This window comes from Phaethon aethereus, assembly GCF_964289735.1.
Source record: "Phaethon aethereus genome assembly, chromosome: 14".
Lineage (NCBI taxonomy): Eukaryota > Metazoa > Chordata > Aves > Phaethontiformes > Phaethontidae > Phaethon > Phaethon aethereus.
In genome coordinates this window covers 21,535,822-21,680,000 of record NC_138590.1, presented here as the reverse complement: position 1 = coordinate 21,680,000, position 144,179 = coordinate 21,535,822, and the positions used below count along the sequence as shown (strand labels likewise).

At 41.0% G+C, this 144,179-nt stretch overlaps 3 protein-coding genes across 3 annotated transcripts; all 3 read right to left on the bottom strand.

Annotated features, from left to right (window-relative positions):
- Positions 1–33,110: 33,110 nt before the first annotated feature.
- On the bottom strand, positions 33,111–43,941 carry REEP2 (receptor accessory protein 2; the record flags this gene model as incomplete). Its single annotated transcript, XM_082006448.1, has 9 exons — positions 33,111–33,185; positions 35,112–35,269; positions 35,577–35,724; positions 36,096–36,209; positions 36,761–36,881; positions 37,086–37,154; positions 38,189–38,265; positions 43,506–43,578; positions 43,910–43,941. 9 exons carry the CDS (start codon positions 43,939–43,941, stop codon positions 33,111–33,113), a joined length of 867 nt encoding a protein of 288 aa, XP_081862574.1.
- A 7,473-nt stretch (positions 43,942–51,414) lies between these two features.
- On the bottom strand, positions 51,415–121,205 carry KDM3B (lysine demethylase 3B). Its single transcript, XM_082006231.1, has 24 exons — positions 120,848–121,205; positions 99,238–99,405; positions 96,626–96,739; positions 96,046–96,151; positions 94,383–94,507; positions 92,907–92,975; positions 91,405–91,983; positions 87,580–88,825; positions 87,018–87,219; positions 85,438–85,652; positions 84,219–84,371; positions 81,576–81,683; positions 77,034–77,161; positions 75,383–75,662; positions 74,128–74,384; positions 70,333–70,599; positions 62,275–62,446; positions 59,085–59,175; positions 58,867–58,997; positions 56,407–56,526; positions 55,773–55,912; positions 55,263–55,439; positions 54,572–54,706; positions 51,415–51,808 (listed from the first exon to the last, which is right to left on the bottom strand). Exons 1-24 carry the CDS (start codon positions 121,202–121,204, stop codon positions 51,728–51,730), a joined length of 5,421 nt encoding a protein of 1,806 aa, XP_081862357.1. The 5' UTR covers position 121,205; the 3' UTR covers positions 51,415–51,727.
- Positions 121,206–126,823: 5,618 nt separating this feature from the next.
- Positions 126,824–135,055, bottom strand: LOC309409960 (C-terminal-binding protein 2; the record flags this gene model as incomplete). The annotated part of the gene is made up of 9 exons (XM_082006248.1): positions 126,824–126,995; positions 128,512–128,632; positions 129,216–129,343; positions 129,509–129,639; positions 130,419–130,633; positions 131,247–131,453; positions 133,884–134,028; positions 134,121–134,275; positions 135,007–135,055. The coding sequence occupies 9 exons, from the start codon at positions 135,053–135,055 to the stop codon at positions 126,824–126,826; spliced, it is 1,323 nt and encodes a 440-aa protein (XP_081862374.1).
- Positions 135,056–144,179: the final 9,124 nt, after the last annotated feature.

Genomic DNA, 144,179 nt, shown 5'->3' with positions numbered 1-144,179 from the left:
AATGCATTTTCAAACACATGAAGGACCAGAAGGTGATTTGGAGTAGTCTGTGTGGACTTATGAAGGGGAAATCATGCTTAATCAACCTGGTAGTCTTTTATAATAAGGCAACTAGCTTGATGGATGAGGGGAGAGCCGTTGTTGGTGTTTACCTTGACTTCAGTAAGATAACCTCTTCATTAATAACCTAGACTGAACCCTCAGCAAGTTTACAGATGATACAAAGCTGGGAGGAATGGCTGATGCACCAGATGGTTGTGCTGCTATTCAGAAGGACCAGGACAGGCTGGAGAGTTGGACCAAGAGGCATCTCATGATGTTCAGCAAGGGAAAAATGTAAAGTCCAGCACCTCAGGAGGAATAACACCCCGCAGCAGTACATGCTGGGGAGCGGCTGGCTGGAAAGTAACTTTGCCTGGAAGGACCTTGGGGTCCCAATGGACAAGGAGTTGAACGTGAGCCAAGAATGCATCCTCACAACAAAGGGCAGCGGTATCCAGGGATGCAGTAGGAAGAGCGTTGTTAGCAGGTCAAGGGAAGTGATCCTTCCCCTCCATTCAGCACTGGTAGAGGCCTCACCTGGAGCACTGTGTCCAATTCTGGGCTCCCCAGTACAAGACAGACGTGGGCTTACTGGAGCAAGTCCAGTGAAGGGCCACAAAGATGATTAAGGGACTGGAGAATCTTTTATGTGAAGACAGGCTGAGAGAGCTGGGACTGTTCAGCCTAGAGAAGAGAAGGCTCGGGGAAGTGCAGGGAGGAAATCTTATCAATGAGGAAGAGGGAGCCAGAGTCTTCTCAGCAGAGCCTGCTGACAGGACAAGAGGCAATGGGCACAAATTAAAAACCAGGAAGTTCAACCTGAACACAAGAAAACACTTTTTTTTTTTAAGTGTGAGTTTGGTCTCACAAAGCCCAGCTGGATGTGGTCCTGGGCAACCTGCTGTGGCTGACCCTGCTTGAACAGGACTAGATGATCTCAAGAACTGCCTTCCAACCTAAGCGAGGTAGGATTCTGTAAATATTGACTATTATTACAATGAAACTTGCCACACAAGCAGTAGGTATGATGCTTGTATGATTAAAACAGAAAGCGATGTCAGATATGCCTGTGCTCCTACTTGTCCACAGACTCAACAAGTGTATATGACAGTGCTTCTCTGCCTCCCTACAGGCTCAGAATAAGTACATAAATCTCCCTAACATTACTTCTGAACTACAACTCCTAAACATCTGCTTCTGCTTGCTACACACACAACACTAGTGCTGACTTTATAGGCTAAGAAAGCAAGGCATCTGTATGTACAAAAGAAAACCTGTTCAGCTATATGTGTAAATGCATGAGATTATTGCAAATTTTTTCTTACAGAATTTGTTCTTTGCAACAATTTTTTTTCTATTTTGTCATGTCACTACCAAAAATAAGTGTTGTTGTTTCCTCTTGTATCTATCTCAGCCAGTATGGCACAGGAAATATTTCTGTCACATTTTCTGTAAGCTAGAAGGACATAAAGGTTCAGTATGCTCAGCCCAACAGACAGAACATAAGATGAAAAGCATCACAATAGGTCACTGTAGAAACAAGGCTTTTGTTAGCCATTTTTCTTATTTGTCATCTTGTTTGGTCCTCTTACCAGTAATTTCTAGCCTTGTTTCCAACAGGAATCTAATCGTTCTTTCCTTCTCAGGCTGCTGTATATGAAGTCAGGTACAGATGCACTGGGAACAGAAGGGCTGCAAGCACTTTCTTGGATAGCTGCGACCCTGGAGTTCCCAAACATGATACTCCCAACAACTTTGTGGTAGCGTCCAAGCCCCAAATGCTGCTTGGAAATAAACAGTTATTGAAGTGTAGAAACACCTTCTGGGGAGCTGGCAAGAGATGAAGTGAAGAACTCTTAGCTGAAAGAAAAGCTTTGTGTAGGGATGAGGGGATGTATGTGTCACCAAAATGAGTGGAGGAGATGCCTGTTGGAACATCCAATCACAGCTGACCAGAACACCAGGAGGACATCAAAGGAAAAGTGCTTTTCAAAGTATGCAAGAGTGAGGAGTTAGTGGTGGCATCTCAGCCTTCAGCAGCACTAAACCACGCATCACCACACACACTGGTATGTACAGGAGATTAGCTGGAAACTCTGACAGCCTATTTTGCTACACCACTAAACTATACTGTGGCATCACAATGACAGTACTGAAAGTCCGTTTCCCTTTTTCACTCACTAATCAATGGGGTTGTGCTCACTGATGCACAGAGCAGTCATTGAGGCTCGGTTTATGGCCCAGAGTAGAAGTCAGAGTGGTTTTCCAGATTAGAGGAGGGACAAAAAAAAATTTAAACTCCTGATATTCATAGTTGCTTTAAAAGTATTTAGAAAAGAGTAGGAAGCCCCAGAGAAAACATTAGTTCCATCTCTCTTCTTATCTGGCTGAATCAGAGCATCTCAAATGACAAAGTAGTAAGGTCAGTCATGTAAAGTTAAATTCTAGGCCATGCCACAGAGCTAAAGGTCAGAAGGATCACTCTATGGTCATCTTTTCTGACACTACTCACCCCTCCCCCTTCTGCTCATAATAACTAAAGGCAGAGAATACCACTGAGCAAGGTCAGCCGTGAAGCCCACAAAAGCCATTAAAACAACCGTATACATTTCAGAAGAATAGCAATTCCAAATCCAAGCCTCCAGCTAATGCTGGAGAATACATCTCTTCTCTAAACAAAGAGTCTCAATATTTAAAAACTTTCAGTGCTTCAGTAGTCTAGATTGTTCTAGAGTCAGCTTTCAGGTAATCAGTATCATTACACCTTTTGCTGGAGTAATAAACCAAGAGGACCAAACTCCTCTTTCCTTTAGAAGTGCCTTGGAGATGGCCTTCAAACCATCCCTTATCTATAACTACATAAGCCTCTTACAATGTAGGAGGTTATCTTGTCTTTGTATCAATCTCGCAGCTTTTCTCCATATTCTTTCCAATTTTTCAGCAACCATTTTCAAGTTTGGAGCCTAAAATTCAACACACAATCCCACAGCAAGCTCATTAATTCTACATACAGAATTAATTCCACCTCATTTTTCTTTTCCTAGTTCCCTACTTAAAGAACTATGAAATACATTTGTTTCCATAATGAGGGCATTGGTTAGTCAACTGATGTCTATTTTAAACATGCCCTTCCCCAGTAGTGCAGCTGCCACTAGTCCCAAACAGGGTAAAGTTTAGACAAATTTTCCTTAGGAAGTTATTAAAAAAATGCCATGAGGCATTTTGTTCAGTTGGGTGATTTATTCAGCATCACAATTTGCTGCTTTGACAGGTCAACACTGTGTTATTAAGTTAAATAGCACTTTTTATTTGTAAACTGAAATATTTTTAAACTTTGGAAACTCACTCTTTAGTTAAAGTTGATTTACTTAAATCATACTAAGTTCCAAATCCATAAAATATTAGAAGTTTATGAAAAATCTTATTTTTCAGTGGTCATGGTGGAGGAGCTTAAAGATTTTACAGTTAAACAAGAAGAACGTGTATTATTATTTGGATAAATGAAACAAAACTACATGAGCTTTTATGAAACTTCAGGCACAAAGAACTTATTTTCTCTCAAGATGGTTTAAATTACTGAAAATAAAAGTCTAGGATATTTTCTCTACAGTAGTATCTCTTAGTAGTATCATTAATACAATGCCACAACGGTCACTAGATACGGCCGGTAAGTTTTCAGTTGTATGTTTCTCAGAGCAGAAACCATTTTTCAGACACTGAAAACCACCTCACGGTTACATAGTTGCTGTTAGTGTTGTACTGATGAAGAACAATAAAATAAAGAGTTGAGCAGTAACAGTTTGTGACAAACATGCAGGGTAGGAATCTGATCATCCTAAGAATCACCTTTATCATTTCCCTCTCAGCCCACTTCCTTCACATTAATAGTTCCATTCAATAGCTGAATATCTCATTTTAAGATAGGCAGAAAGTCTTTTGTATTCAATAGCTTCTAGATACTAGGCTAGTACAAATAAATGAAATAACAAGGATGATTTTTGCAATTCCTTTTGAATAGTCAGCTTTTGGAGCAAGTGCAGTAGACCACAGCAGAATGTTTGAAGTGAATAATAAATATTTTTACATTTACAACTTTGCCTTACAATGATTGTATTTCTCCCCTCCAAGATACCTCGCCAATGCAACTTAAAGGTCCTTTCCAGGAGTTATTTATAAAAGACATTGCTTTCATCTGACTTAACAAGAAACTAACAAGTTTAATAAGGACCTGAAATGACTAAAAGAAAGCAGTAAGCTAAAGCCACCCTCCAAAAAGAGCCACAGTCAAACAGCTTTACTGATCTCTTTACTACGTAGGTGGGAAAAACGGTGGCCCTTCATATTAACACAGTAATCAAAACATAATGGTCTAACCACCTATTAAAAATGGGTTGGTGTGAAAATAATAGACATGAATATTTCACAAAATGATTAAACAAACAAGAAAACATGGCCTTACTTATTCATAAATTCAGCTGTTAACAGCAAAGGTGAAGATGTAATTATTTTGCCAGCTGGTTATGATTGAACTTTTAGCAATTTTACGAATAGCTGAATAAGAAATAGCTTGATGTGCTGCTAGGTGTGGGCACTCCGTATTGCCAGTGGGCTGAATTGCCCCCAGTGACACCTATTTGTCAACGTGAGCAAGGCCCTGATGAACAGTTCAGATTATACGCCTAGATTGCATCTGTCCAAAGTTAGATCAGCTTAATCCTATCCTATCTACATTGTTATGTAGCCAAGCACTGTTCTAAGCCTACTTCATTAAATGTTCTTTCCAAAAATCCTGCCTTGTGTTGCCACATTTGGAAAGTGGTATCCCAAAACAGAAGAATCCTTGGATGTGTATGATTTTAGGTATTAGTCATACTGGGTCTTTTGCATTCTGACGTCTTCAGGGCATGGGCAAACAATATATCAATTCACATGCTCCAACTAAAGTATGTACTTGAGTGCTTTTCCAAATTATGTCTGTATGAGGCAAGCTTGCAGCTTTTGTATTTAAATAACATAAGAGGAAAGGCAAAGAAGAGTTGCATGAGGCCAATTACTGTCTGTCATGCAAATATTGAACTACTGTGATTCAGCCAAGACACAAAGCTCTAAGACAGAAGACCTCACTACTTATATTGCTTCAGAAGGACTTCATTAACATAAGACCCTACTTTACTTGGTGGCTTTAACAAAGTGCTATCTGTGGACTGTTTCTCTTTTGCACTAAGGCAAGTGTCTCTGGGAAGTGGCAGCACATGGGCAATAAGAATTTGTAGCCTGAAATGAAAGGCACGACAAAAGAAGAGCATGCCTAATCTTATTCTTCCATTGGCTTCAGTAGTCCCGTCAGCAAATTTAGTGATTTGACAATACATTTTTAAATGACATTTCCTATCTTCTGTAGCACAAACAGTGCTACAAGTTGTGTTTATTTAGAAGATATCACAAGAGCACAGAGGCAAACCAGCCTGACAGCAAAAGGTTTGGGAGTTAGACAGCAAAACAGTAGGAATTCATCATGGAAATACATATGAGCTCTTAAGTATAATACTTTTCTTAACCTGGAACATCTATGCAGAATACTTTCCTTCTTGCTATGGTGGTTCACTAACAGAAAAAAACAATCCGCTGCTGCCTTCTGAGGATGTTATAGCAAGGATGGCGGCTTATTGTTTTGATGATTTATCTTACAATTCTCATACCCGTGAGAATATGAGAAAAAAATACCGTGTTTTTTTTTCTTTTACTCTCACTGCCATGTATGACAGGCAGTAGCTTGAAAAAATGATTGTGTTCTTACAGCAATCTATTTCATACTCTCTCCAGCCTGTAACAAGAATTCAGGAGGTGGGAGTTTCTTCTGGAGTGACATTGGCTGATAACCAAATCATAGTACTGAAGGGAGATTGTACCTCCTTCTGCAGAGGCAATTCATTGGCTTACACTTCACAGCAGCAACCCCCAGCCCAGCCACAGCCACAGCCCCCTCCCACATGCACTTGTGTTTGAAAACGGTCTCTCGTTTGTACTTGTGCACAGGTGTCTTTTCCATTAGTCAGCTTCCTATCTCATGCTAGCACATGCTCAAGTGTTGTAGGCGCAATCATGCACACACACATACACCACAGCATATCGCTAGGGTTTTTTTAATTGACTAAACATAGCCAAAGCACATGAACAATTCAAAGTCAGATCTCTAACCTACTCAGTCTGTGGTTGCAAAGGGCAGCAGAAAACTACAGGACACTATGCAGTGACTGCAATAGCCATAGTCACTCTGGCAAGTAAAGTAGGCCAAGGCCCCTCTTCTCTCTGGAGAGTGAATGGCATGGCACTTGGTATGCATACATGCTTCTTCCACCTCCACCTCTGTTCTCCCTCTAAAAGAAAGCAAGATTGATTTGTCCAGACTGTTACAGAGACCAGAGTCCCTGGGCTGCTTGACTTACCTGAACTGTGCCGGGGCCACAGGAACACTGAGGGGCAAGATAACAACTCTGAAGTGTGGACAGCCACGGAGCTGTGCCAAGTGCATGACCCAGCTAATACTTGCCTTAACCATACTGGAGTACTATGTCTTTTTTGCAAGATCTAAAAAGTGAAGAAAAGGAATAATATTTTAATCCATTTAAAGTTCCTGGATGCATTTCCTAAAAGACTTATCACTTAGAGCATAGTTGCTTTCAATTCCTAAAAATACGGCTCTTCCCAAAACAAATATGATTTTCATTTTGCTGCATTTGCCTAGAGATAGAGCTGTCCAGGATATATATATAACATTTCACATAAGTCAGTATGAGAGGTTAATGGAGTTTAAATTAAGATCGATAAGAACACACATTTTATGGATTTCTTGAGTAGGAGCAATAGGTCACAGGTCAAGTATTGAAGACTATATTGTTCAGAAACATTCCCAGTTATACTGCCTTTCTTCATGAATGTTATCAGTGTTCATCCTGTATTTGATGGACTGTTACATGGAGTAAATAAGGTGGTGAGTTTTCCCAAATTTCTGTTCTACAGCAATTAAAAATACAGTGCTAGATACTACTTTGGGTCAAAAGTGATTTTAAAAATGCACATCACCAAACATCTTTCATCCTCTCATTTATCTTACATGTTTTTAAATGAGACTTCACTACCTATCACTATGTCTGGCAGTTAACTTCTGAGTAACAACTATAATTTGGCTTTTCTGTACTACATTTTTAACTGGCAGATATAACACTTTCTTTTTTCCAGTTTGCTTTCATGGATGCTAATACAGACGTTGGTGCAATCATCTGGGTGAACAACAGCTATGTTGAAACCACCTACAGCCCTGCTCTAGAATAGGTACTCTGCTCTTACTATGTCCTTGGTTATAAAACTGTCCTTCCAGAGGCCTTGCTGTCAATCTCAGTGATTGTCAGAAGCTCAATAGGCTACAGCTTTTTTCCTCCCCTAGTTTTAATATACTTTGGTTTATTCCTAATTGTAGCTTAAAACCGTACAAATCCCTTGCATTTCTGGTACACAGTTTTCTATGTACAGGGATAGTTTTTTGTTTTCTTCACCCATCCTCAAATGTCCATTTGCCTCTTTTCCTTTAAAAATACAGAATAGAGAGCACGGGGCACGCGGGGAGAACCCTCCTTAGGAAGCAAGCTGTAGGGAAACCAAGCTTGCATTTCCTGTGAGTGTCACTGCTGCTTCTGGCTCAGTATCCATGGAAACCTGATTTCCCATCCTGCTGCAGGAATTAATTGAATATCCCAACCCACTTGCTGAGGGAATCACTATGATATTAATTCACACCAGGCTATCAGGCTCACTTTATCTCAGATACTCTTTTCATTACTTTTTATTAGAACAAAAAGGTTGAACTAGCTTTCACCAACTTAACAAAAAAAGGCCATCTAAAACTTTACCTCCTCAAAACTAGGGCACAACACATAGAGGCCACATCATGGAAATCAGTGATTTCATATGGAGCTTGGCCAAATGTCAACAACAGGAGATGGCACACAGTTGGGAGTGCTCTATGCAAGTCTCCTTTCCTGTGTTATATACTCATCTCTATTTTTCACCTATGCCAGTAGCTGGATTATCATGGGGGAAAAACTCTCTGTCTACCCTTCAGTACCAGAACGTACATTCCTCTTTCACAGTTCATTCTGTCCTAGGATATAACGTGCAAAGCTTCAAAGAGAATAAGCTAAACGGAACTTTTGCTAGGGAATATTGTTTCCAGACTTCTCTTTGAAGACTTCTCATTAATTACAAACATAAGCATGTCCACTTCCCACAGGGTCTGCTCCTGGATCATCTCTGGATATCTACCTTTCAACTTTCTTTCCTCTTGCTTTTATTTCCTGCTTAATTCCCTAGTTGCTGTCCCCATTCCCTTTATTTCTCCCTGACCGCCAAATCGTCTTATCTACTCTGTGTCTTTTCTGCTTGGACATTGATTGTCCCTGTTTTCGTCTTTCTGATACTTTGTATTTAGCAGCTGGTCCTTTTGTAACCATGACAACTATAGCATGATGTCAGCAAAGGATCTCGCTGCTATCTGAGGAACTGGATCTCATTAAATGCCAGGGATACTGCTTGAGCTGATGTTTAGTGTCCTGTACCCAGGCGAGGAGTTTTGTTTGGAGCCTTTCCTGTGAGCCAGGAAAGGCCAGTTTCTTAGTCTAGCCAGTATCCTTCAGACAATTGCCCTTCTCCATCTCTAGTTTCCACTATTGATATATAGTCCCTCCCATAGATGTGAGCTGTTCAAGGAGCAGTATTGTGGGAAAGATAGCAGGGATGTTGTCACAGACCGATCATACAGTCCTTGGGTTAGATCCAAGAAGGTACGCTGTGTTGCTCTGTTGCATTTCAAACACTGACAGTTTATGAGAAGAAACTGATTGGTCTGAACCCGTAATCCTGGGTGGTGCAAAAGCTGCATATATTCGCTGCGGAATAGTTTTGGATTCATGGACAAAGCTAAGCAGCACTGGTTTCTCTGACTGGTAAATGCAGGCAGAGGAAAAGTGAAAGTAACACTTTGAACTGACTTAGTGACAATGTAAGACAGGTTAGACAAATACTAAGGAGAATGAAGAAATACCATATACCAGTGAAAGAATTTACTGGAGTACAACACCACCAGTATTCTTAAGGGAAATAATTTTCCTTTCTAGCTGGATTTACAAATTACATGTTGCGTTATATTGTTACTCACCACCAAGCCCGAGAACCCCATCTGTGATTAACCACTCCTCAGTCTCAGGCTGTAATTTCCCAGCATCAGACTCTTTAGGCATCTAGGGATTCAAATGCTGTCAGAGCCGAAAGTTAGCCAAATGCAAACTTCCAGGGAGAAGAGAAATTAGTAGGCAAGCACCTACTTCCCACCCATAGCAAAACTAAACCTTCTCTGTGTTCCTCTTCTCCTACTGTAAAAACACCAACTCATTTGTACTTCCTTCCTCTTTCTTCTCACATCAATAAAGACCATCAGGTGCTGTGAATCTAAAGTCCTGGCATAAAGTAACACCTCAGTGAGAACACCTGCTTTTTGTTCAGCTGCAGTAAGAATACCAGTTATTTTACTCTAAGAAAGTGCTGACAGAAACCGTAACAAAAATAATTATACAACCTCTTCTGTATTTCTTCACTCAGTTCAGGCTACTTAGACTTCAGAAAGAACCTTAAAAAAAAGGTGAAGCTAGCAAATACGATTTGATGTGAGCTTAGAATGAAAGGGTGACCACAATGAAGCAATGAGGCAGCAAGTCTAGAACAAATAAGCAAAAGTACTTTTCTGTAGTAATACACAATGGAACTCAATGCTGGATGGTGCTGTACAAGCCATAAGTATGAACAATTACAAAATGGACTACATAAACTAATGAAGGATAGATCTATTGGTGATTATTAAACATAATGTCAAGAAGCAGCCTCTGGCTGAGGAATCACTTAACGGTATGTTAGACAGTGGGGGCAGGAGAAAGAAAAATCACTCCATGCTTGCTTTGTTTGTTACACGTTATCAGCACCAACTATTGGAAACTCACAGCCCAGAATTAGACGGGTTAAGAAGACCTCATCTGTCAGTTTTTCTGAAGGCAAAGCTCAATAAAGTACAGAAAAATTCTCAAAAAGTTCAAAAGTCCTAGAAGCTACGCTAAGGTACATGGAGGACAGGGAGGTGATTCAAGACAGCCAGCATGGCTTCACCAAGGGCAAGTCTTGCCTGATAAACATAGTGGCCTTCTATAATGAAGTGACCACATCAGTGGACAAGGGAAGAGCTACAGATGTCATCTGTCTGGACTTCTGTAAGGCCTTTGACATGGTCCCCACAACATCCTTCTCTCTAAATTGGCAAGAAATTGATTTGATGGGGGGACTGTTTGGTGGATGAGGAATTGGTTGAATGGTTGTATCCAGAGGGTAGTGGTCAATGGCTCAATGTCCAGATGGAGATTGGTGATGAGCAGTGTCCCTCAGGGGTCCATACTGGGACCACTACTCTTTAATATCTTCATCAATGACATAGACAGTTAGGATCTAGGGCACCCTCAGCAAATTTGCAGACAACACACCTGAGGGATAGGATGCCATCCAGAGGGACCTGGACAAGCTTGAGGAGTGGGCCTGTGTGAACTTCATGAGGTTTAACAAGGCCAAGTGCAGGGTCCTTCACCTGGGTCGGGGCAACCCCTGGTATCAATACAGGCTGGAGGATGAAGGGATGGAGAGCAGCCCTGCCAAGAAGGACTTGGGGGTACTGGTGGATGAAAAGCTGGACATAAGCTGGCAATGTGCGCCCAGAAGGCCAACCGTATCCTGGGCTGCACCCAAAGCAGCGTTGCCAGCAGGTCAGGAGAGGTGATTCTCCCCCTCTACTCTACTCTCTACTCTACCCTACCTGGAGTCCTGCATCCAGCCCTGGGGTGCCCAGTACAAGACAGTTGTGGACCTGTTAGAATGGGTCCAGAGGAGGAACACAAAAATGATGAGCGGGATGGAGCACCTCTCCTATGAGGACAGGCTGAGAGACTTGGGGCTGTTCAGCCTGGAGAAGAGAAGGCTCCAGGGTGACTTTACTGCAGCCTGCCAGGGCTTAAAGGGGGCCTATAAGAAAGATGGGGACAGACCTTTTAGCAGGGCCTGTAGTGACAGGACAAGGGGTAATGGTTTTAAACTAAAAGGGGGCAGATTTAGACTAGACAGAAGGAAGAAATTTTTCACAATGAGGGTGGGGAAACCCTGGCACAGGTTTCCCAGAGAGGTGGTAGATGCCCCATCCCTGGAAACATTCCAGGTCAGGTTGGACGGGGCTCTGAGCAACCTGATCTAGTTGAAGATGCCCCTGCTCATTGCAGGGGGGTTGGACTAGATGACCTTTAAAGGTCCCTTCCAACCCAAACTATTCTATGTATTATTCTATGGAAAGTCTTTCTTTTAGAAAAGGAACAATTAAGAATCAACACAACTATAAAAAAAAAGGGGTGGGGGGTGTAAATATATAATGTCTCGGAATATAAGAGTAGGAACACCACAAAACAAAAAGGAAATACATTTTTGCACAATACCTAACCCATGGAACTGTCATGAAATACCACACAGACACACATTCAGCTGATGCAGAAAACATTGAGCGCTACAGCTGGTTAACAACATGTTTCAACCTGGATTTATTTTAAAGAGAGACTCTTCCCTCTCCCACCATCACTGCTCCTTCATATCATAATACAAATTAAGTCTTAGTAACTAGTAAACAGAAGCACCATTAACGAGGTCAAGATGGTTAACATTCCTCGGAATCATCTACCTCTGAATCACTCGGTACCATCAGAGATATGAACCTGGGTTGACTAGACCAGATATATGAGGGAATTCAGCAGTTTTTGTGTCCTGAGGTTTTTTGGAAAGGGTTTAAAGTTTGCCACAGGAACAACAGGAAATGGAAATCCTATGTATTTCAGCTCAAAGGGTAATTTAATCAGTCATTTTTATATGAGGGCCTTAAGAAGAAGCAAAAAAGACAATCCTGTTCCATTGTGACAGAAATTTCAAACCAATATCTTCAAATCTGAAATGCTAATGAGAAACTCTTATTGCCACTACATACTACACATAGCATTCTGTTTGGCTTGTTTCCCACAAGCAGTTACCGTTCTTGTATATGAATTAGGCATTGCCAAACCCCCTCATTTCTACATTCATTTGCCTTTGCTGTCTTTAAGAAAACAAAATTTGATGTTGCTCAAAAAGGTATGCACTAGTTCAAATTCAGGTGCCATTCAGGTTCTTTATTTACCTGTATTTATCTAGTAGGTCAGATAATGTTATCGGTGAAGTTCTTTCTGGCCTTCAGATCTTTTATAAACAATCTTCATGTTTCAACCTGCCATCTCCTGTTTTGCCTCTTTAGGCTTTCATTTTTTGCTTCTTTACAAACTTCTAGCAGCTTCCACTGCTAGGCCAGACGCACTGGTCAATCATTTGCTTTTGCTTGGTGTAGCAAGGTGTAATGGAGCAGTTCTACCAAAACTATTTAAGATTTTGTCTGTATCACTGCAGACAGCTTCCTGCCTGCCCAGCCCCCCAAGCTTGTTTCTCTCTCTATTTGCGATGTTGTAAGTGAAAATGGCATTTGCCACACCAAAGGGAGAAACATCTGAAAAGGGACAGGAGAACAAATCCTTCCTCAGCCAATAACCTAGCAGCTAAAACCTAAATCTCAATGTTACTAATTCTGGGGTTTTCTTTTCCTCAGTTTAGCAAATGAAATATTATTTTGGCAGACATTTCTTCATTTCATATTCATCTTCCTTTTCTGAAGAATCAAACATCTACTCTTTTCAGTATTTTGCATGATTTTCAAAAAGAATCGTTGGGACCTACAGTGGAGAAAGGACCCGAGATGACTCAGAATCTTCCAAAAGCAGCAAGAGTGCTACCAATTTTCTTCTGCTTGCAAATACGTTTTCTCCACTATGTAGCTCTGCAAAAGTCACTGAATTGAGAAAAATCACATTTTTCCAGTCTATGAAGCACAGCATCTCTGTTCCTGCTTTTGTGGCTTTCCTGAAGGGCAACTTAATCAGAGTTTAATGCACTGGGGAAAGAGGGGAGCACTTTTGCATGGGGAATTATTTTTTGGGAATAGAAGTTTCTGCTAATGCAGGGAATGGTACAGCCCTTTAGAGAAGGAAATCCAGAATAGGTCAGCTCTGGTTTCTTATAATAGTTTTGTTAGGGATAATACAAGTAATCCAATTAAGTTCATCAAGTTTCGAGTAGGTCCTCAGTTTTCCTTTATAAGTAAGGCTAGGATAGGATGTTTCAGAATGTATGTACTAGTGTTTTCCTTCTTTTATTAGACTGAAAAGTTTACTCCAATCTATCCTTTCACAGAATGAACTGTGATCATAAAAAATCAGCTGAAAAATCATCAGCTTCTATTTCAGCTTTCTTGTTGAGAAAAATATTTAAACTACGGGGTTCAGAGGATACAGAAATGCATCGATACTCAGCAACTAAAACTGTGGAAACGCAGCACATTTCTCCTCTGCTACTACAGGGAAGCAGTCAGGCCCCTGCTTTTCCCTTTCAGTTCTTTCTATCCTGCTGTTATTTTTAGTTTTGTAAAGTTTTGCCTAGTGAAGGTTCAGCTGATCTATATAAAAGAGAATAATGGAGTACAAGAATACAATTAACAAAAACAATGTCAAAAATTCATAGGCAACAGAAATGTTTTCCTGTCTTTCAGGAAGATTTAAAAATACCTTTAGCAGTGGTTTAATGTATTTCATTATATGCTATCATAAATTTAATTATATGTGACATTTAACTGGCGTTTATTTTCCAGTTTTTCTTGCACATCTTTAAAATATACCTGTCTTTCCATATTTGCACTTGGCAATGTAAACACTTGGTCAGTTAGCTCGAGCTCACTTCTCATATCCAAAAACCAGGTAACTACTTTCAAGCACAGCTACTTTGAATTAGACTTGGACCTAAATGTTATTGCCAGTTTCCAGAGGCAATCAGTACTTTCTGATTCTAGCATATTTTAAATTCCCCAGATATTTTACTTTATAAAAAATTAATTTGTTAAATATCCCCAAAAGCTGTTTCTTGCTAATCAGATATGCTTCACTTTACATTCGGTATGGTTGAATGAAATTAATTCTACGGGACTGACATACAAGCTTTCATATAAGCTTTCTTGTCTCTTCAGATAGCAACATATTACTCTTGCATAGCACATGACTTTTAAATTCATCTGTTAACTGCTTTGGTTAACCTTCAGAGAAGAACAGATACAACATCTGTCTCCAATATATAATGATGTGGCTCTTGTTGCCTACAGCTAAGTTTTTAAGATGTACAGAAAAAGTCCACATCTATACTTCTCAGTAATATAGAGGATTTATTATATTACCCAGTGCTTTGTTAGATTAATATGAACTTGCAGTTAAAAAAATGACATATTCTCTGTTTCATATTATATACACAAATCACAGTATGGACAAATGGATTGATTATATTTGCCCTGAGAATTCCAAATTAATTTTGTTGTTGAGACACACTCAAAACGCCAAATAAACAGACTTATTTTCTTAGTAGAAAGAGATTATTGTATTTATTTATTTATGTTCAAAGAGCTAGAGCCTACAGTTAGTGTCACTGTAAAAGGGAAATTAGATTTGAACACTTTCATGCTGTAAGAAAAATAAAATAAATTAGAAGACCTAATTACTAACAAAAAAGGGCCATTTTCTCAGTATGCAGGAAAGAGATGGGGAAAAAGAAATTCTTCTTTCTCTTACCTTTGGGTCTTGTTCAAGCTTACATTTGACATCAGAGTTTGTCTTACAGTAAGCCATACATAAATAAAAACAGAGCAGCTTTGCACTTTTTTCAAGTCCTACATGGCAAGTTACCTGGGGAAAAAAGGTAACTAGAAGGTCTATTCTATTAACGTACGTTCTTCCTTTGACTCAGCTTCAGTTTCTTCCACAATTAAAAGACCAAGCCAAAACCAGACAATCCAGAGATCCAGACATCAAAGCAACAATGAAATTGTAGCTATGCACCTTGGAAAGCAAGCAATAAGTATAGAGTTTAATTTTTGTCTGAAGTTAGATGTGGGCTTTTTTTTCTTTGTAAATAAGGCCAAGGTAATCCAGTCCTTGTCCACAGCAATTGCAAAGCTGGTGAAAGGAAGATTCAAGGCACTTTGCCATTATGGAATAACCTGCTACAGCAGAGGTCTTTCTCATGCTTTTGATTACCAAGTTGGTGTCAACTGAGGCAAGAATGGTTCATAGCATATTACGCTGTAGCTGTATCTACACTGTGTCAAAATCATCTTGAATATTTGCCCTGAGATTTCCTGCTCACCTCAGTTAACACTGTGCTATTTTTGGTTCCTGTGTGGCCGTGGGATAGAAAACATTACTCTGCTCTCTGCAAGTCTTCTGGAAACAGTCATTCTGCTCTTACTGGTGGCGACCTCACAATTTTACTGCATTTGCTCTTGCTTGATACCTTTGACATGGTCCCACACAACATCCTTGTCTCTAAATTGAAGAGAAAATGGGTTTGATGGATGGACTACTGTCGTGGTTGAACCGCAACTAAGCACCACGCAGCCGCTTGCTTGCTCCCCCATGATGGGACGGGGGAGAGAATCAGAAGAGTAAAAGTGAGAAGACGCATGATTTGAGATAAAGACAGTTTAATAGGTAAAGAAAAAGTCACACACACAAGCAGAGCAAAACAAGGAATTCATTCACTACTCCCCACGGGCAGGCAGGCGTTCAGCAATCTCCAGGGAAGCAGGGCTGCATCATGTATAAATGGTTTCTTGGGAAGACAGATGCCATAACTCCAAACGCCCCTCTCCCCCTGCTTCTTCTTGGTCCCCAACTTTATATACTGAGCATGATGTCATATGGAATATCCCTCTGGCCAGCCTGGGTCAGCTGTCCTGGCTGTGCCCCCTCCCAGCTTCCCGTGCACCCCCAGCCTTCTCGCTGGCAGGCCAGCATGAAAAGCCAGACAGTCCTTGACTGCTCAGCAACAACCAAAAACATCAGTATGTTATCAACATTTTCTCATCCCAAATCCAAAGCATAGCCTCATGCTACCTTCTGTGATGAAAATTAACTCTGTCCCAGCTGAAACCAGGATAAGGAACTGGCTGGATGGCCACGTCCAAAGAGTTACACTCAACGGCTCTATGATCAAGTGGAAATCAGTAACAGTGGTAAACCTCAGGGGTCCTTACTGGGACCAAAACTATTTAATATCTTCATCAACAACATTGACAGTGGGATTGAGTGCACCCTCAGCAAGTTTGCAGATGATACCAAGCTGAGTTGTGTCTAACAGTTGATATGCTAGAGGAAAGGAATGCCATCTAGTGGGACCTTGAGAGGCCTAAGAAGTGCACCTACAAGAACCTCATGAAGTTCAACAGGGCCAAGTGCAAGGTCCCACACCTGGGTTGGCACAATCCCTAGTATCAATACAGGCTGGGGGATGAATGGATTAAAAGCAGCTCTCTGCAGTAAAGGACTTGGGGATACCAGTAGATGGAAAATCAGGTATGAGCCAGCAACGTGCACCTGCAGCCCAGAAAGCCGTCTCCTATCCTGGGCTGCATCAAAAGAAGCGTGGCCAGCAGGTCAAGAGAGGTGATTCTCCCCCTCTACTCTACTCTCTACTCTACCCCACCTGGAGTCCTGCATCCAGCCCTGAGGTGCCCAGTACAAGACAGCTGTGGACCTGTTAGAATGGGTCCAGAGGAGGAACACAAAAAATTATGAGAGGGCTGGAACACCTCTCCTATGAAGAAAGGCTGAGAGAGTTGGGGTTGTTCAGCCTGGAGAAGAGAAGGCTCTGTGGAGACCTTACTGGGCCTTTCAACATATAAAGGGGGATCATAAGAAAGACAGAGAGAGACTTTTTACCAGGGCCTGTAGTGACAGGACAAGGGGCAATGGTTTTAAACTGAAAGAGGGTAGGTTTAGATTGGGCATAAAGAAGAAATTTTTTACAATGGGGGTGGTAAGACACTGGAACAGGTTGCCCAGAGAAGTTCTGGATGCCTGAACCCTGGAAGTGTTCAAGGTCAGGTGGGATGGAGCTTTGAGTAGCCTGATCTAGTGGAAGATGTCCCCGCCCATGGCAGTGAGGTTGGACTAGGTGATCTTTAAGGTCCCTTCCAACCTAAATCCTTCTACGGTAAGTGCTTTGGGGCAAATGCTGGGTTACACAGTTATGCATCTGTACAGTACTAAATGCACATTAGGCCTGGTCTATGGCCTAGTCTGGGTAATATTACTTCTAGAATTCTTGCAATTTGCAGGTGGGTGGGGAACGGAAGGAAGAGTTGTAGCTGTTTCCTGGGATTTTTGTTGCTTCATCATTTACCATATATTTTAACTTTGAATTATCATGTATGCTATAAAACAAATATTTTAATTGAAATCTGGTAAACCTCTTAATTTTAGATGTGTTGCAGCAATGAATTCCACAAGTTAGTAATTATAATGTTAAAAACTCCTCTATGTATTAGACACAAACCTTAGGTTATTGCAACAAAAGGAGATAAATTCACTTTTTCTTATTCCCAGAGTAAGCCCAAGGAAATAATTTTCATGTTATAAGAGTTCAACAATACCTCTTAATTTTTCAAGTAGTAGAATATGAGGAAATACAATGTGGCTGTATTGCACTCACTCTGTTAGCCTTCCTATTTGCATTTCCTGACTTTTAAATATTAAACTTAGTAGGACGTGAACAAGAGGTTTTTTTGCATTGTATTCAGTAACATTTTATGTACTTTGAAAAATAAGTTACAGACGTTTTAGCTAGCTAATCTCCTGCCCTACCTCTCAGCAGATTATTGTTCCTGCATGTGTACCTTTTGTTTATTTCTCAAGGTTGCTCTGTGCCAAAAAATCCAAAATAAAGCACAAATATTGCTTCAAAGAAAATTTGAAGGCAAAAATTACTTTAGAATATTAAAAGGTAAACCAACGCTTAAGTATACAGTAAGTTAAAAATCACCATCTCCTGATAGGAAGTGTTTTACAGGAGTTAGAATAGTGGTAGACTTACAGATTTTACTAAGTCCAGCTTGTAAAAGCTGAGGAAAGAAGTGTGATTGTAAAAAAAATTAAAACACAATACAAGCATGTCACTAGAGGGGTAAGGCTGCCCTCCACCTCATGACTGAAATAGCCTGCCAGAACTGTACCCTTATCTTGATCTTAGGTTTGCTTAAACTGTTCTATTACTGAATGCTAAGAGTTTTAATCCCAAACTGAGCAGGAACTCTAAAATCAACCTGACTGAAAGCTCATTGCTGCTTCCTGATTAATATGCCAGAAGGTCTCTGTGACATTTCTATGGAATGTCTTTGTGCTCTTGGGACTGATGATTCAGTGCAGAGCTGCTTGGAATTTCTACAAAACTTCAGCCCTCCTCACTTCTCAAATGGCTTCCTTTAACCAGCCTGTCAAGCTAAACTAAAAATAATTGCTTTGTGTGCAATAACAAGGGGAAGGATGGAAATTTCACAACATGTATTAGGCAGCTCACTAGAAAGAGGAAGCTGCATTTTCAAGACCAGCGTGAAATATATCTCCCATGATTAATTCCTCCTTTTTTCTGCAGTTAGGAAAAAAACATGCCAAATTTTAAGGTGCATAGTGAGTAACATTCAAGCTAAAGGACAATGCAGTTAAGATTTCTGTAAGGTCAATTTGATGAAATTTGTTCCTTGCTTGTCATAGTTTCATGAAAGAGATCAAGGAAAAAAGCTGTGTTTAGAACAGGGCTAGTAACTGGCAAAATAGACATATGAAAGAACTGGAAGTCATAAAACAAGTATAAAACCACAGACTAATTCTGGTTTTCACAACACTGCAGAGTTTAGAGGCTAGTCTTACCACAAATCAAATGGTATTCAACGGAGAAGACCCATATCAAGAAAATGAATGCCTCATCATACCTCTCAAAATCCAGCAACTATCCCCATGGGCCTACAGACAGGAAAGGTACCAATCTCTGTTTGGTGTGTAAGTGATTCTGCTACAAGTCATCCTTCAATTCACAGTAAAATAGAAGAGAGACAAAGACAAAAGAAATCATGGGATCCACTGAGAAGTTGCAGTCGAGGACCTTACAAATATTCTTCCTATATGAGCTATTTCTTTGTAAACATATTTTAAACATATAAACATATTTATGAAAGTAACTAGAGTGGGGAAGTCAAAGCCCTCTGCATTCAGTACAGGCAAATAAGAACAAATTGACAGAATTTACTGCATGAGAGAGGCCAGTAGTATACTCACAGACACTGAGGAAGACATGGTATTGACTTTTAAGTTTAGTCACATAAGCAGCACCCACTACATGAGAGAAAATGATTTATGGGAATGCTGGGATAAATGCACTGTATGCATATTATATGACATGAAATTATATACTTTAAGTTCCCTCACAGGCAATTTCAGAGGGAAAGGAACAGAGCGATTTTATTAAGAAGACTTATCACATTTAATTATATATCCAGATTTTTAATTTTCTGAGCTAACAGTTATGTTGAAGACAACCTACAAAGATAACAGAAGTGTTGCTGAAAAGGAACTGAGTAGAATACTTTAAAACCTGATACACTTCAGAGTCATTAATCAATCATCTAGATCATGATTAATGAGTAATAATAAAAAATAATTAATTAATTAATATCATAGATATCATCTATATCCCCCCTTGGGGAGGAACGAGGAGGAAAGAAGCAACTTGAAAGGACTATCTTCCACGAATAGATAATGTCTTTTATCACCTGGAAAGAACTCTAGAAAACAAGATGTACTCAGCAGTAAGAATTTGTTGGATCAATATTTGATATATATTATGGCAGCAAGAAAAGATCACTGTATGCGATTTTCATTTGCATAACCTCACATGCGGGGAGAAGGTCATTCTACTTTTAAGGAGTCCATGTTCATTACTGAACACTTCTGCACAAAAAATGATTCAGGCAAAGTGCACAAAATTTAAATCAGAGTGTATTTTATAAGACGACATTTAAAGGTTTAGGTATGTAAAGCTTAGTAAAATACCATCTTCAATTTCCACAAATCCATCTGAGCTGCATGGTTGAGATGCATGCACTACAGGAATGACAGTGTCAAATTAAGATTAAATTAATAACTTAAAGTAAACAATATATTCAATTACTTCTTTCTTCTTCTAGTTTGAGTATTTCTAAACAGGCCAGGATTTTCCAGACTTTATAATTCTAATTGTTTAATATCTTCCTTTGAGTTGGTTCTTCAGGGTGGGTGTTTTCTTCCACCACATATGTGTGCATCTGTGCACAGTGACTTCATTCAACCGATGTACGTTTCTCTTGGTCACTGGCTTTGTTGTACATACATGCTGATTGTTCTGGCTTTTGCTTTCTTGTTGCATGGAAATTTACCATAAATCCTGGCACATGAGTTAGATCACTTTTCTGAAAAGAATCTGAATTACTTCGGGTGGGACTGTTTCTCCTATTTCACTGCTAGAACATGTAAGTAATGAATCCTGTAAAAATCAATTAAGGTTATGATTGCTTTTTCTGCAAGCTGAGTATGGCAGCATTTGCAGTGTCTTTTACTATGATGATGGCAGAAGCTCCATAGCAACAGCCTGTTTGCATTCCTACCAGAACCACATTGCTCCTGTACTGTCTATCAGGAAAACTGTTTTGATATTTATAAACATAGTTATTTAGCTTGTGTGCTAAAGAATTTATTCTTATTAAGAGAATGAATTTTTAACTACAAAGCTGTGTTTATTTGTCCATAGTTAGCACAGGTTTCACTGTTGCAGCTTTCCTGGAGTTTAAAGTGACAATATTTCTTTGGTGATAAGGATTTGGAAGTTTTGGCTTCTTTCACCTGTAATTTACTAATATATAAACATGTGCAAAAGCTGTTTGGAGGGTTTAAACAGACATTCCCTGAAATAATTCTTCATTTTTCTCATAAAATCTCTGATCCTTTTCTTTACACGTACCCATTTCAACAGGGTCTTCGCCCACTTAACACCTCCAAGAAAAGCTTTTCATAAGCGCACACAAGCATACCAACTCAGATTAAATAAAAAGCAGGCAAATGGCTGGCACAATTACATGAAATATAACAATACACATTTTTAAGCCTAAAAACAGAACACCAGGGATATAACATTGTACCCCTGATACTACCACTTATAGCCAGTAGTCTAAGAGGCTCTAAAATGAAACTTAGTGTTTCACTGATCATCACCTGTAGCATGGTCCATTAGAAAGAACATGAGGCCTGGTTTCACATGCCAAATCAAAAGCAGAAGCACAAATACATTATACTCAAGACACTTCATTGCTTTGTATCCTTGTTTTCAGTTTGATCCCTGCCTTATGTAGCCAAATGACATTTATGACTTAGAAATAATTCTAACGTTTTCTATAAGCTATGAAGAACACAAATCATTCCCCCTCCAACTGGTAGGAAAAAAAGCACACCAGCTCAGGACAGGTAATTGTACTCTCATTCCACGGGAAGTCAGGCTGATGAGAATTGCACAGCTCTCCTACTGCATGCGCAGAATGGTTCCATAGCCTCATGGTTATCCACGTTATTAAATAATGACAGCTCTAGTAAGTCAACACCATAAACCAGGACGAATGCTCCTGACCAGATAATAACCTCTGGGATCCAAAAGGATTATCTCCATCGCTGTGCTAGCAGACTAAGCTGCTTGCCAATCAGCTCTAACCTATTACCTGCAACTCACAAATTCAGTGGTACTTTACACTTGAGCCTGCTAGCCCAGGAGGAGGAGAGGTTGAAATTGAAGATTTGCCAGTGTTCTAACAAACAGGCAAACTCAAAAGTCCAAACCTGTGCAACTCATTAACTGCTCCTGTAAATCATTCTGCGCGAGTCAAGTGCTGTTGTACCATATTTGAGTGTATGACGAATACATGAATATACGCTTGTCCTCTAGGAAAAGTGAGGATATGAAATGTCACTGACAGAGAGCAAAATAACCACGCAATATTTTTTGCATATGCCCAGAAATACAGCCAAACACCTTTTATTTACTACATAAACATTTCAGCTTCTGACTGCTGAGGTTGGGAATGTCAACTCTGAGCTGGCTGAAACAGAAGTAGCAGCAAATCTGCCTCCTTTATGAGGACATCCATGGAGGCAGAATGCTGGCGGGTTTGACATTCATAGCATTGGCAGGAAAAACTGATAGCAAAAGGGGAAAAGAGAAAGGCTCCACCTACACGAGAGTCCCAAAGGAAAACTACACTTGGGGGGGGGGGGGGGGGGAAGAAAAAAAAAAGCTAGGCTGAATTTTTTAAATAAAAAAGGATTTCAACTCAAAAAGAGACTCAGTCCATTACTGCTGTTATTAAGTTCCAGCTGGAGACCACAGTCCATTAGCTTGAGACCTCAGTACTTAGGTAGAAAGTATGCCAGCAGAACCTTGCTATCCAGATTCCTCTCTTATCCCAGTCATTACAACTGCTAGCCCTGACTACCCACTTTACTCACTAGCAGGGCCTGTGGACGACCAACTGTTGATAGCCACAGAAAATTCGTCTCACAGGCCATTTTTTCTTCTAATTTCACACACTCTCTGTATCTGGTGTTTGCACCACAAGCTTTTCCGTAAGCAAGCCGAGTTCTGCAATTTCCTCACCAATCTAGTATTTCATGCCTAGGTATAGTAGCTAGTGAACTAGCTACTATAGTAGCTAGTACTACAATAGCTATAGTAGCACTGAGTGAACATACATGCTTCTGCACATGCACACAGAAACAGATATTCACCATTCTCTAATTTTGCACATATAAATACTTTCCACCCTCTGCCCTCCCCACAAGCTATTTGCAGTTACAATTTAGATGTGTAACAGTAATAGTATTTGATTCCGTATCAGCAACAGTGTGGCCAGCAGGAGTAGGGAAGTGATCGTGCCCCTCTACTCGGCACTGGTGAGGCTGCACCTCGAATCCTGCATTCAGTGTTGGGCCCCTCACTACAAGAAGGACGTGGAGGTGCTGGAGAGTGTCCAGAGAAGGGCAACGAAGCTGGTGAGGGGTCTGGAGAACAAGTCTTATGAGGAGCGGCTGAGGGAACTGGGTTTGTTTAGTTTGGAGAAGAGGAGGCTGAAGGGAGACCTCATCGCTCTTTACAACTACCTGAAAAGAGGTTGTGGTGAGCTGGGTGTTGGTCTCTTCTCCCAACTAACTAGTGACAGAAGGAGATGAAATGGCCTCAAGTTGTGCCAGGGGAGGTTTAGATGGGATATTAGGAAGAATTTCTTTACTGAGAGAGTGGACAAACATTGGAACAGGCTGTCCAGGGAGGTGGTGGAGTCACCATCACTGGAAGTGTTCAAAAAACGTGTGGATGTGGCACTTCAGGACATGGTTTAGTGGGCATGGTGGTGTTGGGTTGATGGTTGGACTTGATGATCTTAAAGGTCTTTTCCAACCTTAATGATTTTGTGATTCTACAGTGATCTGTACTTGCAGGACTGAAAAGGCCACTTAACAAACACACTTGTGATATGAATCCAAGTCCTTGTTTAACATCTGGGAAGTGGATACAACATAAGTGAAAGGCAACATCTAAATGAGGAAACACAGCCAGGATTCTCAAAACATGCCTTGACTTTTACATGGCAGAAATAGCAGGACTCTGTATTAATTTTCGTATCTTTATTCAACAGTGAAGAGGGAGAAAGGTAGAAGACTAGACACATAAGACAGACATGGAGATAAATTAAAACCACTTAGGAGCACAGTTTGAGAAGATAACAAAACAGCCACCTTTTAAAGAAAAATAGTCACAGGCATCAATAATAAGAAACAGGGGCAGGGGGTGAGAGGAAATTATGTAAACTCAATAGCGAAGAATAAAAAGCCATACCTGCAACTTATAAACCTATAAACCTATTCTAATGACACATGGAGATTTCAATTCAAATTATCTGAAACATTTATCTGTATAAATAAACTGGACATAAAACATGAATAAATAACTTCCAGAACCTCTCCACCCGCCCCCATAACTAAGCCTCTATCAAAGCAACTTTTGCCTAGAGGTACCACCATATACTTGTGTTCAGTTATGCTTGGAGCACCACTTACAAGTGAGACCCACATAAAACAGTAGCAATATGTAATATTCAAAATTTAGTCCTTGGATGATGCTTTTTTGTCTTGTCAGCTACTACAATCTTCAGCAAGTTCATACAGCCTGAACAGACACAATATAATAAGCTTTTCCAAATACACTTTAACTCCCACAGGAGGGCTGTTATTTACAGGTTTATGACCCTTATGCCTCAGGGGGGAACTTGGCCAGGAAAGCTACTTCTAGCAGAAATGTCAAAATAACCGGGAAAGGAAATAAGGATTAGCTGCCACCCTGTGGAATGAAAGCACACCTGCATCGATAAAACCTTTTGTATCACACTCTGGTGGAGAAATGGAAGAAAAACAACGGGTTCTTTGAAATAGAAGAAAATAAACGAGAGAAACAGAACAAGATATTGAAGAGATAATACATGATTTTCTTTAATGGTCTTCGCAAAAGAGAATGCAAAAAGATACCTAGAAAGAGTCTGGGTAACAAAGCAAGCACAACAGAGGATTAGGATGCCTTAGTATTTCTACATTGAAGTTAATTATACTGCACAAGTGACCAAACTTCTAATGACTCCACACACACAAAAAAAAAAAGAATTCAAAACGCCCTCTCCCAAAAAACCACCCAATAACCTAGTCATTTAACATCACCAGTCTTCAGAACATGGGTAAAAAGGTGACAGTGTCAGGAAGAGGCTTTTCCAATGTGTATTAATTCCACTGGTCATCATACAGACTGAGCAGTATAAGAGACAGGAGACTGGACTAGCCGAACCAATTCAGGTTGGGATGGACTTTTCTGTCTTCCTATTTCTGAGGTAGTAGCCTTTGAGCACCAGAGTGGCTCCACTCCTACCTCCATTCCTACCTCCCTCAATAATATATGAATCTCTTATAAATAGAACTCTTTAAATCATTACTAAGTGTTTCCTATAATGCAATACATGCTCTTGGGGTCTCAACTATGTCAGGGCAATCCACAACTTGTAGCTGAAATTTAGCACCTGCCTGAAATCACTGTTTTCTTTACTTAACTCTGATCATATGATGGAAAAATAGAACATACAGTTTTCCACACCCCCCATCCCCAAAGTCTGACAATAAGGAATCCCCAGCCCTTTTCTAAATTCTATTTCTTTCCTACAGTAACCTCCTAGTATGTCCTAGACCCTTCTTCAGTCTGTAAGTCTCCATCTATGATGTTGCAGATAAAAGAACTCCTCTTTCTCAACATCAGAAAGAATCTCAGACTGTCTCATTATGTTCCTATTAGGATTTCCATATATTTTGAGATGCAAGGTCAGATACTCTATATACCTCTTGCTGCTTCCTGCACAACCTTCTGGCATATCAGCCACCCCTCCCAGTTTGTGTTATCAGCAAACTTGCTGAGGGTATACTCTGCCCCATCATCCAGATGATTAATGAAGATGTTAAACAGGACTAGACCCAGTACTAAGCCCTGGGATATGGTGCTAGCTGCTGCCCTCTAATTAGACTTACTAGGACTGATCACCACCCTCTGGGACTGGCTGTTCAGCCAATTTTTTATCCACCTCACTGCCTGCTCATCCAACTCGTACTTTATCAGCTTTTCTATAAAAGTCTTATGTGAGACAATGTCAAAGGCCCTTGTACCCATGAGATCTTGTATGATTAAGAAATAAAAAAGTCACTGTTTTTTTCATGAAATGCTTGCACCGTTAATTAGGTTGTTGGCTAAAAAAAAAAAAAAAAGAGAACCTGTCTGTTCTTCAGAATGCTAACTCTCTGTTGCCATGGTCACAAATTACCATAGTAACCATTAGATACATCTGTATTTTTAGATTAAAATTGCTTCTATTTTCACAGAATATAGACCAAATTGAAAGAAACTACTCATTCTTACCAGGAAATACCACAAAATTCAGAGTATAAATTAGGGCAACACTACTGAAGTACACAAACACAAACAAATTGGTTAATTGCAGAGGTAGGAGTGGGGAATAAATCACAAACATTGCCATTTACAGAGCTGCTTCCTGCAACTAGAAAATTATTTGAATGGACAACAAAAAAATTTGAGGACAGTTGTTCTCTACCACTATTTTCTCAACAAGCCTCACTGGAGAGTGTCTCAATTAGAAACCCCAGCAAGCTTAAATAGCCTTTTTAGTCAGGGGTTAACTGCAATATTACTCGATATTTCTCCATTAGAGCCCCAGTTTGTTCCCTCCTCCCACCCCGCCTTCTACGAAGGACCTTCACTCTAATACACAGGAAATACTGATGTTCAACCTGTCATAATTCAACTGTTACCAGACAAGCCTCTACTGTCTCATTTTCAGTGATGGTATGTTATGCTTATACCCTCTGGTGGACAAAAAGCAATTCACAGCCCTCCCTGTGCCTTACTGCCTTTAGATCAGCACTGTGCTAACAGGAACTTTGTCATGAAAATGTTGACTCAGAAGCGAGCATCGCTACGTAGTCTCTAATTTCTGCACTTCAAGGAAGGTCCTTCAGTCATCTTTACCTGGCTAGATCTGTCTCAACTTCTCCATTTTCTAACTGGGCTTTCATTCAACCAACACTGTCTCATACATAGCTCAGCATGCCTGAATTTAGACATTAATTCAGAGTCACACGTCAAAATAAAAATTTCACTTATCTCTATGGGACATTCACAACATTTGAGAAATAATCTAACATTGGAGTCAAAGGTGAAGAGTCCATCAACTCAGGACTTCCCCAAAAAGGCAGCAGCATGAATACAAAAGGTCTGTATTCAATACTAGGTTTGACAATCAGGATAATTTACCCCCTGATTTTATAAAGTCACCAAAAACTTTCAACTTGCTTTCTTTTTGGTAAGTTACTAAGCATTACTTATGATAAAAACTTAGTTCCCTTGTATGTAAAAAAATTTATATGCTTGCCATCCAGCCTGACTCTCCTCCCTGACCTGCTGAAAAGAACATGGTTTAATTCCCCATCTTTGATAAGTCAGTATAGCAATGCATTTCTACTGCTGCTACAAATCTTTTAGATAGTCTCAGACAGTTACAGAAGACTTGAACTCTTGCTACCTTAAAGTTCACTCACTTTTGCAGCCTTCCCACAAACGTTACTTCTAATATTAATTTGGCTAAATGCAGACAGAATGCTCTTGTCAAAAGGGTCTGCAGTAAGCATATTTCAGCCGGAACCCACTGCAAGAAAAGGAAAATACATCAAACTATGCTATTGGCAATAGATGCTCAGATTCCACCTGGGGATCCAGCCTTGGGCCTTGTTGTACAAGTGACTGATTAGACTGATCCTAGGTTATAGGATTAAACAATAGAAAAAGGTTAAATTTCAGCTCTAAATGACAGTATTTTTCATGTCTCCACAGCCAGCAAAATGGAAATAGTCCCTTGCTTAATAAGAGAAACCATATAAAACATAACTGGGTCATGCAAGGATAGGAGCTGAGAAACAGAGCAAGTAAGTAATGGTGTGTAAAGGGTTTACAGAAAGGTTTTAGGCAAAGAAGCAGCAAAGACCCAAATTTACCTGCAGAATTGCAGAAAAAACCCACCAATTTGCCACTGTTTCTTTCCACTTCGTGTTATTTTGATACCAGTTCTCATCAGAAACAGAGCACTGGCAATTCTGACATGGAATTTCAGGATTCCACAAATAGCTGTGCATGAGCATAGCAAAGTCATAGAATCATGGAATCTTTGGTTTGGAAGGGACTTTTAAAGGTCAAAAGTCCAGCATTTAGTTCATCTAAAAACGTAGGCTTTGGGTGGGGGGATTAATTTCTCAGAAGAATGTATCCTCTGGAGCCCCCTGATGGTGCTTCCCCAGCAAAACACCTTTACTACCATAAAGTGATGCGAGATATTTGATATTCATCTGGTTCTCCCTGCAGATCAGCTGCCTGCTGAGGTAAAATCCAAACTTTATTGTTCTGAAGTGATGAAAAGTTCAACAATCTGAATGCATGCAAGCCCAGCTTAGAAAGGTAAGACAGAGAAAGAGGTGCTATAAGAGAGAAGTCAGGCTCTAATACATAAAGCACAAAGTTTAAGTATTGCTCGAGGATCAGAAAATCAGCAGTTATTTCCTGGACAACTCTGTACTGTACACAGCCCATTTTCTACTCTAATTCTATCTCACAAGACAGGTTGTTCACTGCTATGCAGGTTTATTGTCTTCCTTTACTGTTCAAACCAATTGTTCTCACAAGTTACTCTGCACACGTCTTCAGATCTCTTCTGAAGCCTCTAGGCTGCTTAACAATACCTATAAATAGCATAAGACTGGGTTATGTTTATAGCATCTTGTAATAGTGCCAAATTCTAGATCAAAGGTGACCAGGAATACTTTCTCCTCAGTAACTCTAAAGCACATCCCCATGCGGCATATGCATTTCTGCACAAACCAGCTTTTAAATTCAGTAGGCTCCAGACCACAAGTAGCACACAGGAACTCCTGGGCAACTGGCTCTACATGGCTCTGCTTGAGCAGGGAGGTTTAACCAGATGTCCTCCAGAGGTCCTGTCCAACTCCAGTGACTCTATGATTCTATGAGCTCATGTAGCTTCAGAATACTTTGCTGGTTTTCCACCTACCTGACTTTACAGGGCAACTCAGAAAGCAGCACCACAAGATGCTTCAGCCAGGTGACACATTACAAATTCTTAGTGGGTAAAGCAAGAGAAGCTATAGTACTTACTGACCACTTACATAGAGAGACGTGATTCAGCATCTCCCCAGCAAGTAGCAGAGTAATGCAACAATACAGTGTCCCCATCAGAAGGAAGGATAAGAATTCCCCCCCCCTCCCCTGCCCGATTTCTCTCTTTGGCAATAAGCCATACTTCCCAGCATTATATGCAAGTTTGGAAGACAGACAGGAAAACTCAGCTCAATTCAACAGCTGCTCTCAAGCATACAATGACACTTCACAGTTAACATGTTAGCCTCCTTGAAACAATGCTATGTGCAGATCAAGGAACCAGCATAGTTATCCCACTTTCCTCCTAAGGCACTATATTTCCTGCTGATTAAGATGACAAAGAATAAGAAAAAATTTCTTGAAAGTTAGGGTTCTCTAGAAATCTTGCTTTTCAGGGTGGAAATTATTTGGCTGTATATTGTGACGGAGTCATACTTCCAAGAGGGATGTATAAAAAAGAAAGCCCAGCACTGCAAAAAGACAATGAATGGAACTCAATTCAATAAAACAGGGGAAGGTGTAGCTTCCCCAGAACAAGCTTTGCAATTTTAGGAAAACCAGCATCCCTCTCTCTAATATACCCTCTACCTACCAAGGAAGTTAATCTAGTCTAAAAGATATCAGAAACGTAAGGCTGGAGAATGATAAACTCAATAAAGAACAGCAAGAAATTAAGATGTTTAGTTGAAGTGTAGGGTGTAAAACCTGACAGTAGTCTCCCCTATATTTTCCTATTTCCTACCCACCATGGAGGATGCTGTCAAGCAGGAAAACATTTTTCCCTGTTATGCAGCAAATCATTAAGTTTCTCAGAAGGGAAACCACATTTCACCATTTTCCCTTCTAACAGCAGAACACTGACTCATAACTCAAAGTGTAAACACAAAGCGTGGATGTACAACATTTCTTTCCAAAAGGCAGTCATGGCTTCACTTTGTCTCATGATACATTTTAGGTAATTTTAGGAAAATTTTTAGGCACACGAAGTTTGACACACACGTTCCACACCCCCAACTTCAGGTATCACTTTCTCACACTGCATTTCTCTCTGTGCCCAGGCATATTAGGAAAGGGGTGTAAACACTTACCGAGCACAAAGGGTTCTACTGCTAAGTGAAGATTTAACCATTTGCTTAATTGTACAATGAAGCCCACAGATGATACTGCAGAGAAACTACATTCCAGCATTTCCTGCTGAAAACACTGAATAACAGCTGATAAAAGCATTTCATCAAAACAGCACATTCAGCGTTCTCATTAACAAGAGAATTTCTATGCAAGACCATGCCATCCAATGCAGAACTATATCTAGAAACTTACTAAGAGGTCACATGGGTGGTGGCAGATCTGCAGAGGCTTTGATCAAGCAGAGCAAAATCTAGCAGTCACATTTGCACTGGAAGAAGAAATAGTGTCCATGCTATTGTTCTTGCTCTGGGTAAGTTCTGCTGCTTGACATCATCAGCTTTGTATCACACACTATGATTATAGTCCCTGACTCTACTCCAGACTCTCTCTTACAACCAGAAGTCATTTAATTCCCTGTACGAGTAAGACTGACCTGTACTTACCCACAGGCTAATGACATCAAGCATCAATGCTAAGTAAAAGATACTTCACACAAGACCTAGCTCAGGAAGACAAAGGTAAATCCAAATGCCAAAACTGAATCTTCAGAAATTCTTCCTGTGCTTCAAAGCAGAAAGAGTTACTACAAATTAATTGATTCTAGAAAACATTCTGGAAAGTCACTGTATGAAAGCCGAGTAATCCGAGACTATCACAACGCAGGCACAAGGAAAGGGCATGAAGATCAGCATAAGGGGAGACTAACCAATCCTTGGCTTCCAAATCAGGTCCCTCACAGTGATTTACATAAATAATTTGCTATGGAAAATTTTAGTTAAAAAAATTTCAGGAAATGTAGTCATAGAGATGCTTGGTATATAGAGAATAATGGTTCTATCTTGCTCAGTACAGTAAAATCTAGGACAATTATTCCTCAGGAATCCTCCACATAATCAGTAGATTTTTATCCCTCGTATGTAAAGAAGAATTTCCTTTGGAAACAGAAATAATTCCTGCTTCAGGACATGCCTTTGCATGTAGTAGTGAGACACATATACAATGTTTGCTGACAAACCAAGAACAACAGAATACTTGTGGGTTTTTTTGTTAAACTCAAAGCCAGATCAAGGATTGTCTGCTGGCTTCTGGATAAGATCTTGTGGGTAACTTAGGACAAGTATTTCTGACAAGATGTAAGTTTCTGGCATGGTCTATCTAGACTTCAATTTTTAAAAGCTACAAATAAAAAGTAAAAGCAACTTAATTGGTTTTCTAAAATAACTAGTTAATTCATAACAATTTGCCACCAAGACAATGGAAAACGAGAAAAAAATCAGTCTTAATCTTCAACTTCACAAACTTTTGAAGGGCTATTCTTTAGGACAGAAATACTTGTGGAACATTATGTGCAGAAGTGCTTCTACACATTGTCAACAGCAAAATATGGGGCTCTGTGAAGAATCCACCATAATTTCAGAAATGTGACAGCAAAAGATGCAGGCAAACACAAACGCCTGCACCTAGAGCCAAGAATGGTCTTCAGCAGGGAAGGAGGATCCAGGTTCCTTTGATAACTTATTTCAGTAAAGATTAAGACCACCAAGTATTCATTCAGACAACCATGTCTATAATGGTGCTCCCTCATTAATAGATCCCAACAGCAGGACCCCCACTCATCTCAAATTCCCATTGACTCTGTTGGCATGTTTACGGGGGATCTCCCCTTAACAATGTTCAACAGATTAGAATACAGTATGGCTTGACACGATGCAAATTTTCTCTGCAGCACTGCCATTTCACTCCCACGACACATGTTCTACATTCAATGTAGTTCTGTCCCAAGTGTTACATATTGCTCAAGTCTCAGGACATCAATAAACATGGCACATGGTCAGACAGAAAATTTGTGCAAGGGCTGCAGCAGGATAAAACAAGAGGACTGATTAATCACAGTATTGTGCCCTACTCCCTGCTTTTTATCACAGCTAAATAGAATCCTGGAATTAGCGAAATTCATACATCAGCTATTTAGCCTTTCTCATGCCTTGAGGACTGGCTCTCCTAAAGCTAAGAGATAAGGGCTTATGAAATTCTCAAGTAGGTCCGCAGAGTATATTGAGCCAGATCTTCCCCAGTTATCTGCTAGAAAGAAAGAGTTTGACCATAGTAACGAGCATCAGGATAACATGTTCAACCACTAAATGGCAAAGGAACAGTCTGCCTGCCAATTTTTCATGGGACTTCCCTCACTCTGATGCTCTCACAGGAATCAAAGTGAACAACAGAACCTGAAACAAAATTCAAGCAGCTTCAAAAAGAGCCAAAATCTTACAGATGCCCAACTTTTGTTCTCAATAGTTAACTCTTGCAGATACCTGTATCTACTCCATCACATGTGCCTATAACAGCATCTTTTCTTCATTACTCAGTTTTTCAGTTATCTCCCTTCACCTTCCAGAAAAAATAAAATATAAAACAATCTCTTCATCTTCCAGTACCAGTAATGGGAATCTAGCATACTGCTCCCATGAGCTAGTCCTTTATGTTCAAAAGCACCCAGCATACATCATTTCAGTCACCTTCTCAAAGGGGATGGACGTGACAGGTATGGTTCATTCTTAAGAAGGATGAATCATGGTGGGCACTTCTTAACAACACACAGCTGCAGAAGAATACCCAGAGCAAGATAAGACATTTTAGGGAGCCACCCACCCCTGTGGAACTCCAGTGTCTAATATTTTTCCAGCTTCTGTGCAATGGATGTCTCTAACCCTAGTCAGTTCTTCCCGCAAAGATTCTCCCCAACTAGGGTTATACAGTGGGAATTCCAAAGCAACAGGCTATATACAGACATACCAGCATTCCCTCCAACACAGAGATGAAAAGGAGAACATTCCTGAGGATGTGTATCCTCTACTCCATTTTCTGAATCCCAGCCTCTCCCTTGCCTTGGAATGAGCTCTACAAAGCAGTATCTGTTATGTACATGAATCTCAGCTCCCTTCCTTTGGGGAGTTTCCCCTCAAAAGTGACAGGCAAATCCTGGGACAGATACAGGTGCTGGGGAGGGGGAGGTCTTCTTACGAGGACTCGCCAGAAGCAAAAGAGCCTGCAGCTTTCTTCTTAGGGCGGGCTTTCACACTTCTCACTGGAAGCTGAGAAGAAAGAAAAAGAAGCATCTTAGGCTAGTTTATCTTTCTGTTAGACATTTCGGTGATAAAGTACAAGCATGCAGAGTGAAAACAGGACAAAACAACTACAATATGATGACCCTATTCATGTCACCCAGTTTGTTTTGGTTAGTAAAAAACCACTTTGAGCATATCTATCAAAGAGCAACCAGGAGAAGAAGACATTCTAAAACAGGACAAGTGTGATAATAAAAATCAAAGTCAACTGTCTCAACAAAAGATTAGATATAGCGATATTTCTAACTGCTAACATTCACATAACACTTCACTGCTATAGCTTCTCTGCTTCTTGACTGCCATCCCAAATACTGTTCTCTGAAAGATGTAGAAACATCTTGAACTAGTTTGCACACTTTACGCTAGTGTCTTTCATTCTAGATACTGGCACAACGATTGAATTTATGATCTATGATGCATTCAGCCCTTCTGGGCAATCTCAGAGATTTCAGTCAAAGACATCCTACAATTCCTACACCTCAACCAAGGATCCAAACAGACCGAGCATAAAAACCAAAATGCCTGCAAAGGGCTTTATTGGAATTTCTGTATTCACAATAAACAGCATAGAAGAGTTGTTACTGTCTTTTCAGGATTTCACTTTAAAAATTCTTCACTAGGAAGCTTGGAATCGAATTTTGTTCCTCTTGCTTCCCTGCTCCTGTCTAATATGCTAGAGAAGAAAGCAGAGCGGTCAACTCAGAAGTAAGCCTTGGGAATTTAAAAAAGATCCTGGCTGATTTTAAATGCATTTTTAGACATACAGCCATCTGGACATGGTCCTGGAAAAATGGCTCTAGATGGCATTGCTTGAGCAGTGGGGTTGGACCAGGTGATCTCCAGTGGTCCCCTCCAACCTCAACTACTCCGTGATTCTGTTACAAAGAGTACTTAATCACATGCAAAGGTGTCCTCTCCGTTGTAAAATCAGATTAATAGTATGACTTAAAATGATGCTGTAAGCAATTACTTTCCTCCAAATTATTTCATGTTTAGCCTGAAAAGCTCAACAATGTGAGCCAGTCATATAGCACTCTATCTTAAATAAAATTAGGACGACAACTTGAATCAAGCAAATAGGACTCCTACTTCACAAAAAGGGAGAAGCATTTTATCACGTATAAATCAAACCACAAGAAACGTTCAAGCAAGAGTCAACACCTGGAAAGCAGCACCTCAGAAAGCATATTGTACAAAACAAATCAATAGCTGGAAAAAAAAAAAAGATAGTTAAGCTAAAATGGCTCTTGGACACCACTGGACTTATGTTTGTGTATGGTTTGTTTAAATAGTAAGAACACAGGTGACTCACATCCCACATGAATGGCTGTAAATATCTTGGATCACATGGTCATTATGGAAGAGACAGCTCAACAATGACTAGTTACCCAAACTTCAAGACAAAACCCCAGGGTGGAGGGGAGTGGTGTGGAGGGAGATACTACATTTTCCCCATATCTAATATGCAGAAGAGTCCAGGAAGGCCTAAGAGGGTACAGAACCATTGCATTTTAGATGAGGAGAATGTGGCTGTCCCATGGATAAAGGTCACAGTAGTATTATATATTCAGACTGTAACAGACGAGAGAGGATACAGTCAACAAAACATGTTAAAAATATCTAATACCCCACCCATCAACACCAAACCTGAATGAAAGCACAGCTGGCTTCTGGCTTATGAGAGGCTTACAGGCACAACAAAAATGCAAAAGATAGAGACTAGTATGGCAAGTAGATGGCAAGGCCTCTGATGTAGGATTCAACTAGCAAAGACTTGGTCCGACAAAGCTTATAAAAACAGCTTTTAAATGCACCAAGAATATGAAGCCAGAGCCTTCCAACAAAGCTCACAAATCAATGTCTGTGCTGGAAATAATTTACACATCAGCTCACCTCAGCTTTCATCATCTTCTTAGGAGTTTTGAGACTCTGGGTGCGTTTAGGAAGTTTGTCTCCTGCATCTTCATCTGATGGGTCTGTTCTAGTCTCCATTGGGGTTCCATTAGATCTCTGTGCCACACTGCTCTCCTCTCCTGAGGAGTAACAGGAAGCTAAGGAAAAAGAGAGAAAGTTTTAGCAAATACTTTTGAAAAAATCACATGAAGTCTAAAATGGCCCATCCTAAAGGACCCCATGAAAGGGAGATGTCCACAATCCTTAAGAAGGATAATCCAAAAAGTACAGAGGTGTGTTAGTAGATGGGAATGGACTAGGGAAGACAACACAACTTCTCCCAGATAATTTGGAATCTTGTAGTCCTTCTGAGACCCAATGCATGAAAAGTCCAGGGAACCCCTCCTCCCCTCGTGGCCTAACACGTGAGGCCTCACAAAACGGCCCAGCAGGGGTGTTTCGTACCTGAATCCTCAATGGTTTCAAGAAGACTCCCACCAGAGGGGTGCAGCTGTGGCTCATGGCTTCGCATATGCACAGTATCTTCATCTCGGATCAGAGTGAGATCCTGCATGCTGAAACTTCGCAGCTTCTCAGACAAAACTCCCTGGCCCTAAGAGGACATAAAAATTAGGGTCAAGGGCACTTTGCCTTCACCAAGATAATCTCACATGGGATCATTCAGAAGAGGAGGAAAGGTGCCCTATTCCCCACTAGGGTACTCTGAAAAAAAACAAAGGACAGAAAAAACAAAGTATGCTCCCAAGACCAACAGGGAAGAGGTTAAAGCAAAATCCATTCCACTCTCCCTCCACTTTTTGTAAGTCAAAGGATGGGATTAACTGCAAGGCAAACTGGAGGAAAGGAAAAGTAGATTGGTGCCAACAAGTACCAGCTTCCCTAACAGACCCATAGCACTAATTGCTGACATGAAAAACTTAACTGCCGGGGAATTCCTGAATATTACAGAAGGTGTTGCATTACCTTTGCAGCTGCAGTAACTGCTGCATTGGCAGCAAGGTTTAACCCTCTCTTGCCAACTCGCATCATGGTTTCATAGCTCTTGTCACGAGCCTGAGTAATGTATTCATCAATTTCCTAGGAAGGCAATGTGGAACATGGCATTTAGGTCCTCATTACAAACATGATCAAAGTCTTCCCACCATCACCCTTAAAAACCCAAAGCTCATCTGGATGTTTTTTGCCAGGCTACCAGCATCAGCTGTCATTGATCATGTAACTGCAGTTTCCCTGCTACTTACAGAAAGCTTGCAAATGCAACTTTTACTTAAAGCATGCTATCTTCAAATTGTAACAACTGAAACAAAGCAGGTGCTTATACTGACAATGCGAAAAAAAACAGCATGGCTACAGAACATGCTGCTCCTATCGTGATTCAAAAAGCTTAACTACTGACAGTGACTATAAGGGCTCATGACACTGGGTTAGCCAAACATGCGTTCTAAGCAATTAGGCAAACTACTGGCTACATTACAATCTTCAGTAAGCTGCAGTATGACATCGTTGTCAGAGACAGAATCATTCTACATCCACTAATGTCAGCACAAGCATGATTCACGCATTTCAGTTTTTATTGCAGCATAACGGAATCAGAAGTCAGTCAGCATCTTCTAACAACAAGCAAGTACCTTCTCCTTATTGGAGAGCGTTGGGTGCACAAACTTCCTGTAGAGGACACTGGAGCCCTTGGTGTAAGGGGAAAGCAGCCAAATCACAAATGCAATTTTCAGCTCGAAATAAAAGGGAAACCTGAGAGAAAGAGGGAAGAAAAAAAAAAAAGAGAGAGAGAGAAAGATGGAGAATGGGAATCAAGATCAGCACAGAGACAGCTGGAGATAACTGGCAGAGAGCAGCATAGGCAGGAAGAGCAAAGGCAAGATAAAGGCTCAGAAACAAAAGAACTGATATATCAGGTCAGAATAGCAGAACCCTCTTTGGAATCCTAGGACATACCTTCTTCGAGTCTCATTTAGTCTTTCATCCATAGCCATGAAAACTCCATAAACAGGGCATCTCTCAGCCCTGCAAACACACCAAATTACAATCTCATAGCTACCCTCACCATTCTGAAGTTTGTTCAGAGAGTATCCATTGGATGTTGATATTACATTAGTTTCCCTCTCATCTTCCAAAGTTTTTAACTACGCATCTCAATAAATCTCAAGTTCCTGCTAAGGCTGATGGCTCAGTTTCTGAAACTTCCAGTAGCTACTCCTCAAATAAGACACAAAAGGAGTATCAGTGTAAATGAAAAAGAGCAAGCAGCATGCAAGTCTTTCACCTCTAACCCCTACCCAATAACGTCTCTGGGAAGACACAGATGCAGAGACTGAAACAAGCAAATGCAAACTTTCTACTGTCTCTATTAGTAGTAAGAGACTTCTGTTTTCAGTAGTCCGTCTTAAGTATGTGAGCAAGTCAAAGCTCTTTTTAGATCTTTGCTTTTCAAAGTTTATGCAGAAAGAGGCAAAAATGCTGAGCACTTTCGCAAGGCACGTGTAGCCATTTCATGTTTCTTTGAAAGATGCAACTTTTGACTAGTATTCTTTCAGGGATGTATGCAAAGTTCGAACACTAAAGATATTCTGTTCCAAAGGTTACATTGGAAGACATGTAACAATGACTTGTCATTTTTGGAGGCCTCCATATTGCCAAGCATGACACACAGCACTGAAAGGATTAAGAGACTGCTTCCCCTGACTGCACTCCACCAACCCCCACCAGTGGAAAAGAATTTCATGATGCAAACCACCACTCAGAGCACAGACATGCATCTGATCTGCTCTTCCACACAACAGGCTCACAAAGCAAAGCAGGTACCTTCATTCTACCATCTTTTGGTTTTCAAGTGTCTTTTAGACCACCATTTCTCAAACTTTACCGGTTCACATTAACAGCTTCTCAAAAGTATTTTATGTTATGAATGGATGAAGATCCTCCTACAGATACTGTGTGTCTATCCTAACTATTTGCAAGTACAGGAGATGAAACAGCTAACATTACCCTCCTTCTTTAAAAAAAAAAACAAAAACAAAACATGCCACCAAGGAACTCACCAAGAAAGAACAATGTCTGTGAGTGTTTCTGCAGTGGTGAAGAAGGCAAACACAATCCAGTACATCATCCACTTCACCTGCAAAAGAGCAGTGACTCAATAGACATCCACAGAATCCAGAAAAAACCAACATGTCTTCTCAGTAAAAATGACCCCTCATCTCCACACATTAAGATGAACTCAAGAAGAACGCATATATAATCAGTAATGGAAAGGGTCACATACCAAATGGTACATTATAGTTTGGGAAAACATGTAGGATTAATGTGCTCTAAATAGATAAATGCATACAGATACACTGATGAATGTGTGCCCTGTAGCAATATCATGAAGCAACAGTGTTAAAGTCCCAAATAAGTTATCTAAAAGGAGTAAGCAGTTCACTTTAAACTTTTGCAGATGTGTGTGTATATATGTATCTATTACAATAACAATGATACATGAAAGACTATAACTTCTTAGTTTCAACTGTAGCCCTGTATTTTCTTGATTTAAAGTTTTTTTTTTTTTTTCCTTGGGAAGAAAAAAACCCACCAAACCAACAGATACAGTATTTTGCTAGAACTCATCAATAAGCATTCTTTGCCTTAATCATTAGTCCCAGAAATTAAATGAGCATGTCTCCATTTTAAATAAAAGCTCAGCAAGAGAGGTAGGAAAGTGAAGAACATGCTGCATCAACCTTATCTTCTTTTCCAAGGTCTTGAGTATAGTTTACGAAGTATTCTTTGTGCTATTATGGCACATCTGCATGGCTATTTTCTATCTCCCTACTTCCTCACACCTTTCTCTGGACCAGTAGGTATTTCTTCCAAAGCAAACATAAAATAATTCTCCCCTAACACACACTCTGCTGTTTTAGTAACAAGTCTCTCAGTTGCAGGCCAACTACTCCTAAAGAGGAATCAGCTGGATTATAAAAAAAAAAAACAAAACCTGCTATCCAAAAATTTTCAATAGCAGAACAGTCAATATCTTACAAGGGAAATTGCCAGTTTTCCATGCTGTTAAGAAGTAAAAATAAATGTAAGTAGCAGGTAAATGGAAAGAAGAGGTCACCTTGGTTACAAGCAATTTAACACTCTTAGTGTCATCAAGAATTGAAAAGGAGAACTAAACTGATTCAAGAAAATTCCATATATTAAATCCACACATTAATCCATATAGTAAAATTACATGAACAGTTTAGTGGCAGTCTTTGTTACAGCAACTAAAGTTACAAAAGCAGGTATTTCCACAAACTTGCACGTGTTGGAAAAATTGGTGATCTGCTCTTGAAAGATCCTCCAAGACTTTCTAAAAAAACCCAGTAAAATTATACTGCCTCCAACCCCTCTAACACAGTGGTTGGTTTCAAAGATAGTGGTTTGTAGCCCAAATTATTTCCACTTTACTGTGCAATTTTTTCACAACAGAAAGTAGCAAAACTTGTATTTATCGCTCTCTCTAGCTTGTGTTTTTTTTTTTTTTCCCTTATCATCAGTTTGGACAGGACCAGGAGTCATTCACTTGACTTCTAAAGCAAGTCTATGAAACACATGGTTAACTCTTCAATGCAACAACAAAAATAATCTCTTGTATGAAAAAGTGTCTAAATAATGACAAATCAAAGATGGTAAACAGGGATGACAATGGGCAAGAGATTTCTTACTTCAGTAAAGGCAAATCTTACTTCAGTATTAGGCAAAATTAAAGCAATAATAATTAAAGCAATTAGCAGATACATAGAGAGATATATATAAAAAACATAATGAGGAATATGTTTTTTGTCAAAAAAAAAAAAATGAGCATCACAAATGTAGCAGAATTGCATGTACAATGTAGTAGAAGGTTGCATAAGTTCTTGCTATAGTGCTTCCCTTACAGGCAGGGTGTATGGACTTTCTACAGTAAGGTTTCCAACAGGCCAAAAAACACTCAAAGAAACTAAATTGTCAAGGATTAAAAGGAAGGGACTCTTGAGAATTAACAATTGGCTAAAAGAGAGGAAACAAAGGATAAAAATAAATGGCCATTTTTCATAAAGAGGAAAGTTACCAGTGGAATTCCACAGGAATCGGTGTTGAGATCTGCGCTGCTCATGCTCATGAAAGGTCTTGAAAAGGCTGCGAATAACATGATAACAAAATGTGCAGAAGATACTTTTCTATCCAGGGGATTAGCTATGAGCTGATTAAAGAATTCAGAAAAGGGACCTATACCGATTGATCTCCAGTTGACATTCTGTCCCTAAATGTCGTTAAACACCAAGTAATGAACTTACAGTATCTGCTTTTTCTTAAGGAAAACTATTGTGTTTACATAAAGTAGCTCAACCCACTCAGGAGTGGTCACTGTAGCCAGTTTGATGAAACCATAAGTTCAGTGCTCATTAGACTTTTTCATTCTGCTAACAGAATGCTCAGGAGTATTAGAAGAACAGAACACATTGCTTTGTTACTGTTTAAATAAACTGTGTATTCACATCTTTGATACTGGTCACAGGTCTCTTGCCCTGTCTCCTCCTGCCACACTACACACTACAGCCAAAGACAAAAAGAAATATAACTCTTAAATAAACTAGAAAGTTCCAACTTCTAGCTCTAGAAGTCCCTGAAGTGCAGATGACCAGAAACTAGAAGAGCAGAAAGCAAAGGAGAAAAATCACTGGTTTTTTTTTTCCTTATGACATTTGTAACCCACAAAAAAACCCTGAGGGTCAAACCAGGCTATTTTTTTTTTTTCAGTCTATTAAAAAGGAGTCAGGTCTTTGCTGCTCAAGTTGATGACCACCATCTTCAGCTAACACATATGTAGTCTCCGCAACTTGCGCCAAGAACCTAAATAAATTCAGTAAATGCAAAAGCATAATTGGAATGTAGATTTGACCAAGCTGAAGACAACATGCAAAAAGAAGGAGATTACTTTTAAAACAGTCTGAGCTACTAGAAGCAGTTTGCCACAGCTGCTCAAGGACTTATCCTAAATTTATATCATGGTGGGGGAGAAGAGTAAGTTTGCACTGTACTCTGATGCCATTGATGGACTGCTTGTGGTAGCTTGGCCTGTGTCAACCCAGCCTTCAATACACCACACTCTCTAGCACAGAGAAACCTGTAAGATCTTTCTCCCCACCAATGCTGGTTCTTAAGCACTGTGAGGAAGTAGCAGTACATAGACATAGCTGGCTTTGAAAATGTGCAGCACAGCACTCAAGTTTTCCATTGGCTTTTCACATGAAGAACAGTTTGAACAGATATTGGGCCCCTTTCCTGTGTTATAACAAAATCACGTTTTCCCCATCTTTCCACTTCTACTGACAAGGAAGAAGCCCTGCAAAGTGAATTAGGCAGACGGCAGTCCAACATTTAAATGCTTATTTCTGATGTGGTCCTTTTAAGGAGAAATAATTTATATTTAAGTTCAGTTTCAGCACTCCAAATACCTTTTCTCAAATCAACTCCAGTATTTTCACTGAAAATAAAAACAAGAGAAAACTTTCTGCTCCAGCAATCCAGAACTAACTACTTCAACAAAACTATCAATGAAGCATTAAACAAAATCCCAAAATTAATGCCATACTTTTCCACATCAGCCCTCGTGGGGCTTACAACTAGCTGATTAGTTGATACTATTGTTGAGACAACTTTATGATACTCAAGTACTGCATCTCATTTCTTTTTCATCATCAGATTAGGGAAGCCTTACAGCAATTCAGGTAACATCTACCAAAAGAAAATTAGATCAATAGGATGTTTACATTCCGCAATGAAACACAGCACCTATATACCTCAACAGCTAAGCTACCCACAGAAAATAAGCAAGTTTTTACTGTAAGGAATGCCTACAAATTCAAAGTCTCCATATTTACCAGGTTCTTTGAGCTCCAGAACAAGCATGCTATAGGCTGTTTCAAAAAAATGAGGATTTGTTGGGTTTTTTTCCCCTCTCAAGTTCTCAACAAAACAATTCAAAATCTGAGTCTGTCTTGAAGTTAACACAGATGCTGTAACTGGAACACAATCATTCTGTGACAGACACTCATGAGCCAGAATAGAATTCCAGGTAAAAAAAAAAATATGCATTTCATGCAACAAATGAAGGTCATAGGCAACTTGAAGGGAAGAGGAGAGGACGGCCAGAGAATACAACAGTAATACAATGCTACTTCAAAGATAACTATGAAGTCACAGGATCGTGCAATTATTCAGATAGTTTCTTTCATGCTTTCTTTCCAGTTTCTAATGCTGTTCCTAATAAACTTCAAAGTTTAGTAAGGCTCATCATATTTCTGACTGTATCTCTAATACTCAGTCAAAACACTGTATCAGTTATCAATGCCTCCTGAACATGCCCATTTCCACTTCTCCACTGTGATCAGTATTGAAAAAAACCCCAAAAACACCTCAGACACATGTTGTGGTTTGTCAAGCTGTCCACTATGAGTGAGACACTCACCTCAGCTAGCATATCCTTCAAAAACCAGTGGGTTGAATTTTAAACCAACACATAGGAAAGGTGTAGGCAATTCTAGAGGACTAGAAGCAGCACAAGACAAAAAAGGACTATGTCCTGCAACATTGCTGACATGTCATTTTGTAAGGAGCAGAGGCAGTTGGATGAAGATTCTCAGCCTGCACCACAAAACAATATTGACAAATTGTATCCTATTCACCCATGTCACATCTCTTCTCCATCAGGTTATTCCTCAATCTAGATAAACAGAAACTTATCCCAACCGTAAGTCAAATAGCTCTTGTCTCCACTGATCAACTTAGGACACCTGCTCTGTAAGAAGACAACACATCACATCACATCACTAAAAAGCATCTCTTGTTTTACATATGGGAATTGTAACAATGGTGTAGACGGAGAAAGCGGAACGATTCCAGAAAGGACGGAGGATGAAGTCTTGACCAACAAAAAACACTGATGACAAGCAAGGCTGATAGGAAGCCACAAACCAAGCAAAACTACTCAGCCTTTTGGAAGAAAACAAGAGTAGTACTGAAAAAGCAGTAGAAGTACACAGAGTAAAATAGAGGAAAGAACTTGTCCTGGAATTTCAGATGCTTCCAGGCCGCAGCGTTTCCCCCCTCTTCCCTTCCTCATTCAACATGTCCTGAGAAAAAACAGCGCACGTTTACGGTTTGAAACCTCTCGTTTTAGTAAGTGCCCTTCCTTGGCAACTTCTCCAGGGGCTCTCGGGGCTGCTTCTCAGGCGGCCTGGCAGTCCCTGCGGAGCCGGAGCGCCGCCGCCTGGGGCCAGGCCGGGGGCTTGCGGGGCGGCCGCGAGGGACAGGGCGGGCGCTGCGCCAGCACGGAGAACCCGTACTCACATATTCCTTCACGTTTTTCGTCTTCACGGCCTTGTAGGAGGAGTACGCGGGGTAGAGGGTGCCGAAGATCAGCCTGCGAGAAGAACAGACCCCTCAGCCCTTCGCGGCGTCCCGCACTGCCAGCTGCCTCTGCCCGCCGGTCCCCCGCGACCGCCCCAGGCGGGGCTCGGCCGCCCCCACCGCGGCACCGCCCTTGAGCCGCCGGGCCGCGGCAGCCTGCGCGGAGCCGCCGGTACGCGGCCGCCTGCGAGACAGCACCCGCCCCACAGCCGCCCTCCCCCCCCCAGGCGCGGGGCGCCGCGGGGCTGAACCGGCGGCACCGCTGCAGCTCTGCTTCGGGCGGCGGCCGCGATCCCCTGGGCGCCCCTGCCGGGGAAGGGCTCTGCGCGGCCGCCCGCACTCACACGACGAGGCGGGAGATGATCCAGGAGACCATGGCGGCGTCGGGCGGGCTCGGGCGGCGGCTCGGGGCTCGGCGGCGGGGGGCGGCTCTTAAAGGGCAGGTTCCTGCAGCAAGCGCAGCCCCGCCCCGGGTACTTGAAGGGGAGGAGCCGACGCGTCGGAGGGAAAGGGCCGCAGCGCGTCCCGAGCATCCAGCCCTGCGCCGCTGCGGAACCCCGGACGGCTCGGGCCGCCCGCCCCCCACACGGGAAGCGCCCCGGGGCGGCTCCCGCCCTCGGCCGCACTGAGGCGGGGCTCCCGTCAGAGCCCGGGCTGGCGGTACGCCCCACCGCCGCCGCCCCCCGGGGAGAGGAGGTGGAGAGCAGTGCAGGAGGAAAGAGGCCCTATGGAAAGATGGCAGGAGAGTAATATGCGCCATGTAAGAAAACTACAGAAGAGAAAGTGCTGAATGACGATCACGGATACTTCGGGAGACAGAGTACTAGAGACCAGAGAAGAAGCCATCTTCTGTAAAGTTGCCGCCTCTGAGGAGCTCAAGACAACAGCGATAAAGTGCTGCAAACAAACAGGTTAAGTGTAAAAGCGTTTCAAAGTCCCACAAGCTCCCAGTTTCACCCAAAACTGGATGTAAACCAAAACTAACTCGCCAATACAGAAGTCGGGGTTATCAAACCAAAGGGAGGAAGGCTGTTAGTTGTAGTTTCCAGGATAATTCAGTGTTGCCGTGTCATCTTATTCTTAGAAACTTAAGCTGAGGCCAAGGATTGCTGAACTACACAGACAAGGCTGAACGGGCCGAGGTGGGGGAAATATGCTTGTTGTAGGGTGGGAATGTGTACGCTTAAGCATACCAGAGTACCAGAAATTGTTAAAATATTTTAACAACTCAGCAAGGAGTATTGTTAAGAATAATCCTCTTCCTCAGACAATGCCAGAGTTAATTAGTGGGCCTACTTTGACACACACACACCCCACCCCCCCAGCAGCCTGTATGTACATATCACAGTCAAGGACTGATCAAGCCCAGTACACAAATCTTTGAATCATGCGAAGATAACCATTACATAAGCTGTTTTTTAATTAAGAAAACAAACAAACAAACAAAAAACCCCCAACTGATTTGCTAGAAACCTATTGTAGTTCTTCAGCTAACCAAAAAAAGCCCTGAAGGAAGGCACTATGGCAAAGTCTCATTACTTGCCAAATAGTCTTTATGAAAAGGAAAGAGACTAAAGAAAGAGCAGAGCAAAAACAAAGAGCTGCTAGGGAAGAATTTTCTCATTAATGCATGAGTCTTAGTATAATGAGCAATGATGAAAAATACAAAATACTAGCAACTTTCCGTTGCATATAAGAGCTGAAAACACAAATGTCTCTACAGACAGTGACAAAGAACATTTTGTCATAGTCTGCTTTTGGATATGAATGGCCACAGAATGACTGCATAAGGGACTGCACAATTTACACCACTGATGGCATAACTGTCCTACAAATAGGATAAAAGCAATCTGCTCTCAAACATGCACAAGCTTCACCAAAGTAATTCTAATCACAGTTTCGTATCAGGGACCAGAATGGCAACAGCTCTGGTACTTGAATAACGTGTTCATACCCAGATGAGTGGAAAATGCAAATAGAAGAGAGAAAATTCAGAGACCTGGCAAGTACAACATATGAAGAACATGGGAGTGCTAAATAACTGCAGGATGGGTAAGTGGCACCTACATAAGATGTGCCTTAGTGTTTTAAACTGTTTAATGTGCCAAGGAGCAGTATGAAGATTTACAGTGTGTTAGAAATAAGTGGTGGTAAGAACAACAGAATATGAACATCAACATTAGTAGAGCAGGCAGTCTTGTGAATGTCTTAAGGGGCAGCTCATCGTTAAACAGCACACTGAGCTTTAAAGCAACTTCAGGAAAGGTACTTTAAGCTAGGAATTTACAGATAGCAATAAGTAGCTCCAATTTCTTTCCCTATCATAAAGAAGAATGAGAAATTAATTCATTAACGTACCTTCCCACAAGGAGAAACTACTGGTACTGAAGGGCTATTTTTGGAACAAAAGCCATCTGCAGGTCAAATTAAAATAGAATTATTTATTAGTAGTATTTTTATTAAGTTATTAGTAATACTGTATAGTGCTGTATAATTAAGATCTTAAGACCTACCCAGGAAAGCAATTTGTTGATTGTTTTCAAATTAAGGCTTTATATTTTCTAGTAGATATGCTACTGCCGAAGCAACTCATGACAAATTTGTGTCCTACAAATGGTTAAAATAGGTGACCAAATACCTATCAATCTATTATGGCCTAAATAATAAGGCATGGGAATCAAACTAACTGCACCTTGAGTACACCAGCTTAAGCAAAGATACATTTAGAACAATGCCAGGTCAGATCCAGAGATCTTGCTGAAGCTGAGGTTCAGGCAGAAGCCGCTGTAATGAAGAGGAACTGCAATTAGCCAGAGCTCAGGAACACAAGAGTGCCTCTGGAAACAGTTTAGCAGAATAAATAAGGGTCTTAGGAAGAAAGGTGAAGTGGAAGAACACAATGGGAACCCACTTTCTAAAGCTTAAAGGTGCACATTGTAATGGAAGAGCATCAAACACTGAAAAGGATAAGGAAAACAGAAAAACTGTGAGCCGACGGTATAAACTGACGTTGTGGAAGGTAAGGCCCTAGAATTGGGAAATTATTCTGAGAACATTTCCCTTCTTTACCTGTTTTGCTCTGTGATTGAAAGCTGTTTAGTTTTAAGAGACCTTCCTAGGGGAAGCAGATGTATTTTATTATATCTCCCTCTTGAAACTCACTTTACCATTTTCATATTAGCTTATATAAAGGCAGAGAGAGAAAAAAAAAAAGCTGTTGTAAGGCAGGGGGATGAAGGAGATGAGAGAAAAGAAAGATGAGTTCTGCCTAGTTATTTTTCAAATGTCTGGTGGGACTGTGCAGCTCTTTTTCAAAGGTTGAGAATAGGGATCTTAAAAACACTGTCAGTTAAGAAGGAGGCTGTGATTTCAGATTCTGAGATGCATTGGGAGAGAGTGACCACAAGCAGGTCACTGGATGGTCATTATGCATCCTGGATAGACAGGAGATAGGTTTGTGAAAACACTGAAGTTGACAATTGGAGGATAAGATCAGTGACCAGACCCTGTACGATGCATTGTCCACAAGTGCTTCCATGCTATGCTTCACTCACATGCTGTGTAGTTTCACACTCCTTTCACACACCAAAGCAGTAGCTTCATGCATAAGTCACTAGCATGTACATGTCACACACTGCAACTAATACCTCTTAACTGTTGAAGCTCAGAAGCTATCAAAGGGCCATCAGAAGTGAGGAAGGGGAGGGAAGTCACATGTACACAGAAGCAATAATTTAAAAGAATATCTGTGCCTGTAACTTCTTTCATTTTACTTGTATTGCACCTAAATTCAAGTTACTGCTTGACATCTAACGCCTCTGCTCCAATTCTCATTCCACATCCTCAGGTTCTACAAGAAGCAGTCTCAGAATCTTTCAGAGGAACAATGAATGGATCACAACCTTTGATGTATTAAGTACTTAATTTTTCCCATATTTATGTTGCTTGGTTCAGTTGCCTCAATGTGCATATAAACAGAGAAAAAAGATTAAGCGTTGTAAAATTAACCCTTGCAGACTGCTACATTTTTAACTAATATCAAGAAAAGGAAGGAGTTCTTGGGTTGAAAAGAAGTGAAATCTTCAGACCAGGGACATTACTTATTCCTCTTCACCTGAGAGAAAAAGATGAATGTGTCCTGCATAACATTTTGAAGGCTCTGTGAAACTGCTGAATGACAATGCCAAGTACGCCCTTGTGTGGTTAAGCACACACCAATCTTCAGTATTGTGAATGCAATCCAAATTCACTTGGGCAGGCCAACAGCCATATAATCCTGAATTCCTGCTTCCACTTGTCCGTCGTTCCACAGGACATTGGCTAAAAGACAGCCAGAGCTTAAAGCCAATACTCAAAAATGGTGCCTGCCCACGATCTTGTGCAGCTCCATTTAGGAATGCCAAGACAGTAGAACAAATGTCATAACTGCAGTGAACTGAATTTTAAGACACGCAACTGAAATTTTAATTTCCCCTCTGCTCAAAAATTTCTGATTTATAACGTCTCCTTTAATCTGCTTACATTGCAGGTAACATATCAGCTGCCCATTAAAATTCGTAACCAAAAAATACGGTGATAAAAACTACTGATTGTACATCCTAAACAATTTTACAATCACTTCGGCTGGCTACTTTTGCTATAAGCTCTATATGAAGTATGACAGAACTAGTGGTGGGTACTGGAGGGTGAGTGCTTATATTGACCCTTCAGACAAACCCTGTTAAGAGAGAATGCCAACACATTGCCCTTGAAAGCACCCTAACCATACAAGTATAAATGCTTATGTGACAGGCCCCAGCTGTCGCTACTCAGGAAAGATAGTACAGTCATCACTACTGGAAATCTCAGTTCTTAGTTTTAGTAAGAAATGCAGCAACAGGAATGTTTTAGAAAGGAGTAATGAACACCATTATCTCACCACAGAAATGCATGGTGAATAAACTTTAAAACTGTGCAGGCAGCTTGAATCATCTTCCCTCAAAAGTGGGGTAGCTGAACAAAAAGGAGGCACCAGTCAACAAGAACAGTCAGAGTCACAGAGCTGGTTCTATGCAAAGCTTCTACATTCCAGAACTGTTCACCTTGGAAGACAGATGCATCGGCTGAGTGAAATGGCACAGAAAAGGACTATGAAGCTATGAAAAAAGGGTAAACAGAGGACAAACTTGGGGAAAAAAGGCTCTGGAGCTCAGTTAAATTACTAAGCTAACAAAAGTAGATACTTTCAAACAAAGCATAATTAAATCTTGCAACTCTGTCAAAGGATGTAGTAGAAGCTCTAAACACAATTACTTCCAGCATCAACATGATAGCAGTGAGCTTCACAGTCTAATTACAAGTACCATAATATAACCCTCACCATGTAAGGCTACAGCAAAGAGAAGCAGCTAAGCATGTTTGAAAGAAAAAAAACCCCAGAGCAAACACCTGCAGTTGTCTGAGTTTTATATATACACATACCTAAAATGTAATATATGTAATGGATAATAGATACATCCATAAATATATGTATGTCATATTATCTATGTACATTATATATCTGATTAATATAGACTAAAACTAATATTAGTATTAATAAAAACCTACATGTTTGCAGATAGACAATACATGAGTATTCTATTTTAGAAATTCTGAAATTGCTATACAGTAACAGCTAAATTTGATTAGTTGAACAGAATTCTAACAGCTCACAATTATGGCTTTTAATCAACTGAACACCTTCTCTTGATGGAAAACAAGCAAGAATTGATAAGTGATTTCTGAATCTATATAAATGCAAATTTGTGCCCCATATAAAAAAATTACCTACCTGGAAAAATTTGCCAAAAGACGCGATAGTCTCCATCTCCTGATGCATACAATCCAGATAAAGGATAAACATTTCCAAATTAAGTTACTGGAACTGATTTGCCAGATCAGTTTACAAATTCTTCCCATCCTCATCTGGGCTAAAATCTGGATTGCTACGTATTTCTTAATTTTAATCTGTAATTTTTGTGCAAATCATTCCTCTGATTGTGGCTAAATATTGCTTTAGGTTGACTGTAGTCTGTGATTAATAAAAGAGGAAATTCAAGAGACAGAAACAATGTTTGATAGACTCAAACCAAATAAAGGTTCAGCATGAGAAGAAGAACTTTTAGTGTAGATCACTGCATTGACAATGACCGAAGCCATCGCATTACACATAGCCAAGTCTTTTGTCTTTTTATTCTTTTTCTAATTCTAGTACACACACACACACAAATGAGGGAAACATCTCAGCTGTAATTAATCATTCAGAATTGGTTGTATGCACAGAGTACAACAGAAGTGCACAGAAAATTCTGCACAATAGGAATATGGTGAAGTTGAATGGTTCATGGGTCTGGGATAATCCTTTTCATGTGTAGTGGACTAAATTAGCCCATATTCACAGGATAGCTGCAAGGGTATGAAGGCAGCGAACGCCCAGGAGTGAACTGCTTGCACCCTGTAACCACCATGAGAAGCTGCCAGCATGCCACATGCCAGTGAACTGAACTGCTGCTGCCATCACAACTTTCAAGGTCAGAAACCAGGGAACCTTTACCACCCCATCCGTATCTTCAGTAGAGAGGACAGCTCTGAACCCCAACCTGTTAGGAAGATAGTGAGAGGTGGGAAGCACAGCACAAGAGATGCTGTTTATGCCAAGATAGATCCTCTACCCAAACTCTGAGAATCAATAATCTGCAGGTAGCTTGACATGTTCCCAGCATGTACTTGGGATGCCAGGCATAAAATACCCAAGCCTTCTAGTCAGACACAGAGCAAGAATTTAACAGGTAGCCTACAGTACCAGAGGCAAAAGCTGAGACAAAATCAAAGCAGGAAGATCGGTGTATAAGTCTGACAAAACTGCCCAGGCAGTTACAGTAAATGACTTTTATTTTTTAAAAAATGAAATAACCGTGAACATATTAACAGGCCTGCAGGTGGCACTACAGTACAGCTGGATATAAGGTAGATACATTTCCCCATGTACCCGGACAATGAAATCCATTGCATCAATGCTGACATTAGTAAATTCTGAATACAGTTCTATCAAGCAGGAACATTTTACTGAAAATAGTTCTGGACAAAGTTGACACTGAAAGTTAACTTTTCCTTCACTTTGGAAAGGACAGATGTTTTCAGCTAGCACTGGTATCGGGTGAACTATTGCCTGCAGTCACCAGTGCAGGGAGAGATGTACAACATCTCCACATGAGAACAGAGTTTATACTCCTTTTTACTTTTCATTCTGAGGAAGCAGGGTGGTGTAGGGAGAGGGGGGGAAGATGGGGGAGGAAAATGGGGAAGGGAGGTGGGGTGTCAATTTCTATTCACTTTCCTTTGGCTGTTTTTGTGCTATTTTGGACTGCTTTCTAAAAATCACTTCTTGATTTTATTGAAAGGAAGACTAAATGTAATGCGCCTTTCCTTGAAAATCCAGGAACAGTTGTGGTACTTCAAAAATACTAAAAATATCTACTTTCATGAAATATTAACTGTTTCACTACAAACCTAGTTTTTCACTAAATACACAATTCTCCTATTTCTGGAGTCTCCTGGGGAAAAAAAAGTGGGTTCTCCCTTTATTTCTGCAACTCTACAGTGTATAGAGAAACGGCTACAAGAAGGGGAGTGCGGAGAATAGCTTTATTCTTTTCCTTGGCCTGTATCTCACATGGGAAGTTTGCTTAAATTTCTGCAGTTGGGCTACCGTTGGTCACACTCCTTCAGCAGCTATCAACTAAGTCTGCAGTAGGACAACCCACCTCCAGCACATTCCTTCTAACTTTGTGGAGACTAACTAGGCATGAGGAAAAAAAAAACCCATCCACACTCTTTATACCATTTCTAATCATAATATGCAGGAACACCAAGTGGTTTCCATGTTCTTCCAATTGCAAAAGGCCACAGGAAAGGGACATGGCACCTCTTGTTAGAATCTGGAATTCTGCATGTAACAGTGCGACCTTCCATTAGACCTTCAGTGTTGAGGCAGAGCAGAAAACAGTGGCTGAAGAGTGTGTGTAATACTGACCACACCAGCTCTTAGTGAGAAGCCTCTGCTCCTGCAGAGGCAGTCATGTGCAGTCCCTGTATATACTGTGAGCAAAAGTCTTACTTCACAGGGCATTTGGAATTAGCAATTCCTACGATCTAGCTAGTTTGGATTCATGAGCTTTCAGTGTGCCAACAGCATCTTTCACTGCATGGTAGATAATGTTCTTCACCTGTAAAAGAAAAAAAAAAAATTAACTTCCACAGACTAACAAGGAGACTTACATACCTATGCAATCAACTTTGACCTCTGAATTCGCAATAGTTGGCATGTATACACGAAGTATATACTGTCACTGCTTCAGAATGTCAACAGCACCAACTTTAAACTGTCATGGTTAGACAACAAGTATTTTAGACACTCGCACTGAATTATTCACTCATTTTCTGGTCACCAAGCAACATATATTTACTTATGTTATTTTAAGGTAAGTATCTCTCTCATGAGAGCTAGGAGGAAGTACACTATGAAGTCACACATATGAGTTTATTTGGAAAAAGTCCTTGTCCTAAGAGTCACTTAGAGATTCACATGAGTCAAACCCAAAAGGAGCAAGAAAATCATATGGTTTAACCCTATGCAAATTAAGACAATGCAACAAATCATCCTGTTGTCTTTGTATGGAGGCTAGAAATTCTAATTTGTGCATCTTCCAGAAAGGCAAGCAAGATCAGAGGTGAAAAATCCACTCATACTCGCAGCAATCTGTTCCATGCTTGGCTATTTAACAATCAAAACTCTATCTTGTTTCCGATTTTTCTGATCGAACTTTATTTGAATTCAGTTTCTAGGTACTGAATGGAACAATTTCACCTCTAAGTTGAGCAAGTGTAATTAAAATACTAACTGCCAGGCACCATAATCTCTTCCTGATGTCACAGAATCACAGAATCATTAAGGTCAGAAAAGACCTTTAAGATCATGAAGTCCAACCATCAACCCAACACCACCATGCCCACTAAACCATACCCTGAAGTGCCATGTCTACACGATTTTTGAACACTTCCAGTGATGGTGACTCCACCACCTTTCTGGGCAGCCTATTCCAATGCTTGACCACTCTCTCCGTAAAGAAATTTTTCCGAATATCCAGTCTAAACCTCCCCTGGCGCAACTTATGCATCATATGTCCGTATGATCTCAGTCTTTTGTACCATTTATGTGACAGCTATTGTCTCTGTGTATTTTTTAAATATATATAAAAAACAGGAACAGATGTTTATATAAAAATATGCATGAAAAATTACAAAGAGAAAAAGTAAAGTTTGGCTGTGAGGCACCAATACAACCAGTATTACTTTCCACAAGAGTACTGAGTTCCACTTTGCCAGCAGTTACCTTTTTTTTTTTAAATAATAAGCATTATTCATTTGCAACCTATTTATTTACAGAAACACTTTCACATCTGCATCACTGCATCTGAGGAGGTACAGTGTTTGAACCTGGATCTCCACAATGAGAGTTGATCCTACTTCTGCTTTCCTTTAAAATCCTGTGCAAATCCATATAGAAATTTATAGCCATTTTTCACTGAATTGTTTGGAGACTTAACTTGGTAATTTCTGACATTCTTGGGTGACATACTGGAGAAAAGCTATATATTGAGTACTCACTTTTGCAAGAACAGCCATTCTTCAGATCTCTACCCTCCTTCATTTTACATGCATGAGATTACTAATACACAAAAAATGCTGACAACAAAATTTGCAAACTAAACAGATACTAACTGTTCAGAAGCGTACATTAAGTGAAATCAAAAAAGGTCACCTACAGTCTTAGAATCATAGAATCATTAAGGTTGGAAAAGACCTTTAAGATCATCAAGTCCAACTATCAACCCAACACCATCATGCCCACTAAACTATGTCCTGAAGTGCCACGTCTACACTATTTTTGAACACTTCCAGTGATGGTGACTCCACCACCTCCCTGGGCAGCCTGTGCCAATGCTTGACCGCTCTCTCAGTAAAGAAATTTTTCCTAATATCTAGTCTAAACCTCCCCTGGCACAACTTGAGGCCATTTCATCTCCTGTTGCTAGTTACTTGGGAGAAGAGACCAACACCCTCCTCACTACAACCTCCTTTCAGCTAATTGTAGAGAGCGAGAAGGTCTCCCCTCAGCCTCCTCTTCTCCAGGCTAAACAACCCCAGTTCCCTCAGCCGCTCCTCATTAGACTTGTTTTCCAGACCCCTCACCAGCTTCATTGCCCTTGTCTGGGCACGCTGCAGCAACTCAATATCCTTCTTGTAGTGAGGGGCTCAAAACTTAGCAGTTTTCTAGGAGCAGCCTTCTCTCTGTAGAGCTTACTGTCTCGTACACAATGTACTACTTCAGTGCATAAGACGTTCTGTGCACAATTACTAGTTTAAGCAGTCACATTTCTTCAAAGCAAAACACATTTAATTTTCCTGTTTGGGACTAATTTAGAATCATAGAATCACTGAGGTTGCTAAAGACTTTTAAGACCATTGAATCCAATCACTATCACTGCCAAGTTCACCACTAAACTATATCCCTGACTTAAATAAGCAAAGCCTTCAGTTTCAGAGCAATTTTCCTTTAGGCAATAAAGAAATAAATACAAGTGTTCTTGGTCAAATAAACATCTCTCTTCAAAACACAGCACTGCTTTTTCCATTTTAATAGGGTTTTTTTTCTGCTACACTCCACTGTCATTCAGGATTCAGCCATTTAAAAACTTACTAATACCGACACACGCCCTAGTCCAAGAGTGTGAAAGTTCTCTGGAAATCCAAAAGTTTATTACTAATTTTTGTTTACCTAATACTGTAGACATAGGTGCATTAATTATTTTTTTAACACTTATCAAATGAGAGCCTCCAAAGCTGTGGAAGGTTGTTTCAGTTGTAGTACTGAACAAAGCTGGCAAAACACAGGATATATTTAGTGACTACTGTCATAAAATGGTTACCTGCAGTTTATCCTCATGGTTTGTGTGAGTATTAGACAGGTGCCTGAACTCCTGGGTCAGACGGAAGCAGTGCTTCACATGTTCTGGAGATACAAAATCTTCTGCCACTTTAATGCAGCTGTACAAATTATGGACCTAAAAAAAACCCCATATCAAGTGACAGATACAGCAAGATTAAGTGACCCATACAAAACCCCCAAAAACACCACCATCATGTATGTTAGGTTCTTCCACATTCACTTATCAGAAACAGGAACTGAAGCCTATTTGATCTCACACAGAATTGTGTCTGATGGTAAAACCGGAACAAAATACGTGACATCTCACTTGTTCCCTATTCTCCCACATACACTAGTGTTCTCTAAAGCAAGTTCTCTACTGTTCTCCACACTATTTTGGAATTCTGTTCCCTTGGCTGAAGTTTCACTACACAGAAATGTTTTCGCACCAGCCCCCCCAAATTTTTTTTTCTTAATTCCATCACAGTACTGTACACATCATTCAGGTATTTATATAATTTTTACTAATATAATGACTAAGATGCAATTCAAATAGTTCCTCTAAGAACTGCGTATGTTTAAAAAGGAACCTAAGTCGGAAATATTAACTAACAGTTATTTTGAAGTCATAGTTCTGTTGTGTCTCAAATTCGATTCTATTTGTCTATAAGGCCTGGAGTTGGCATACTTACCTGATGGGGAGCACCTGCGGGAATGAACACAGCATCTCCAAGGAACTGCACTATTGCCCAGCCTTGTACACCATACTCATCATAGAGTCGCTTACGTAAAGTCTGGTCCAAGTACCAACTTTGGTCATGAATGGGGTCATGATCTGGGGGATTTTCTTGGCCTTGTTCTTCTCCAACCTAGGGTGAAGATATGGGGTGGAGGGGAAACCATGACACAGCACCTTGATATTGCTGGCTCACAAAAAGCTCTGTACCAGAAACCATAACAAACTATTTCAAGGTAGGACATTACTTTCATTAAGCTCATTTACGTCTTAACTGGTGACATGCATTAGTATGAAAATTCTAGACCAGGCTGAAAACCTGGGAACATAGTAACTATTAATGTCCCCAAAGACAGCATTAGAATACCTATGCACTTGATTTGATAGCAATTGGTATCATTCAGCTGCTGTAAGCAAGCTAGACAAGGAATCCTGTAGGTTCAAGCCTCCTTTGTAACCAACATACCTTCCGGAGAAGTTCCCGTATCTTTTCAGCATCCTTGGCAGCATAGATGTGCCACAATGCTCCAGGTTTCTCTCTTCCTTCATGGATTCGTTGCTTTGTTACATCATCAGCATCTCCCTCATCAATTGTTTTCAGAACCTCTGAAAGTGATATGATTACAAAGCTTCCGACTTTTTACATACAGAAGAGGAAGGAGCATTCTGAGCCACTAAATCCAGTCCCACTGCTACTGCAACTGCTGCATCATACAGTGCACTTTCTAAGCACAACAAGCTTCATCTTAGCAAAATTCAGGAAATGTGTCAATTGACAGCTAATCACAAAGCTCATGAATTCAACCTGAACTAAACACAATTATTTAAATACAAGGAGAAGAAAGAGTAACTTATCACCCTTTCTCCTGCTTTCTTCAAGGAGATACTAGTTTCTAGAAAAACTCTGCTGCTTTCACAGTTGGGAACCAATGAAGCATTACTGCACTTTTAAGTATGTGCTGCAGACATAGCAAACTGCCTTGTATATTTGGGTTATATCTCATAAGCATGACAAGCTTAAACAATAAAAGGTACAGTCTTCTTTTTCACACACATAATTCATTTTTAATGGACAGAAAACAGCTTTCCTCAAACATTACCATCATCATGGGTCCCTTCCCCAATGGGAATCCCAACATACACCATGACATTAACAGCATCAGATACATCCAAGTGCAGGTTTGTGGTACCAACTCGTCTGTCTTCTGCAGTAATTAAGCCTATAATAGAATGTAGAATAAAATAAAATTCTATTTAAGCTCTTATAGAAATAACCTGCATGAAAGATCTTTCTAGAATGCTAACTTTTCACAACAATGAGAACAGAAACCAATGTCAAAGGACAGCCAAAGTAGTTATTTTCATGTTAGGTGTGGTACTTGTACTTCACAACTTTTTCTCTCTGAGGGTCATTTATACAGTCTGTAGTAGGAAACTTAGCTTTCACAATACAAAGTTAGTAGGCATTCTGTGGCACTGTTTTCCTTTGCTTGGAGGTACAAGAGAAACACCGACTGCTGTAAGTGCCATTAGCATCATACTTTGTGCAGCAAGTCACTGGACTGTATAAGTATAAGCCTCCAGCAGCTCATTATTTTCTCATACTTGGCTGTAAAATCCATGCAATAAGATTTCTTCACAGTTAACGTCTGTAAACAGTCCGTTTATTTAGGTAACTGAGTATTGCTTTAAGAACCAAGATTTAGTCACAATTTTTCTATCTTAATGTTTTAAAATGCTATGCACATGTAAGACTTTACCTCACTAATGAGAATTTTTTTCCACCACGTACTCAGAAAACAAAGCCATATACTTAAAACCAAAATATACTTAATACACTAGAAAAGTTGCTCTTATTCACCAGACGGAATTACTGTTTTTATATCTAGGTCCACCCTTTAATTTGTCTGTAAAGCAGCTAAGAGCAAAAAGATACAAAACTATTTTTATAGACAGACCTAGCTAATTTTTTCTTTTTAACTTTAAAGTAAACAAAGTGTAATATTTTCTCTCTTTGGACCAAGACGTATACATCTAAGAAGGATCAGATAGTCAAGGGTTATATTTTATGCTAAAAAATACTGTCCACACTCCCTCCACAAACTGATACAAAGTAGAAGAAAACTTTGACATTTAAGATAAATTCAACAAAATTAATCCATTCCTTCCATTGCTAGCAACTAGCAATACACAAAGACAAGTTGGCCATCACTGATTACCTTGCTTCTTGCTGCACTCTTACATATATATATGCTTGATTACATTATAAGCTCTTCAGTGTGCAGCCTTCTTCACTCAACTTACATGTCAAGTAATGCATAAACCAAAACACCGAACACCGTTAAATACTGAGTAAGCTCAATTTGCCCAAGTTCACAAATGCCTATTTTTTTAAATCATATTTGTGATGTCATAGTGCTAAAAAAAAAAAACCAACCATGACAAAATAACCCCACAAACACCTTCTCAGAACTGCAATATGGTGGTTTACAGCTTAAGTCTAATGCACATTTGGTTTCTGAGCTAAAACATTTTTTTAAAAAGATGAAACAAAGAAAAAATCTTTTATATTCTCAAGTGAGCTGTTTACTGCAGGTATATCAATAATTGGAATGCAAAACCTTAAAAAAACCTGCACCCTTGTCTCATAAATTTTCAGAGAGAACTACAGAAGTTACATTAGGTTAAGTTTGGTTCCACATACTTGCTTTGCAAGATGGCTGCAACTTTTTCTTTATCAGTATCACTTCACATTTTTCACTACATACAAAGAGCAATTACTTTATCTTACTCTAAAGTTGCAAAAGTACGTACTTCCAAATCAGTTGGTTACTTAAAAGTATCCTGGAACTTTTAAAAATCATTTGTTTTAAATTAAAAGTCTCCAAAATCTGCTTTTGGCCATGACCTCAAAGTCAGTACACTCAGGAACTGAAATAATGCACAAGTTGGTATGACATGCATGAAGCGTTCACATATCCTCCACACTCTGCTATATTGACAATCATTTGAAAATTTAATGCTTCACAGCCCCATGCAGGGTATGTGTTCAAAGGTTTCCTCCATGTGTATGCTATTTACCTACTATATAATTACAGTCTTAAGAGGACAAAACTATCCAATTCAGGTAGCTGAACATGGTCACAGTTTTGTCTTGCATGTTGTCTGCGGTCTGTGTTGTTAGACATGGATGAAGAAAACTACAACACCGGTCAGAAACAGGAACACACAGATCAAAGTGCCCAGAAGCTGGCTTAATTTTCCTCTCAATTTTATCAATTGGTCTCAAAAAGATATTAACTTCTCCTTGAATCCTGTATTGGTATTATGCTTATTATATTTCTTAAATAATAATTGTTTGCAAACTTATCATATGTACATCTCTTGGAAACCACAAGGCAAAAAAGGGCACATCTGACAGAGAGAGGACTAGCATAGGAAAAGATCACGGGACCAATTAGGATAAGCATTGAGTTTTGATTAATGCCACAGCCTTGCATAGGCCCAAAGTATAACAAAGACTGACAAAAATCAACACCTGCAGAACTATTCTCACATACCATAGGCATTGTACATTTTGGGACCCAAGTCAGGACGGACAAAGTAGCTTGGCAGCCTAGAAGCCAAATTCAGTCTGCCATCCCTCTTGGTATATTCAGGAAGAGGAAGATTTTCCATCAAGTCCTCAAACCTAGAGAGCAAAAAGAGAACAAAGGCATGTTTTCCTCCTGTAGTGCCTACAGCAGTCCTGTAGACTTTGATACTCAGGTTCACTTACCTTGTAGGCATCATATCTCTAAAGTCCTCCCCTGGAGGCCAATCCTTTAACTTTAGTACCATTGGCTGACCATCATCTGACCTGAGCCGTTCTGCAAGAAACAAATTAAGATTTCTTCATGTAATATCTTTTTACCACAGCCCATTACCTTGTTTAAGCTCTAAGTCTTTTGTACCAAGACCTCTTAGATTGCGCAGCAAAATGGATCCCCTTTTTTTCTTTGGGCTTCCAAGTATCATCAACAATAGTTTAACAATTAGATCTCTCTCATACCTACAGCAGAAGTTTGACAGATCTTGCACAGCTGCTAAGTTTTAGAATAGCTTTTATTCAACTTTGAAAACAAGCCTTTCCAAAGCATTCTGCCTTACTACTTTTACCAAAGTTTAACGGAGTTTTATCTTTCATTTCAAGAGGAGTGGTGCTTCTATAGAATTGAAGTTATTGGTTCATGCTCTGAAAGCAACCCTAACCCTGGTATAAAGCAAGAAACCATGGTACACCACACTCAAAAAAGCTAAATGGCAGGTGGTTACTGAAGAAGACAGCCTTTAATTTTTAAAATTCCTGTTGCTGGAGGCACTCAAATTAGCAGGGTGCCGAATTCAAACGTGTTCTTCAATTCTAGAGTAGTACGTGAGTCCTGACTGGTAACAGAAAAAGCTGGCAGCACAGAGAGATGACATTATGTATACAACAGTGAATGTACAGTATGACAGCACTGACCACATCAACTGCTGTTTTGCCTCAGATGTTACAATGGCTAACAGAGTATATCTGGAAGTAGTATGTGCAGCAGCTTAAAAGACTCCACATAACATTTAGAGAGAAACAAAGTTCACTCTTCTACCAGGTTCTTCACAACTCCACACGAAGCCATCAGTTGAAAAACAGGATGTACTGCAGTCTGACACCTCTGCAACCCCTTTTCCCCAGAAAGTAACATCTTTTACTTCCTACCTTACCAAGGATTGTCAGCCAAACAAAAAGCAACTGATCTTACCCAGGCCTAGCAGAGCTGCTGACGGCACCAAAAGAGAAAACCTATCTAAGAAACTAGGACTCGGAGACCTGTGAATCACAGCTACGTTATGTATCAACAGGCTACAGAAGACAGCCTTAGTTTGCAACATGAAAACTTATTTTATTGAAATTAAAAGGAATTAAGAACTGCAGATATGTAAACCAAAGTGACTGATTTAAAGAAAACGAATTTTTATGAGCTACAGATTTTAGAGAGGCAAGTGAACTGAAAAGTTCAAGGACTTGAATTTAAAGATGTTTTAGAACTTCCCATATTCAAGATTTTGAACTCACAAAGGATCTTTGTTCCGAACAAGGAGAAGAAACTTGTAGGAAGGCTAATCAGAAAGGGCAGAGTGAAGAGCTACCTGGAGGAAAATATTCAGATCTGATAAATTACACGAAACTGGAGAAAACCCAGAAAACATCTGATCAGCAAAGAAAAACAGGTCTAAGAAGAATCAAAACAAAAAGTGAGACCTGCCAAAAGTCCACTTATAACTCAAAGATATTAAAAGTAAACAGCACAATATCAAAATTAACTAAAATATCATATAGAATAATTAAGGGATTATCTCAATATCACCTCCAAATCCAGCGGCTGTTCTACATCCCTGCAATAACTGCAGAGCAGGTGGGGTGGAGAACCAGCCACATATTTGAGAAATCTAAAATTAATGTAATGCAGAGAAGTCAGAGTTGTCATATAATTTGTAAACAGTTTTCATGTGAGTTAGTGTGTGAAATTCTGGACTAGTAGCAAATAATACTCTTCTAAATTGGGGATTGCACATGGCTCGAAAACACTAAATAAGATGTATTTAAAAAGGGATCAGGTTTTCCAGCCTAGTTCACTAACATTTCTCATATGAAGTGTTGTAAAGGCATTGTCTAAAAGAAAGGCAGCAGCTCATTTTGCTGAAAGGAGCATATCTGTCTAGAGACAAATTACAAATAACATTTCGCAAAGATAACTTGACCCATACAAATTTACTATTTTCATGAATGAACCTAGCACAAAAGCTAAGAGTTTGTGAAGTTTCCCAATTACCATTAATAGACAGGAAGACCACACAGTTATATCCTTCCAGGCCATTCATTTCTGAGTAATAACAGAAATAGTACAAAATTTAATAGTACAAAATACAAGACTCTGTACTTGGAATCATATAAAAACAAGTCAAAAGCTGAAAAAAAACCCTAAGTCATTCGAAAGTGACTAGGGAAGGGAATATTCTTGGTCTACAAATCTATCATTGCTTTCGCTGTTGAACAAACTTTCCATTAAGTCATCCAGCAGTTCACCATTTCTGCTATGTGCACACAGCAATAAATATAGAAAACATTTTATACACAACACTAAAATCAGCAACATTGCAATGAACTCTTACGACTCTAACATCTGTAAATGTGAGACCACTGAGATCTAGGTATATAAAATCTAAGATAGAGCACTCTGCTTTTCAGAAGCTCTTTAACCTGACCAGTTATATCCGCAGGAATTTTAACTGGTTAGCTTCCACATCCACACTTGACAGAAGGTTTTCTCAAAGAACTCAACCATTAAGTAATGTGTTACCACATGAGGTAGGCATGCAGCATTGCTATTCATAATACATATAAACATGTATTTGTACTTGCAGATGATCTACTATAAAAATTATTTGCAATGTCAAGTTTACTTAGTTGATGTATTCCACCAAGTCTGAGTTTTAGCATCAAAAGCCTCACTCTGTTTTAGTTCTGCAGGTTCCCCTTAGTTTTACAATAAATGTTGAATTTGGAAGCAGAGTAAGGGTAGTCAAATCACTTACTGTCTTAGTAACGGTAACTGATGATTAATTTCACCGAGGAAAGTTCAAAAAAAGTAGTTTCCTATTAAATGGATAATCTTTTGACACATTGAAGTAACACACACGAACACGCTATAGTACAGACGAAGTTTTCTTGGGCAGCCCTGCCCTAATCTTCACTAATGAAGTATTTTCTAGAGTGCACTACATATAAGGAGCAATGGCTTCTTTGGATGATACTGGTAGCTATTCAGATTTTTTTATTTATTATTTTTTCATTTCTTTATTTTTTGAGAAAATAGGTGGAAAAAGAAGAGTTGAAGGTAGCAAGACAGACTGCTCAGTTAAACTAGTCAGCCATAGATATTACTTACTAGATATTATCTCAAAGCCATCCCAGAAGTCACGCACTTTCACGTCTGAAATTATGGCACAGTTCCTGCAGTTCACCAAATCTACATCTTGATCTCCAAATTCCAGGCTGAAAGCTTCTGGCTTCCAAAGCTCTGACTTCAACTTCTTATGGACACCAGATACCAGCACGGGCTGAGAATACAAAGATGAATGCTTACTCCACCATAACCAAATTTCTTACACGTGCAACCAAACTTTCTTAAGAGCTGAGACTCCTGGCTACCAACATACAAAAGAAACCACAAATCTATTTTCATCCATGTCTGGTTTTTGTGCTTCAAACAAATAACCAGAGTCAAAGCAAACTTCATTTCCAGGCCATGTGCAGTTGCCTTAGAAGTAGTATTGTATTAGACTTACTAAGGCAAGTGTATTAGGTATACACGGCAAGGTGTTGGCAGCAGGGCTGGGCTCTGTGAGATGAGGCTGGGAGCTGCCCCTTGCTGGACACAGATGGTTCCACCTGGCTCCAACAGACCCATCACTTGGCCAAAGTTGAGCCCATAAGTGATGCTGGTGGCACCTCTGTGATAATAAGAACAGGTAAAAAATGCTCTGCAGCTGCTGGGGGGCAGGGCAGAGGGAAGGAAGTGAGAGAAACAACTCTGCAGCCACCAAGGTCAGTGAAGAACGTGCTCCAGAGATTCCCTTGCAGCCTGTGGAGGACCATGGTGAAGCAGATATCCACACTGCATGTCATGGAGGACCCCACACTGCAGCAGAGGGAGGTGCCCTGAAGAAAGCTGAAGGAGAGCCCATGCTGGAACAGGGTCGGGTCCTGGCAGGAGCTGTGGCCCTTGGAGAGAAGCCCATGTAGGAGCAAGGTTTCTGGCAGAAACTGTGGCCCACTAGGAACCCATGCTGGAGCAGTCTATTCCTGAAGAACTGCGGCCCATGGAGAGGGCCCACGCTGGAGCAATTTGTGAAGGATGGTATCCTGTGGGAAGGACTCCATACTGGAGCAGCAGAAAAGTGTGACGAGGAAGGAGCAGCAGAGACGAAGTGTTATGAACTGACCATATCCCCCATTATCTTCCACCCACCCTGTGCTGCTCCAGGGGGCAAGGAGGTAGAAGAGTTTGGGATGAATGAGTAAAGTTGAGCCTTTAGGAAGGAGGAAAAAGGGGGGGGGGGGGCAAAGTGTTTTTAGCTTTGTCTTTGTTACCCACCATCCTATTCCATTTTTAGTTGGCAATAAATTAAATTACTTTTCCAAAAGTTGAATCTGCTTTGCCTGTGACAGCAATCACTAAGTGACCTCCCTGTCTTTATCGTGACCCATAAACTTTTCCACCTTATTTTCTCCCTCTGTCCTGTTGAGAAGGGGAAGTGAGAGAGCAGCTGCATAGGTGTCAGGCAGCCAGCCAAGGTCAATCCACCTGTGGAAGTACAGTGGGTGTTGAGTCCCACCACCTCTCCTTTTTTTAAGCACAAATGCAGCTACCACTAGAAACAGCATTTGTAGTAAAGCCTTCTCATATGAAATTTTCATATTCTGATACAAATTTTTCAACTATTTCACTAATTCTTTATGTATAATCATGGACCATCATCAATTCCCTAGTACAAAACCAAGTAGCAAAAATGTGGCTGTTCACTCACAAGAGGGGTTTTAAGATGTTTATGCTAAACATGTATATACATTCCATACCAAGATTTGAGCAGCCTCTCCCCATAAACACTCAAGGCATTTGTCAAACTAATACTAGGAAAAGGTATACCAGACAATCCTCCCAACACTGTCCAAGACCTTGTCAGTTCCTCTCACCCTGCAATCTCTAGAGCGAGTTACAAGACTTGAGAGAGAAGGAAAAGAAGGTATGAACTTGCACATGGACTATCCCACCTGAAGAACTTTAGGTTTAGTAACTGTTCAAATGTTCAAATGACAGTTCACATGTCTACGTAAGTTTGACTCAATTCCAAGCTGTGCCCTATACATTAACAATGATCTGAAGGTGGATCTTGGCTTTATTTGCATGAGGAGCACAGATGCCCCTAGATGTTCTAGTAGTATCAGCGCATTAGACAAAGATACCTACAGAGCTATAGACAAGCAACTCCAAAGTTATGTTGCTTAAAAACACTCCAGTAACTAACCACTGCTTGACCTGAATTGCTTGATCCATTTCAGTCCCTAAGTAAGGACAACTATTTATTCATAAATGAATGGAGGGAAAAAAACAAACTTTGGAGTTAACAGAAATGGCCTTGGTTTTCAAACATAACACAACATAGCCCTTAAGTTCTACAAGGCAGCAATGAAATATCAACTCCAGAAGTGAGGTTTAAGAAAACAAAAAGGGGTTGTTACTTTACTCCTGTCAACTTCAGAAAAAGAAAAGAAAAAAAAAAAAAAAAAAGAGCCAAAAAACCCCACAGGGCCATTTAGGTTGGAAGGGACCACCCTCACGCTAAAAAGTGTTTTCTTGTGTTCAGGTTGAACTTCCTGGTTTTTAATTTGTGCCCATTGCCTCTTGTCCTGTCAGCAGGCTCTGCTGAGAAGACTCTGGCTCCCTCTTCCTCATTGATAAGATTTCCTCCCCGCACTTCCCCGAGCCTTCTCTTCTCTAGGCTGAACAGTCCCAGCTCTCCCAGCCTGTCTTCACATAAAAGATTCCCCAGTCCCTTAATCATCTTTGTGGCCCTTCGCTGGACTTGCTCCAGTAAGCCCACGTCTGTCTTGTACTGGGGAGCCCAGAACTGGACACAGTGCTCCAGGTGAGGCCTCTACCAGTGCTGAATGGAGGGGAAGGATCACTTCCCTTGACCTGCTAACAACGCTCTTCCTACTGCATCCCTGGATACCACTGCCCTTCTTTGTTGCGAGGATGCATTCTTGGCTCACGTTCAACTCCTTGTCCACTGGGACCCCAAGGTCCTTCCAGGCAAAGTTACTTTCCAGCCAGCCGCTCCCCAGCATGTACTGCTGCGGGGTGTTATTCCTCCTGAGGTGCTGGACTTTACATTTTCCCTGGCTGAACATCACGAGATGCCTCTCGGTCCAATACTCCAGGTGCCTCTGAATAGCAGCACAACCGTCTGGTGTATCAGCCATTCCTCCCAGCTTTGTATCATCTGTAAACTTGCTGAGGGTGTATGAACTCTGTCCCATGTATGTCATTAATGAGGATGTTAAGTAGTCCTCAACGCCATACTGACCCCCTAGGGTACACAAGTAGTGACTGGCCTCCAGCTGGACTTCATGCTAGTGATCACCACCTTCTGAGCATGGCATTTCAGTCAGTTTTAAGTCTACCGCACTGCCCGCTTATTTAGTCCGTACATCATCAGTTTATCTGATGACATTATGACAGTATCAAAAGCCTTATTAAAGTTAAGATAAAAAACATCCAGCACTCTCCCCTCATCCACCAAGGTTGTAGTCTCCTACAGAAGGCTACAAGGCAGGTTAAGCATGACTCAACCAGCATTCCTGAGCCCTTCTTCTCTTCAGGACCGTATCCACGGGATTCTTCTAAGCAGATATCCAAAAAGGTGTAAGTCTGCTCCCCTGAAGACTAGGCTTGTGATCTTGCTTTTTTTGCTTGGCTCCCTCCTCTCAGGATCTTGAGCCAAACCCCACCACCTGATAGTCACTGCAGCCAAAGCTGCCCCTTACCTTCATATAAACAACCCATTCTTCCTTGTGTGTAAGCATAAGGTCCAGCAGAGTGCCTTTCCCTAGCTGGCTCCTTGATCAGCAGTGTCAGGACATCGTCATCAATGCACTCCAGAAAACTTCTGGAGTGCTTCTGACCTGTTGTATAGTTCCTCCAGCAGATATCAGGGTGGCCCCATGAGGCCCAGGAAATGTGAACATAGGGCTTTCTCCAGTTGTCTGAAGAAGGCCTTATCACTTCTTCTTGATCAGGTGTTCTGTAGCAGACACTCGCCACAACATTGCCCACATTAGACTGCTCACCAATCCTGGCCCATAAGCTCTCAAATGGCTCATCATCCATTCCTACACAGTTTCATGCATTCCAGCTGCTCCCTCACATAAACAGCAATGCTCCCTCATCACCCTCCTGGCATGTCCTTCCTGAACTGTCCTTCCTGAACAGCCTGTACCTATCCCTTGCCATATGAGAGTTACATAAGCTATCCCACCACTTCTCAGTCAAACCAATGAGATTGTGGCCGTGCAACTACACGCCAATTCCTCCTGTTTGTTCCTGTGGCATATGCATTAGTGTACACGCACTTCAGAAAGGCACCCAGTCATGCTGATTTCCCTGAAACAGTATGAGAGCTTTCCTCACAATTCTGTGATGTACAGTTCCTTACTTCTGTGCATATGCTTGAGATGGACATCATTCATCCCTGTTTTCTTGAGTATGACGTTTCGCCTATTCAAATCACCCCAGACTGCTTGCTTACCAGCCCAATCAACTAATTCCTTTCTTAATCATTGGTCATTCCCTCCCTGTCATTCCTAGCTTACAGATCTCCTAATCAGGTTGGCCAGCCTGTTGGCAAAGATGCTTTTGCCACACTCAGATGGATCCCATCTCTTCCAACCAGTCCTCAACTCTCAAAGAGGTTCCCATGATCATAAAACCTAAAACCCTGTTGTTGAAACCAGCTGCACAAGCAATGCTTGACATGCAGAATTGGTCAACCCCTCTACCCCTCACTGGCAGGACTAAGAAAACCACCTGGGCTCCATGACCTTGCCCACTACTCCCAGAGACATGTAGTCACTCTTGATACTGTCCAGGTCTCCCTGGTAGTATTTTCCTGCCAATAAAGAAGAACAGAAGGTAAATGTCTGAGGGACAAACAAGTTTTGGCAGTCTTTCCATTATGTCTGAAATGTGACATAATCTGCTGCTGACAAGCAGCAAACCTCCCTAAGATGAAAGAGCAGATACACTGATCCAAAGTTTAAATATATTCCATTCCCAGCAGGAATTGTAACATTAAGGCAATGGAAAGCTTTTAACCATATTCTACAAAAACCTAGCAATCATGGATGATGAGTAAAATGACAGTACCTTTCACAGGATGGGCAGAAACTGCTGCCAGGTAGACTTCAAACTGATGGGTACACTAGTCTTCTTCAGTCCAGGAAAATAATGACAAATTTGAATTCCTGCTGTATTCACTTGACCACTTGAACATAACAATTTAAAAAACAAACAAACAAAAAAACAAACTCCCTACTTAACCTAGGAGAACCCTTCCAGCTATTAAGCAGAGAACTTCTCATGGAAGAAAGAAAATGCTCTCTGTAGTGAAGAACACAGCTAGGGTTGCAAGAGAAAAGGATAGCAGACTTGATTGGTAGACACTTCCTGCTAGATCTGCTCTCAAACTACAGGAATAAAACAACTAAAAACCTCCAACACCAGCCCAAATCTTCAGTATCTCAAAAAAGAGAAAGCCTAATATGAAAACTCAGAAGAGAAAAGGTTGCTACAGGATGAGAATCCTGACAGTATCCCCACATGAGCAACAACTATGCTCAGGACAGCAAAATGCTCCTGAAGAACAGCTCCAGAAAGAAATAATCCTATGGTTTGTCAGTGAATTGTGGGATAAGTAAGAGTTTAACTTATTGTTGACAATTTCTAAGACAAAGGAGTTGAAAAATGTTGCTCTTTCTGCATGACACTGGAAGAGTGCCACTCATTATCCATTTGTTAAAGGGAAAAGAATTTTCTCTTTTAACAATTTGGGATGTTACCACAGCTAAGATCTTCACATGGCTCAGATCTAGTGTCCAGTGTGCATTTATTGTGCTGGGGAAGGTAGCTAAGAGGTTCTTTCCAACTAACCTTTTCCAGCCCATAAAATGGGAAGGGGAAGATGATCTGGGCAATAGTGGTGGAATTAATGTTCTTTGACTTCACTTTTAAAGGTTCAGCTGGGGTGTACAGGAGGATGTCAGCCAAGGGAGTAGAGTTTGTTAAGAGAATCTCTGCTTGGAGAAATTCTGTTTAGAACAGCCTTGTCAAGACAGTGATGAGCCTGCCCGGGTCACCTTGCTCCCTCTTGTGCAGGAGTAACAGAGGTAGATCGCTTTCCGCATTGCAGCAGGAAACTCACTTGAATGCAACACCACTGCAGAATCCTTGAATGAGCAAGGGGCCTGCCTAATCTGTTGCTATACAAGGGGTCCTCTGAATGATAAAGTCACTCAAAAACATCAATAGGACATCTTGGGGCAAAGCCTAAAAACAGAGGGTCACAAATAGTACATGAGCATGACAGCTGTTGCCAGAGCCTCAGAGTGTGCACCAGCTTGGAAAGTGATGCACACTGTAAGCTACACACCTGACAGAAGATCAATAATCACATCTCTAGACTCCATAAAGAGTCTCTCAGGATTCATTAACAGTCAAGAACCCCATTGGGCTACTGAAATATCTTGCACCTGCTGATAAACCAGTCTCATTTTCAGAGAAACTGACAAGCACATCTTCTGTAAAGTAGCTCCCCAAAAATTTAGGATCCTCCTCAGAGAGACAATAGTATTATTTGCTGACACAGAGGGTTAAGAAAATTATCCAAGTATACCAACCAGAAACTAAGGAGCAATTTGCCAAGTCAAGCAGATAACTGACACCACAGTACTGCCAAAGCACGATCTGAAATCCTTCGTAAATCAGAAAGATGCAACAGGTTAAAAAAATAAAAAAAAAAACCCTGTGCACTCCAAAAAAAAAAAAAAAATCAGGACAAGAAGATAACTGCAATACCAGCAGAAAGCTAAGCTTCTAGTCAGACAAGCAAGGGTGTGCTGCACAGTAGCATCTTCCACCGATTACAGGAGCTGGCTAGAGGAGTCAGAGACAGAACTGGTAACTCTGTGGCTGGTGGTGCCACAATTCTCTCCACAGTTCTCATGTCTACATGCTAGTTATGCTTGTGCCCAGGGGACCCAGAAAATGTGCAGTCCCATGGGACACGCTAAACTTAACTGAAAAGTACTCTACTTCTGGCAGGAATGGACCCTGAATGCCAAAAGAGGAACATGAAGTCTAATCTGTTCCTCAGCCACAGCTCAGCAGTCCACATATCTTGTGAGCAACCACAAATAAGTATGGAATGTGAGTGACAAGAGCATTAGCACAGTAACAGAACAGCTGACAACAAGGACTTCTCCAGAAAAGGTGATGTGGGACGTAACTGTCTAGCACAAATGGTCTCAATTCTGATTAGTCAGTGAAGCTAACGGTGCCAGAGGTAGCTGCAGAACCAAGTGCCAAGAACATAGTTTGAACACTGATGGACACCATATTCTGTTAGAGTTAAGGGTGCACATCCTCTGCAGCAGCAGCTACTCACTCATTTTTTAAGATTCAGCTTTTCTGACCAGGCCAATCTTTATGACTTTCTGAAGAAGTCTAAGCTGTAGCACTATGGATTGAGATCTGAAAAAGTGGCCATGCTGGCAGCAGGTCTAAGGTCCAGTCTCCTGACTGAAGGCCTAACCAGATGATGATCCCTCAGAAGAAACCAGGAGAGTGCTCATTACATGAGATGCTGAGTTCAAAACAATACTTGGGTTCACATAGGCTGTAGGCTCAAGATGAGACACTGCATCAAGTACACTCAAAAATTTCAGCAGAAATTCCTGCATGCAGCACTTCTATTCTTGCACATGCTGCAGTTGGAAGGAATGGAGCTTCTCCTGAGGCTATAAAGCATTGAGTATGGGGTAGATGCTAGGATGCATGCAGGAAATCAGTGGATTCACTACTGGGCTGTAGTAGAGCAGGTTCAGCATGAACCACGCCACAACTACAAAGGCTGTCGCAGCAAACATCCTCATTCTGGTAAGCTGAGAAAAGCTCAGTGTGCTTGGCACATGGGCTTGAGTCAGTATAGCATGGAGCGGACAGGGACGCTGTGTCCCCTGTTTATAGTGCTACAGTTGAAATATTCATTCGTCATATTCACTCAGGAGCAATTGGCCAAAGCTCAAATGGACTTGTCAAGAACCAAGGTACAGGTTAAAATTTCAGGATACTTATAAGCAGTAAGGTTGGCTATTTGTCATCACCCACCTGGCCTTGTTTCCAGCACTCCCTGAAGATCTTCCAGTTGTTTTTGTTGCTAGGATCATGAAGGCAAAGGAGTCTACCATCACACAGCCAAGAGTGGGAAGTATGTGGATCCAGCACATTTAAGCCCATTACCATTTCCTTCACCTCTCTCTGTGTGTCAGCTAAATTACTAGCTCGTTTTGCAGCATCAGATGTCTTCTTATTTTCCACCACAGAAGCAATGATATGGTCTAAGAAGTTAGGCAGGCTGGCTTTACCTTTGGCCCCCTAGAAGATATAAATCCAGAGTAAGTTTAGCCTTGCAACAGCATACATATTATTAACACATATCTGCTCTCATTCAGATTTTAGTCATGGATATCTTGCTATCAACAGTAAAAAAAACCCCATGCAACAGTAAACAAATCAGCTCAGAGACAGGCATGTATCCAGTAAGAGCAGAAACAGTTATTCCCCTGTTTCATAATAGTAAATCTTAACCTGCCGCAGGCTATCTAGAAAAATATTACAGCAAACAATCATGGAACAGAAAACTTAAGTGATCTAAACTCTGCTACTTTAATGGTAAAAATGGTTCACATTTTTCTTAACTTCATTAATATCTCAACTCTACTTCCCCATTTCCCTCATTCCATTACTAAGAAAGTGAATTCAACCCTGGCACAGGTAAGCTGACAAATACGGGAACATCAAGTAAACACTGACAGAGAGGAGAAAGTGCTTCCTGTATGTATAGTGTTAATAGAAACATTAGTAGACAGCCTAAAACTCCTCAAGAGATCTTTAAAAAATCAAGAGAGATCAAGAACACAATCTTAAATTGTGTTCCTAACTAAAAAAAAAAAAAAAAAAAAAAAGCAAGCCCTGCCTATAGCAAGATACTTAAGACACTAAATATATTTTATAAGTTCAACAGAAGATGAACACTAACTGGATCATTATTCACAAGACATCTATGGGAGGGAGCAGGGTTGTGATAGATTTCTCGTAGCAAAGAGCTTCTCATTCTAGCAGAAAAAATGCATCACCTCTCAAAAAAAGCAAACCAGGGACTGGAAGCTGAGTGAACAACAACAGCGAAAAAACTATTACTGGAACAATTTTGCCATCTTCTTTAAAACTAAAGTTCAATAGACAGAAAATTTACCATATACAGAGCTATCAATCTAAAACCTCACACTGTTCATAACTGAAGACGTTCATTCAGTAAAAAATATTCATGGAAATACAGCAGAGTTTAGGTCAGAAGGCAGACCTAGAGATCGTTTGGTATGACTGTCTGCTGAAATCAGGTTAAATTACCCTGAGCTGGGTCAAACCAAACCTTTAGTTCTCAGGGAAGGAGATTACATCACTTCTCTGAGCAGCCTATTCCACTGCTTGAATGTAAAGTAAGAATTTTTTCTTATATCCAGATAGAATTTCCACTGAAGCAAGTTGTGTCCATTGCATCTTGCCCTGTTAACCGTGAATCCTTGTGAAAGGAGTACCTCCATGTTCTCTACAAGTACCTTTCAGATGTGGTAAGATCAAACATCCCCAAAGCATTCTCTTCTCTAGGATGAAGGGAACCAGTTTCTTCAATCCCTCTTCATGTGTCAAGCTCTTCACTGTTTTAATCATTGTTCATGGCCCTCCATTGGACTCCCTCCAATTTTTCAGTGTCATTCTTCAGCTGGGGAGACCAAAACTGGAAACAGTGTTCCAGGTGTGGCCTAGCAAGTGCTGAGTAGAATAATCACCTTCCTTGATGTGCTCTGCTTCCTGATGCAGCCCGAGACAGTTTGCCTTCACGGCTGCAAGGGTGCAATGCTGACTCATGTTCAGCTTGCTGTCCTCCAGGACCCTGAGCTCCTTTCAGAAGGGTTACACCCCTGCTAGCCAGTCCCCAGTCTGTACTGTTACTTGGGATTATATTAGTTTTCTACAGCTTGTCTTATGCAAGTAAGACTAGATCATAACATCATCCACTTAAAAATGTACTTTACGCTAACTCTCCAGAGGCCATGAAATAGATAATATGCAGGGTAACTACTACAGTCAATGCTAACTACTCTTTACAACAGAATGTCAATGCTCCAGAAACACTCAGGTGATTCTCTTCACGAGCAGCAATCTATTACTCCTCTCAATCTGACCAATACAACTGCTGTTTCTCAAGTATGATTTGTTCATATACATTCTATACTGAGCATCCAGGCATTCAAGTGGGGGGTTGGACCAGAGTTCCTCACAAGTTCGTTCAAATGTAAATTACTCTGTGAAGACCATAAGTCAACAAAGTTAAAAAAAGACATTACACAATAGTTCTGATTCAGTGTGGTGACAGAATGCACCTTGATGAGAGTTGCAGGTACAGGGATATAAGTTGAGACAGGCCGTCTCAGGCCTTGAGGGAATAACTTGCTTTAAAACAAGTCATCACAATTTCTTTGCCTGTACTCAGTGATGCGAGGCTGGGGGAGGCAGTATTACTGAATGCATTTCCCTGTAGCAGTGACATATTTTCCCGTACAGCTGTACAGTTCCCTCTACCAAAAACAAACAACACGAACTATTATTAAGGTTCCATCCTTCCAGCCTGACACAGAAGAAAAAAAAAAAATTCTGCTATGAGACAAGCCATGTCACCATCATCCTCATTCCATCTGCCTAAGCTTTTGGAGACAGTATTCTCCAAGAAGAGCTAAGGCTTGATAAATTCTACAGAATCTATCCTTCTCTTAAACTAAATGCTTTTAAGCATTTCAAATATCATTGATTTGTTCAAGGTTTTTTTAAGGTTATTTCCTCCAAAATAGATTAAAGAGAAACAAAGTATCCTTATTCCAAAATGAGTATCCAGAAACAGCAACTACACCTTAAATTTTTTTTTGTGTGTGTGTTCAGTTTTGGGCCCCTCGCTACAAGAAGGACATTGAGGTGCTGGAGCGTGTCCAGAGAAGGGCAACAAAACTGGTGAGGGGTCTGGAAAACAAGTCCTATGAGGAGCAGCTGAGGGAACTGGGGTTGTTCAGTCTGGAGAAGAGGAGGCTGAGGAGGAGACCTTACCACTCTCTACAATTTCCTTGTAGAGATGTTGGTCTCTTCTCGCAAGTAACTAGCGACAGAAGGAGATGAAATGGGCTCAAGTTGCGCCAGGGGAGGTTTAGACTAGATATTAGGAAAAATTTCTTTACTGAGAGAGTGGTCAAGCATTGGAATAGGCTGCCCAGGGAGGTGGTGGAGTCACCATCACTGGAAGGGTTAAAAAGACATGCAGACATGGCACTTCAGAATATGGTTTAGTGGGCATGGTGGTGTTGGGTTGACGGTTGGACTTGATGATCTTAAAGGTCTTTTCCAATGTTAATGATTCCGTGAAATTCTTAAATTCGTATGTTAAATGCCTTTCAAGTATACATAAGTTTTTTTAAGGAACTAGTTTGCTTTTAGGTTTTTGTCTTTTTCTGTGGTATGCTCTTGCAATATTTTTGAAGATGTGGAATTTAAAGTGAGCTTTTATAGGAATGCTGATTCTCAAATAAACAATTTAAAGGGTATATTTAACTCACTTTCTCGGTCTCCTGCAAGGAATAGCTTCTCCACAGCAGTAGTAAACCAAACCACAAACTAACAATCAGCACCAAAATTCCCTACAACTTAGTGAGGTGGTGAGTTTTGATGAGATAGTTTCAGCATTTGTTTCAACATTTAAGAATAAGATACTATAAAAACATTTAGATGAAAACTGTTAGATCATCATGAAATTCTTTCCTAGAACAGATATTGTTGAAGGAATACAAAATTATTTACCGTAGAAGCTGCAGAAAAGACCGGAGGAAAGGGGATTCCTGTGTCTAATGGGACCTGAGGAAGCTTTCCTGGCCCTGTGTGTAGCAGGTCTCTGAGGCTGGAGCCTTCAGCTTTGTTGCTAGATGTCACTGGGCCCAACAAGAGGCTATTAAACAGCTTTGGGGTTAGTGGGGAAACCTTTGTACTGGAGTTGAAGGAATCCAATCCAAAAGGTGAATGGGATTCTTTATTAAGCACTGACCTCAGTGATCCTGATTCTGCAAGATAAATATCAACATCGGGGGAAAAAAAGAAAAAAAGAAAAAAGGCAAAGTTCAAATGGTCAAAGTTTTCTGAAATTATTTTCTCTTGCATTAAATAGGCTTTTGACACAATCTTGTGGTAAAGGTAAATTATCACTGCAACAGTGAATGAGGCACCTCAAAAAGAATCAGAGACATCACATACTTCAGATAGATTTTACCCTTAGTATGCTGTTAAAGGTTTTGAATAGCACTGCAGATCTAATCTGAAAGTGTTTCATACACAAGAAACCACAATTTTGCAATAGACTAAATTTAAAAAACGCTTCCTTGACTTTCTGAATTAATGTTTCAGTATGAAATATTTCAAATTTTTTACTACAGTTAAAATATTACAGTGGCTAAACCCTTCAAAACTAGTGCAAGAACCATGAACATTTAACATTGACATATACAGTAGTTCCTGCTAGATGTATGGACAGGAATAAATCCTGTGTTATTCATACCACCACTGACAACTGGGAGGTGTATTCTATAAACAGTTATTTCATACTGAGAATCACACTCAAACTATTGAGTATTAAAGAAGTTCTAAGCATTCATCTGACCCTCCAGGTAGACTCTCTCAATTCTTTGGAAATGCACTCTTCACATAGCACACAAAACAGCTTTATTTACTTCAATAGTTATATAGTTACAAAACAGCATCTGAAATTATTTACTATCATTTTACAATCAGGATACCAGCTGCTTATTACTTAGAAAATAAATACAAGAACTGGCATTGAAATAAACTGGGAATGACAAGACACCATCTTCAGCTGTATCATCATCTTTCCTGCTTTGTGTATTCCTAAGCTTGTAAAAGAAAACTGGTTCTAAGAGGCAAAGGAAGAAAACTGACCCTCTTTTTTTCTATTTAGGGCTAGGTACTCTCACAAAGAACAGCAACCAAGCAGTAAGTTATCATTTATCTTTTAATTCCAACCCCAGAGGGCATGTCTTCTGCTCACCTTTAGTTTCTTCTTTCGCTTTTTGTGTTGCTAAATCTGCAAGCCAGTGTAAGGCTGACGATGGAGCTGTTTCTGGACAAAGTGGTCTGTTAGTCTTTATTTCAACAGTGTTATTGGTTGGTAATGTCTCTGTTTTTGCAGATTCTTCTATCCTACTATCAGTTGCTTCAGATTTTGGAACAGTGTCCATTTCTAGTTGCCCCACTCCTGCTGTCCCTGTTCCAGTGGAAAAGGTGCTCTCGTTTCCAGAGACTGATGCACTAGGATTTATAGTCGGAAGCTAAAACAAAAATAGGAACAACTGCTAAATATGGAATAAAGGGAAGAGTTCAACTTGGGAGACATTTTAGTCATCCAATGCATTGGGTTTTGTTTGTTCATCTACTTTAAGCACACAGCAGAGTTCCTTAATGCTTACGTAGCAACAGAATACAGGAGCCGCTTCTCTGTGTATATTAGACCTTGCATTGCAGTATGAATACTTACCACGTCATCTTTTAACACAAGCCCAGGCTTTTTGACTTCTTTTTTTATAGTGATACATTTATGTACTTTCTGGAAGGTTATTGATTACATGATTAGTTTAACTTTTAAAGATTTCCTTAGCATAATAACTGTGTGATTATGTTTAACAGCCTACTCTCATAGTCCTTAGGCCATACTTGCCTCAATGCTAACATTTCAGCTATGTTTAAATAGTTCATCACAAGAAATGCGTGCGTGTAGAACCAAGAGGTCTCATGAAATTAAAACAAAGAAGAATTAAGAGCAAGAACTGAGAGATTAATGAGTACAGAAAAGATATCTTAACCTTGAGAATAGAAACATCCTAGCAGGAGTGCTCAAACAAGGATGATAAGAAAGAATTGCTTAGCTGTACAACAGAAGGGGCAAACATCCAAGGAGAAGAAACTACCCTCAGGAGACCCATGACCATAAGAGGGAAAAAGGAGTATGGGGCTAACTCCCCAAATGACTACCGACAACCACCCGAGAACCCCGCGCATGCGTAATGTAGTTTTGCAATGCCAGCATTATGTAAATGTAGTAGATAGGCAGGGAGGCCTATTTCTATTAAAATTTCTATTTTCTGATTTCTCAGAAAATGTGTGAATATTCATGCCTTTAAGGTATATAAAGGATGAATTTTTGTTTCAGGGTATGCACGTTAGGTGGAGTGATCCCCCGTGCATCCAGCACTGCAATAAAGAATGCCTGCCTTCTAAACTTCAAACTAAGTGTTAGAGGGTTTTCTTGCCAACTTTTTCAGTAACAACAGAAGGACTTTTTGTGTGAACAGTAACAGAACTGCTCTAGATTCAGCATAACATTCAGGAACCATAACAAAATAAATGCTCATGTTGCAAGCTACTCATAGTGGTTTGTTTTAAGATACAGCATCAATATGAACGGCTTCCTACCCAACTTCTGCGTAAGAGTATTAGCCCAAATATCCACTTGGTAAGTAACAGTTGCAGCACACATCCCAAAAAAAAGTCCCAGAAGATTTTTGCTAAGCTAAAACACTCAGAATACATATGGAGAAAATAAAGTTTGTGTTTCACATTAGATTAGTCTACAGGAGCTACCATTTTAATAGGTCTTAAAAATATAATGTCAAACAAGGTAATTTCAGCCTCAAATTACATACCTGTGATATTCCATTAGTGACAGCTGGTCTCAACACTGATTTGTTCTGCCGGTTAATACATGGACAATTGGCTTTAATACCCCATTTGCCTCGTGCTGCATGAACCATGTCTCCGATATTGTACAGCGCTGGAAATAAAAGTTAAAATCTTTAATATCACATGTAAAGAAATCTAAAAACAAGGCGTTAACTGTAATACATATTCAGAGGGGTGGGGTGGGTTGGTTTTTTTTTTTATTAGTGCTAAGTATCTTTAAGATCATATGCTATAACAAGACACTTGTCTCCAAATAGTGTGGAGAATTTTGCTAGCACCATCTTAGCGGTGTCACCAAGAGGCTGGCAAGCCTGGCAAATCCTACAGATTATCATCTGCTCCTACACTTCCATGTAGGGTCCAATGATACTGCAATGAGGCAACTTAGAACCATCAAAAGAGGCTATATATCCCTTGCAGCAACGTTAAAAGGATCAGAAGCACAGGTGGTGTTCTCCTCTATCCTCCCAGTAAGAGGAAGGAGGTGACAAATTGAACAGGTTGAATGTCTGGCTGTGTGGCTAGTGCCATACTCAAGGTTTTGGCTTCTATGATCAAGAATCTAAATTTGAGAAGCTGGGTCTCTTGGGAGCTGATGGGATTCACCTGCCCAAGCAGGGCAAGAGAGTCTTTGCCAACAAGTTGGCCAGACTTATACGCAGTGCTTTAAACTAGATTTAGTGGGGGGAAGGGATGGATATTTGAGCAAGAGAGTCTGCTGATGTATTAGAAACCAACAGGGAAACACCTGGGGAAACACCTGTGAAATGCCTCAAAGGAATTTGGGCATGTTTCTCTCAAGAGGTGACAAGGTTGACAGCCCAGCTGAAGTGCCTCTATACACCAATGCATGCAGCATGGGTAACAAGCAGGAGGAGCTGCAAGTCATTGTGCAATGAGAAAGCTACACAATCTAATCGCTATCGCTGAAATGTGATGGGACAAATCACACAACTGGAGCACTGCAGGGGAAAGGGTGGATTGCTCTCTACGTGAAAGAATGGATTGACTGTACAGAGCTGTCTTTGAAAAACAGTGATGAACAGGTTGAGAGCTTATGGGTAAAAATTAGGGGCCAAGCCAACAAAGGAAACCTCACTGTTGGCATTTGCTAAAGGCAGCCTAAGTAGAGCCTGTTGACAAATTGTTCTTACTTCAAGTACAGGAAGCATCATGCTCACAGGCTCTGATCCTAATGGGGAAACTCAAGCACCTTGACACCTGCTGGAAAAGCAGCACAGCAAGCTGTAAGCAGTCAAGGAGACTTCTGGAGTGCACTGAGAATAATTTCTTAATCTAGGAGATAGACAGCCCATCCAGAGAAGCATTACTGGACCTGTTACTGGACCGACACGTAAGAACTAATTAGAAATGTCAAGACTGATGGCAGCCTGGGCTCTAGTGATTGTGCCCTGGTGGCATTCACAATCTTGAGGGATAAGATTAGAGTCAGGATGCTGAATTTTAGGTGAGCAAACTCTCAGTTGCTTAAGGAATTAGCGTATGGGATCCCCTGGGAAACTGCCCTTGGGGACAAAAGAGCTAAACAGAGCTTGCAGCTCTTCAAGAACTTTTTTCTTATAGTGCAAGAACTCTCAATTCCCATGTGTAAAAAAATAAAGCAAGAAAGGCAGTAGAACAGCATGGGTCAGTAAGGACCTCCTGCCAAACTAAAATGTAAGAAGGAAATGCACAGGCAGTGGAACCAGGGAAATGTATACTCGGAAGAATACAAGGACACTACCTGGATGTGTAGGGATGGGATCAGGAAAGCTAAGGCAAAGCTGGAGCTGAATTTGGCAAGGAGTGCAAAGAATAATAAGGGCTTCAACAGGGATGTTGGCCAGAAAAGGAAGATGAAAGAAAGTGTGCACCCCACCCCAACTAAGTAAGACAGGAGAACTGGTGACAGCTGACACGGAGAAAGCAGAGGTACTCAATTCCGCGCCCTCCCCCTCGCCTTCAATTTTCAGTGATACTCTCTCTTCCCACTCCTCTCAAGTCCCTGAACCTCAAGGCTGGGGCGCGGAGAACAAAGTTCCTCCCATCATAGCAGAATCACAGAATACCTAAAGATGGAAGCATCATCGAGCCCAACTCCCTGTTCCTCGCAGGACCAGCTAAAACTAAGCCATATGATTGTGACGTCCATCCAGACACTTCTTGAACTCTGACAGGCTTGGTGCCATGACCATGCCCCTGAGGAGCCTGTTCCAGTGACTGAGCACCCTCTCAGTGAAGAGCCTTTTCCCAATATCCACTCTGAACTGTCCTTGGTGCAGTTTCATTCCATTTCCTCGTGTCCTGTCGCTTGGTCACCAGAGAGAGGAGATCAGCACCTTCTCTTCTGCTGCCCCCCCAAAGAAGTTGTAGACTGCGATGAGTTCACCCCTCAGCCTTTTCTTCTCCAAGCTGAACAAACCAAATGACCTCAACGACGCCTCATAAGTGTTGTCCTCAAGACCCTTCACCTTGCCCTCCTTGCCCCTGTCACCCTCCTCTGGACACACTCTAATAGTTTGATGTCCTTCTTGTATTGAGGTGCCCTAAACTGCACACAGTACTGGAGGTGGGGATGCACCAGTGCCAAGTTTGAGACCACCTGAGGAACGTGAACATACACAAGTCCATAGGATCTGATGAAATGCACCCCAGGGTCTTGAGGGAATTGGCTGATGTAGTCGCCAAGTCACTCTCCATCATATTTGAAAAGTCCTGGCAGTCAGGTGAAGTCCCCAGTGAGTGGAAAAAGGGAAACATCACACCCATTTTTAAAAAGCATAAAAAGGACAACCCTGGGAACTACCAATCAGTCAGCCTCACTGCAGTGCCCAGTGAGATCACTGAGCAGATTCACCTGGAAGACATGTCAAAACACATGGAAGACAGGGATGTGCTTAGAGACAGCCAACACACCTTCATCAAGCACAAATCATGCCTGACTAAGCTAGTGGCTTTCTTCAATGGAGTGACTGCATCATTGGACAAGGGAAAAGCAACAGATGTCATCTACCTAGACTTCTGTAAAGCGCTCAGAACAGTCCCTCACAACATTCTTGTACCTAAATTGGTGAGATATGGGTTTGATGGATGGAATACTCAATGGATAATGAACTGGCTGGATGGTCACATCCAAAGAGTTACAGTCAACGGCTCTATGATCAAGTGGAAATCAGTAACAGTGGTAAACCTCAGGGGTCCTTACTGGGACCAATACTATTTAATATCTTTCTCAATGACATAGTGGGATTGAGTGCACCCTCAGCAAGTTTGCAGATGATACCAAGCTGAGTGGTGCAGTTGATTCACTAGAGGGACCTTGACATGCCTAAGGAGTGGGCACACGTGAACCTCATGAAGTTCCACAAGGCCAAGTGCAAGGTCCCACACCTGGGTTGGCACAATCCCTAGTATCAATACAGGCTGGGGGATGAATAGATTAAAAGCAGCTCTCTGCAGTAAAGGACTTGGGGATACCAGTAGATGGAAAATCAGATATGAGCCAGCAACGTGCACCTGCAGCCCAGAAAGCCGTCTCCTATCCTGGGCTGCATCAAAAGAAGCGTGGCCAGCAGGTCAAGAGAGGTGATTCTCCCCCTCTACTCTACTCTCTACTCTACCCCACCTGGAGTCCTGCATCCAGCCCTGAGGTGCCCAGTACAAGACAGCTGTGGACCTGTTAGAATGGGTCCAGAGGAGGAACACAAAAAATTATGAGAGGGCTGGAACACCTCTCCTATGAAGAAAGGCTGAGAGAGTTGGGGTTGTTCAGCCTGGAGAAGAGAAGGCTCTGTGGAGACCTTACTGGGCCTTTCAACATATAAAGGGGGATCATAAGAAAGACAGAGAGAGACTTTTTACCAGGGCCTGTAGTGACAGGACAAGGGGCAATGGTTTTAAACTGAAAGAGGGTAGGTTTAGATTGGGCATAAAGAAGAAATTTTTTACAATGGGGGTGGTAAGACACTGGAACAGGTTGCCCAGAGAAGTTCTGGATGCCTGAACCCTGGAAGTGTTCAAGGTCAGGTGGGATGGAGCTTTGAGTAGCCTGATCTAGTGGAAGATGTCCCCGCCCACAGCAGTGAGGTTGGACTAGATGATATTTAAAGGTCTCTTCCAACTCAAACTATTCTATGATTCTATGATTTTTAGAACCAGTTACATAAACAGACAAGTAAATGGTCACACTGACCATTTACTTTCCCTCCCTCCAACAGAAGAGGGAAAGATCTTTCTTGCAAGTTAACGAAATTTACTGATACAACTAAAAACAGCTGAGCACAAGAAGTCACAGCTAGTATCACAAGGGTGTTCACTTCAAACCCACAGCTTGATCTTACTTGAGTTACCTTCTGTTCAACCCTTCCGCTGTAGCAAGTCGAAGTCTCCTCTAAATCCATGCTAGAAAGGGTAACAGCTAGAACACCAACCTAGTATTTTTTCTACTTGCTTGCTCAGAATTGAGAAAAAATTTGGAATTTTTCCTTTCAGTTTTCAAGCATTACCTGTACCAGGAATGATCTGTGTTGGCATAAGATTCTCTGGTTCATGAGACTGACCCTTTGCACATTTCAGCCATGAGAAGACTTCCTCATCACCAATCTCCTCTGTCTCTGGAATAAAGACCCAAAAAAAGGTAAAATTTTGTAGAAAAGTCACTAAAACTTTACAATACAGAATGTTTCTGCATCCGTACTGTTTCTTTCGATTCTTCGCAGTGCAGGAGATTAATCTGGTGGTCTTAGAAATAAACTCTAAATACAGATAATTAGAACAGGATCTACAGCAACATCTTTGCCTCTTCAGATTATAAATCTACCACAGTCATTTCCCCTTCATGTCTAGTAGCTTGTTACTTTCAACGATCTAAAATTCTTGGCTTCTAGCCTCAGTTTTTTAATATCATATTCTTGTTGTCATTATGCTTTCCTACGTTACAGAGTAATTCTATCTTTTCTTGTCATTACCTCCCAAGCTTTTTCAACAAAAAGTATCTGCAGATTAGTTCCAGGAAGAGGAAACTAAGCTCTCCTGTCAGTATATCTACTTACGAAGCTAACAAGTAGCAAATTAATAGCCTGGAAAGTAGTCTGACAAATTTCTAATTCTTCAGATTTTAAACGAAATTGGGCCTACAAATATGTAGCTGCATAGGCTGCATGCCATTCTCTTCCTTTAAAAAGGAAGGTGGGGGCAAAGGGTCAGTGGGGTAGAATATGAGAAATATCATATGAAGCTTCATTTCAGGGTCCTTTAGACCTAGTATCTGCATGGGTTGTTTCTACAGCAAGTTCAGAAGTCTCCTGAGGCAAGTAATTGTATTTAAGTAATGCCTTGGTTCTACATTTTGGCCCATTCCAAAATTTCAGACTTGATTAATAATCCATAATTATAATACTGTTTTCAAGAAGATACCATTGATAAGCAATATACACACACACGCACACACACCCCCATCATTTGGCATTACAAAATATCAGTCTTTTTAATGCTGACGCTCCTCTGTACACCAGTGAGTAAAAACTTCTCATATGCCAGGAACATCTCTTCATTTTAACCCGGCACAGGTAAGGTTATCACATTTATTTCCTTGAAGTGAAAAGAAAAGGGGTTAAGAAACTATTGCCCTTCAATCATAGACATCTTTATAGCACATTCTGTCAGTGATATATTCAGTTTCAAATGCTTTTTCCAAACATGTATGGTGCCAGACACAAGAAAACCTATTTTACTTACTTTCAACTATTTCCACTGTACCCTGGTTAACCACATCTTAAAGATTGTTATATTCTCTCCTGGTGTATTCTGGCAGTAATTTCACAGGCTTCATTATTACACTGGGTCTGGCTGGGATGGAGTTAATTTTATTCATAGCAGCTCATGTGATGCTGTGTTTTAGCCCTGTGACCAGAACAATGCTGATAACACACTAATGCTTCAGCTATTACTGAACAGTGTTTGCACAGTGTCCACGTCTTCTGTTCCTCACTCTTACCCACCTCTGCCAGTGAAAAGATTGGGGGTGCACAAGAGGTTGGGACAGAACACTACCAACTGGATGACCCACACTAAGCAACGGGATGTTCCATGACACACAATGTCACACAGCAATAAAAAGCGCGAGGGGGGGAGTTTAAGGGGGCTAGCCATCTTTTGCTTGGGAAATCTCTGGGGCATGGTCTACCCGTGAGAGGTGGCAAGTGATTGCCTTTGCATCACTTGCTTTGTTTTGTTTTCTTTTTCTCTTTTTCTATTTCTCCTTCGCTTATTAAACTATTTTTATCTTGACCCACAAGTTCTCTTACTTCTATTCTTCCTCTCCTCTTCCCCCAGTCCCAGTGCCATGGGGGAGTGAGCAAGTGGCTGCATGGCGCTTAGCTGCCTACTGGGGTTAACCCACAACAACAACATAAAAATAAGTGACTTTGTATCTATTTAAAAAAACACAAAAACATTGCTTCTATAATTCATTCAGTCTTCTCTGACGCCTTTATCACAATATACACTTATTAACATCCAGTATTTTGTACATCTGCTCCATATAATAACTGCCACTAATAGCCCTGAACTTACTAAGATTGTCCACTGTCAGTCTCAATACAGTAAAGAATACGAAAAAGCAACCAGGCATTCACTTTTGTAAACACAGTGTGCCTCTATTTGTTAGAAATTGAACTTGGTGAACTTTTTCTGGAATTATAAACCCTAGTGTGTCAAGGAATCAAAAAAAGAAGAAAACTTTCCAGGCTAACTCCTTTTTAGAGAAAGGAGTTCTCTGCAATGTCTGCTTACTAGTTCATCTTGCAAAGTTTCTGAACTGTTAAGATATTACTGTATTTTTCCTTTATACCCTCTGAGGAAAAGATGGAACTCTACAGTAGTCTGTCTCAGCAGACAGCCTATGCCTGCTGATGTTATAATATACAAATTCTAACCAAATAGATAAAACACAGGTACCTAAGGAAACGAAGAATGGAACAGCAGCATGTAAGACAGTAGTACCAAAATTCCAAACCTCCAACCTCTCAAACTGATACTCACTAACTCTCCCACAAAACCTTCAGCAACTTCCCAGAAACTATCCCCACTGAAAGCCAGCCAGTTCACAGATTACAGCAGGGGGGAGAAGGGGAAAATCCAGTACTTACCGCTACGTGGGCGATTCTTCCTCAGCCGGTAACAGTCCAGACAGACCCCAAAACCACACTTGCGACAAACCCAATGAATATTGAAGAGTGTTGTCTCACATACATCACACATTTCTCTCACACCACGTACTGCTCGCTTCCATGCCACTTTCTCTATAAACAGAGGAGACATTAGGAATTATTGCTTTGACATTTGCATTTCTCCCACCTAATTTGAGAATATCACAGTAACATAAATAAAGAAACAATCCACAGAAACATGACTTGAGGGCAGAGCATAGAAACACATACTTTTTATATCCAGAGACACATTCTTTGAGTTGCTAGTCTTGTGACACTATTTAAAATCCCCATTTCTAAGAGAGGGTAAGGTGAAGTCCCAAAATGCATACGCTACAAGGAAATGGAGCACCTTACAGAGTTCTAGAGTAACTGAATTTCAAGGAGCACTTATGGAACTTACATAAAAATTATAAAACTTCTGCTAGCTTTATGAACAGATAATACGAACTTAAAAAACTATAAAGAATGCATATTTAGTTTTACTAATCGCATGCCTTTAAACTCTTTGGATTCTAAACCAACACATTCGCTGAGGAAGGGGAAGTCCTCTCCAAATGGCTGCCCTTCAACATTCCAGAAGCTAAAGCAAAAAATCAGATAGTCAGAGCTATCTATGTGATAGGTTGAACCGGATACCTTTAGAAAATTTTTCTAAACCCACTCTCCTTGTAGTGGCAACACTGTCAACTAGTTGCTCAGCTGAGTCCTTGCAGACTGAATGCAGGTGCTGCTCCCTCCCTAGAAAAACCTGAGCTTTTATGTGATGTCCCTGGAGCATAACAGGATAGGAATATGTAAGAAAAGCTGCTCGTTAAAGCATAGCTGGTCAGTGTGATAAGAGTTCTGGACTTACTTCTATTTTATTAGGAGCATGACTCCGATCATTTCTGCATTTATTGAAAAATAATGTAATGAAGGCTGGGAAAGTTACTGTTAGCTTCCTTGGTAGTAATGTTGCACCAATCCACAAGAAAAGTCCCAAATGCTGGCCCCACAGTTACACACCCCCCAAAGAAGTGAATATAGCCTTCTCTTGTGAAGAAAAGGCAAAGAATTTTAACAAGAAATTATATTACACTTTCAACTCTATTCCACTGCATTGTACACATATTACACAGAGAAAATGGATAAAAGAGACATCAAAAGCCCAGCTTACGATGTGGCTCCACCATCATCATTGCCTCCTTTTCTGACATAACAAGCTGGCAGAACTGGTCCCCAACATTGGCCAAGATATATTTGGAAGTTTCCAGATCAATGCCCTCTGCAGGGGAGGAGGAAGGAATCCATAGGCTCATGGCATCAGGGTCACTCTGTTGTGGGTTCAAGAAACCCTCTACTCGTAGAATACCTTTCCGGGTAAATATCAGCCTGCAGAAAACAGGATGGAGTAATTGAGAAGCTGCTCAACCACCTTTAACTTACAATGCCATCAATTTAAGGACATAAACCCAGAAATGGGGAAAAAAGGCTTGAGCTAGAGTGCTATACTCTACAGCCAGTACAATTATTACACAAATACAAATAACACAGAAAATAAGATACACGAAGGCAATGGCCACAAAACCCACTAGAATGAATCCCCAGGACCCAGTAAGCATTGGTGGGAAATTCCACATACAGGAAATTGCTACAGCTTGGTAAGTCACATTTCTCTGTACTATTAATAAAAAGTGATGACAAAATTCAATTTATTTGGGCTGCTGCATGATTTTGCTTGTAAAACTGTGCATGGTTCTCATTCTCTGTTTTAACTCAGAAGCAAGTTATTTCCCAAGTTTGGGGAGACCAGTATTTCAGTTCTGGCTAGGGCCGCTAGCACTTGGCAACTGTTCTAACAGTTCATATTACAAGACATACAAAAATCCTTATCGTACCTACTATTCTTGCCACTGCTCTCCACAGAGATGAGTCACAACTGCTTTATCAGTAGCTGTTGACTCTCCTAGTCTTTGTGTGGTACAAGGTATAACAATGTAAGTTACAGAACCCTGAATGTCTCCTGCCAATACTAAAGGTAACTCCATTTTCAAGCAAAAACCATCTTGTCTTTAACCTCAGTGCTAGATTAATTTTTAACAAGTTCAGGAAGAGAATCAGCTATTAGCCTTACTGGCTGGGTAGCACATACTAAAAATTCACTTCATCCTTTATATGCCAGAAAATGAACAAACATCTTTTTGGAAAAAGATGCATAGCACTTGCTAGAATAGGCAGATGAAGATGAATAATAAAGATGAAGAGAAGTATGACAGGCCAAAGAACTGTAAGACGTGTACACAACACCGAGAAAACACAGGCAGTGTCCTACTCCTAAAAATCAGTTCTGTACTCAACAAAACCTAGTCAAATATTAGCCTCACGCTGGCAGTGTTTAGTTACTTGTTGACCAAATGAAAACTTTATCTCTGAACTCCTTATGAAAGGGGGAGAGAACAGTTATTACATACAAACTGCTAACCAACAGTAAAATTCTCCCCAATAAAGCAAGTTCAATCTCCTGAGGCTAGACTTGGAGGCTCACTTAGTATCATATAGCTCTATCTTCCATCAGCAGCTCTTCCCACCCCGATGAGGGAATTCCAGTCAGACGATGCAGGGAAACACAAGACACTCAAAATCTTCGTTATTGTACACAAGCACGTTAAATAAGTAAAACGTAATTACTTTGTGCTTGGACATGATCCAAGCTCTGCACATATAGACTAGATATGAAGGAAGGAAGAATTTGAGCACCTCCGGAAATGGAAGAAGCGACATGCCACAGTTGAGTCATCCTGCTCTTGCTCCTTAAATTTGCGGTACCGCTCCAGACGGCACTCCCGGCACTTGTGCAGATGTGGAGCTACATTGATGCAAGAGCCATCCTGGAGAAAAGGCTCACCTGACTGCTTCAGCTTCCTCACCTTACTCATATCTTTCAGCACAGACTGGCCAACTGGGTGAGGCAAAGTAGAAGTAAAAAATCCATTAGTAAACTGCAATAGCAAAAGGATACTGGCCCCAATAAACATATTTTCAGAGACCTGTATGCTCATACCCATACACAAAATCAGTGAGACTGTTCAAGTCTGCGGCATACCACACTTTTGTCCTGACAAATATATGCTTTTACATTTCTCAAAGTGAACATGTTAATTCACACACAAGAAGCATTAAACTTTAGCCTTGTATCAACTGCCTGTTGAGCATAAATGAGGTTTACACCTGTGGTTAGTTCACATAGTTCACCACACAGGAGATATCCCAGTATCCCACCTCCTTGTGCTTCCAAGACACCCTGCATTCAAGTCATCACCTTTTAGGGGAGCTGTGCGAGGCCGGCCCTTTGGGGCTTGCTTCCCTTTTCCCTTCCCCAGCAGCAATTCAGCATTGTGCTCTGCATTGGGGCCTAGCTTTGCCATCAAGTGGTCTGGGATTCCCTTCATACAAGCCTTGGCCTGCAACTGGTCTTCCGAGTCACTCAAATCTGACAGGTCACTATTAGTACTGGAGTCTGAGTCCTGTTTGGATGTCAAGCTTCGCTCATCTAGAGAGAACCTTTTCACAGCTTCAAAAGGGGCTTTGTTCTCCTGTGAAAACTCTGCCTGTGAAGAGAAAAAGCCAGGCGGATGTCTGCCAAACACGCTGGAAAAATTTTTCAGAAGAGGATTGTCCTGCTGCCCAGGCCCAACAGCTGGTTTTTCTTCTGTTGGGCTGGAAGAAAGTGTGGGCATCTCAATAGGCTGTGTCAGGTTGCTGGTCGGTGAGCTGGAACGGCCATTCCCTACAGTGGAAGGGCTCTGAACACCAGCAACAACTGTCGAACCAGAACTGCTGGAAATCATCTTTGATGAGTCAGTTGTTATAAACAAGGTTTTCTTCTTAGCTAGAGAAGAGTCTGCAGAGGCGAGTGATTCCGGCCAGCCAGAAATGGCTTTATGACCCACAGGTGTAGAGGGAGTAGAAACCCCTGTCTGAGATGAAGATGCAAAGCCACTGAAAGGACTAAGTTCTACTTTCTCAGCAAATGCCAGGAAAGGGTTTGAGGGTTCCTCTCTTGATAACTTTGGGGGCTGTAAAAATAGGTTTTCATGACTATCTGGGGGGCGAGTATTCAACAGACTTCGTGAAAAGGCTGGAGTAAGGGTAGGCATAGATTCCACAGGCAGCTTCCGCTCCACAGAACTGCCAGACTGGGCTCCTGGTTTAGTGTCCGCTGAAAGAATTTTACCTTTACAGATTCCAGCACCCATACTCTCTGCACACTGCTTGAATGAGTCCCGACTAGAGGCATCTTCAGTCAAGCTCTCTGAAATGACTGTGAAGTAGTTACTGGAAGGTAGACTTTGGGACATGCATTGAAAAAACAAGTTTTTGGACACATCAGAGTCTTTCTGAGCCTCCTGTCCAGTACTACAGCCAAAAGGAAATCCAGAAGGCTTGTTTTCTGGAGTCACTACTCCGTTTGATTGGCTCCTTCCACCCCCAAATACCAAAGACTGGGAAGCACTTGGGAGAGAGACTCCAAATCCAGAAGCCGCCAAAAGTGAATTTCGGGAATTCTGAAACAAAATTAAGAAAACATTAGTCTTTTAAAGGATTCTTGTTTGATTCAGCAATACTTTTGTTCACCTAATTGTACAATTAGCCTTACACTACTACTTATCCACCTGCAAGAGAAACTTTCAGCAGAATTATTTACAATGAAGAAACTTCTTTGAAAGATTCTGCTAGACTAATTTTTCCTACCTACAAGCTATTGAAACTAATGAGCTAACAGTGTCCATTATATACTAAAGACACACAAAGAAAATTAACACTTAATGTCTTATCACGCTTTAGAACAAAAGTGTGACATAAGATAAGGTGAACTAACTCACAGAAGCACAAGTTATTTAAACTGCTGATTGTTTTAATTCAAATCAGCAAGAAGGGAACCTTAATTGAAACTGTTTTTCAATAATGTCCTGTCTTTCACTCTCCCCCAAGATCATCTTGACAAGCTTCTCCTACTTAACCAGCACCCTTGAAATAATTAACTTAGTTTGCAAAGTTAATTAAACAAAGCAAGCCCTCTAGCAGTTACTGAACAAACTGTTCCCGGTCACAGCAAGCCACATCTGCTGACAGGTAGACAGACGCCTATGAAGCGGTGCCTTCCAAGGGATTACTCAATTGAGGTTAAGCACAAAGGCCTGAATTTTTGTGAGCTTCAAATACTGGGAAGTTTTCTGACGTGCAGTTTTCTACTAGACCCATAACTGCGATATGGAATATTCACTTGCTCTCTCCTCAATTTACACTTATTCAGATTTTCCAATTCTCACAGTCCTACTGTAACTGATTATATTCTGTGACTAACTCATCAGTTCTATTCCTCTTCTTTGAGTTTCCACTTGGAAATCTTCTCATGAAGAATACTCACAATTAATACATTTTTATTCTAAGGCCATGTAAAATATAACCACAGCCTCTACACAACACATCTTACTGGTCATTGGCGTCACTGCACACCTACTACACTGTAAACTAACGTTTAGCTTGTTCCTCTTTATCAAACTCCAGCTGTAATGACTTTAAGAACATATTAATGCCCCCATGACACTTCTTCCAGAATTTCAGATATTTCTTTTTAGAGCCAAAGTAATTTTCACAAACCAAGTTCTAACATTTTTAAAAAGCATGTGAATATGAATGCAAACCAAGCTTATTAAGTAATTTCAAGGACCAAATCAACACTATGATAGACAGTCTGAAGCAATCACACATGTGAACTATCTACAACACTGCTGACTCCTCCTTTAAGGATTTATGTCAGGTTTCCTCCCTCAAGGAAAATACAGCTGGAAATGGACTAGTGGTCTACCTGCAGATTCTGAAGCCAGATTATTAATAATCATTTAAAGCAAGTGATTTGGGGCTGGGGGGGGAGAGAGAGAAGGAGAGGTGGTACCAAAATTTCTCAGCACAAATAAAGTTCTTCCTTAACACCATTGATGATAGATACAATTTTGACCATTCACCTATACAATTTGTAGCTGCTCCCCGTTCTGACCTTCCTTCTTCTGTTTTTTGTTTTTTGTTTGTTTGGTGTTGGGTTTTTTTTTTGGCAGGGGTGGAAGAGAGAACAGGTTATATTGTTATATAACAATTTACTTATGTAACACTCCTGTCTTCCACAATTCTATTTCTCCTTTACTCCTTACCATCTAGGAATCTTTATCCCAAGGTAAACATCTCACCTTTCCCCTTGTTCCATTAGCTTATACGAAAGATACAGGTGAAAGTAATCCATTTAACCTCCTGGCAATCACCCTGGACTCTCTAATGTATCGCCCATTTCTTTCACTTTTTTATACAGTAGACTACAAGTTTCTTAATTTTTGCTCTACTGAGAAGTAGGGTTTTGTTTTTGTTTTATTTTTTATAAGATTTCACTTGATTACTTCAGTCTTCTGTTTCATTTTTAACAGGGTTTCCCTTCTACTTTTCCCCTTGAAAACAAAGACACAACTAAAACGTCTTCAAGCTGCTTCCAGATTGAGCTCTTTATTAAAATTTATTCTAAAGGTACCCATCTCAACTTTAATTATTTCTTTGTTTTCAACTCTAGATAGTGTATGATGCAACTGGCTCATTTTTCTACTACAGAGCTACCACAGCTGTTGTTACAGACACGCTGGGCATCTATAAAAGGTCCTCTAAATGTAGCCTCATTGCTTTTTTTCTGGTTTTGAGGCTTTTTTTTTTTTTTTTTTTTTTAGTAAATGTTCAACTCTCTGCACAGTCTCATGCATATTTGTTTATATAAAGCCAAGAGATATTAAGTAGGTTGTCTTCCATATAACACAAAGTTCATTAAGTACAGTGCTTAAAATGACTTTTAAGACTGCATTTCTCAGATTAAGGCTGAATAAAGATGAGAGTGCTAAAAGGTTGTCTCTTAGAACCCCTCCACCAAATATATTTTCTTTTCACTTCTTAGATAATAGAAAGGCTTCCTTTGGGAGCAGAGGAATTCATCAGAGAAAAAGTAGTTTTCTCAGTTCCATGGACACACTTTGTAACAGGAATATGTTGCAGAATACCTGTTACAAATATGTATGTCTTTCTTGAATATGCTGGATCACGAGCTACTCACCTCTCCCTGGGCTTGAGATCGACCTGTTTTCAGTTTCTCCTGTCCAGTAACAGCTGGCAAACTAGTATCAGAGATTCTCACAGTTGTTAGTGTCAAAGCAGTCGTAGTAACTGCAGTTGCAGAAGTCACTGTGCCTTGGCCAACCTGTTCCAGTGATTTTCCTGCCTCTTTACATCCAGATCCAACTAGTAATGCTTGTCCAGCCACAGAGGAAAATGGAGTGAAGGGCAATGGTGTGTCACCACCAACTGGCTCATCTTGGACTACTAGTGTTCGACCATTCTCTTTGGTGTAAGTGGCAAAGCGAATATTGCGATTAATCTGAGGAATGAATGAAGGCAACTGCTTGGCCCTTGGATCCAGTCCTGTTTCACTACTGGAGCATCCTTTCCAGGGACCTCTGCTTGCCTCGCCTCCATCACTACCATTGCTATCCACCTCACCCCTCTCCTTTAGCTTCTTTGTTGCAGGATCACACCCAGAATCTGAAGCGTTTTTTCTCCTCCGTCCATCCTTTCCCTCCAGACTTTCTTTCTTCTTTTTCCCTTTAGATGATTTAGCTGCTTTTAGGCCCCCTCCCTGTAATAGCCAAAACCATGCAATCACTAAACAGATCAGGAATACCTGTTCAAAGAACATTTTTCTGTTAAAACAAAGAATATATTACACTGCTCTTAAGCTTAGGAATAGTTCTTTTAATCACAAATTGAGACATGTAAAGAAAGATACTATGTGAACAAAGAACACAAGCCTAAGTTCAGTCTTGTCTTTTTTTGTACTAGGATAGGGTCTTCACAGTAAGATTTTTAGCTGAGCTACTTTGCTGTAGCACATACCATATCATGGTAGATTTTAGGAAACATGGAACACAGCCATACTCCAACATAAGTCTTGCTAATGAATGAGAAGTATTTGTACACTGATTTTTGATACAAATCAAATCCCCACAGTTCTTTTGAAGGGCACACTTTCTGTCCACTACCCAAAGCCTACAATATTTAACTACAGGAGACAGCTTGCCCTTTAACCTAGGGGTAAAAACATAGGTTCAAATGTTATCATGGAACCTCTCAATCGAAGCAATAAAATACCACAAGCATAGAAGCCTGCTTCAGAGAAGCCAGGTGGTAATTTTTAGAAACGTCTAAAAAGGTCTGTGAAGAAGCATGGAGTAATCCTGTTAGAAAAAGGCAGTGAGCACAGAGACATTCTTTATCAGAGTGCTACCCTTTAAAATGGAGCACAACCATGTTTATTGGACTGTCCCCAAGATCCATGCTGAACTTAGTAAAATAGGCCTGAACGAAAAGAAAATAGATTGTTTAAAGAAAGTTATGACTGTCTCTTATTGGTAAAGAAAATTTTCCTCTTCCAATTACATTATCAAAAGCCTGCATTGAACATAGTATCAGTTATCAGTTGTTTCCACATTGCAGATGTTTTATATCTAAATCTTTATAAAATTGCACACTGTATACACAAGACCTGAACCGCTGCAGTACCTCGCTTGGAGAAGTGTTATCCATCACCACATGAATCAGTCGAGGATCCACCGACTTTATTTCACCACTCTAATTTTTATGCAGATTGATATTGAGGAGATAGGAGGAAGAAAAAAAGGTTAGTTTTTAATTCAGAGTATATAGTATCAACGTAAGAGACCTTAAACACAGGGTTACTCTGCAACCCCTCTCCCATTTGCATTTTCTTTCTGTCCCACTTCCTTATTAATACTATAGCCTTCCAGTTTACCTTCTATCCTTTGCTCCTTCTCTACTTCAAAAACTTTCAGATTTGATTCCTACCACTGTTTCCTTGTATATTTGTTCTACTGAGCATCTATAGAGGCATTCATTGCATTAAAACACAGCTCTTCTTAAATTTGAATTAGTATTGTTCTAGCCCACTGAACATTCACTCTGCTAGATGTAGAAAAGACTAATGGAAGGAAGCAGATCAATTTATGCTAACTAACCTTATGAGCATCCCCCCAAAAGGAGCAATGAATACTCAATCTCTGTAACTGTGCTTGGACATTACCTTTTTATTTCACAGTACATACACAGTAAGTTGTGCACTTCCTCGCATTATCTGCTGAAAGCATATACTCCACAATTTCAATGCCTCTCCAAAGTACTAAAATTATTTACTGTACATAGTATACTTTTTCTCCTGTGCACCAGCAATAGATCTAGTAGTGAAGAGTGCAGAATTACTGCATGCATACACAGGACTTACTGGGCACCTTCAGTGCATTTTTTCTGCACATGTATTTTACTGCACATACAAAAGGCTACAGGGGCAGAGGGCATGGGTCGAGACCCAAAAAACCCAAAAAGAGTTCTGCTGCTACAGCAATTTACACACAGCACCACAGCCCTGTTCCTAGTTGCTCCTGAAAAAGTAAGCCATTAGGAGCAGGCTGCTGGTAAGACTGAACTACCTGTCAGACCACACAGAAGCGTATAATACAAACCAGGTAACTCTAGCAGCGCACAGATTTTCTGTGCTGTTTACAACACTTACTAGGTTTACTGATAGGAACCGGGCAGAAGTAAACAGCCTAAGCTAAAATACATCAATCAATTTTGTTTAGACTAAGACTTCATCTTCTATGCTACGCTTGTTTCAAACCACTTGGAAGGCACAGGAAGACACAGTGTAAGAGACCCAGAAGGTAGCTTTCTGTACATCAGCACTCTCTCCCATCCAGAAAGCCACTTCCAATACTTTTTCATATAGAGTTCATTTCCAAAGAAGTTCTTACAGCTTATTTTACAGAAGTGGGCTGTGTATCATCACTTGTTGTGGAAAGTCATCATAACAGAAAAAAATCTGCCAATTGCAATATGGATACTCATCTTTTAAAGCAAAAAAACAAAGAACCGAAAGTACAAGTTTTGCTGAAGCTGTGATTCTCCACAAGATATTGAGGAATGGTATTTTAGGAACATCAAAGCAGTGTTTCATATTTTTACCTCAGTCACAGACACCTCCATAAGACGAGTTATTGGGTCTTGAAGGCTCACAACACCACAGATCCAGCTGTTTTCATCCTCTGGTTGGTAAACCTTAACTCTTTGGCCTTGAACACTGTAAGGACCTGGAAAAGAAGGACTTTGAGCACATTTTCCAGACCTGCTTTGTGTCATACTAGTTAAGGGTCACACAATAGAAGAGAGGTCTGTGCACATAATTAGGGCTTGAAGTGTCATCTTTCAGGTGGAAAGAAATTGAAAAGCAAGGGCTTCTGCTGCAAATCCTGCATAAGCCAAGTATTCTATTGTAAAAATCAGTAAGCCCTCATTGCTGTAACTCAAAACTATTGTAAAGACAAAATTAATACAGTTTACAAGTTAAAAAAAAATTGAAAGATCAAAATAAATCCACTCCTTTGACAAAATCAAACTAGATGGGGGCTCCTTGCTAAGTAAATTCTTTTGCTTTAACCTACGTGTCAGCAATTATGAAGCATCAATCCAATGGACAGTCATAGCATTCCGACTCAGTCCAGATGCATTCAATCCCAGTATAAACTGCATGCAGTTCAGAATAGAAACATATATTTGTAACTGTGAAAAATTTAATATAATTGCACAAGTATCCAACGTCTCTAAACCAACCAGTCTTAGTTCTGTGACACGGGTAATGGATCAGCTACAGAAAGGTTTCCTCCGACCCTGCCCTCACTCTCCACATCAGCATGCAGAGCTTTCCTCCTACCCTAAGTCCAGACAAAAAGAACTTAGTTAATATTAGATCACCAAAAACCCCATAGTCCAACAGCCTGTATCTAATACAACTAGAACCAGGTGCTTCAGAAGAAGGCTACAAACTGGACAATTCTGAAGCCACTTGCTCATATGAGTATTGTCCTCATAACATTTTTATCAATAAACATTTTATTTAACTAAGAGGCACCAAATCCACATTAAGAATTACATCATTGTAATTCAGTGTAATTCACTGTATTACAATTCATTGTAATACAGTGGCCTATGTCTACAGTGGCCACCTGGCCCATGAACCCAAGCTCTGGATAGAAAATCGTTTTAGCACTTGAACTAGAAGACCCCAACCTGACAACAGAAGCTGCAATCAGGCTTAACCCTAATACACAATCCAGACAACAGTTAAGGTATTAGCTCTATGCTTAGCAGCCACAGCCACACCATATTTTCAACTTTAACAATTCACTAATTATCAAAATGACAAAATTTGAATTTGACATAACAAAAGAAATTTTTTGAAGATCAAGAACTACAGAGTAACTTCACTTCTAAGTTTCCAGAATTATAGAACAGAACCATAGAACAGGACCAAAGCTTTAAAAATTCAAAACGAAGACTTAAAGTACAGGAAGCTGTGAATACATTGATGTTATCAAAAATATGTTGTCCTACTTTAACTACATCTTCAGTGATCATTCCCAGTAGGTATTTCTGGTTGTACCTCAGCAACTGCTTACCTGTATCTGCGACAAAATACTACTTCTTTGTAAAGAACTTGTAAAATAATACAGAAAATTGACCTTCCTAATCAAACAGTAACAGACACTACCACTATGCTCTTTCACAAATCCCAACGTAGTCTAACCATTCCACAACAAAGTAGCTCTGAGATAGAAAAGCACAGTCTCACCTCTACTAAATATCTCCTGAAGCTTCTGGTCACTGATCAATGCATTGACAGATTCTCTTAGTGACGGCTGTTCCTGCAGAATCTGATTTTGACTCTCTGTTCCCATCTGCCAACAACAAACAGTTTTAACATAAAAGTATAGTCTTTTAAGACAATAGAATCATAAGTTTTTAAGGGACAGCTCTTCTTGGACTGCTCTCATACTGACAAACAAAGCAAAACAAAATAAAAAAGTAAAATTAAGAAAAGCATTGCTGAACTTACCAGAAGGAAAAAAAGGACTAGCTACACAAAAGCTGTTACAAAACTTCCATTGCAATTAGCTACATGATGCTTGACAGCTAGCTCTCCAACTGACCAATACAGAGAGGAACTAGAACTTTTCAAATGCAGGTGGAGGTTAGTGTAAGCACATGGAAAAGCAGGGACACAAATGCAAATACATGACAGGGCAGTGAAAGGAGGAAGACAAGAATATGGAAGTAGAACAGTAAAAAACAAAACAAAACAACCACCACATTAATCTGACAATCACAGCACAAAGTTAAATTTGCATTCTAACTGAACACAGTTCAAATACCTGAAACAAACGTAATCCACTGGCATCAGACAGGAAACGTAAATGTCTGTCCAGAAGAAACTCCACTGGAACCACAGAGCCTAAACCCAGCTTATCTACTAGAGGAGTGAAGGTCTGTGATAAACAACAAAAAACAAAGGTTATAAAAATGACTGAGCACACATACAGGCCAACAACAGTTGTTTTCATATGCCATTTAAGTACCACAAAGAATAAAAAGTTTCATTTCTCAAATTGCGGCACCCAGTGTCCGATTTTTAATTAAAATTATTACTCATTATGTCTAAGCCAATAATTCTTGCAAGTGTGGCATATCACAAGAAGGAATTACAGTAAATTGGCTCCACTTCTCCGTTAGAATTTAAAGCAGAACTGAAAACACCTTTTGTGGTATTTGTTTTTTCACAGGTAAGCATCTTCTGATGCTCAGGTTAAAAAAAAAAGCTTCTGTTAATGGTTCAAACTATGCTACATATTTCAGGTACAGCCTCCTGAAAGGAGCATTTTTATTCCTGTACAGGAGTCAGGTATAAGTAATTTACAGACATATTAACAAAGGGGAGCTTTTTTTGCTACTGTTTTGTGCAAAACTGAAATTCATAACAGACGATATTCAAGCTGCAGGACAAATCACTAAAAATACCTAGCAGTATCAGAATCATAACCTTGTAACTTGCTGATGGAAGAGGAAGTTGCCAATCACTACAGTCTTTGAAACGTGTTATCTATCTCACACTTAAAAGATTTTAACACACAAGTATCGACAACACTTTTCCCTTAACAACTCTCATCAAGTTTGTTCATGCACCATTCTCCTGTGCACAAGAGTATGAATATAAAGTTTTACATAAACTGAGAAAATAAAATATTTCCTAAAAGTGAACAGGACTACAAGAAATAGACAATGAAGGATGAATACACATAAGTGATACATCTAAAAAAACAAACAAACAAACAAAAAACCAACCAAAAAAACCCAAACCAAAAAAAAAAAACCACACACCAAAAAAAAACCCCAAAAAACCAAAACCACCATCACCAACCCCCAAATACCATCCATTTTGTAATGCTAAGTAGTTGGCTTCCCAGAGTTGTCCACACTACACTCTGCTGCTTTGGCCAACTTCAGTCTGTATTCCCGTGCAGTTATTTGGGTAGGTCTCTAGTACTGAGCGAAAGCTTGACTGCTCACATGGCTGCCCCTGAGTGTACAGGGGATGGAAACATTTTTTCAGCAAGTTTACAGATATAGCTTGAGGTACACTGGAAATACTCCGGGGTCTTAGTGGACCCACATTTGCTTCTAACAGTCTTCTAACAGGTTCTGACACAACTCATTACACAATCAGTGTGCAAGTGTGCGGACTTCGGTAACACCTCCAAATCACTCAGATATCTTTGGAATCATGTGAAAGAAATTGATCATGCATAAACACAGTTTCCCAGATGAAATTAAACTGGAGTTCACTCTTGGAGACACATTGGAAACACACTGAAAGGAAACCTCCACCTATGGAAAAAACCACTTATACAGCCTCTCTGCTGTAAGGGCCTGGTTTTCTTTTGCCTTAAGACAAGTGCAATAACAAAACCCTCAGAGAAAGATGCAATGCTGAACTTGTTGCTTTGAGCCCAAGTATCAATTTAAAACACTAAATTCAAGTTCTACTAAGGTACAAGGTCCTTGACCGGAAAAAACATTTTACTGTGCCCATGAACAAAATGTAGTATTAAAAGGGAGAGAGTAGGATCACAAGCAGCTCAAGGACTGCAGGAAGAGTAAGAAACAAAAGGAGGACAAAATAATAAAAATTAGCATGAAAACGAGGGTAGGATTCTCACACATAATGATCTTTCCTCTTCCGAAGCCACTGAGAAGAAAGAAGGATGTAAGGAATGCTCTGCACTATATACTACTCATCAAGATGTTTGCAGAATGTGTATACTCAGATATGCTAGCTATAACATATTGGCTTTGGTCTCAAGTGTTATGACACGTAACTGCCACGTAAACAGCAATATGGATAACCACTTCAAGAAACAGGAGAAAATTTTGCATGTCATGTTAGTTAATGCTGACAATGACACTGAAAACAAATTTTTAGTTTAGATTAGGAGCGGCCAACTTATGGCTTATAGGTCAGACACAGCTCAGAGTCTATTCTCTTCCCCAGAGCGCCTTCAGGAATACCTATTAAAATGATGCAGCAACCTTTACCATACAGAGCTCTAGAGAGTCCATATAAGACTGAAAGGCTTATTCTGACAATTCAGAAGAGTCTAACACACTCAAAGTTCTAAAATAGGAAAAACGAATCTTTTCAGATATGTACCACATTTCTTCAGAGACCCACTGGTAAACAATACCTCATTTCTGTGAGGTAACAGGTTTCAATTTCTTATGCATGAACTGGAAGCATACTGCTGCTCAGATGCCTTTCCGAAGTTAACTCCCAGTTAACTGGTCTCCTATTTGCCATTTACAAAAATCCACACTGAAGCAATTTTTGGTACCTGCATAATGATGCCCTGTACGATTTCCAAGCTTTGTGTTTCATGGTAGAGTTGATGCAAAGCTCTGAGGATATGACAGCTTTTGGCCAAATACTCACCAGTGCAGGCCACTGTGCCAATGAGACTCGAGTCCCCTGAAGCATAACTGGATCATTTCGAGGTGCCCAAACCAATGATCCTTCCAGTAACAACACTATAACTTCTTCAGCATGGACTTTCACCCAGGCATGTTGCTTCCAGTTACAGCCATCAAATTCCACAAAGATCTGATAAGAAAAAAAAAAAAATTTGTATAAGGCATTTCAGCTCTTTCCAGACACCAAATAGAAAAAAAGAGATTCCTACAATCCTTACGGATAAGGAGACAGCAGCTTTAGTCAGAAAAATCAGGATAAGTATTGTAATGACAACACTTGAGAACATCACTCTACACAGCCATCAAACATTACAAAAGAAATGGGAATCAAATTCATAGCAATCACTAACTAAATGATTTATCCCCAAATACACACCCTGGCTCCAAATGCTGCATTTCCCCATACAAAATTAAAAATGTGAAAATTGTGCATCCCAAAATACAACTGATGACCCAATGCAAACTCCTTCACATCAGTATTTTTTTGAGTATTTAGACATTCTTACTTAGCACTTCAACAAGACAGCCTGAATCAGTATGGTTAACCGACATTCACAGAATTAAATCCTTCAGTCGGGAAAGTTTGTTTGTGAAATCCACTCTAAATCAGAAATGTTGTGTTGCCTTGTACAGTACTATACTCCCTGAACCAAATGCAAATATTTTGGACGGCATGAGATTATCCAGAAATATCTACTCACTAGATTTTTCATTACCTTATGTACAAGTGTGACAATATAAACCATACTACAATTCTAAATCACTGTTCTGAGACATCATCATCTTTTTTTTCATCACAAAGGACAAATATTAAAGCCATATGAAATTACATGGCAAGAAACAACAGGAACACGGGTTACAAGTCTCATTCCATGTCCTAACAACTAGGGCTATTAAATGTCAAAACACAGTCACATTCCAATCTTTCATCTACAGAACTTACATACTACACAAATATACTCAAATATGTCAGATGAATGGCAAGAAATTCCTAATCGGTTAAGAAACACCTTAAGCTGGACAGTCAATACAGAGTTTTGTAATAACTACAAGATCACCGAGAGTAACAGGGCACTAACAGGAGACAGACAGCTCTCTGCTTTACCAGTAATCCTTATCAAAAGGGCTATTAGAGACCACTCATACACTCTTCTTCCCCACTCCTCCCCCCCGATTCAAAAGCTCAAACTCCACAGGGAGCGAGGGAGAGAGAAAGAATATGAAGCAAGTCTCCTGATGAATTCTGGAACTTCATTACTGCTTAAGCATAAACTGCCCTGCAGATGTACCTTTCATAACATCCTTCCTTCAATTCAACAACTTTCAGCAATATAGTGGAAAGTGGACTGAACACCTTTTCGATTTCATTGGGCCTGCACTTTTCTTAATATTATATTTGTGCTACTTTGGCAGTAGAATGTGACATAAAGGGAGGACTACCACATAAGAATAACAAAATGAATTTGTTTATATGTACAGTATTAGTGATGTAATCATCTTGTTATGATTCTCTTATCATAAAGTTTACATGAAAAAAGGTTGTCAAAAAGAACTATTAGAATAATGCTGACTTTCGAACATATGCCTTTTTGCACGATATTTAAGAATCTGATGAAAAAGAGGGGAGATAAGTAACTACACAGACAGGACCTCTCACTAGCACATCCCCTTAAACTAGGTGGCAAGAATCACTAAGGGCAGACAAATTCAAACCAGCAATAAAGTGCAGCTTACTACTCCATCCCAAGTAAATAAAGATACCTATTAGGTTTATTTTTAATTTATTACTTCACACAAAACTTAAGTCAATTTACCTTGTAACACATGTGAAGTAAGACTATAAGAAAATTTCTTCCAGTCTTAACCTATAAGACACCTCACATTTCTATCAATCATTATAAACTGATGAAGTGGAACAGCTGTACTTTTAGCTGCAAATTTAACACATTACTCCCCAGTTTCAAAAAAAAAAAAGTAAAAGAGAAAAATACTACAAGAAATAGCCTGTGCTGAACTTCAAGGGTGTTCCACGTTTCTTTAAGAGGCTCACTAAATATTCCGACAAACACTGTGTACCTATCATATACAAAGCAGTAGCAATGCCATCTGTAACATCTTTGCAGATGTTATAGCAGGACCCCTCTCAATCACCCACCAAATATCTTAGGAGTCTGGGGAGCTCCCCACTGACTAGAACCTGGCCAACGTTATTCCAATTTACAAGAAGGGCATGAGGGAAGACTCAGGGAACTACAGACCTGTTAGTCTAACCTCAGTACCTGGAAAAATTATGCAAATCACACAGGGTGCTATTGAAAGACATTTAAAGGACAATTCAATCATAAGCCACAGTCAACATGGGTTCACAAAGGGAAAGTCCTGTTTAACTGACTTAATCTCCTTCTACAACAAGATCATCAACCTAGTGGATGAAGGCAAGGCAATAGGGGTAGTTTTTCTGGATTTTAGTACGGCTTTAGATACTATCCCTCAGCATCCTTCCAGACAAGTTGTCCAACTGCAAGATAAGTGGCTTCATGGTGCACTGGGTGATAAACTGGCTGACAGCAGGGCTCAAAGCGGTGTAGTGAATGGGGCTACATCTGGCTGGTGACTCGTCACCAGGCTGTTGCTCAGGGCTCAATCCTAAGGCCAGTGCTGTTCAACATTTTTATCAATGACCTGGGTGCAGGAGATTCCCGGTTTCAGCTGGGATGGAGTCAATTTTCTTCACAGAAGCTGGTGTGAGGCTATATTTTGGATTTGGAATGAGAAAATGTTGATAAAGTGCTGATGTTTTGAGTTGTTGCTGAGCAGTCAAGGACAGTCCAGCTTCTCATGCTGGCCTGCCAGTGAGGAGGCTGGAGGTGCACGGGAAGCTGGGAGGGGACACAGTCAGGACAGCTGACCCAGGCTGGCCAAAGTAATATACCATACCATATGACGTCATGCTCAGTATATAAGGCTGGGGCAAAGAAGGAGGAGAGGTTGGAGGGACATTCAGAGTTATGGCATCTGTCTTGCCAAGAAACCATTACGCATGATGGATCCCTGCCTTCCTGGAGGTGGCTGAACACCTTCCTCCCAATGGGAAGTAGTGAATGAGTTCCTTGTTTTGCTCTGCTTGCGCGTGCGGCTTTTGCTTTACCTATTAAACTGTTTTTATCTCAAATCATGAGATTTCTCACTTTTACTCTTCCGACTCTCTCCATTGTCCCACCGTGGGGGAGTGAGCGAGTGGCTGCGTGGTGCTTAGTTGCTGGCTGGGGTTCAACCACAACAAGGAGTTTAATGCACCATTAGCAAGTGTGTGGATGATACCAAACTGGCAGGTGCTGCTGACTCTCTCAAGGGACAAAAGGCCTTGCAGAGGGATATAAGCAGATTGGAGTATTGGGCAATCATCAGTAGCATGAAATGTAACAAGAACAAATGCCGGATTCTGCCCTGGGAAGGAATAATGCCAGACAAGTATAAACTGGGAGAGGAATGGCTGGAGAGCAGCCCTGCAGAAAGGGTTCTGCGGGTGCTGGTCGGCCGCAGGCTCAACAGGAGCCAGCAGTGTGTCCTGGCAGCCAAGCGGGCAAACCACATCCTGGGGTGCATCAAACAGCACGACCAGCTGGTCAAGAGATGGGATTATCCCACTGCATTCAGCACTGGTGTGGCCTCACCTTGAGTACTGCGTGCAGTTCTGGGCCCCTCAATTTAAAAAAGAAGTAAAGGTCCTCGAATGCATCCAGAGGGGGGCAAGAAAGCTGGTGACAGGTCTGGAAAAGATGTCCTGTGAGGAGTGGCTGAGGACTCTGGGTTTCTCTAGTTGGAGAAAAGGAGACTGAGGGGCAACCTCATGGCTCTCTACAGCTTCCTGAGGAGGGGATGTGGAGAGGGAGGTGCTGATCTCTTCTCCCTGGGATCCAGGGACAGGACGCATGGGAACGGTTCAAAGCTGCATTAGGGGAGGTTCTGACTGGACATTAGGAAGCATTTCTTCACCAAGAGGGTGTTCAAACACTGGAACAGGCTTCCTAGAGAGGTGGTCGATGCCCCATGGCTGTCAGTGTTTAAAGAGGCATTTGGACAGTGCTCATAATAACACGCTTTAACTTTTGGTCAGGCCTGAAATGGCCAGGCAGTTGGATTGGACAATCATTGTAGGTCCCTTCCAACTGAAATACTCTATTCCATCACTTTACTCAGAAACCAGACCTTATAGTTTTCCTTCCTAAAACCCCAGACCCACAAACTGGGTCAAAAGGAGAGAAAAGATAGCATTATCATACTAAGATCATCTCTCTCCCTTGCAAAACAGAAGTAGTCATGGCAAGTTTGTTTTACATGCTTTACGTTCAATATTCAGTTTTCTTCCATCTTTGTATCATCATCACAAGCAATGGAGTCCTGCCAAAATTTGACTTACAACCATTAAAAAAGGTGTTACTAATTCTAAGTCAATGCCCAACAGAGTATTTTCCTACACATAGATATGCAGGGCAGCTGTTGCAGATCCATGCAACACCATACATGATATTGTCAGTATTGTCAGTAGTTTCCAGCAGATCACACAGCAACAAAAAGGATGAAAGCCTCAATATAAACAGCTATGTTATCAGTTTCTATTCCAGAATCTGCAATAGAAATCACTTTGTGTACTGGGTGCGCGAGAAGCAGAAGCTGACTTGCACAGCACGCCAAGTGTTTGTGCATATACCGCTTTGTATTACTGCAGAAAATAACTACGGCATATTCATGGACTGATGCCCAATATGCTTAGATTCTATGAGAAAAACACTAAGGAAGTCCTGAAAGAGATGCCTAAAGCCACAAAAGCAAGGACAGATGAAACCAACTTGAGAGTGAATAAACATATTTCCTTCTGATATTTAAAGTGGTAAACAGAAATATTCTACCTTTGTTGAAAAGAACAGAAGCCTTAAGCAAAGTAGCTGCATTATAACTGAGAATTTCCTGGGTTTTTTCTCATCTTAATTTGAAAATTATGTAGTTCTGTGTCAAGAGGGAAATGTCTGTATGCTAAATCCCTATCTTTTCAGAATAAACTACCTCTCAAATGTATCAATGGCTCTACAATTCATAGGGTCACATCTACCAACAATACCTTCTGCTGATCCTCCTAACTCTGCTCACAATCAGTTTAGATAAACCATTGATAAGAACAGCAATGGTGCTTTGTTAATACCAATGCTTTTGAACAGCATTATTTGAACAGTATTGATGATGGCAACGAGATATGCAATTAATGCAGGTATGTCTGTATCACATAAAAAAATGGTGCTGCTTAAACAAAAATGCACATGCAGGATTTCCCAAGTTCTCCTACGGGGAAAAATGTTTTCCCTAAGCAGTATCTAATTGCAAACAATGAAGACTTGTCTTTTGGTGTGGGTTGTTTTTTTTTTTTTTTAATCTACAAAACCTTTTTTCCCCCCCCAATACAGAAAACAGGGAGTGCATACACACCTGCAATTCTCACCTTCCCCCCCTTTTTTTTTGCCTGTCCCAATAAAAAGTGACACTAGAAAGCAGAGCTGTTGATCTGCTTTATTTGATATACAAAGGCAGCCTGAAGCCTTTTTCCCAGAAGACACATTCTTGTCTAGCTACTACTCTAACATTCAGGCCTTAATACACTAGAGAGAACTATAGTCTGGTTCAAATGTAATTTCCCCTGAAGTTTTCCAACATCTGTTCCACTATAAAAGCAGCACAATAGGAAGACCATGCTGCAGGTAAGACAGATACATCGGTCTTTTTCATCACGTGACACACAGGCTCTAAGTATGATTTAGACCAGAAAAAATACTGCAGCTTATTGCATTAGAATTTGCACAAAGGTCTAATGTAGATGCCATCTATGAAAAACAAAATCTTTACATTTTAGGGTTTTAAGTATTATGAAAAGCAGAAGATGACAAAAAAATCCAAGTTCAAAAATATCCCTTAAAATGGTCTTAAATTTTACCTAGTTTTGAAAGGAAGGATGATCCATCAGTTGCTAGAGAGTAGCCAGAGACTCAGGTTCAATTCCCTGTTTCATCAGAGGCTTCCTGCATGACCTTGGTCAAGTCATTTAATCTCACTGGCTGAGTTTCCCCATCTGTAAATTGGAATAATAGTACTTATGCCCAGAAAGGAGGCACTGGTAGGAATCTGTTGCAGACTACCAAGTAAAACTGAGTAACAAGTTGGTCCATGACCTCTTTCTTACTCATGATGTAGAACGAACTCCACTGTCAACATATGGGAAAGAAGGGAAGGTAGATACAGAGAGTTCAGCTTGGGAGACACACCTGAGATCTTATGCAACTAGTATCACCATTAAATGAGAATTAAAAATTAAGCTACAGTAGTTTTCTAATAGTTTTCTAATGCAATTAAAGTATTATTTTGGAATCCATTATGTGAGACAAATGATGTACACACCGAATCTTAGAAACTTTTAGCTTCCAAGCCAGTAATCATGCTTCAAACTATTTATTACAAGCAAAGGCAAAAAAAATCTGTTCTGAAATATCTATACACACACACACACACGGTGTTTTACTGCAGCTGATTCCCAAAGCCAGGAAAATTAGGAAAAAAAACCTAAGGAGAAAAATCATCCTCCAAAATAATTTGTATCGAGCCAGACAAAAAGTAGATTTCATCATATAACCAAGAAACCACCATTATTAGGCAGAATAATTATGCTTAAAGGCTTATACTATTAAGACTATGTATTTAGTGAAGACACTAAATACATTGTTAAAATTAGAATATACACACAGTTTTTCTACTTCCTTGGCACTTTGCTTATAATGCATAATGATAATTAAGCAAAACAATTAAAAACACTTTTGACACGATCTAGGGCAGAAATAGCATTAAAACAGCAGGAGCTACAGAAGTCATAACTGTACTAAAGCCATTACTTTATGGCATAGCAAGCTGCTAATAAATGCCCACAAATATTTATCATAAGTGTTTCTGTTTTGCTATTGAAGATGAACATTGGTATCATGTGAGTCAACACTTAATGTGCACAGTAATCTACAACAGTAGATTTTTAACAATTTCTAATAAAGATGAACATGTTTATGGATCAGTGGGTTCCAGGTAACAGCAACTTTTTTTCTGCAAGAGTTTAACAAAATACCTGCCTTCATGTACTTTAGACTATTTTTTAAAACTTTTCTTTCAACAATTTTAATAGTTAAGGAGCCAGTTATAAAAAATGGCAAGGAATTAATCTGATTACTAGCCTCAGTACAGTTCTGGCCAAAATAGGGAGGATAGCATGAAAATGAAAACAAAACTATAAAAATGACAGGTCTATCTCAAATCTGATTTGATAAAATTATCATTTTGTTGAATAATCAACCTTTTCTTATCTTTTTTTACTTCCATAAACTATTGGTGTCACACCGTAATGAATACATGCAAGAGATGAGTTAAACACATAAAAAACCATGAACTTAATGGATCTCAAACACTGAAAAAGAGTATTTCATGTGAATTTCAAGAGACATTGGTATTTGGTCCAATGTTACTTAGTTTTGATGCATCAATGACCTGGAAACACATTACCAATGATAAAGCTGGCAGCCTATTTAAAAATTTCCAAAGGAAATAACAAGGATGACCATGCAGTCCTACCTCACTTTTCCTGGTAGGCTGATGCCATCACAAAATACATTTTTAGCACTGCCAGTCAGAAATTGGTAACCTATTTCTTTCCTATAAGATGGTGGACATACAGTCAGAACAAAGCATTGCATCCTGAGAAGCAATGCATCTGGTGCATTTAACAGATGTGAGCAATTCACTTTCTTTTTTTAATGAACAGCTTTTTTTGCAAAATATAGTTTTTATAATCTTCAGCTGCATACAACACAAATAACAATCTTGCCTCACTTCACTATTGAAGCCAAAAGCCCCAAAAATATGAAAAAGCTTTCTTAATCCATTGCTACAAAGAAAGAGCAGTAACTTTCCCATATAAAATTTACTTAAATACATTCACGGGTAGAAACAGGTTAGATACTTAAAGGCCCTGTCATCCCCTGCTTGAAGAAAGATTACCAGGTCTTCCAGGTAGAGAAATACAGGTCTCACACCTTGAATTTACACTTTGGAACACTTCTGTATAACATTTCACACCAGGAAAAGATAGCCTATATGCTGAGCACAAAAATACACTATTCTCTGATAAAATGGAAGTATTTGACTGAGGGTCTTCATAGGAATCTGTTCTAGTTACAAAAATGAAAGTGTTTGAGAACAGTCATTGAACATTGCACCTGACACCAGGATTGCAAAGTTCAGCAGAAAGATCACATGCTGGAAAGCTCTGCAAGCACACTTGAAGACAGAATTCAAAATTATTTTCAGAAACTAGAGAAACTGCCTCAGATCAGAGGACAACACAATCATAAAATAAGCACAAGGTGCTAAACAAAGGCAGTCACTACTAGTGACAAGACAGGCATCGGTTTTACAGAAAAAAAAAAGTGAGTGGATTATAATGGATCATGAGGTGGTATACATTAGCTATCTTATGCTGTTTCAAAAAATGATAGATACATAAACAGGTGTATAGTGCACAATATACCTGAAGTGATTGTCTCTACTCAGCCTCAGTAAGTCCTCTGTTAAAATACTTAGGACCAGTTTGGGTCAGAACAAAAGGAGACAGCAGAAGAAAGCAAACAAGAACAATCAAAGGTCTAGAAAATGCAGACTTCAGAGTGGTTAAATTAGGTTGCTTTATCAAGAAAAAAGAAGACTGAAAGGGGAATTAATAGCATGTTCTTTGTTAAAAGCTTGCCAAAAAGAGAATAAATAATCCGATTTGATCTGTCCACTATAGAGGTGAGAAAATAATGGGATTAAGATTCCTGTCCACTATAGAGGTGAGAAAATATTGGGATTAAGATTCAACTAGAAATACCTGGGTAAGAAAATTTTCTTGAATGACAGATTGCAAGAAGAGAAGCAATGAAGAGACTATGCAGGGACATTGTCAAGACCTCTATACAGTAGAGATGGAAAAAAAACAGGCTACAGAAACATGACAGGAATGGCACTGGTAGAATTAATGATGGTTTGATGCAACAGGATGGAATGACAACAGAGATGGGGGCAGGACATACTATTATTCAAAGGTGATCACTTACACGAATAAGAGTGAAAAGGGACAGAATACAATAGGACACGGAGAATCAAATCAGTGTTGGACACCTTTCTGGAACACTCTTTATACAAGAAAGTTGTTGTTACCTATACAGCAATTATTAGTTGTATAGACATTTCAAACAATCACCGAATCAAAATAGCTTCCTAGATTTAAATCTCTCTTGGCTGGCATTATGATTATTACATTTAAAGTCTGAACAATGGTCTGACACCACAGTAACGTACGGCAAACTCTACAGTAAAAATTAGATCTTAAAGTACCCAAATATAGCATATCTGAAAAATATGAGTTTGTTTATGCTGCTCATTTAACACTACAACGATGATAAAGTTTCCCTCTCTGTTTGGTTGGGGTTTTTTGTTTTGTTTTGTTTGGGTTTTTTTACACTTTAGTTTAACACAGGAGGAAAAGGAAGGAGGAAATTTCAAGATTAATAAGTAACAGAATTATAGGGTGAATTAGGAGCAACTGCAAAACAAGAACACCGTAGTTAAATTCTGTAATTATCCTAAGACCCCAGACAGTTCCAGGCAAACCACAGTTTAATAAGCTCTTTAAAAGATGACAACAAAACAAAAACAACAACGACAAACCAAACCACCACCCCTCCCCAATGTATTTCAGCAAAAATAGTAGAGAAAACTATTCCTGAAAATTCTGGTCTTCCAGTACCTCTTTATGTGGCTCAAAAAGGTATGTATTTAGATGAGTTGGGTTAAGTTGGTAGGAAAGAAGGAATGACAAAGTGCCAAAACAAACAGAACCCACCACAGCACTTTACCAGTATCCCATTTCTTTTAGTATTACAGCATTTCCAGCTTGAGCACCACTACTGACCCTGATGCTGGCCCATGGACAACAATGGACAACAGGACAATGTCAAGGAACGTGAATATCACAGCTCTGAATCAGTGCTAGAAACTACACACAAACCACAAAATGCAAGGGAAGAAGTCTCATCTTCAGAAAGGCCCTACCCCATTCCATACCAAGTTCAGTTCACAGTCCTTTTAGAGCACATTGAAACTGACACACTCCTGATGGTAATGAAAATGAGCAACACTGAGCCCTGTACTGCCAGCCCTGTCCGTGCCTCTGTGACACGGAAACAGTCCACAACCTTCATTATCACAGGTATGAATAAGAGCGCAATCTAGTTTGGCCTCAATCCATGCTACCTCATCCTTGTAACAAGACACTACTCTAACCTGATGTACAATTTTGTTTACAACACAAGGTGAAGTACAAGCAGATTTACATTGAACCTGGAACTCCAAAGACTTCACTTAAAACAATTCAAATGCAAAAGGCAGATTGAGGGTGGCCTCAATACTTCTGCCCCCTCCCCATGAGATTTAGTCACCATGCAAACCAGATCATTAGTCGAAGCAAAGTAGTTGTCCAAAATTACAGAAGTCTTCAAGGGGCATAGTGCTTTATTCTCTTGATACACAGGAAGTAACAAATACGTGTATTTACAATTCTGTATGCAAAGTATCTTGAAGATGTTACTTTCAAAGCAGCACTTTGAGAAAATGATGAAGGTTCTTTGCAGTCAGTTTATGTAGTTAACGTGTTTTAGAAATTTAGATGGGTAAAAACCCTTAGATCAGCTTAGACGAAGATCCTGTCACACTCTAGCAGCTTGCTGTTACTGAAAGCACCAGGACATTGCCTCACCACTGTCACTACACTGTCCCATTGTTTCCCCGTGAACAAGCAACCCAGCTGACTCCATGGTGTGTACATTTAGGGAACACAGAATCATAGAATAGTTTGGGTTGGAAGGGACTTTTAAAGGTCATCTAGTCCAATCCCCACTGCAATAAGCGGGGACATCATCAACCAGATCAGGTTGCTCAGAGCCCTGTCATGTTCCCAGGGATGGGGCATCTACACCTCTCTGGGAAACCTGTGCCAGGGCTTCACCACCCTCATTGTGAAAAATTCCTTCCTTCTACCTAGTCTCAGTCTATCCTCTTTTAGTTTAAAACCATTAACCCTTGTCCTGTCGCAACGGACCCTGCTAAAACGTCTGTCCCCATCTTTCTTATAGGCCCCCTTTAAGCCCTGGCAGGCTGCAATAAGGTCGCCCCGGAGCCTTCTCTTCTCCAGGCTGAACAAACCCAAATCTCTCAGCGTTTCCTGTAAGGACAGGTGTTCCATCCCTCTCATCATTTTTGTGGCCTAGAAACTAAGCACATACAAGGAATTGTTAATTTCCTGCAATCTTCCTTCACACTGTTTGCTTAAGGGTGCAATGAAGCATCTTGCACAAGAGGTAGAAAGGGCAATTACTTTTTTTTTTTGGTAGTAGCTAACCACTATACTGACTTAATAATAACATCAGACCAAACTCTTCCACTGAAGTCTTCATCGACAAGTTTTTTCTTACACATTAAGAGCAGGAACATGATGTACTGGACTACTATCTCTCCCATATGTTGCACCACTTTCTTCCAGCAACTGTCAAGCAGCTGAAGACTTCCAGATATGAACTGATTTGGACAGTTTTGGTTTATGCCAAACAAGAAAATGATTGTGCCAGTTATGTCTCTTGGATAACAAATGCTACCCAAGTCAAATTTGGGACCTAACAGTAACCTTGTAGCCCTGTGGCTGCATGGTCAATGAGTCTATCAAACCAACTGAATCAAAAACTGCAACGGCATGCACATTAGACACAGTACCACTTTATGCAAGCTGTATCTCAAGCCAGTTATGTAACATCCCTCACACTCTGAAATCAATCCAGAAATTGTGGTGTATTTTACACCAGGCAGAGCCAAATATGTTAATCACCATGCTTTGCTTTTTAAGAGGAACTTTATTTCAGAAAATGTTTCCATTCCTACAGAAACTTCCTGACAGAGACCTCCTTGCTGCAGAGCCAGAGACAGACTGCCTTTTGAAGCAGCACCAGCCCATTTTGTACACTAAGAACTCATTCACCACTCCGCAAGCCTATGCTCAAAAAGTGACATCTTTTTTCCTTAATTTACGCTGAAATTAACAGTTCTGAATTTTCTCTGCTATTAGTAACTCGAAATACTTGAGCCGTATGGAAAGTGTGAGTTTCAGAGAATAGATTTATTTTGGAAACACTTATTTTTGTCAAATACTGTGCATTTGTTGCTATTTCTTCTACAATGCATCTTTAACTGATGTCTGTCTGCATTCCAATCAAAGCATCATAAAAACCAACTTCAGTGAAATAACAGCAAGACAATCTTTTTTGACTACTGTTTCTTTCTGCAGCTATTTGAACTGTAGAGATGATGGTATGTTCTGCTTAGCAAAACAAATCACCTAGAAATCCAAGTAGGCTGTTCCTAATCCCAAGTATTCTACAACCCAATTACCAGCAAGAAAAGGATGAGGACCTCCAGTTCAGAACTCTGAAGGAAAAGCAGAACCTTAAATTGCAGGTTTGATACCCAGATTTTTAAAATAATTTAAAATTGGTACCTCTATGATTGGCAAGTGGCAAATACAGTACCTGTATCTAAAAAGAAGAAAGAAAGAACCTGGTTACTATTAGTGTATTAAGAAAATACCAGTGGTTTGCCAAATATTAGAATAAGTTTCAGGCGAGGGCTGGGGAGGGAGCTGCAAAAAAAAAAAAAAATTTATAATAAATGTAAGGAGTTAAAAGTTAAAGTAAGTTTTAACTACATAGCTTACATATGATATGAAGGACTTTCTCTTACTGCATCTAACCTGAACTTGACTACCCAAAGCATTAAATGGCACTGCACTGAAAATGAAGGCTGGGATTTACACAAGTCTAAGGGGAATGGTAAAAGCAGGATGAAAATTATTAGTTTTAAAACAGCAAGTATTGGAGCAGTAGAACTATTACCGCAACATAATTAATAATGTCACCGATAAAGCTGGCATAAAAAGCATCAAATTTCTTTAGACACAGTCCTGTCCTCAAGCCTAACAGTACTTTATGCAGACCAGAGAAGAATCTGAGGAGCTTCTGGATGTTCTTACAATCACAGCCTCTGAAAACTTTTTATTCCAGCTGCTAATTCTGGTTTGCCTCACTCTTTTTCCTTTGCTTTCCAAGTTTGGCATCTTCCTTGAAAAAACATTAGTGATAAAGTAGGAGTACATCTCATTTTTGCTGAGTTTTATAGAATAAATTGGATAAACTAAAAGATTTATTTTAGGTTATTAGGTGATAGACTACATGACTATAGTTAAAAGAAGCCCAACCTCAAAGAAAAGATTTAACCTGGAGCTTAATGGACATTCTCAACAATCTGAAAGTAAGAAACCAAAGCTATTCTTTAGAAGAATGTCTAAGAAATTGTCAACCTCTCTCCAGAATCACCCACCTCGATGTCATTTAGCATACTAAGCAAATGAAACTCACCTCTGAATACAGTTATTACTGTCAAAATCAACAAGGTGGACATCAACAAAACCATGGCTTTTTGGAGGAAATTCAGAAAGGTCTGCTAAGTATGCAAAAACTGCAAGGAAAACTTGACTACACAAGAAAATCTCCCCGTCTTTGTGTTTTACAAACAGAGCATCACCATCTAGTGTAGGTGAGAGACTAAAAAGGGACTCCCAACAGCAAGTACTGGCAACAAGACAGTCACTACCAAGCAGCACTACCTCAGAAGACCGTGATCAGTTACTCAATGATACAATGATAACAAGACAGAAGTAGTAAGATTTTTTCCAACTACAGATAAGCTTGCAATAAGAACAGTTTCAAAATAAAACATACTTAGAAACTATAGAAGAAAATAAATCTGCCACTGACTGAAAAGTTGTATGCCTTGCTAAAACAGAGCATCTAATCAAAAGGAGGTAGGACAAATTACTAGATGCAGACACCAGCGGCTTCACAGGGAAAACATGAATCATTGTGCAAGTAACTTGAGTCACAATGACAGTAACCTCAGGACAATAACTATGTGGAGGTAAAACTGAGTTTTGTTTTGGTTCTGTAATCAGCAGTTGAACTGGAAGCATTAAGACTACTTAGAAAGCACTCAACACTATCGGGAGAAGCTACTGTATGAGCAGATGTATTTTATGACCACGTTAAAAAGCTATTCAACACCAAACGCAAACATGATACACAAACTTTCATTACACTGGCTAAGTCTTCTTGGAAAGGCATTTCTCCAAACATTTCTATAAGAACATGATATGGCTATATAGAAATATTATTGAAGCCACCATCAACTTGGAAGTTGGTTAAAAAAGTGGGAGCTCTGTAAAAACCTCAGGCACATGGTGGCAACATGGAGAAGTCAAAACATGTGCATGGAAAAACCCTAGAAGTGTGAACGATCACAAGACAGACCTTGAAGGAAAAAAGAACGGTCAGTCTAATTAATAATCAAGTAATTCACTGAAGCACAGAACAAGATCAGTCAAAAGAAAACAGCTACTCAGCACACACAACTTGGCCGAAGACTATGTTTATACATACTACAGGCGGAAGATTGTTCTCCTACAGAAAAAAAAAAAATAATGCCTTGTACCTTAAGAATTTAAAAGAACAAAACGTATTTCTTGAAGCAGTTGCTCGGCTAAAACACTGGCCTACCTTTTTCATCCAAAATGTTTAGGAAACGGATTGCCATCAAAGCAGAGAGGTGTAACACAGTAATAACTCAAGACAAAAACCCCAAATAACTTTGTCATAATCACTTGCATTTCAAACAGTAGTTGCTCCATGTCCACAAGTCCATGTGTTTTCAACCTTCTATGAAATAATCAGTCTTCCATTTCAAACCTGACAGAAAAAAGTATGCAACTGCTAGTATTCCCCAGGAATTCCTGCAGAAGGCAGTGCACTGCAGTCTCACTTAGAAGCATAAACAAACAAAAGAAACCTTTCAAGCTTCTAGTATCTCCGCTGAAACCTCCACTGAAAACTGAGAAAGCATCTTAGCATGGATATTACAGAAACCTGACTTTCTACAACCACTTGAATGACAAAATGGACTCCCAGCTGCCAACCTGTAGCTCAAAAACCTTACCAGTCACAGTGCTGAGCTACTGCCATTACAAATGCATGATTCAGTCTTTTGTTTTTATTTGAAGTGTGACGCATACAAACACCTTACCAACAAATGTGCCAAGACAGCGACCTAAGTTATGATTATACGCACTAGTATTCAACTTGCTAAATTTTACTCTATTTGCACAGCTCTGAGTCTACTGCTTTATGGAGCCATAACAAAAATTCAGCCAAATCAAGTGACTATATATTCACCAAACAGACCGTAAAACACATGATTTCTACTTTCCCAGCTCATGGCATTTTACTTAGTAAAAAGCAAGCCCTGTACATACTATGTCAACACTGTCCACCCAAGAAAACAAACTGCCAAAGGAAAAATATGCTATGTTTTGACAATGATGGGAAAAAAAATTCTCAGGCCTTGCCAAAGCATATTTTATTTTTCTAGCCTTTTTTCCTTGTTTCTGTTGTTACACTTGGACACTACAAAACAATATTCAAAAAGGTAAAACCAAATAATTTTGATGAAATCTCTAAATCTCTTCTGCATGTAATTGGAACATTTAACTTCTTCAAAGGCAAGCAGTTTGTTCTGCAAATGCAAACACTTACAAGGACCTTCCTGAAGACAAACTTTGCCAGTACTCAGTAACTTTCCAGCTTTCACTTGCTAAAGCGGGATCTGAATACTCCTATGAATTTAAAATGCAGGAACACTACAATTTTTCATATTGCTTATGTCAGTATAAATAAAACTTCAGATGCAATTAGCACTAAATATAAAGAAGTTGGGTTAACTCTAGTAAGAGATTCCTGGAATATGCATTTTAAGCAGCAAGCCTATTTGAGTAGCAATTTTCCAAAGGCAAATAATCGTTGTTCACTAGGCCTGAACTCGGGAATCTGAAATCTTTGATCCTGCTACAACAAACACCATGCAGAAGGAGGAAGAGACAGACCCTCCAAAGTCAATCCAATATTTACAAGTCAGGGAGCTCTAAAGAGCATCCACTATCAGATGAGCAAAAACTTATTTTATAGCCCTTCACTGATGCAAATATAGAGCAGTCATGCTGTGTGATTTTATAGCTAAGCATCATTTCAGAAAACTCCCACCTGGCAGCCTGTTGTTGGAAGGATCAACAATTTTGATTCCTTCCACAGCTGCGTAGGGACATCCACATCTGACCAGTGCAAGACAGGAGGGGAGGTGTGGGGGGCGGAACAATGATGGGGGATGATGACACACACGACAGGGATGGGACACACTAGATGGACCTTTGACCTTGTCCAGTACAACTGTTCTTTCATTGATACAAATGTAAAATACTCAGACTGCTGTATTAAAGGCGGCATTTCTCTGTCTTAGAAGCTTACCTTCTCAACCTAGAGCTTCCATATTTCTACCTAGACTTCCCCAAAAATATTTGTTTTGTGCAAGTCCGATAGGTTTAAAAATGTATTGAAATTACTGCACACATAAAGATCAGCAGAGCACATGTTCAACAGTGTGACACTTCCTAAAATATCAGAAACACTGCATAAATACCATGTAGGCACAGCGAACATTCAAGGTGGACATTTCCATAATCCCCAGGAATAAAGCAGTTCAACTGAAACTCCTGCACATGTACAGTAATTGCTACCAAGTGTCAAGAAATTACAACAAGTATCCTCAAATAAGGAAAAGGAGAGGGGGAAAGAAAAAAGACAGGAACTTGGAGTATCTTGGTTAACAGAAACATGGAAGACAGCAGGGTGGACAGGTGACCTAGCAGACATGGAATCAGTGTTGTGTAAGGACAACTCTGCAAAGGGTTTAACCAAATACGTGCAGGCTAATAAGCCGCGCTCTGTCACACCAATTTTGTTACTGTTACTTCTCCATAACCTGTATTTTGGAGGAACAGCAGTTCACCTCCCAGTCCCACTGCCAGCCTTGATAACAGCACCGCCAAGATCAGTCTTACCAATTCCTTCCCAAGCCACCATCTGCCCTGCCCCCTACTATTTGGTGAGTATGACACAGGGACACCAGAGTTGGCACAAGACTGGGAAGGCTCATCAGCTTGGGTCTCCACCCCATTCCTCATTTATAACTTGATAACCACTTCAGATCTGCCAAGATCCTTTCAAGAATTTTGTTAAGTCACACTGAGTTTCCTCTACTGCAGTTACACTGCAAAGCAGCCAAGACTTTTTTTTTAATTAATTCATGTAAACTTAAACCTACATAAACTACAAATTCCATCCCCCTCCTATCATCCCTGCACCTTGCACTTCAATAGCATAAATGGTTATAGAACCCCTCATGACTCTACTGAGTACTGAGAAAAGTAATCAGTGGAGTCACAGAAGACATTGCTCACTGTATGAATACAAATTTTTCAGTGTGGATGTCTATCCTTCACACGTGAGAAGACAGGATATCAGAAAAAAAAAACAAAAAACACAAAACTCTGGCATTAACAAGCATTCACAGTACTTTGTATTTAGGCCACCAATAAAGTATCATAAAGTGGAGAAAATGCACAACCGCTACTTTTGCAGTCAGCTCTCCTTCAAAGAACTGTGTTTTACTTGCAAAGTAAGTAAAAATTTATTTGGAAAAAAGTTCAATATCCTGTTTGTTCTTAAACATCTCTTTTATACCAGGAAGCATTAAAGATATACTTACTGGTCTTACCGATATCCATCCAGCACAGTATTCTGCCTTCAACAGCAGCAATAGGAGACATTACTTAGGGTGAGTAAGACAAAGCCTGGACCACTTTCTTTAGTCCATTCCCCTCATATACTCTTTCAATATGCAAATATATGCAAGTGTCTTGCTGACAGGAAGAATGATCCAGGAATATGATCAGTTCTTCAGGACAGAAGGAAATTAAGACAAGTACAGTGGCACAGAAAGCAATCTGGATATCCCGGACTCATACAACCCCAGCTTGTTGTGAACCTTCCCACCAGTTCCACGGAGTCCCAGTTTCAAGGCCCTATCTGGAAACTGCTCTTTCTAAACCTATTGGAGTTTGAAAACCACTACAAACTCCCCAATTCAGAAAGAACTGAAATTCTGCAGCAGACACACATGCACAGCTGGCAAGAACCTCCACATACCCTGTCGCAATGCACATTTTTCCCACATTCCTCTCTACTGTCAAGGTGAATTTCAAGTAGCATCCAAAAACTGCTTGAGAGCGCACATATCTAAATCCAGTCTTGTAGGGTTTCAGTGTCCTTCATCTACTACATACAGTCTCCAAACAGAAAGATATTCTTTTCCAGTGTGACCTAGTTAGAAAAACTAGTTATTTATGGTTAACTCAAACAGTTCTGATACTTGCAAAGTAAAATAAGCTTATCCCACAATTCAGATCATCTCTAAATACCAACTTTATCCAATGAAATCCTTTATGAGTAAGATATTTTACTACATGTTTTCATTAAGCTATATAATCTACGTATCTTGTACACGTGAAAATGTCTTCAGAATACATTCAATTACATGTGCAGATTAACGCAGGAAATAGATGAAAACTCAGACATAAAAAAACCTGTGAGGGACACAACTTACTATCCATAAAGGGGCAGGGGAGGGGGTGGGACGGGACGGCGGGGACGGGACAGACCAACCCTTTCCCTGCCGTCTACCATAAGAAGCATATGTGGATTATCACAAAACAGTCCTACTCAACACACCTTGTGTCCTAGGCCTCCTAACTTCCATGGTATTTGCATACCTTGTCTATGCACTAAAACAGACATCTCACTTTTGTTTTCCGCATAAGCAAAAAGCAGTACTGTCCTGCATATGACATGTTGAGCTATTTTGCCATTAGCATGTAACATGTCCTTTTACAATATTGGGACATTACCAAGCTAAAGCTTGACAGGTCTTTTATGATTCTGCCCTAACAGACATTTTGAGGAAAAGGGCAAGAACTGTTTCTAGTTACAAGAGGCAAAGCTGTTTTCTAATAGCAGCATAGTTTTTCATCAGGATTTCTTCTAGGTGCTCTGAAGATCGCACAACTAGGACTGACCTTTTTTTTTTTGTGGACTAACAATAATTAGATTATTTCACATTTTATCAAAGTAAGAATATTTAAGAGCTACTCTCTATAACCAAATTTATACAGGGGATAAAAGCAAAACCTTTCCAGAGGCTTTACCTCATCAGAAAAAGTAATAGCTTCCTAAAATTCCAATATTAAATAAAGAAATAAATAAAGCTATTTCAGCTGCTTTTTGAAATGCTTTATGTTCTACATTTCTTGTCTATTCCTGAGTTTTCTCCCTTGGAAAGGTGTAGATATTCAACTGCAGTTTTGTATTTCTAAAAGCCCAATGTCAGACTATGGGCTAGTAAGTGAAACAATCCTTACAGGGTACCATGAGAAAGCACAGACTTAAGTAACCCAAAGAGTAAAATACATTTTTTTCTAGCCTTTTTCAGACCTAGATCACATTATTACTTTACCTTAGATGAGTATTTCCTAAACTGTGGTTGACTGCTTGGCACCAACTCATCACTTCTTTTGACAGAATGAGTTTAAAAAGACGACTTATTTTTCTGATAGTACATCATTATCATTGTCAAAGCAGTGTTCATTATGCATGGAAGGTTCCATGACAACACTAAATATTCCACGTTACAGGATTCTGAAAAATCTGCCTCGAGTATTTTACACAGCTCACATTTAAGAGTTCTTGTACAGAATTGGAGAATATGCTGTTTAGAGACAGCTGCATCACTGAAACTGTGCTAAGTGGAAGGTTATTAATGAAAGGAACTGGGGGTGAGAGAGGCAGTGCTGAACAAAGGTAATTAATTCACACACACAAAAAAATCCTATTCTTCCCATGCTGTCAAGCACGGAAGTTGATTTTTTACTTTGTCAGGGTAGTCTAACAGGTGTCACATGGTTGGACAGCAATGACTAACCAGGAAACAATTCACTACTTTTTACTGGACAGATTCACAAAAAAAAAAGCAACACTCCACAAAAATATTAATAAGATCAGGCACACCAAAAATTCATTACATCATACTCATATTTGGGATGGATGATTCCGTAATACAAGAGTACTGATGATACATATGTCAAATGTAGGCTGCTACAAGGGTAGTTCTCCAGACCAGGTCTTAGTAAGCCCCAATACATTTTCACATTTCAGACAGAGTCTAAAACGTTTGTCCCATTTTCCTTTTGAAGATCTCCTTTCTGTATGTTTTTTTTTTCTCCTCCTTAAACTAATAAGGAAGCAGCTAGAGTGCATCACCACAGCTCTCAAAGGCAGACAGGGTGCCAGGCCACCTGGGTTTGAAAAACTAAAACCAGCACACTACTTCCTACTGATAGGCCTAGCTGCAGTTCTAAAACAGGACAAAGAAAGCAGCATCATTGTATGAAATCAAGGAAACCTCTCACAGCTGGAACTCTGCAAAGAAACCCAAAGAACTTATCATAACAACAAATTTTTAAAAAGCTAATTATGAAGAGAACTAACAAAACTCTTCACAAACACAGAACCTCATTCCCCCTAAAATGGGTCATTTCAACAGCCACAAATCTCAGAAGTCTACCATCGGTTGTCCAAAGCATGCCACCACTTACAGTGAATACTTGCAGAACTGACACGTGCAAAGAGAAACAGCACCGGCATCCTTTAAGAGCTCTTTTTAAGACCTTTACCCAAGCATCTCACCGAGCTATACTAGAAATAAACCAAACAAATGTTAAAGAGTGTTTAAACACATTATGCAAAGCAGAAATTCCTACAGCTGGAACCAAAATCTAAGACAGAGTAAAATCGATAATCCCCGCTCAAAACTACACCTTCAAACAAGGGGGATCATTTAGGCTGATCAAGCATACTTAACGTCTTCCTGGAAAAACAACACAACACTTAGAAGTTACATACAGATGCATCAGCATCAGAAAGCAGAAATGTTCCAGACGCGTTCGTTTCACAGGCAAGTTACTTCCAACCATCGCACCTGAGGCTCCTGAACCCTCTCCGCCCCGGAGAGACCCATGCCCTAGCAGCTCGCAGGGCCGCTCCGCCACCGCACCGCACTCGCCGCAGGCCGGGCCCGCCACTCCTCGGCCCGGAGCGCATCCCGGCAGGCCCAGCGGGGAGCGGTGGGCAGCGCGCTCCAGGGAGGACGCAGGTCATCAGCACGGCGCTGCCGCGACCCTCCCGGAGGAGGCGGCGCGCCGCGGCCCCGGCCCCGCCGCCCCGCCAGCACCACAGCCCAGCCTGGCAGCGGCCCGCGCCGGCGACGGGAGGCCGCAGTTCACGCGGGCAGCCCGACTCGCGGCGTCCCCGCCCGCGGCTCCCCGTCGCCCCAGCCCACCGCCGCCAGGGCCTCACCGCCAGGTCCTGGGGCACGGCTCCACTCATGGCCCGCACCGTGCCGCTCCGCCAGGCTCGGGAGGGCAGCGCAGGCCCCGGTTCCGGCCCCACCGCCTCGCCCTCGCCAGGCCCCGCCGCCAGCAGCAGCAGGAGCCGCTTTCCCACAGGGGAGGCCGCCGCGTCCGCCATCCCCAACGGGCAGGAGCCTCCTCCGCCGCCGGCCCGAGTCCACCGGTCACCGCCGACGCCCCGAGACACCGAGCAAGCGCCTGCCCCGCGCTGGGCCTCCGAGCACCGCCCGCCCCGATCCCGGCATGCACCTCGCTTGCACAGTCTCCCTCCCCCCTTCCTCTGCCCCACAATGCTGCGCACCATACCGGCCTTCCCGCCTCAGCACTGTGCATCCGGCGGTCGTGCGGAGCGGAGCTGGCAGCGTGGCCGGGAGGGGAGAGCCGTGGCGCTGCCCCTGGGGCTCGGCAGCGACGGGGCGGGGACGGCCGCGGCCCAGGGACGAAGCCCTGGGGCCTCGAGCCCGCAGCGGGGAACCGGAGCAGTCGCGCAGCTGAGGAGCCGCCGGGAGGGACAGGCCCGGCGGCGGGGCAGGGGAACGGGTCATCAGGGAGGAGCCGTAGCAGAAGGCCTTCCCGCGGCAGAGCCTCATTAACGCCAAGTTCAAAATCTGGAATGATCACAGAAAGTATGGAGGTTTTACGTAAATATCGAGGTAAACGCAAGAACCTGTACAGTAACAGCTTAAAATGTGGCATCCGAGTTGCTGTTTTGAATGTTTTGTATTGGTATGAGTAAACGCCCTTGGCCCCAGAATAACAGCAGTGCATCACAGGTCTAGGTGCTTTACTTTTCAGTCAGGCAGATTTTGAAAAGGCGTATTTAGGGTGTGATTAAGGTACAACATTATGTTAATGCAGTGCAGTTGTCATGATTGGCTTATACATTTGAACAGCTCTCATGTAGAATAGTGCAATGCCCTAAACCTGCTCCTTTTCAACACACTTGAACTACAAAATACTTCAGAATCTTACACTGTTAGAGAAATGACATGCCACTTTACATCTCTTTCTGCTTGTGCAGTAAAGACATGGTGGCACTGATGGAAACTAGAATGAGGAGCAGGTTCTATAGTCCATACCAGAACAAGGATATTCTTGTGGAAATAAGTTGTTTTCTTCTTGTGCATGTACTGTTTCCTCACTCCGGGAGTCATATTTGACACTGAATTAGCAGCAGCAAAGGCAAGTTGCTTGCTTTCGTTTTCATTTATTCAAAATTATTGTGCCAGGTTGTTTTAAGTAGGTGACATTTCGTCTTTGTTGCTTTCTGGTTAGAGGGGTGCAATTTATTGCGCTGAGAAACGGGTAAGGCGATACCCAATACCAGTTTGTAGAATGTGCCTGTCCTCAGAAGTGTATTTCATCCTGTTATCTGTACTCTTTATGGTGCGATTTTAGTCCTAGTGTGGCACACAGATAAAATACTCAACAGATTCTGAGACAGATGATTACATCAAGAAAAGGTTCAAAAGAATTTCTTTTTGGAAGTGAGGTCTGCCATTGGTATTTTGAACTACATAGAACTTAAGAACCAACATTAGTCTGCTCTATCCTCTGTTGTATACAGCATCTATGAGTTCTGGTTTACTGCAAACCACTAGTTTTACTAACTACCAGGCATCCCCCCCCGGCCCCTTTTTTTTTTTTAAAGTACAGGAACCAATACCTAAGAAAATATTGAAAGGTAGCAGAGTCATTATGTCTTGTGTCCCAGTGATTGCCGTGGTAAATCCAAGATCAGCACTACATTCTTTGAAGACCAGGCTTTGCCCTCATGTCTTAAGTTCCTTTGCTGGAACAGTAAGATCATCATGTATTAGAAATAGTACCCCCATGTGAAAGATTCCAAGTGGTCCTATGTCCCTTTCCCATTCCACCAGCTCCAAGACTGAAATTGCCATCATAAAGCGAGCCATCCCATCTCCTGAGCATTGTGCCAGATATTGCAGAGGTGCACAGCACCAGCTAGACAAATAGTGATATAACCCACCAAGAACAGGAAGATGTTTCTTTTCATTAATGATCAACACAGGGAGCATAGGCCATAAAACACGAATTAACTTCCATTTCTAAAATACCTAACCACTTTTCTATGCTAATTCTGTTGTACGGAGTTTTATTATATGTTAGAAAAATTAGTTTCATGGGCTAATTTTGTGTATTAATTTCAAACACTATTTTACTGTAAAAGGGTGAACACAGCTACTGCTGTTTACACATGTATATTTAAATTACACACTTAAAAGGCTGCAAAACCAGTTACCACAATTTCAACTCATGAGAAGGCACATTAAGTAAACACGGCATCCAAAGCCGTCCCTTAACCACTGAAGATGGTCTCCACCAATCTGCCACCTTCACAGCCTTGATTGATGGTCAATGCTCCAGAATTCAAAGAAAGTAATTTGCCACAGTGGCTGATGCAGGGAGTGATTGTGTGGAAGACTCAACTTAACTAATCTGAGAAAAGTGGGACTGATGCAGACACTTGCTTGTATAGGTTTCCAACCCTCCCCTTCAATATTGTATTTAAGGCCATCCCTTCCATAGACAGCAGCCATGTTCTTTGGAGAATTTTATTAAAATATATCCAAGAAGTAATCAAACATTTTCTAATGAGTCAGGAGAGAACTGAAGTGAGAAAAATGTCTGTACAGAGGACAGTGCTGTAAGTTTTTGTTTACATGCTTTATTTCAATGTTTCACAGTTTAGTCATTGTCTACAAAAATATATTTCTGAAACTCTGAGTCCTCTATAAAAAAAGCTGGTCAGCAGCAGTGACCCTGACAAACACAATGTACCTTGGGACAGTGTGAGCACCTCCTGTAAGCAGATTAGTGCAGCTACGGCACTCCTGCCTCACCCTGGGAGACTTCTGTTCTTTGGGATTAAAGCTCTGCGCTAGTTCTGAAGGAAGGCATTTAAAAAAAAAAAACAAACACAAAACCTTCCATTTCTGTATACTGCACTAAGCTTGGGAGGGGGAGCTTCAAATCAGTGTATCACACAGGAAAGAGTGCTAACAAAGGACTTGGCACTCAGGGGATCGAGAAGACCACAGGGTAACTTAGCTCAGAGGAAAATTTACTAGTACTATCTGTTCAAACAGCCTTCGTCTGGTGATAATAGGTTCAGTCTATGAGCAGAGGTACAAATGGCATACAAGCAGAGTAATCCTATAACCACAAAGAGAGTCCTTCTTTGAGGTCATGGTAAGGGTTCTGTTCATTTTTACCTCAACATTTCTGCTGTGGCTTTAATCAAGGGGAAAATTTACCTTCATACCCAATCACAAGCCTACATAGTGTTGGATAGAACAGAGACACTAACAATGCTGTCAGCTTCAACTCCTTGGTACCCATAACTGGAAATATTTCTTATTAAATCAATTATTTAATTCCTATGCTTACTAGTCACCAGTATATCTAGGCACCAAAAATAAGAATTGAGAAACTCAAGTGTCCCGCAAATGAGATCTTTCCACTCTTCCTCTGTTCAGTTGTATGACTGGTCTATAAAGATACTTGCAGTTAAGAAGAAAAAAAAAATTACTGCCTCTTCAAAAAAATGCATCTATCCTGCACTGTGCTCTAGAAGAGACAAGGTCAATGTACTCTCATCTTCTGTATTCACAAAGCTCATAGCTAGTAGCCCCTTACCACAAAATAATCTCAGACCTGAACCTCTAAGCAAGGCAGGAATTTTCAGCAGCAAGTAAGGAAAGAGTAGTTATTGACAGACTGCTTCCCTAATGTGGTAATAGACAGAAGATGACCTCTCGGTCCCTGAAAACTTTTCCACATCTGCCTGTCAGAAGAACAGCTTTCTGAGTTAGTAGCTGGTAAAATTTAGATTTCCTGGAGATTAGAGAACTCAGGAAAGTGCTGCTGGTTATTTTAGGTACAGCTGCAAAGTGCTTCTGAGCTCTATGCTTTTGTTCAGAAAAGTTCTCCTGTTAACTTGTGCCTACCACCAGTCCTAGTCTGATCTGCTAAACCTGAGCAGCCATGGAGGTATATGAATTTTAAGTAGAATCAGCATCATCCATGAAAACACAGAAGCCAAGAACTTTCACTGAGACAAATACCTTATCAAAAAAGACACTCATCACTAGAGAAATAATATCATCTCACTAATGCTACAGTTAAAGTGTAAAATCTGTAAGAAAACACCTGAAGTTTACTTCTTGCCTATTTCCTTTCTTGAATTGCCAGCAGGGAGTGGGAGAGTGGAGGAGAGAAGAATGAATCGCTTCACTCTATCAGTAGTAAGCCATCATATGAAGACAGTATTGTAGAAAAATTTGAAACCAGGAAAAAAATCTGGAAACTAATTGACTCTGAAAGCTTTCCTCAATTTCCCAAACTGTAAACAGCCTAAACAGAGGATTTTGTCTGCACTTCAAGGTGTATTTCCAGTCTGTTCCCAGCTGTTCAGCCTCCACACACACACAACAGAGGGAAGAATCAAGGGAGGCAGACAAACCCATACATAGGGTATGCCTCCCATATAGCACCTACTTTAGTATACCCACACAACATGAACAAATCAATTGGGAATTGTTACACCTTGTGCATGGAAAGGCTATAACTAAAGTGTAAGATGAAATTAAAGGAAGATTTGGAATTGAGAAAAATCTTCTCCTGTGGAACTTGTTTTGCTGAAGACTCCATACCCCTTAAAGAAGCAATTCATACTCCATTACTTAGGAAATGGGAAAAGTCTTGAGAGCAACAATCCTGATGGGCCTTGGCTTCAGGTGACAAGCTAAAAGTGTTCTTTCTCCTTAAGTATCACAAAGCTTATTCATGTAAAAAAACACTGTCTTGCCCTGCCCACTATTGGAGATGAAGTATATGCTAGCAGAGTTAAAGTAATTTGGTCAACTGTTAAAGCTGCCTTCTCCATCAGCACAGAAACAAGTGTCACTAGCAATGGTATGTTACTTCTAGTTGATGCAGTTATGCAAAAAAACCAAACCAAAAAAACCTGTAGCACAAAGCTTAGAATTCTAATATGATACATACCTTGTGGATAAACACCAGCATTAGACTGTGAGGTACGTACGTATGAGGAACCAGCAACCGCAAGTTATTGCTACTTGCTGTCTCCCAGTGCAAGTTTTTCCTATTTTTGCATTCTCTTGCCTTCTCCGTGTTACACAGACTCCAGGGTGAACTATTCTGAAGCCTCACAAACACAGTGGCCACCAGAATACATGTGATGACATTTTAATCCCTTCCAAATTATTTACAAGGCTGGCTTTGAGACTGTTACTTTTAACTTCAGGCCTAGTACTCCATAGACAAAACTTTGTATGGTCAAGAACTAGCCATGCCTGTGCTATGTCTGTTCCCACAGGAAACCTTAATTAAAACAAGCAAAGTAACACACAGAGCAGAGCCTACGCTGCATTCTACCAAGGGCATACTAAAGACAATAGTCACAACTTCTCCAATTGACTAATATTTTTCTAATATTCCCCATGGCTACACTTAGAGAGGTTCAGCCAAATTAAATTTAAGCTACAAGTCAGAACCGAAAAGTGTGCACTGAAGTCTGGTGTTAGGAACACAGAGGGCCATCCCTGCTCAGGCAGCTCCACTTCTATTTTGAAGTGCACAAGGACAGTTCCCCGTCAGACAACTGAGGCAGATATATAGGAAAAACTGTTGGTTAAACCAAGTATTTTAGAGGGGAGGCAAGGTCACTGCTGCCCTGCCCCAGAGAAGGAGAAAGATTCATTGAGAGATTAAAACTATAGGGTTACAAAATAAAGGCAAGAGCTAAAGTTTGCCAGTAATGAAATGCATTCTCTCGTCCTCTGTGAACAGGAAACAGTCTCTGTAGGGTGTTAAAGAAGGTCCTACGAGGAGATATCCTCCTAATTTTTCTTGCTGCCAGAGGAGATGAAAGATGCTGCTATTGGTCAGCAGGAATCTCTCTGTCTGCATCCAGTTTGCTCGTCTCTCCTGGCGAAGGGGTACGTGGTGCAGAGTGAGAAACAGAAGGGATCCCATGAGTTACAATCCCTTCCACTACTGGTGGTTCTGGTAGCCCAGAGGTGGCTACTCCCACGACTCCTGGAGGAAACCTGAAACCAACAGAAACATAGAAATTACAAGCTTGTCCAACGGAGTTATGCAAGGGGGAAGGTGCCCTCAGGCACCTGCTGAACACAAACCCCTCTAACACAACTGCTCTGAGGTAAAAAAAAGGAAAAGTCTCCAGAGCTGAAGAGTAGCAGTTACATCCTAATACCAAATGACACCCCTTCTCAGACAGGTAGATATAGTCTCAGGTCACATACTAAGCATTTGGAAAACAGCTACAAAGTTTATATCCAGTGGGAAACAGTGTGAAGCACAGTATGAAGAGCTAGACATTCCTTCCCCATCAGCAGGAGGAGTGCAAGCTGCTAGTTATCCTTCACTGGGCTCTAAAGTACAAAAAGAGCTGAACTAATAAAACAGCTAGATGTAAGAGAAAAAAGTAAGAGTGCGATACTCATAAACTGCTAGTGAGCCATTCTTCCATTACTTCCATTGTGCCTCCCTGTGCCTTCTCCATAAATATATCTAAACCTATGTAGATCTCTCAGAGAAGAGAAGAGAATATATTTCCTATTTTACAGATGGGAGAAAACCAAAAAGAAAGCAACCTGCCACAATCACTTGGCAGGTTCGTAACGGACAAATAAACTGAAATACACCCTATTTGGGCCACTGCCCAAATCCACTGGACAATGTCTCTTTAATAGTGGCCTCTTTAATGAGGGCCACAAAAACGATCAGAGGGATGGAACACCTCTCCTATGAGGACAGGCTGAGAGACTTGGGGCTGTTCAGCCTGGAGAAGAGAAGATTCTGTGGAGACCTTATTGCAGCCCTCCAGTACTTAAGGGGACCTATAAGAAAGATGGGGACAGACCTTTTAGCAGGGCCTGTAGTGACAGGACAAGGGGTAATGGTTTTAAACTAAAAGAGGGCAGATTTTGACTGGACAGAAGGAAGAATTTTTTCACAATGAGGGTGGTGAAACCCTGGCACAGGTTGCCCAGAGAGGTGTTAGATGCCCCGACCCTGGAAACATTCCAGGTCAGATTGGATGGGGCTCTGAACAACCTGCTCTAGTTGAAGATGTCCTTGCTCATTGCAGAGGTATTGGACTAGATGACCTTTAAAGGTCCCTTCCAACCCAAAGATTCTATGATTCTATGAATAGTCCATATTTGGGCTACAGATAAGAACTATGCTTTGTTTTTACAGCCCTAATGATATGCCAAGTTCTAAATGTTAGGATCCAGACATCTTTTCAGGCATTCAGCAGGCTTTCTTATATCAAGATATTTCTTGGGCAGGTCTTGCAAGGATTTGGAAAAATTAACCAGTAGGCAGCTGGAACTAAATATGACCAAGTAAATGTTAAATCTTAGCACAGCTTCAGAAGTGCTGCTTTTAAGTTTCTGAAAAGAGCTCATACACAGAGTATATAGGAACAGAAACATACCTGCCTGCAGGTACAAGCAGTTCTCATACCCAAAGAGGAATGTTGGCCTACTTCAGTAGGAAGACATACTTGGAAGCAGTAACTTGGACAACATATCTCACCTGTAAGCTGCAGCTCCATTGAGTTCTGGGTGGACAGTTGCAGGATCAATACTGGACCACTGAGCTGCTAACAGCAAGTACTCCTTATTAACACAGTTCCTCAAAGCATCAGGTATGTGACCTGCAAGAGCACCAAGAATGACAAAAAACCAGGACACAAGCAGGAGGGGCTCATTCACTAAAGCATTTACAAAGGACAGTAGAAAGGAAATGCACATCTTTTCCATCTACCTCCACAGGATAACACTGGGCAGGGGAGACTATCCTGTGAACAACTGGTCTCTGGAGAAGACAAGAAAGTGATCCTTCCTTCCCACTTCTGTGATCTTGTGGAAATTACTGGCCACAAACCACAATTGCCAAGCCTCATCTTCCCCAAGAAACAATATGTACTACTCCAGAAAAAAGGTGTACAATATAACTATCATAACATACAGTATGACTATCCTGTCAAAGACATTATTGCAAAGGATTTGGAAGATGTACTAGGTAGGTACAAGCACTTTCCCACCCTGGGAAAGCCCACTCCAGCATTACTTACAAGATTCTCAGAAAGCAAAGAGACAATTAAGAACTTACGCTCCAGTTCCAGAAACCAGTTACTGAGTCTAAGTTTTCAGAACAATCAGCATAATCCTTGCAGTGAACTAACAAAAGAATATCAATTCAGCAGCAGCTGCAGAGCACACAGTCTTCCTCATTACCTGTAATAGCTCTGCGGATCTCTTTAGCTGCATCTTCTCTGGATTCAATGGAAGCCTGCTCACTGTACCAGGCAGTGTGAGGGGTGCAGATCACATTGGGTGCATCTTTTAAGGGCCCTTGAGCAAAGCTGTGGAGGGGCAGGAGAAAAAATAAATATGTGGTTTCTCTCCATAAGTGATAACCCCATCTGTCTTCTTGGGTATCACTGTAACTCAAATAACAAACAAATGAAAAAATCATGCAGCGCAGGTGAGTCACAGGATAGCAAGCAGGCATGCAGGTGAAATGTTACCTGAAAGGCTCAGACTCATGCACATCCAATGCTGTTCCTCTGATTCTCCCCTCTTTCAAGGCTTGCGCTAAGGCTTTCTCGTCTACCAGCCCTCCCCGGGCTGTGTTCACTAAGAAGCAGCCCTGGCGCATCTGGAAGAAGAAAAATATTAAGTGGGTTGAGAATGAGACTTTTCATGGAAGCTAAGTAAATCTTGGGAAGTCTACTGGAAATGAGCAGGAGCCTGCAGTGATTAGATGAGGCCTGGACGAACTAGGAGTGCTCTCACTGCAAAGCTAACCACAGGGGAAATGCCTGCAAGCAATGCTTGAGAAATTTGCTTTAAAAATGAACAAACAAAACCACAAGACAAGGGCAAAAGTGGAACTCTCAAGTTCTGCACTCCATATTCATCCTACTACATTAAAAAAGAAAGAGGACATGAATCAAGTATCCAGCTATACAAAACCGGACTACAATGTCCAGATGTGTCACAGGAAAGCACTGAAGAGCATTCATAGACTAGCGGAGTAGAGCCCGAGACTGACTTTGCAGTGGGCTTGGACAGAGAGGCTTTGGCAGAGCTGTGTAAAGAAACTTACGCAGTCCCAGCCACACCACATCTGGCTCTAACCAGCACAGTCAATTATGCATTGTAAAGGTAATTTGAAATTACTGAATCACCTAAAACATTCTTTATAAATGAAATTACTTGGCAAAAAAAGCCAATCCTATACTTCTCTTAACATGAAATTCTACACAGCACAAAGCACAGGCACCCGGATCCACACGCTCCCAGCCTCCAAAGGCAGCAGGAGGCACACGACAGAGGCAGCAGGATTCACACGCTCTCAGCCTCTGTGAAAGCAGCAGTTTCTGTTTGCATTCATTTCCACAGTGTTCTGTGGGGGAAATCAAGCTCCTGCTGCACCTGTTTAATAGTGAAGTCATTGATGAGGTGATGGTTATGTTCATTCAGGCTGCAGTGCAATGTGATGCAATCGCTGTGCATTAGTAGATCCTGCAGGGTTCCTACTCGTTGTAAACCCAAGGATCGCTCCACTCCATCCGGCAGATAGGGGTCATAGAAAATCACGTTGAAGCCAAAGGACTTGGCTCGCAGAGCCACTGCCTGTCCAACTCGGCCTTCACAAAAGAAAACCCACAATCATCAAGGAAAGGTAAAACAAACTTTAAAGACAAGATACTGGCGTAGACTGGGAGCCTACACTGGAGTTGTACTGCCAAGGCGCAAGGTACTGCGGCCCTGGAAACCCCTATGGTTGCCACAGGGATCCAGAAAAGGTTATTCAGTGCTGATCCCATATGGCTAATTCGAGTCTTTCCCCATGCAATAGCCAGAGCTTAGCCTAGGAGCTCTGTTTTTCCAAACAAACCTGGACCCTAAGTCAGAGCCAGTAATAATCTGATTACAAGAACTTGGAGAAGGAATTGGTAGCTTTCAGGTGGCTTTGTTACTGATACAGAGCCTAGCACACAGGGAAACAGTCACTAAGAAGAGCTGTCTCAATGTTCCAATTCTTCTAGCCATTTGAATATGGAAAAAAAATCCCCAATCCCATGACATACACCCAACTCTTGAAGATATCCAGCATCACAGAATAGGGAACTAGCATTCCTTATGAGTCAGTGTATTTCACAATAAACAGCTGTAAAATTATCACTTCTTTCAGTCTGTGACTTAGGTTCCCAAAAACTTCACAGTTCACTTTTCAATCTAACAATTCCCATCACTTACCTAGTCCAATGATGCCCAAAGTCTCCCCACGGATACGCACAGCGCCTCCAGCCACCTCTCGAATCTGTTCTACACTCGAGGCTCGATTCCCTTCCCGCATAGCCTGATGTAGCCAAGTAACACGGCGATAGAGGTTCAAGATGTGGCAGAGGGTGGAGTCAGCAGTCTCCTCTACTGAGGAAGAAGGGATGTTGCAAACTGCAATGCCTACAAAGCCATAGATGTCATATAAGATTTTTAGCATCACAACACTAAACCAACACAGAGCTCTCCAGGCTAAGTGCTGAAAGATAGTTCAGTGCTCCAGAACTACTGCCAGGAAACACAGGATTCATTTCAGAAGCTCATTCTACAGCAACATAGATGTGACCAGACAGCTTTTTAACCCCAAGAAAATACCATTCCTTCCTTAGAAACATCCATTTGATTGACACACTCACCAGGAAAAAGAAAAAAAAAACCCAGGCTGAAATGAGAAAATTAGGTCATAAAAGTGATGCAAGAAACTGTTTTAGAAGATATGCATCCAAAAAAATGCACTCGTTTCAGAGATACTCCTGACAGATTAACTGGCAGACTGCAAAAGAATTAAGACAGATGGTTGAGCTCTTTCATGCCTTGCAGTCCAGATGCTCACTGCAAGCATCAGCTTCCCCAGGAGCAACAATAAGTAGCTAATTCATTAAACTCAGAGAGAATCCACAGGAGCCTCTCTAAATCCATTTGAAGTTACACTTAGAAGTAACAACACATGACACTCCCACTCTAGAATAACATACAACCACAAGGGACCATAAAATCCATTGCTAGAACTATCAGGTAAATTACTAATGCAGAGTTAAAGTCCTGGAAGCACAAATTACTGTCAGGAAAGGGAAAGATGGAGCACTGTAGCAAAATCTGGTGATTCCTGAGCAGTCTATTAAAAAAAAAAGGGGGGGGGGGGGGGGGAGGATGGTCAGGCTGGCAACGTACCACTAAATAACTAGATGAAAAAATGGTCTTTTCCCAAACATAACCCTAGCCACTTGCCAAAACAAGGACACTCTTCCTCAAAAGTCCACCACCTATCTAAAAAACTATGAATAAAATTTAGGCAATGGTTGAAGGCACGTAAAATTCAGCAATGAATCACTCTCCTCTGTAATAGCCTCACAAAAGACGTTCAACTAAACTCAGACCACACTCTCCCAAGAGAACTAGGAGAACAATGGCCACACACAATCCCAAATATCTGACTCCTTTTCTCTATCAAATCCTTTGCAATTGTGCCATAATGCTACAGAGATGACTCGGAGGCCATAAGGAGGAGAGATAGGGAAACCTAACTTCTCACTGGTTATCATCTCATTCAACTTCAGACAAGCTACATGCATTCATCTTTTACACAGCTAGACAGAAATTTGTGTTTACATACAATATTATGCCTAAATGTAAGAAAATGCAAACATACACAACAGCCCTTTGGTCTGATTTGAAGATTCAGAACACATGAACAATATCTTGTCTCAGAATGAATTAAAGGGCCTGGCTAAGCATGAAAATAATCCTTAATTGTCCTTGAAAAAGCAAATCTGGCCATGCATAAGGGTCATCATACTATCGCTCCAAAGCAAAAGTGGCAAGCAGCAGTCTGATGGTGAAAGAACTTTGACCCATTTCTCCTTGGGTTAATGAGTGTGGGGGGAAAGGGAAAGCTTTGAATCTGAATGAAGCAAAGAGATGGATGGTGAGTAAAGAAGTAGAGAACCCTAAGAGTAGATTAGGTTCCAAACTCAGCCCAAAAATATAATGGCTGGATGAGAGCCAAAGACCTTGCGAGGAACTCTTGAAACTATTCAGTTGAATCATTCAGATGAGAAGACTCTTTAGACCTAATTCAAGCACTAGACAAATATGTACTCTTCATTTATTTACCATTCACCTATTCTTACAGATCTGGAAATTGTAATGCCTATTTCAATTTTATATATAAATACTTGCCTTTGAGTTAAGCTTAATCTGATCTGCACTGCATTAAGAAAGGTTTCAAATCACTAACACAAACCTAAAAAAAGACGATGCAGAGTACTCAGATGATCTACCTCACCTAGGAGACTACAAGGTCCAACGGTCTCACTGTGATACGTTTAATAAATAGCAGCTTTTTGTCACCTGATCCAAGACTCTTCACATGCCTAGGGCTCTAAAGGGATCAGTAAGAAAGTGTTGAATCAGAAGCTACCTGCATATAAAAAATTAACAGGAAAACTCACTAATCAAGCATTTACAGTGAGTTTGTCCTGCATCAGCATTTGCAGGCTGCTTTCAGACATCAGAGTTTGCTCAACTCTTTCCCCACAAACAACCCAAAGCTGTCTCACCAAGAGTTACCTAGATACCATTTTCAGGTTTCTGAATCCCAAACAATAGCAAAGACACTGACATCTATAGCAGAGCAGTCTGAGAATCTTTCTTTCAAGCCACCTACCAGCTCCGATACTGGTCACCTCTCTAAAGAGGCCTGATACTAAGCAGCTCCAAATTTTTTACATAAAAGGTATTAAATGCACTCGGCTGTAAAACACAAAAACGCATGCAGTGTGCCACTTCACATTCAGTTCTGATCACAACAGAGCCCTAATGGTGTCATCATACCTAATTCTGCAGCAGATTTGATGTCAACATTGTCATAGCCACTGCCAATACGCACAATGACCCTGAGGGCTTTGAATTTCTCCAGATCCTGACGAGAAAGGGTAATGGTGTGATACATCAGAGCTCCTACTGCCTCATTCAGCACCTACAACAAAAACCAGTCCAAATCAATCTCTGCTTTGGTTACTCTAAGAGGCAGAGCTGTATATCCAAATCCTTGCACATTTGTTTGCTCACCTTTTCATGAATTTCCTGAGTTGACTGAGCATCACAAAATGCCACTGTAGCAACATCCTTCAAGATGGGCATCTCCACAGTGCAATCTCGTCCATCCAGAAGTGCAACCAGTGGCCGTGCCGGCATTGGGCCATTCACAATAGGAGGCCGTATGCCTGTTGAGACAGTCAGCAGGAGTGATTACATGAAAGACAAGAATTCTAGAACCCTCATTTGTTAGTCCAACAAGTCACTAGTTCTGTCAGAGTATTTAGAAAGGGATTTGTCAAAGCAAAAGAAATAAATAGGAAGCAAACACATGAAAATTAAGCTAGAAAAGAAAACTACACGGCCACCACTATGTAAAGAAAAATAAAGCCTGTTTTATCAATAATGAGATAATTGAGGTGGTCTACTCAGAAGCACCCCATCTTACCCTAGGCTCCTCAAACTACTTATAAAGCCGCTTCAGGCTTACTCCCCACTAACCTGACCCACTCTCCCACCCCAGCATGCCAAGCTACTAAATCTATTTCCTCCTTAAGTACGCAGAAGAACTTGTACGTTCACGGGGCCTCTGATAATCATTGGCCACCACCCCCTTCTAGAAGGACGAGGCACCAACGCCCCACCAGCAGCCGGGCCGCAAGCAGCATGCTGCAGAAGCGCTGGGTGGAAGCCCACCCGCAGGCAGCAGGACCCGGACAAGCTGCCGGCAGGTCTGTTCGCTGCCAGCCGGATGGGCACCTCAGCTCGACAGGCAGAGCAATGGCCGGGCCGGGGTCTCCGCCACAAAACGGCACGCTGCCGCGACTGGCGCTACTCCCCACCGCCCGGGCGCTGGGCCGCTGCCAGGCGTGGCCCCACGCGGCACTGCCGCTGCCGAGGGGCGCCCGCCCCGCCTCACCTTCGCAGATCCGGTCCAGCCGCTGCCGCTTCACTTTGTGCCGGTCCATGGGCCGGGCCGGGCCAAACCTCCCCTCAGCGCTGCGGAGGGACACGCCGTCACTCGCCGTCGATCGTCGTCGCCGGCTCCCGCCGCCCGCGCAGACGCGCCCCACCGCCGGCTCCCGGGAGGAAGCGGAAGGGCCGGGCCGCGGCCCCGCGCCGAGCGGTCCAGCCGCCACAGAGGCGCCGCAGCCTGGGGCGCCGCTCGCTTCCGCTTCCGGCCCGCGGCCGCTGCCGCGGCCCGCCCCACAAACCTTTGCGGTGAGGCGGCGAGCGAGGTCTGGTGGCTGCCGCGGGCAGAGCAGGGGCAAGCTGGGCGCTGCCGTTTTGGGGCCTCTTGGTTCTCCCGCGGGCTGCCGGGCAGCGAGGGAGTGCGGAGTAGGGCCGAGCGCGGCGGCCGCCCCACTCCCCCCCGCCGGGCGAGACCTGCACGGCCTCCACGGCGCCGCCCGCTTGGAGGGGCTGCGCGGCCTGAGCCGGCCCAGCGTTTAGGCCTGCTGAGGCCGACTCGGCAGCGGGGGGGCTCTCAGTCAGCCCTCCCCGAACTTTCAGGGTGGGCGAATGCTGAGCAGGGAGAGAACTACCACTGCAGAGAGATTCCTCTCCAAGCCCCGGGTACTAGGGAGATTGATGGTACAGTGGTCTTCAATCCCCAAGATCCTTACAAACAACCAGAACGCTCACAAAAGTGGGAGAAACTATATGGTTTCTTGTGCCTTCCTGAGAAGATAGCACAGCTATCCCTGTTGCTCCTGCCCCTTTAGCCCTCCACACCACCTCAGGTGTATCATCCTGTATAAACTGAGTGAGGACCTGTGACATGCATTCTTGTGTGCCCCTGGAGGTTGCTGGTATCTCGGCACTTACGGCATGGAGGCACATGAACTCTCTGGGAAAGGCAAGAATGAAAAGCAACAATGAGAAGCAGCAGTGCTGTCTGTAAAGATCCAAGACGTCTCCAATTCTCAGAAACTCAACAACAGGGAATTCCCACCATAGGCCTAGGCTAAAGAAATGCAGCCTGTTCATTACTGCCTTGTGCATGCAGAAAAGAGGCACTGGAGGCCTAGCCAAAGCTGACAACACAGGCTTTTTGGGCCTGCCTCTGCTCTGCCCCTGCAGTACCTCTTGGAAAGGGGAACTGAAGTCTCCAAAGTAAAAGAGTCCTCAGCAGATGTTTGAGATGCAAGTTTGCCATTCAGAGAGCAGTGTCTTGGCTGCAAGCAGTCAACCAGGAAGGGTGGTTAGAAAAGCCTGCATTGCCTGGAAGGTGGATCCTGGGATATGGCTTCAGGTCTTCCCAGGAAGCTCTCTCTGCAGGAGACAAAACAGGGAGCCATTCAAAAAAATTCAACTTGTGTCTTGCCACCTTTGCATCCCTATCTCCCATACTTGTCCCATGAACCCATGAGTGGATCAGCACTACAATACCCTCTCCAGCATCTCTGCATCCCATCTAGTAATATCCTGTACTTACCTTGTCACTGAGTGTGTCATGCTCACTGCCTTTCCTGGAGGAAGGTTTGACCCCAAGTGTGTGCTGACTAACATCACAGTTCAACTCCCTTAGCTAGTCGCTACAATTGCTCACACTTCATGTACGAGTGAGCTGCACATCATCACAAAACAGGCTAATTTTCTATCTCACCAGCTACCCCCACAACAGTTTCCGTTACTACTGTTACTCAATGCCCACAAAGAGATGGAGCTGGTTATTTCTAGATGTGGGTCCCAGAATCTTTCTTGCTGGCATAGATTGCCCTAAACAGAGACAGTTTCCTTCTGACCAAGCAATCATTGTGAGATAGGTGGGGCAGCAAAGGATATTACACAAATGGAGCAAGCCTCAGAAGGTGGGACAAAGTGAGTGAGGGGACAGACGGGCCAAGCCTTCCTCACTCCAGCCTACATTCTGGATGTCCAAAACTTACTGGCTTTTCCCTTAGCAGAGCATTAATAGACACCAGTTAGAGTTTGGGGGTGAAAGAGGAGATGCGATCACCTCCTTCACTACCCTTTTTTCATCAAAAAAGAAACTGACTGCAAACAATTTTACTGAATAATGTGTACACAAGCCTGAATGCACCAAACTGAACTGCAGCAGATGTCACAGCCACTGCCCAGCTTCCAGAATTCACAAGGCCTTGCTGCTGCACCATCAGTTCTTAAAGAAGCCTATTTCAGCAACATCAAACCATCAGCTGATCAAATATGGGCAAGCTGCAATTCTGGATATGGGTGATAGAGATGGGAGCACAGGACATGCATGTCTGTGCTGTGGAACAACAGGAGCAACCTTAAAGAACTGTCACATAGCAAATAGTCCAGCTGCTAAGTTTGATGCCACAGAAAAGCCAAAATCACACATGGTGGGACAAGGAGACTTAAGACTAGACATATGGTGAAACATAGTCTTGAGACAAAAGAAACAAGAGGAAAGTCTCAGTCTTGTGCTTCCTAGAGCCAGAAAAGGGTCTGAGCATTTCTCCTTTCTCCATCAACTTACACACCCACATTGCAAACTGACCTCTGATCAAATCCATTCTATGTTTGTATTGACCTCATCTCTGATAACTCTTTAAACCAGTACCAAAAAAACCCAATCAAACAAATAAAAAACCCACAACAACAACAACAACAAAACACCACAAAAGAGTTGGGTGTGGGAAGAGACTCAACCACTTCCCTGGGCAACCTGTTCCACTGCTTGACAACCCTTTCGGTGAAGGCATTTTTTCTAATATCCAATCTAAACCTTCCTGGCACAGCTTGAAGCCATTTCCTCTTGTTCTGTCACTTTGTTACTTGGGAGAAGAGACCAACACCCACCCCGCTACAACCTCCTTTCAGGTAGTTTTAGAGAGCAATAAGGTTTCTCATCCCTGGAGGTATTTAAAAGACGTGTAGATGTGGTGCTTAGGGACATAGTTTAGTGGTGGACTTGGCCGTGTTAGGTTAACGGTTGGATTTGATGATCTGAAAGGTCTTTTTCAATCTAAATGATTCTATGAATCTATGATGTAGGTAGAACAGGTAAAATCCATCCCTAAATTAACAGTTGCAAGTTGGAGGAACTGCCATCACAGGGCACATCTGAGTGATCAGGGAAAGGCTATGGAGGGAAACAGAATCACCACACCTCAGGAAGGACCAAAACCCTGCACCAACCCACACAGAAGTGATGGCCAGCTCCAAAAACCCTAAGCAGTGAAATATGCCATGCCACTATAGGCCCCTGCAGCAGGTTTCTGCTCCACTCAATACTTGCTCAAGTCAGTCTTCTAACTAGAGAGCAAGCCCCAAGTCTACAAGTAGTCTTCTAGTCAGTGAACCAACTCCTATCCAACAAGCAAGCTTTTTCCCTCTCCTGTGACTTCCATGATGGAGCTGGGGAAGAAAATTAATATGGATGACTATCAGTATATCATATATATCCATCACTCGTTTGCCTCCTCTGCGCTGGGCTGTTCTGGGCACTGCCACTCCAACTTCTTCTGCCTATAGAAGCAGTATAGCAAAATATAGCCTTTTGTATATCCTCCTCCCACGTTATCCCCTAATGCCCAGGGACCCATCTTTGCATGTCATGACTGTACATTCCACAAATCCCAGATCATGTACCTTTCCTCAGAAAAGCACAGCAAGCACAAGTGAGAGTAAATTCAGAAAATGAGAAAATTTAAATCCACAGAATCAGCATCGTCAGCACTGAGTAAAGTGTCTGCCCCTGCCTCTCTTGCAGCTATTACTGTTTACTCTGTTCCCTGAAAACTCCATGGAGTCTCTGGGAGAGTCTGATCAAAAGAGGCACATCTCTTGCTGTGCTTCACCACAATGTAAGGCAAAATACACTTTTGCTGACTACAGCCAGGTTCAACAAAAGATCCAGCTTTGCCTCTCTAAAAGCCTCAAAATCATGAGTTATTTTTGCCCTCCTTCCCAGCCAATGTAGAGAAAAAAATCAACTACCACATCCTAGAATATGTTAACTTTGGGATCAGTCTAGGTGTTGTCCCAAAACTGGGATCATATACCTAGTGTGCAACATGCCAATATACACACAGAGTAGAGTTATTTTATTTATAGCATATTTGTGCAGATATAGGTGCTAGGTGGTATTCCACAAAGCTAGCACAGCACACAGAGGAATCACCACATATCTATCCAGTTACACATGTAGGGAAAACAATAGAGAACCCACCCAAGTTTACATTCATTGGCTAGTAATTACCACATTGCTTATTATTGGTTACACAGACTCAAATTGGCACACATGCTCCTAGAAAGAGGAGAGGGGGGTACTTTGTATAGTCCCTCCATCGAGTTGGCGGTCACAATCTCCCCCTGCCACCCTTACCTTTACCCTAGTTACTGTGGATTCTGCTGATCTCATGACAGTTACATTTTTCAAGAGTGCAGGAACAGCTAAGTCTTCATGGTTTACTGCTTAGGTACAAATACTTCATCTTCTTGACCACCAGATCCGTTTTCATTCTAACGTTGTAACCTTTATGGTATTGTTAACTCCTACCCACCTGCACACTAGATCTCTCCATTTGCCTCAGGTATCATAGGTAAGGGAGCAAAAGTTACTCACCCTGAGAATCCACTACATAAATGAGGACAAGCACAGGGGAAGTAACATCACTGAGCAAGTGTCGTACAGTTTATTGAAGAACAAATTCAAGCCATTTATTATACAATCATTCCTGGTACCTGATCTGAAGTCCATACAATTGATCTACTTTAACATAGCCCTCTTCTTCAATAGCTCTCAAATTCCATTCTGATATACCACTGTATGTTTTGACCAATCTGTAAGCCTTTCTTCTGCTGAGCATTGGGGTTTTGTGAGCAAAAGGCAATGTGGTGATACGGGAACTGTGAGCTGGTGACTAGGGCAGTTAAACAATAACAAGGTAAGAATGTTTGGCAAAAACACAGACAACAATAGTCTAGAAAGTGCTTAGAAAAATGCAGTATTTTCAGGCTCACTGGGTCTGATGACCCTTAAATATCTCAGGATATTTCATGAACTAGTTGAAATAATGAGAGATTCATGAAGGGTGAGTCAGATACTGGGAGCATGAGAGAGGGCAAAACCTGCCTGTGTAGAAAGAGACAAGAAGATAGACTAAGGATTATGAACCAATTAATTTGCCTGTGATTTAAAAAATAATAATCTGGTGCATCTAAGCTGTTTGTGGAAATCAGTAAGACTACTGCTCATCTCCAACACAGTTTGTCAGGAATTAATCTATTTTCTCTTTCAAAGTAAGACCCCTTATAGATAGGGGAGAAGCAGAAAAGATCACCTATTTTGACTCTAGTGAGCCTTCTGAAGCTGCTTCATGTGATATCGTAGTAAAGCTAGGGAATCGTGACCTAGATTAAACTACTATAAATGTCTCTGTAATTAATACTACTTAGTGGCAAGCTGCTGGGCATCATTTTAGGGTAGTATCATTAAATACCCTGTCTTTTATGCTTCCCAAGGCATCCACTGCTGAACATCACAAGGATGAACTACAGTCAATGCTTAAAACACAAGCTATCCACAGATGTTCGGAGCACACATAAACTACAGAGAATTCAAATAAGAGCATATGTTAAACAAACAAGGACAATAAAGGAAAGTGCTGAGAATGAGAACTATTTTACAGGTGCCTTCAGAAACAGCATAGTGGTTAGAAAGATTTTCATTTGACCCAGTATGGTTATTTTAACACAATGACAGTATCTCAGGCTGACAACAGGAGAAAGTCTGGTCTTCCATGGGAGAGGAGGATAGACCTGAGGACCTCTACCTATTCCCTCTAGTCCTATTTCTGTACAAGTACAGATCCTGACCCAAAGGCCATTAAGTCAGTGGGCAGACGATTGCTACCTCCAGCAATCTCTGAAGGCTCTGTAGCAGATAAAAAATGACAGAATAACCATTCTTCCCCTCATTTCTGTCCCCCCAAATGTCAGTTTGCCAACAATGCAGAAAGCAAGCATAAGAATAGGTGTTAAGCTATCCAGTCACCTTCTATAAGTGCATATGCACGTTCACAGCTCTACAGAAGGCATTGAGAATGAGGAAAGCTGTGGAATAGCTCTGCACAAAAAGCAGTGAAATTGATTAAGAGAGTTAATTAAGTTTGGAAAAAACAGTGAGGCAGGATAGACAGAGTTCTGTAGACTCTTGAATGGTCTGGAAAGAGTGAATGAAGAACAAGTATAAGTATCAAATGGAACTGGCAGGTTCCACACAAGTGTCAAGCAAATACTTATCCCCCCACCCTATTAGCTGAACAGTGGAACTCCTTGCTAGGGATGCAACAAGTCTACAGTGATCAAAAAAACAAACAAAACCACCCCAGCCATCACATTCACAAAAGAAAAGCTTCATCCTCCTTTTCTCCAACTAGAGAAACCCAGAGTCCTCAGCTGCTTCTCACAGGACATCTTTTCCAGCCCTGTCACCAGCTTTCTTGCCCCCCTCTGGACGCATTCGAGGACCTTCACTTCTTTTTTAAATTGAGGGGCCCAGAACTGCACACAGTACTCAAGATGAGTCCACACCAGTGCTGAATGCAGTGGGATAATCCCATCTCTTGACCAGCTGGTCGTGCTGTTTGATGCACCCCAGGATGTGGTTTGCCCACTTGGCTGCCAGGGCACATTGCTGGCTCCTGTTAAGCCTCCCTTCCATACCACAGCAGCACCTGTGTTCCACTGTGAATTCTCCTCTGAGAGGGGTCCCAAGACCCTAACCTTGACTATGTCTGGGGGTGGGAAGAAAGAAAGTGCCTTTTGCAATGACAATGGTTCATGCCACAGTATTATTCCTTCCTTATCTGCCTGCCATTTTCTTGGCATTCAAAGGTGCCTCTACCTTAGGGAAGAAGATTGTGCCATGAATGAGTACCCTGCACAACATTATCCCGAGCTCTATGTCCTGAAGGGAGGCTAAAAAGAATTTTTTCCTGAGTACAAGGTAACAGGAAGACCTCTAGGCAAGATGCAGGGATTAGACAAAATACCATCAGAATACTCTAGCACAGTATAGCTGTCTAGCTGTTATGGAAGAGTATAAAAACGTGGCAAATGCGGACTTGTATTTCCCCAGAGAATTCTCCATCATTTAGCAACTTGTGGCATCTGTGTATGTAATAGTCCTTGGTAGAACCTTCCTCTATAAATGTTTCCATCTTTTTTTTTTTTAAATCTGTGTAAATTTATAGCATTCATACTGCCCCATAATAGACTTCCAAAGCTTCATCATATCTCATGTGTTCTGAAAACCTGACACCTGTTTTCTTTTGGTGCCTACAGTATTGTATTGAGCAAATGTAGTTTTCCATTTCATGCTCTCCAAGGCACTCAGGATTTTACAGACCTGTCAGATCCTCTTCAGTCATTTCTTCTTGACTGAAGAATCTCAGTGTATTCAACTCTTCCTTGCTAGGAAGCCATTTCATACTTTGATCAGCCTTGCCACCATTCTCTGTATCTCTTCCATCTCTGTTATATTCTTTGAGATAGAAGGCCTAGAAAGACTTTATACAGTTGCATAATGCTCTTCATGTTTATTCTTCATATTTGATTAGGTTTTAGTTTTGGTGTTGGCCATTACTGAGCTCATGAGAACTGATATCAAAACAGGCAGTTCTGTGGAACTCCCAAGGTCTTCCTCCCAAATAGTCTATGCAAAGTGATAATCTTTTTTATGTAAAGCTAGGATTGTTTTCTCCCCATAGGAGCTGATGTAGATAAAGATACGCATGGATTGCCTGACTCCTAATCTGTTTCAGCCAGTGGACCGTGCTTCTGTCTCACCTGTAGGTGCTGGCGTGGATAAACAATGATTGTGTCCACACTGAGAACATACTGGCTCCTGGGATAAACTGTGTACTTTTGTTTGCCCAGCATCTCCCAATACTAACCGCCCAACATTATGGATTTTCCCTCCATTTACCAAGAACTCTGTGAACCTCAGAGCTATTGTTCAATGCACCATCAGCACTTCAAAGTAGAGCTGCTGAAATTCCAAGACCAAGAGCAAGTCATGGCTATGGAACAAAGGAATCAGGACCGGATCACTTGCCTCATGAAACTGTGAAGACCAAAGCAGTATCTGGAGTAGAAGGTGCTTAAAAGACTTGTGTCTTCCAGAGCAAAGTTCATCTCCCTGAAGACAGCTAGACTGTGATGGTGAAAGAAAGAGAAAGGGAACCTGCCCTGTTCTGCTGAGACTGCTAGGACAAATTAGGAGGTCTGTTTAAAAAAATCTTGACACTGCCTCTGCAAGACACTGGCTGAACCTAAAGCCACAAATAAAAGAGTACCATAGCTGCCTAGGGAAAGAACAGGCTTTGTTCACTAAAGACTAAGCCAGCTTTTAGGCTATCTATCTTGCCTAAAGACTGTAAGGCAGTGTATATTATTGGCTGAGCTCTCACCCCTCCTGCTTCAGACAGGAGCCTCCATATTTTTCTTTAATACTAAACATTGCTGTGGATTTTGTTGTTAGTTGTCACTCCTGACTGGTAAAATAAAGAGTTGGAGCAGATCAAAGTGTTTAAGCACTGGACCTTCTTCCCTGTGGCAATTCAGTGTTAAGAAAGCAAAGCACGCAGGTCCTAGTGGATACATAAAACAATGATTTCTCAGCCCATCACCAGCCAGGATCAGGTATGCCCAGCAAATAAGTCTCCAGCAAGTCTCTTCATGGTTCCATAAAGATCAACACTGAGAACTGGAGAAGGGTAATTTCTCTATCGCATGTCTATTAAGTCCTTACTGACATGTCAGCTATGGTCTTCCCAAGCTGCAGCTATTAAACTACAACTACAATTTTTTCTTGAGTACTGTCTCAGTGTAACTGAATTGCTGATATCTCTGTTTAGACTCTAGTTGGGGTTGACAAGGCTGAAAATCCGATAGGTTTATCTATGTTTATATAGCACCAGCCAACTGATGAGGTTAGCAGACTGCTCTCTATAAGGGAAGGCTACTCTAATTCTCCCTTTTGGATGTTTTTATGGCCTCCTATAGAGCAGCTGAGAGTGACTGTTTTCAGAGAGAGACCAGGGCTATGATGAACTTTATCCTGCTGCTTTCTGCCACTCCAGTGGTTTGGCATGG

Bases quoted from the DNA above. Each gene is read 5' to 3' on its own strand.
- KDM3B (XM_082006231.1), bottom strand. From the start codon at position 121,204: ATGGTGCGCAGCATTGTGGGGCAGAGGAAGGGGGGAGGGAGACTGTGC. The intron at 62,447-70,332 runs GTGGGTGATGAC...TTGTATTCTCAG, and splicing joins AGTGCTGGAAACAAGGCCAG to CCCGTGCTGGTATCTGGTGT. The intron at 56,527-58,866 runs GTATGTGAGAAT...ATTCTATTATAG, and splicing joins CAAAATGTACAATGCCTATG to GCTTAATTACTGCAGAAGAC.